Consider the following 141,588-nt stretch of genomic DNA (forward strand, 5'->3'; position numbering starts at 1 on the left):
CGGTCTCCCACAGTATTCTTGTCAGCAAGTTAAGGAAGTATGGGCTGGATGAATGCACTATAAGGTGGGTAGAAAGCTGGCTAGATTGTCGGGCTCAACGGGTAGTGATCAATGGCTCCATGTCTAGTTGGCAGCCGGTATCAAGTGGAGTGCCCCAAGGGTCGGTCCTGGGGCCGGTTTTGTTCAATATCTTCATAAATGATCTGGAGGATGGTGTGGATTGCACTCTCAGCAAATTTGCGGATGATACTAAACTGGGAGGAGTGGTAGATACGCTGGAGGGGAGGGATAGGATACAGAAGGACCTAGACAAATTGGAGGATTGGGCCAAAAGAAATCTGATGAGGTTCAATAAGGATAAGTGCAGGGTCCTGCACTTAGGACGGAAGAACCCAATGCACAGCTACAGACTAGGGACCGAATGGCTAGGCAGCAGTTCTGTGGAAAAGGACCTAGGGGTGACAGTGGACGAGAAGCTGGATATGAGTCAGCAGTGTGCCCTTGTTGCCAAGAAGGCCAATGGCATTTTGGGATGTATAAGTAGGGGCATAGCGAGCAGATCGTGGGACGTGATCGTTCCCCTCTATTCGACATTGGTGAGGCCTCATCTGGAGTACTGTGTCCAGTTTTGGGCCCCACACTTCAAGAAGGATGTGGATAAATTGGAGAGAGTCCAGCGAAGGGCAACAAAAATGATTAGGGGACTGGAACACATGAGTTATGAGGAGAGGCTGAGGGAGCTGGGATTGTTTAGCCTGCAGAAGAGAAGAATGAGGGGGGATTTGATAGCTGCTTTCAACTACCTGAAAGGGGGTTCCAAAGAGGATAGCTCTAGACTGTTCTCAATGGTAGCAGATGACAGAACGAGGAGTAATGGTCTCAAGTTGCAGTGGGGGAGGTTTAGATTGGATATTAGGAAAAACTTTTTCACTAAGAGGGTGCTGAAACACTGGAATGCGTTACCTAAGGAGGTAGAATCATAGAATCATAGAATATCAGGGTTGGAAGGGACCCCAGAAGGTCATCTAGTCCAACCCCCTGCTCGAAGCAGGACCAATTCCCAGTTAAATCATCCCAGCCAGGGTTTTGTCAAGCCTGACCTTAAAAACCTCTAAGGAAGGAGATTCTACCACCTCCCTAGGTAACGCATTCCAGTGTTTCACCACCCTCTTAGTGAAAAAGTTTTTCCTAATATCCAATCTAAACCTCCCCCACTGCAACTTGAGACCATTACTCCTCATTCTGTCATCTGCTACCATGGTAGAATCTCCTTCCTTAGAGGTTTTTAAGGTTTTTAAGGTTTTTAAGGTCAGGCTTGACAAAGCCCTGGCTGGGATGATTTAACTGGGAATTGGTCCTGCTTCGAGCAGGGGGTTGGACTAGATGACCTTCTGGGGTCCCTTCCAACCCTGATATTCTATGATTCGATGAGATCTCTCATGTTTCTGCAATCATGCTGGCTGAATTGCCTTTAATCAGGATCCCTTTCCCAGTACAATGTTGCTTCCTTTGTACTTCTGGTGTTGTGAATGACGTGGGTAGAGAGAAAGGGAGACATCATTTGGGGCGTCTGCTCCCCCTTCTTCTAGTTCTTTCTCTTCTTCGAAAATCATCTCCAGCTGAGGTTCAGGAGACTGAAAGTCTGTGCGGCCAAGAACCCAAGGTGTGTCTTTGACAAGATGTAAATTTTTCACCCATGTCCTCTTTCCTACCCAAAAATGGCCACTTAACTAGGTGATGGTCCATTTGAATACACTGACACCTGGCTGAGTTGTCGGTTGGCGTTTTGTCTCTAGGGAACTGTTTTGTGGATGCTCCCCAGACTTGGAACATGTTGTAGTAACACCATACAGTAGAAACTTATAACTTTACACACCACACATATTTTACCAGGACAATAATGATTAGCAAATTATGAGTTTTTAGATGATACCTCACAAGGCACGCGTAGTATAAAATGTATCATAGTCTGGTAAAAGGGGTGAACATAGGCCCCTCGATCCCACTCTCTGAGCCCCATCTTTAAGACCCTGCCATTGAACTTAAAGCCTCAGGGCCCCCGATCCCAGTCGTACTCACCAGCCCAAGTCCCGGAGGGCAGGAGAAAGGCCATGGGGAGCAGGAGAAAGATCTGTATCTGCATGTTTGCAGTCAGTACAGGGATGGTGCATTTGCCTCAGCCCAGGGGCCTTTATAGACTCAGCTTAGGGGAGATCAAGGGGGCAGGAAACCTCAGTGTCACCCACACACTCATCTAAATGCAGGGCTCAGGCCTCTCAGTTTCCAAACACAGCCAACCACATGGGCTGGGGGGAAGTACAAGCCGTGCGTCAGCAGGGGATCCTGCACAGCTGCCTGGATGCTACACAGCTGGGTCCCCGCACAGCTGGATGGATGATGTACCACTGGATGGAGAAGACCTTGGTGGGGACGTGTCTAGCAGGATCCAGGGCTACTCTGGGTGCTGGCTCACAGCTGGGCACATCTGGGGCTCTTAATCACCTGGCCCCATCCACGCTCAGCACCCTGCCCAGGTCTCTGTGGTGGGGGGCCGTGGGTGACAGCGACTGATCTCAGTGGTGGGTGGGATTGTGGCCTTGTGATCTTTCTCATGGTGGCCCAGCGTGAGCAGGGTGGGGCTGGGCAGAGCAGCCATGGGCCCCAATCATGGCGACTGCAGTGGGAGGGTTTCTGAGAAGCCCCACGGTGGGTCTGTGACCATGCAAAAGGGATGCGGCAGCCTCTGTGACACCGTATAGCTGGGAGCTCTGACTGTGCAGCAGCAGAGGGGAGATGACACAGCAGAGGCAAGGACAGAACCCAGGAGTCCTGGCTCCCATCCTCCTGTGACCTGTTGGTGCCAACCAGCAAAGTGTTCACTGTCCTTCACAAACCACTCCAGTCTCAGACCTGACAAACTCACTACACCTCAGACACCCCTTCCCTGGTATTTAGCCCTGAAGAGTGGCATGTGAGGGCTCTACTGAAAGCTTGTAACTTGTCAAGTCTCATACTCCGCACAAGCCACACATTTGGGTACCAGTTCAGGGCTAGCGTCCCTATCTTAACACCTATGGCTAGTGGGCGTGGAGTGACCGCCCAGCAAATCTCATGGTTTGGGGACAGTCTGTTCATACGAGAATGAAGTGTCAGTCCTCCCTGGACTACACCAGGGATTGGCAACCTTTGTCTTGCGGCTCATCAGGAAAAGCAGCTGGCAGGCCGGGACAGTTTGTCTACCTGGAGCATCCCCAGGTTCGGCCGATCGCAGCTCCCACTGGCTGCGGTTCACCATTCCAGGCCAATGGGGGCTACAGGAAGCGGCAGCCAGCACATCCCTCGGCCCGCACTGCTAACTAACTAGCTCATAGCTGGAGACCAGACGGTTCACCCGTCTGTTCATTTCGCTCAAAAGAGGGATGAGTCTTGCAAGAATGTAATGAGTGCTCAGACTCTGTGAAATGCTGCAGAGTTCCTGCCTGCAGCAACCTTGTGTGCAATGTCTGTGTTCCAGGCTACAAGGAAACATGGATGTTTTGCTTTGTAACGCTGAAAGTGTGTGCTCTGAACTCGGGAACCCAGGCATGGGAATTTCCCCTCCACCCCCTTCCCCACCCGTCCGGAAGGACCATCCGGATTAGATGGGCCAGCGTGAGCTGTCACTTTACAAAGGATTGCTGAATTGCCCTCTCCCTCCTGGAAACGCTGCCTGCAAGGAAGTGCTGTAGGCTTGCAAGCTGAATGACGAAAATAAAAGGAAGTCACAGGTCGATTTTTTAACCAACACAGGCTCTTTTCTTGATTGCGGTTTCTTGGGCATCGAGTAAAGTCTTCTGCAACCATTCCTGCTCCGAGGGGAATTCTGTGCCAGGGAAAACAAATTATGTGCTAAAAAAATTAAAATTCTGCAAAATTTTGCATATTTTATTTGTCAAAATAAAACAATGTAATCACGCCAGTTTCAATTATTCTGGTCATTCAGAATATTGGTCGGCCAGTAGGTCTCTAACAATACAGACCAAAAAGAAAAGAGTCAGGGAATATTGTTTTGGACAAATAGATTCCTTACTAGGCATAGTAATGCAGACCTGTTTCCCCTCACCGAATGCACGCTGCCCCCGAAGTGCTGCAGTTCCACCCTTTGACCACCAGAGGCTGCTGTGGTAACAGACCCGCCGCCTACATTCATGCCGCGGGCTGTTCTGGCACCAAAGCGGCCTCTGGTGGGTGAAAGGTGGAACTGCAGCACTTTTTGGGCAGAAATGTATTTTCTGCGGGGGAAAAAATTCCGTGGGATGCATGAATTCTGCCCGTCCACAGATGCGCAGAATTCCCCCAGGAGTAAATTCCCAATTAGTAGACACATTTTTCTGGTTAAACACTTGCAGCTGATTTGGCTCAGAATTGTTTTCAGCTTTGTCAAAATGGCCCTCTAAAAGCACGGCACACTCATGTCACTGCTCTGGACTTTGCTCTGATTGCACATTATAAATGTGATCAAGCTGTGATCATCCGTACCTCAGGTATCACTAATTTCTAGTTCTGCGATCAGTTCCTCTTTAGCTGTCAAGTCAAGGCCCAACACAGACTTCCCCCATGGTGAATGCAACAACTTTCGAGTTAGGAAATCACCATCTATAATACTTATTAATTCTGAGGATATTTTAGTGCCGGCAATATGAGCTCTCCAGAAAATGCACTCCGATTGAACAAAGAGTCTGGTGGCATCTGAAGAAGTGGGTTTTTATCCACGAAAGTTTGTGCTCAAATAAATCTGTTCGTCTTTAAGATGCCACCGGACTCCTGGTTGTTTCTGTGGATACTTCTATTGAAGTCACCTAGGGTGACACAGCTTTTTAAATACTCATTATAGACAAATGCAGAAGCAGCTATTCATCCTCTCCCATGGTGTGATGTGGTTCTCTGTAGCAGACACCAACTAATATGCCCTCTTGTGCTTTATCTTCTAGGACATTGATCCGTAAGCATTAAGGGTCATTTTCCTCCATGGTATCTATGACTTGGAAACAGGTGGTGCCATTTTTAACATAGAGTGCCCCTCCCACCATCCTTTTGTCCACATGATCCTTCCTGAATAGGTTATAACCATTGATTTTGACCATCCAGTCATGGGAATCATCCCACCAGGTTCCAGTCATACCAACTAGCCCAACCTAATGCTCATAGATGAGCAGTTCCAATTCCTCATGTTTGTTCAACAGGTGTAGAGGCAAGTCAAGAATTTTTTCTCTTCAAGTCCTTGGGTTCCTTGATTAATTTTTTTCTTGATTTTGTGCTCGGAGCTCATTTCTTCCCTCTTTTTACCCTCCCCTTTGGCTATTTAGTTTAACCCCCTCTTGACTCGTTTAGCCAGCCTGTCCCCAGGGAGATTGGTCCCTGTCAAGGTTCCTTCCCCACTCTGAATTCTAGGGTACAGATGTGGGGACCTGCATGAAAACCAACCTAAGCTTACTCTTACCAGTTTAGGTTAAAACTTCCCCAAGGTACAAAATTATTTTACCCTTGGATTTCCACTGCCACCACCAAACTTTATCTGGGTTTACTGGGAAACGTGGTTTGGATGCGTCTTTCCCCCCAAAATCCTCCCAACCCTTGCACCCCACATCCTGAGGAAGGTTTGGTAAAAATCCTCACCAATTTGCATAGGTGACCACACACCCAAACCCTTGGATCTTAGAACAATGAAAAAGCATTTAGTTTTCTTACAAGAAGACTTTTAATAGAAGTAAAGGAATCACCTCTGTAAAATCAGGATAGTATATATCTTACAGGGTAATTAGATTCAAAACATAGAGAATCCCTCTAGGCAAAACCTTAAGTTACAAAAAGACACAAAAAGAGGAATATCCATTCCATTCAGCACAGCGTATTTTCTCAGCCATTTAAAGAAATCAGAATCTAACACATATCTAGCTAGATTATTTACTAAATTCTAAGGCTTCATTCCTGTTCTGTCCCCGGCAAAAGCATCACACAGACAGAGAGAGAAGCTTTGTTTCTCCCTCCCCCCAGCTTCTGAAAGTATCTTGTCTCCTCATTGGTCATTGTGGTCAGGTGCCAGCGAGGTTATCCTAGCTTCTTAACCCTTTACAAGTGAAAGGCTTTTTCCTCTGGCCAGGAGGGATTTTAAAGGTGTTTACCCTTCCCTTTATATTTATGACAGATGGGCACTATATTTGCCCTTTTCCAGGCTTCTGGAATCCCTCCTGTGTTCCATGACTTTTCAAAGATAATCGCTAATGGCTCAGATATCTCCTCAGTCAGCTCCTTGAGTATTCTAGGATGCATTTCATCAGGCCCTGGTGACTTGAAGACATTTAATTTGTCCAAGTGATTTTTAACTTGTTCGTTCCCTATTTTAGCCTCTTCTGATCCTACTCCATTTTCACTGGCATTCATTATGTTAGATGTCCAATTGCCACCAACCTTCTTGGTGAAAACAGAAACAAAGAAGTCATTAAGCACCTCTGCCATTTCCACATTTTCTGTTAATATTTCCCCTCCCCCTTCCCCCGCATTGAGTAACGGTCCTACCCTGTCCTTGGTCTTCCTCTTGCTTCTAATGTATTTGTAGAATGTTTTCTTGTTACCCTTTATGCCTCTAGCTAATTTGATCTTGTTTTGTGCCTTGGCCTTTCTAATTTTGTCCCTACATACTTGTGTTATTTGTTTATATTCTTCCTTTTTAATTTGACCTAGTTTCCACTTTTTATAGGACTCTTTTTTGAGTTTTAGATCATTGAAGATCTCCTGGTTAAGCCAGGGTGGGCTCTTGCCATACTTCCTATCTTTCCTATGCAGTGGGATAGTTTGCTCTTGTGCCCTTAATAATGTCTCTTTGAAAAACTGCCATTGTCTTCTATTGTTTTTTCCCTTAGATTTGCTTCCCATGGGATCCTACCTACCAACTCCCTGAGTTTGCTAAAGCCTGCCTTCTTGAAACCCATTATCTTTATTTTGCTGTTCTCCCGCCTACCATTCCTTAGAATCATGAACTCTGTCATTCATGATCACTTTCACCCAAGCTGCCGTCCACTTTCAAATTCTCAACCAGTTCCTCTCTACCTGTCAAAATCAAATTTAGAACAGCCTCTCCCCTCGTAGCTTTCTCCACCTTCTGAAATAAAAATGGTCTCCAATACATTCCAAGAACTTGTTGGATAATCTGTGCCCCGCTGTGTTATTTTCCCAACAGATATCTGGGTAGTTGAAGTCCCCCATCACCACCAAGTCCTGTGGTTTGTATGATTTTGTTAGAGGTGGATGAGGCTTTCTTTAAACAACTTCTTCCTGGTTAGGTGGTCTGTAGCAGACCCTACCAGGACATCACCCTTGTTTTTTACCCCTTTTATCCTTACCCAGAGACTTTCAACAAGTCTGTCTCCTATTTCCATCTCAACCTCAGTCCAAGTGTATACATTTTTAATATATAAGGCAACACCTCCTCCCTTTTCCCCCTGCCTGTTCTTCCTGAGCAACCTGTACCCTTCTAGACCAATATTCCAGTCATGCATATTATCCCACCAAGTTTCTGTGATGCCAACTATGTCACAAGTGTGTTTATTTACTAACTTTTTGAGTTCTTGCTTATTCCCCATATTTCTCTCATTAGTATACAGACTTCTAAGATACTGATTTGATTCCCCCACCTCCCCAGTTCTGTCTTGTCTCTCCTTTATCCCTGCTATAACAGCCCATACTCTCCCCAAATTCCAAATCTTCTCCCAGGTCTCCATGTTCTTGATTTACCTGTGGGCTTTGGTCACCTGCCCCCTTCGAAGCTAGTTTAAAGCCCTCCTCACTAGGTTAGCCAGTCTGTATCCAAATATGCTCTTCCCCTTCCTCAATAGGTGGACCCCATCTCTGCAGAGCAGTCCTGCTTCCTGGAACAGCATCCCATGGTCAAGGAAGCCGAAGCCCTTCTGGCAACCAGCCAGACATTCACCTCCAGGATGCATCTGTCTCTGCCTGGGCCCCTACCCTTGACCAGAAGGATCAAAGAGAACATCACCTGCACCCCCAACTCCCTCACCCTTACTCCCAGAGCCCTGTAGTCACTTCTGATCTGCTGAGGGTCATACCTCACCGTATCATTAGTGCCCACATGAATGAGTGGCATGGGGTAGTAGTCAGAGGGCCGGATGATCCTCGACAATCCCTCCGTAACATCTTGGATACAGCCCCTGGCAGGCAGCATACCTCTCAGGATGCCATGTCAGGGCGACAGATGGGTGCCTATGTCCCGCTCACAAAAGTCACCAACCACCACTACCCTACGTTTCCTCCTGGGAGTGGTGGCTGCAATCCTCCCAGCCTTGGAGGTACATGGCTTCTCCTTCTCCTCCTTTGGGGGTGATTCCTCATCACTCGTTTCCAGGGCAGCATATTGGTTTTCCATCACCATGGTGGGTGGGTTGGGAGTAGGGGTGGAGCACTGCCTGCTGCCAGAAGTAACCAGCAGCCAGTGTCCTCCCTGTGACAGAGCCATACCCTCCTCCCCCAGAGATGTGACAGCAGTCCTCTGTAGCTGGATAGCTTCCTCAGCCTTGGATGTCTCCATATGAATATATTCAAGGAATTCCTCATGGGCACGGATGCTCCTCAGCTTAGTCACCTCCTCCTGTAGCTCACTCACCTGCTTCCTGAGAGATTCCGCCAGCAGGCACCTCTCACACTGGATGCTCCCCCCAGCCTGGGTTTCTGTGAGTGGGAAATGCAGGCCACAGTCTCTGCAAGTGCACATCAGGATCTGGGTAGAGGCATCCGTGGCCAGGTTCTCTGTCTGGATGCAGGCGGAGACAGACACAGCATTGGCACTGGTGATATGGCCTTTCCTACTATAGTGGTTATATTACAACTGCCTCCTACAAACTCCCTGTTTGCGGTCCCCTGGTTGCTAGCTCCCCTTGGTCATTTAGCCTCTGGCTTTTAAGGCCTTCTCCCCTAGGTCAGCCCTACCCCCTCATTAATCACATATAAAATCCTCTATGATAAAGTTTGCAGATGACACAAAAATTGGGGTAGTTTTAACTAATGAAGAGGACAGGCCACTGACCCAGAGACATCTTGATCCTTTGGTAAACTGGACACAAGCAAATAATGTGTTTAAATATGGCTAAATGTAAATGTATACATGTAGGAATAAAGATTTCAGGTCATTCTTACAGGATGGGGGATTCTATCCTGGGAATCAGTGACTTAGAAAAAGATTTTTGGGTCATGGTGACTATTCAGCTGAACATGAGCTCCCAGTGTGACGCTGTGGCTGAAAGGGCTAGTGCGATCTTGGGATGCATAAACGGAAACCTAGAGTAGGAGCAGCAAGGTTATTTTACCTCTCTGTCTTACTGGTGCAACTGAGGCTCAGATACCGTGTCCAGTTCTGGTGTCCAGTTCTGGTGCCTACAGGTTAAGTAGGATGTTGAAAAATTGGAGAGGGTTCAGAAAAGAGCCATGAGAATGATTAAATGATTAGAAAACCTGCCTTTCAGTGATAGACTCAAGGAGCTCAGTCTAAAGTTTAAGAAAGAGACAAGCCCAGTGGCATTAGCCATAGGTGTCAGGATAGAGGTAAAAAGAAAAGGAGTACTTGTGGCACCTTAGAGACTAACCAATTTATTTGAGCATGAGCTTTCGTGAGCTACAGCTCACTTCATCGGATGCATGCCGTGGAAACTGCAGCAGACTTTATTTATACACAGAGAATATGAAAAAATACCTCCTCCCACCCCACTGTCCTGCTGGTAATAGCTTATCTAAAGTGATCATCAGGTGGGCCATTTCCAGCACAAATCCAGGTTTTCTCACCCTCCACCCCCCCACACAAATTCACTCTCCTGCTGGTGATAGCCCATCCAAAGTGACAACTCTTTACACAATGTGCATGATAATAAAGTTGGGCCATTTCCTGCACAAATCCAGGTTCTCTCACCCCCTCACCCCCCTCCCAAAAACCACACACACAGACTCACTATCCTGCTGGTAATAGCTCATCCAAAGTGACCATTCTCCCTACAATGTGCATAATTAAGGTGGGCCATTTCCAGCACAAATCCAGGTTTTCTCACATCCCCCCACCCCCATACACACACAAACTCACTCTCCTGCTGGTAATAGCTCATCCAAACTGACCACTCTCCAAGTTTAAATCCAAGTTAAACCAGAACATCTGGGGGGGGGAGGGGTAGGAAAAAACAAGAGGAAATAGGCTACCTTGCATAATGACTTAGCCACTCCCAGTCTCTATTTAAGCCTAAATTAATAGTATCCAATTTGCAAATGAATTCCAATTCAGCAGTTTTGCGCTGGAGTCTGGATTTGAAGTTTTTTTGTTTTAAGATAGAGGTATTATCCCTTAACTAGTAGCCGTGGGCACGTCTCACAGCGAGCATGAGGCTTGACAAGTTATCAGCCTTCAGTAGAGCCCTCACATGCCACCCTTCAGGGGTAAATACCAGGGAAGCAGAGCCTTAGGTGTAGTGAGTTTGTCAGGTCTGAGACTGGAGTGGCTTGTAAAGGACAGTGAAGCCGTCACTGGTTGGCACTAACTACCCCTGCTTTTGGGAGGGCAGTGGGGTATAGTGGTTAGAGTGAGGGGGTCTGAGAGTCAGGGCTTCTTGGTTCTATCCCTGCCTCTGCAGTGCTGTTTCCCCTCTGGTGCGGCACAGTCAGACCTCCCAGCTATATGGCATCCCACAGGCTGCCACATCACCTTCGCGTGGTCACACACTCAGGTCAGGGCTTCTCAGAAACCCTCCCGCCACAGTTGCTGTGATCGGGGCCGATGGCTGCTCTGCCCAGCCCCACCCTGCTCACGACTGGGCCACCCCGAGAAAGATCAAAGGGCTACGTTCCCACCCTCCCCACCGACATCAGTCGCTGTCATCCACAGTCTCCACCACAGAGACACGGGCAGGGAGCTGAGCAAGGATGAGGCCAGGTGAGTAAGAGCCCCAGATGTGCACAGCTGTGAGCTGGCATCCAGATCAATGCTGGATCCTGTGAGACATGTGTCCTCCAAGGTCATCTCCATCCAGTGGTGCATCATCCATCCAGCTGTGCAGGGACCCAGCCATGCAGTATCCAGCCAGCTGTGTAGGATGTGTGGCTGACACACGGCCTGTCCTTCCCCCCAGCCCATGTGGTTGGCTGTGGTTGGAAACTGAGACACCTGAGCCCTGCATTTAGATGAGTGTGTGGGTGACCCTGAGGTTTCCTGTCCCCCTGATCTCCCCCTACCCCAAACTGAGTTTATAAAGTCCCCACGTCTGAGGCAGATGTGCCATCCCTGTACTGACTGCAAACATGCAGTTACATATCTTGCTCCTGCTCCCCACAGCCTTTCTCCTGCTCCCCCAGAACTTGGGCTGCTAAGTATAACTGGACTCAGAGACTCATGGTCTTTGAGGTAAAAGGGGGGTCTCAGGGATTGGGTTCAGTGGTTGGTATCTAGGGGCCTGTCACAGTCAGTCCTGTAAAAGGGGTGATCATGGGGTACAATGATTAAGTGGCCACTCTTCATCGGGGAAAGGGGATATGGGTGAAAAATGTACATTTTCATCAACAAAGAGCTTGGGGTGCCTGTCTATGGAGTTTCTGTTTCCTCAACCCCAGCTGGAGACGTTTATTGAAGAAGAGAAAGTACTATCAGAAGGGGGAAAAGCTGCCCCAAATGATCTCTCCCTTTCTCTCTACCCATGGCATTCATAACACCGGAAGTACAAAGGGAGCAGCATTGGACTGGGGGAAAGGATCCTGCCTGAAGGAAATTCAGCCAGTAAGATTGTCATTGCCCATATGGGGGCTACCTGGCCTAATCTGGGGTGACTTTGGCCCCCATTGCCATTATCTTAAGGCAGTGCGATTACTGACCCACTCCCGGTGCGTTTGGCACCGATTCTCCACCCAGCCAGGTCAGAGTTTCAGATTTACCCTTTGGCCCCATGGGGTGTCCAGTCTGGGGGAGAGCTGAGGAGAGGGCAGAGTTCCAGGCCCAGGGATCCCCCAGGGAGAGCATCAGAGGGGGTGGGTTGAGGCTGTGGGGACTCCCCTTCGGGATGGGGAGCTCGGTCCCTGCTCGGCCTAGGGACACAATGGGGCTCTTTGTATGAAACTGGTCTCCCCCCGACTGGGTGAGATCATCGGGGAAAAGAAATTGAAGCCCCACTGCAGACCCTACATGGCCTATCTGGATATATGAGATGAAGATGAGAGTTACAGCTGTGGAGGGTTCCTGGTGATGGAGAACTTCGTGCTGACGGCCGCCCACTGCAATGGAGAGTAAGCGCCTCCGTGCTGGGAATGTCGGGGCAGGTCAGGTGTTACTGGGTGATGGGGGCGTTGGGAGTCCTGGCACTGTCGTAGGTTGCAGGGAAGGAGCAGTTAGTGCGACAGGCTGGGAGAGCAGAGCCCAGGGCTCCAATCTGCTCAGGGGGCGTCACCGTGTCTCTAGGGGCCTCTGCAAACCATGGTCCAGCTTCAGCACTGGGTAAATCAATGGAGCTACAGGCATTGGCACCAGCTGGGGTCTGGCCCATTGCCCAGATCAGGGCAAGGAGGGGCTCACAGCCCCAGGACAGCTCTGCAGGGCTCTGGGCTGCAGGGAGCTGGGCATAGACCCCCTGTATGGATCTAGCTGGGGTGCAGGGCAGCAGAGATCCAGGGGCTGGGAGGACAATGGGGAGTGAAGGAACTCAGGGAAACAGCAGAAGGGGCTGGGAGAGACACAGGCTGGGACCCCAACACCACTGGGCAGGGACTTTGTGCCACAAATGGCACCCTCTAGCGGGGAGAGGCCTCATGTGCTATTCCCCCTCCCTCCCTAAGTCAGCCAGTTCCCAGTCCTGGGGCTGGATCTCAGTGGGCAATGTATACGGTGGTCTTTACGTTTTTCCAGGCCAGCGGCTGAGTCTGGGATCATGGCCTAAGAGACCCATGCTGCCCTGTCCCGTCCATATCACTGTTCATGTGACAGACTCACATGTGCCCATCCCCTGTCTCACATTCACTCCTGCCCCTGCTGCCTCATGGATTGTTCTTGGCTTTTACAGTGAGATTATTGTCAAGCTGGGAGCCCATAACATAAGACTAGGGGAATGGAAAAGACAAAAGATCCCCATGTGCCACCAGATACCTCACCCACAGTACAACGAGGAGACCGATGACAATGACATCATGCTGCTGCAGGTACTGCCCCCATCCCATCACCCCCCCCACACACACTGAGACCATGGTTATGGGTTTTGCTGGGTATTGGGGTGTGTCTCTGCGTCCTTGAGTGCGACCTTCACATTGATCTTCATCAGTCTTGTGTCTCAGCTGGCAAAGAGAGCGAAGTTGAATAGACGAGTGAAAACCATTGCCCTGCCCCAAGCCAGCGAGAGAGTAAAGCCTGGGACTGTGTACAGCCTTGCTGGCTGGGGCAGGACTAGGTCAAAGAGTGAATCGACTCTGGCCATGCTCCAGGAGGTGGATGTGGTGGTGATGAAGGATGTCCAAAGAAACGTAATGGGACATATCATGACTATAACGCCTCAACGATCATGTCGGGGGGGGATCCAAAGACTAACAAAAACTGTGCAAAGGTAAATGTGCTCCTGGCTTCAAGCATCCAATCATTATTATTAATGAGGCTGTTGGTGTTGCAGTCGAGCCTACAAGTGGCTATTGGGGATCAGTCCCCACTGCACTAGGAGCTGTACAAATGAATGGGAAAATAACTGTGGCTTGTTTCATTTCACAGGATGACTCTGGGGGTCCCCTGGTGTGTGGGAAACAGCCCAGGGCATCGTCTCTTGGGGAGCCCCCTGGGGTGTACACAAGTGTCTTCTCCTTCATCCCCTGGATACAGGAGACGATGAAGAGGCTGCAGCCCTGAGCTGCTCCAGGAATCGCTGCACTGGCCAGAGCTGCACCGCTTCTGTCCTTTGGAGAGGCCCAGACATAGGGCCGCTTTGCAGAAGGGCTGCATCCCCTCAGGCTGAGCCTCCCCCAGCCATCGCTCCGCTCAGGCAGCGCCCATTCCATGAGCATCAATGCAGGGAGCCTAGGGGATTTAGGAACCAGGTTCAAGGCCTGCTCCTGTCAGTTCCCTTGGGAATCCCAACCCTTAGGCTGCCTCTTCATCGGGGAAAGGGGATATGGGTGAAAAGTGAAAAGTGAAAAGTGGATGGGAATCTGGGAGGCAGTGACCATGAGTTGGTTGAGTTCAGGATCCTGACGCAGGGAACAAAGGTAAGCAGCAGGATACGGACCCTGGACTTCAGGAAAGCAGACTTCGACTCCCTCAGGGAACGGATGGCCAGGATCCCCTGGGGGACTAACTTGAAGGGGAAAGGAGTCCAGGAGAGCTGGCTGTATTTCAAGGAATCCCTGTTGAGGTTACAGGGACAAACCATCCCGATGAGTCGAAAGAATAGTAAATATGGCAGGCGACCAACTTGGCTTAATGGTGAAATCCTAGCAGATCTTAAACATAAAAAAGAAGCTTACAAGAAGTGGAAGGTTGGACATATGACCAGGGAAGAGTATAAAAATATTGCTCGGGCATGTAGGAATGTTATCAGGAGGGCCAAATCGCACCTGGAGCTGCAGCTAGCCAGAGATGTCAAGAGTAACAAGAAGGGTTTCTTCAGGTATGTTGGCAACAAGAAGAAAGCCAAGGAATGTGTGGGCCCCTTACTGAATGAGGGAGGCAACCTAGTGACAGAGGATGTGGAAAAAGCTAATGTACTCAATGCTTTTTTTGCCTCTGTTTTCACTAACAAGGTCAGCTCCCAGACTGCTGCGCTGGGCATCACAAAATGCGGAAGAGATGGCCAGCCCTCTGTGGAGATAGAGGCGGTTAGGGACTATTTAGAAAAGCTGGACATGCACAAGTCCATGGGGCCGGACGAGTTGCATCCGAGAGTGCTGAAGGAATTGGCGGCTGTGATTGCAGAGCCACTGGCCATTATCTTTGAAAACTCGTGGCGAACCGGGGAAGTCCCGGATGACTGGAAAAAGGCTAATGTAGTGCCAATCTTTAAAAAAGGGAAGAAGGAAGATCCTGGGAACTACAGGCCAGTCAGCCTCACCTCAGTTCCTGGAAAAATCATGGAGCAGGTCCTCAAAGAATCAATCCTGAAGCACTTGCATGAGAGGAAAGTGATCAGGAACAGCCAGCATGGATTCACCAAGGGAAGGTCATGCCTGACTAATCTAATCACCTTTTATGATGAGATTACTGGTTCTGTGGATGAAGGGAAAGCAGTGGATGTATTGTTTCTTGACTTTAGCAAAGCTTTTGACACGGTCTCCCATAGTATTCTTGTCACCAAGTTAAGGAAGTATGGGCTGGATGAATGCACTATAAGGTGGGTAGAAAGCTGGCTAGATTGTCGGGCTCAACGGGTAGTGATCAATGGCTCCATGTCTAGTTGGCAGCCGGTATCAAGTGGAGTGCCCCAAGGGTCGGTCCTGGGGCCGGTTTTATTCAATATCTTCATAAATGATCTGGAGGATGGTGTGGATTGCACTCTCAGCAAATTTGCGGATGATACTAAACTGGGAGGAGTGGTAGATACGCTGGAGGGGAGGGATAGGATACAGAAGGACCTAGACCAATTGGAAGATTGGGCCAAAAGGAATCTGATGAGGTTCAATAAGGATAAGTGCAGGGTCCTGCACTTAGGACGGAAGAACCCAATGCACAGCTACAGACTAGGGACCGAATGGCTAGGCAGCAGTTCTGCGGAAAAGGACCTAGGGGTGACAGTGGACGAGAAGCTGGATATGAGTCAGCAGTGTGCCCTTGTTGCCAAGAAGGCCAATGGCATTTTGGGATGTATAAGTAGGGGCATAGCGAGCAGATCGAGGGACGTGATCGTTCCCCTCTATTCGACATTGGTGAGGCCTCATCTGGAGTACTGTGTCCAGTTTTGGGCCCCACACTTCAAGAAGGATGTGGATAAATTGGAGAGAGTCCAGCGAAGGGCAACAAAAATGATTAGGGGACTGGAACACATGAGTTATGAGGAGAGGCTGAGGGAGCTGGGATTGTTTAGCCTGCAGAAGAGAAGAATGAGGGGGGATTTGATAGCTGCTTTCAACTACCTGAAAGGGGGTTCCAAAGAGGATGGCTCTAGACTGTTCTCAATGGTAGCAGATGACAGAACGAGGAGTAATGGTCTCAAGTTGCAGTGGGGGAGGTTTAGATTGGATATTAGGAAAAACTTTTTCACTAAGAGGGTGGTGAAACACTGGAATGCGTTACCTAGGGAGGTGGTAGAATCTCCTTCCTTAGAGGTTTTTAAGGTCAGGCTTGACAAAGCCCTGGCTGGGATGATTTAACTGGGAATTGGTCCTGCTTTGAGCAGGGGGTTGGACTAGATGACCTTCTGGGGTCCCTTCCAACCCTGATATTCTATGATTCTATGATTCTATGATTCTTCACTAGGGAATTAGCTGGTTTATTTCCCCCAGGGTAAAGGACATGGGCCAAACCCTGGAGCAGACCCGGTGGTTTGTAGCTCTCACCCAAGTCACCCTGTCGAGTGACCGTGTATGGGAGATCCTCGTCATTACCCGACCTGCTAAGTCGTGTTAAAACTGCAGCCTGCCCTGTCCTCACTGGGCCTTTCCCGTGTGTTAGTTCCCCCTGGGGGGCCACTTCCCATTCCAAACACACCTGTTCCCAGTGTGGACAAGGCCAGTGGGAAGGGAACACAGTGAAGGCTACCCTGAACGGATTGCAGATCAATCCCCGGCGCTGATTGCCTATTTCCTACCTTCCCTGCCCCACCCTGCCATGCGGCCTGCTGCGTTTCATTCACTGCTACATTGCCAGCAATGAATAAAAAAAGTTAAAAAAAAAAAAGTGATTCTGGGAGTGAGCGATCAACATGAGCCTCGATATCCAGAGCAGCTGCTGCATCTGCCAGGCCCAGGAGGGAATTTACCCCTATAGGGAAAGGTTGGGCTTGTGGTAAATGCACTGGCCTTGGACCTAGGACACTTGGGTTCAGAGATTTCACGCAGCATGTCATACCGCTGGGGGAATTCTGCGCACAACATTTCGAAATTCTGGATATTTTCTTTGTCAAAACAACAAAATAGAATCACACCGGTTTCAATTATTTTGGTAATTGATTTCAAAATATGTGGCAGTATGTATATCTGTAACAATACAGAGACACACAAATTGTCCCCCAGCAGTAGAGAGTTAAAGCAACCCCTACAACAACCCAATTCCTGTTTCTCTGCCCCCTCCTGCCCAGAGCCCAGAGCGGGGTATCCCCCCAGCCCAGACAACCGCACCCCCTCCTGCCAAAGCCCAGCTGCGTGGCACCCCCCAGTTCAGACTCCTGCACCCTCTACCCCTGGAGCCCAGCTGTGGGCCCCCCAACCCAGACAACCCCCTCTTTCCCCCCAGAGCCCAGGGATCCAGAGGGGGAGACAGCCTGATGCTGGGTACTGGGCTTCTATGGAGTTTCCTGCCTGCTGCTGCCTTCCTCCAGGGCATGCTGAGAACTTCAGCTGCTGGGAACCCTCCAGCTCCCTCCCCTCCCCTCCCCCGGGCCGTGTCTTCTTTGTGCAAGCTGGGCTCCGCGGGGTCCAGCGCCTCCTTGTGGAGGCCAGCAGCTGTGCAGCCCATTTCAGGGTGGGGTGGGGCGGGGCGGGAGGGGGAGAGAATTCTGTGCAAATATAAGCGGGGGAATAGTCCCGCTCTTGTGGGGAACTTTCCTGGCTTCTGCACTACCCTGGTGAAGTGGGCTAGCGAAAGGATCTGAGTCCTCGCTCCCACTTCCTTTACCCAGTGGCCTCCCTGCCCTTGAGGACTCCCCTTCCACTCTCCTGTCTGGCAGAGTCCTCGTAACCCCAACAAGGCTGGGCCCAGGATTCCTGGGGGGCTCGACCCCCAACCCTGCTGTGGTCACCTAGGAGAGGGGCTAGGGTGTCCCCACTCTGGGGTACTCTCTCTGCACTGGGCACTTCTCTGACCCACTGACCATTATATACAAGTTAAAGCAAATGCAAGATATTTAATCAACAATTAATTTTAAAAAGAATCAGGAAAAATGGGAAAGGTTAAAGGAAACACATCAACCCGCTCTGTGGCAGGGAACATCACAAACAGTGTCTCTTGAACGTCAGGGCAGTTCACAGTCTGTTCCTTGTATGTCCCAGACCTCCTGCTCAGGCCCTGGCTGTGCTGCAGGGATGCTCTGGGTTGGACACTTGCTCTGGTGGTGGCCACACGCTCTCAGGCTCTAAGTGGTAGGACCCTTCTTCCCAGTGTCGCCCCCGCTCTGTCGGGGTTACGATCCAAGTCTGGCCTGCAGAGCCTCTTAGTTGAGGCGTCTCCCTGTGCTGGGCCCGCTGCCCAGGGTCCCCCTTGGTCTCCCCAGCTGCTCACCGCACCCAGCTCCGGACTGCTCCAGCCCCAGCTCCACTCGATCTCTGCACGGATGCTGCTCTGCCTCCAGCTCCCTGGGCTGCTTCTCTGGTCCCTCTGGCTCTGGCTGCTGCAGCTCTGCTCCCAGGACAGGTCTGCTCTGCAGGCTGCTTCTGTGACTCTGCTCCCAGCACGGACCTGCTTCCTGGGCTGCTTCTCTGGCCCCTCTGGCTCTGGTTGCTGCAGCTCTGCTCCCAGGACAGGTCTGCTCTGCAGGCTGCTTCTGAGACTCTGCTCCCAGCACTGACCTGCTTCCTGAGCTGCTTTTCTGGCCCCTCTGGCTCTGGTTGCTGCAGCTCTGCTCCCAGGGCAAGTCTGCTCTCTCTGGGCTGGGCCTCTGGCTTTGGGGCTGCAGCTCTGTCCCCCAGCTCAGCTTGGGCCCCTGCTTTCTCCTCAGCTCGACCCCACTCTGTCTGACCCAGGCAAGTCCAGCTCACACAGAGGACGGGACCTCCCTGGCCTCCTGACTCCCTGATTAGCCTGCCTGCCCTGTCATTCAGGCTGACCTGGAGCATTGGCCTCTCCCCATTGTTCTTGGGGGCTGTCAGTCTCAGGGTCCTGATTCCCCATCGACCCTTCCCCCTTTTCAGAAATGGGAGCTAGCCAACCAAAACACCCCCACTGAATGTTAGTGAGGGGGCAACAGTCCCCTTACACAAACAACATTAATTTCTGTGCAAATTCAGTATTGGATAGTGATACAGTATTCCCACAGGAGTAAGAATGAGGATCTGATGGGTGCCAGGAGGGAATTAACCCATTCAGGGCTGGACGAGACCCTGCTTGCTGGTACAGAGATGCAAAGTGTAAAAGCTGCCTAGGAATCAGCTGTCCTGACACCAGAGGGTCAACTTCTGGGACAAAAGTGGGACAGGTTTGAAACTATTCTAGTGACAAAATATCGAGCTGCCTCTTGCCATCCTCATCCATCTATCGTGACAAAGTTCCTCCTCTGCCTTGGTGGGTCCTGCGCTTATTGGGGGATTTGCTCGCCTCAGGGATTCATGGCAGCCTTCAGGTTGGCCACTTTTGCTAGTGGCTCAAACCTGCTGTTCACTCAGCTAACCTCATCACTGGCCAGCATGGGGAAAAGGAAGGAGAACAATCCCCACAGTCTCTGCTGGTCCACCCAGTGGGTTGGGGGACAGGCTAGAGACCTTCCCCTCTGGTGGGACTCACAGTCTAGGTCAACTCCTCCTGTATCCAATAGGGAGTTGAGGATGGGGGGAACTCGGGCCCGCCCTCTACGCCGGGCTCCAGCCCAGGGCCCTGTGGATCACAGCTGTCTACAGGGTTTTGTGTAACACCTGTTTGACAGCTACAACTCCCTGGGCTACTTCCCCATGGCCTCCTCCCAACACCTTCTGTATCCTCACAGGACCTTCCTCCTGATGCCAGATAGCATTTGTACTCCTCAGTCCTCCATCAACACGCCCTCTCACTCTCAGCTCCTTGCGCACCCCTCACTGACTGAAGTGAAGTCCTTTTTAAACCAGGTGCCCTGATTAGCCTGCCGGTCTTAATTGGTTCCAGCGAGTTCTTGTTTGTTCTGGAACTGCCCCTGTTACCTCTACCCAGGGAAAAGCAACCGGCTTAACCCGGGACTCCTGTCTCTCCCTTCGATCACTCTCCTGTAGCCGCTGGGGATATCAGTTGGTGGCTCCTTCACGGGGCCGTGAGCACGGGCATGTACTTCGCGCGTTTCACCCCTATCCCGGACACCTGCCCCTTTTGCGGCGTGGGGGAAACCCGGGCGCACATATACCTGGAGTGCGCCAGGCTGCAGCCCCTATTCTGGCTCCTCTTAGACAGCTTGTTAAGATTTTGGTTGCACTTTTCCCCTCACCTTCTTATTTATGCACTCCCTATCCGTGGCCCCAGAAAGTCACGGGATCTCCTGGTCAGCCTCCTCCTGGCCCTAGCTAAAATGGCCATCTATAAAACCAGAGTGAGGAGGTTGGCCGATGGAGTCTCCTGTGACTGTGGGGCCTATTTCCGATCCTCGGTCTGTTCACGTATCTGGGCGGTGTCCACTGACTCCCTTGATGCCTTTGAGGAGCAGTGGGCGCTGTCCGGGGTTCTCTGCTCGGTGTCCCTGTCCGGTTCCCTTCGTTTGACCCTTTGACCACACTCCTGTCCCTGTTACTTCATTAGTTGTCCCCCGGATTTATTTGGTGCCCAGGTCCTGTGGATCCCCCTCTTAGGCTGGGGGGGGGGATCCTTTAGCAGTGGGCGGGCTTTGCTCAGGAGGTGGTGGATAAGGGCCTGGCGGTGGGGGGCGTGTTTGTCCCCCTGGAGCAGCTGGAGGAGCTGGGCATCCATTTGGTCCTGACCTCCGTCCCTCCCTTCCTCCCTAATGCTGCCCTATTACCCTCTACCCTGGGGAAACCCCTCCTCATCATCAGCCCTCTCCCACTGGGCTGAAAAGACCCCGCCCTCCGTCACATCCTCTTGTTCTTACGGCAGGAGTGGTGACCCTGTTGTCCCCTGACCTATGGCCGGAGGTGCTGGGCCGCCTGCTGCACCTCCGGGTCCGCATGGAGTTTGCCCCTTGCTACCTGCCCCATTTGCCCCTTGCAGCCTTTCCCCCCCTCCCTTTGCCTCAGCCCCTCACTAGCTTTAGTTTGTTTGTCTGCCCCACCCGTTTACCTCTGCAGCTTTGTTTGCCCCGTCCCAGCCTCTGAAGCTAGCCCCTAGGTCTCCCCGTCCTGCCTCCAACCTGGTTGTTTCCCTCCCCCTGTAGTCCACCCTGCCCTGATTAGCCCCTCAATCCGTGCGCCCATGCTCCACCCCCACACACTTGTGCCCCTCCCATTTTAGTTCACCCCGTGTCACTGCGCCCCCTTAATGCTATTATAACCCCCTCCCTAGTGCAGCTAGAGGAGCCAGAATCCTACCCTGGGTTGGAGACCAACCCCCCCTACCCACTACCCGAGAGTGCTGAAGGAATTGGCGGCTGTGATTGCAGAGCCATTGGCCATGATCTTTGAAAACTCGTGGCGAACCGGGGAAGTCCCGGATGACTGGAAACAGGCTAATGTAGTGCCAATCTTTAAAACAGGGAAGAAGGAGGATCCTGGGAACTACAGGCCAGTCAGCCTCACCTCAGTCCCCGGAAAAATCATGGAGCAGGTCCTCAAAGAATCAATCCTGAAGCACTTGCATGAGAGGAAAGTGATCAGGAACAGCCAGCATGGATTCACCAAGGGAAGGTCATGCCTGACTAATCTAATCGCCTTTTATGATGAGATTACTGGTTCTGTAGATGAAGGGAAAGCAGTGGATGTATTGTTTCTTGACTTTAGCAAAGCTTTTGACACGGTCTCCCACAGTATTCTTGTCAGCAAGTTAAGGAAGTATGGGCTGGATGAATGCACTATAAGGTGGGTAGAAAGCTGGCTAGATTGTCGGGCTCAATGGGTAGTGATCAATGGCTCCATGTCTAGTTGGCAGCCGGTATCAAGTGGAGTGCCCCAAGGGTCGGTCCTGGGGCCGGTTTTGTTCAATATCTTCATAAATGATCTGGAGGATGGTGTGGATTGCACTCTCAGCAAATTTGCGGATGATACTAAACTGGGAGGAGTGGTAGATATGCTGGAGGGGAGGGATAGGATACAGAAGGACCTAGACAAATTGGAGGATTGGGCCAAAAGAAATCTGATGAGGTTCAATAAGGATAAGTGCAGGGTCCTGCACTTAGGACGGAAGAACCCAATGCACAGCTACAGACTAGGGACCGAATGGCTAGGCAGCAGTTCTGCGGAAAAGGACCTAGGGGTGACAGTGGACGAGAAGCTGGATATGAGTCAGCAGTGTGCCCTTGTTGCCAAGAAGGCCAATGGCATTTTGGGATGTATAAGTAGGGGCATAGCGAGCAGATCGAGGGACGTGATCGTTCCCCTCTATTCGACATTGGTGAGGCCTCATCTGGAGTACTGTGTCCAGTTTTGGGCCCCACACTTCAAGAAGGATGTGGATAAATTGGAGAGAGTCCAGCGAAGGGCAACAAAAATGATTAGGGGACTGGAACACATGAGTTATGAGGAGAGGCTGAGGGAGCTGGGATTGTTTAGCCTGCAGAAGAGAAGAATGAGGGGGGATTTGATAGCTGCTTTCAACTACCTGAAAGGGGGTTCCAAAGAGGATGGCTCTAGACTGTTCTCAATGGTAGCAGATGACAGAACGAGGAGTAATGGTCTCAAGTTGCAGTGGGGGAGGTTTAGATTGGATATTAGGAAAAACTTTTTCACTAAGAGGGTGGTGAAACACTGGAATGCGTTACCTAGGGAGGTGGTAGAATCTCCTTCCTTAGAGGTTTTTAAGGTCAGGCTTGACAAAGCCCTGGCTGGGATGATTTAACTGGGAATTGGTCCTGCTTTGAGCAGGGGGTTGGACTAGATGACCTTCTGGGGTCCCTTCCAACCCTGATATTCTATGATTCTAAGTCTTTGATAGCCCACCCCCCCCCGCATCCAGCCCTCCCCTTCCGGCGCCCTCCTCCCCTGCCTGGCAACGGGGTGACTTCCGTTGCTGCCACGTCCCTCACCCCCTCAGAGGGGGAGCCCCCCCAGCTGGTGGGAAGGGCCAGGACAAAAAGAAGGGAAAGGGCACTGCCAAAAAGACCAGGTACTCCATGGCAGGGACTGCCCCCACTGCCGCGGCCCTGCCACTGGCTGTGGCATTCCTACCCGCTGCTCCCTCCACCAGCTCTGCGGGTGTCCCTCCCCCAGCCCCCAGAGCATACGCCCAGGTGGCGGTAGCCACTCCGCCTGCCACTACGTCATCTCTCCAGGCCACCATCTCTGTTACCATTCCCAGAGGCCGGGGCCCCTTCCCCACCTTGACCAGGAAGCATGGCATCCGTTGCCTCCTGGTGCCCGCCTCGCCCCACGTGGAGACCTACGTGCGGGCATTGGCAAGGGTGGTGGGGCCCACGGCCATCATGGCGGCCTCTAAAATATATCGGAAGGTCGTCTTCTTCCTGGAATCGGAGGCCACCACCCAGGAGGTGGTGGAGAACGGCCTGGTGGTGGGTGGGGGTTTTCGTCCCCTTGGAGCCGCGAGAGGACGTGGGCGTCCCAGTGGTCCTGACCTCCGTACCGCCCTTCCTTCCCAATGCCACCCTACTCCCTTGTCTTTCTACCCTGGGGAAACTGATCTCCATTATCAGCCCCTTCCCGCTGGGCTGCAAAGACCCTGCCCTCTGTCACGTCCTCTCGTTCCACCAGCAGGTGCAGCTTCAACTGCCGCCGGCGGCGTGTGATGGAGAGGCGCTCAAGGGGTCCTTCTTGGTCCCCTACCAGGGGGCCTGCTACCGGGTGCATTATTCTACGGGGGAGGCCCAGTGCTACCTCTGCCGGGTGATGGGGCACGTCCGGAGGGACTGCCCCTTGGCCTGGCACGGAGGAGCGTCCGGGACCCCCGAGCCCCGGCAGGGCTCCGGCTCCATCATCACTGGCGCCCCAGGCTGTCCAGCGCCTGGAGCCCCCCTCCTCCCTCTCAGTCCACCACTGCTCCCGTCGGGCCCAACGGGAACCTCTCCCACTATGCCCAGACGAGCAGGAGAGCCCCGCCTCTGCTGCCTGCAATCTGGCGGGGCCTGTGGAGGAGGGTGCAGCAGGGATACCGCTGGGCATAGGAGGGCCCGCCTGAGGGGAAATCTTCCCTCCCTCATGCTGCCCCACCATTTCCTCCCCGAGTCCCTGAGCCATCGCCCCTGCCCCCCGACCCGAGCCCTGCTAGCCAGCCCCCAGATGATGCCATGGAGGGCTGGGCCCTAGTACAGGGAAAGCGGGACAAGTGGAAGGCTCGAGCTCTGCTCCTGCCATCGGATGCGGAGGTTCCCCAGAAGACCAGGAAGCGGGGCACCGATGCCGAGCCTTCTGCCTTGCCCATGGGTGTACTCTATCCACTGGTGCCAGCTGGGGAAGACGTGGCAGCACCAGAGGGTAGCAATGCCCCTCCACTAGAGCCCCTCCTTGTGGAGGCCCCTGATGGAGCCACTCCTGCCCCTTTGACTCCCGCGGCCCCTGCAAGCCCCAAGGCGAGTGTCACTTTGGGCGCTAGCGGGGAGAACCCCAGGGTGGTGGGGGGGTGATCTCCCCTCCATTTTTGAAGAAATCAAAGCCCTGGTCTGACCCCGGTTAACCAGGGGGAGGACGACCCTCTGCCAGCGGGCCTCGATCTCAGTGACCTCACTCCAGCCCCGCTTTCCCCATGCTCCCTCCCCATAACCGTTGCTTCCGCTTCCGCCTCCGAGGGTCCCCTGGACTCTTCCATCCGCCCGGAGGCAGGTGACACCCCGCTGACGGCTGCCGAGCCCACTGAGGTGACGGCCAGTGCCTCACGGCCGGACCCGAGATACCAGGGGCATCCCTCGGCGGTGCGGGGCAACCAACCTCCTTCCCGGGCAGGGGCCGCACCGAAGATCGTTCATCTCCTGATGCCGTGGCTGTCACACCCTCCATAGAGCCTGAGCCCGGCATCATGGAGGGCCCCCTTCACACCCCCCAGACCTCTGTGCCAGATCGAGAGGGACCACCTCCCAGCAGCCTGGCTCCTGGGGCCCAGGATCCCGCCTCTGCCCCCTCCCCAACCCTTTTCCTGACCCGTGCCCTGCCCCTGCTCCTGACACCTGCCCTGCTCCACCTCCCGTGACGCCATTGCCGCTGCTGGGGCTGTCTCCTTCCCTTTCCCAGAGGATGGCCCCCAGGTAGCGGCCTTCATGTTCCCCTGTCCCAACCCACTCAGGGCTGCTATCTTCCCTCCACCGCCCCCCATTGAGCCGGGATCTGAGGCGGGCCATGTGGCACCAGCCTATTGGGTGCCACATTGGGAATCCGCTCCTTGCCTGCCCATTTCAGTGGGCCTTGGGGCTGTGCTGGGAGCCCCTCTGGAGGAAGGCTGGGGGCCAGTGACCCCGGACCCCATATGCTGAGAGAAGAGCGGTGGGAGTTTCTTAAAGACATCCGTGGCTCCCGTAACGAGGTGCAGCTCGCTTTCCAGCGATGGGGGGATTTCCATTAAATCCTCTGGGCCGCGAGCGCCCTTATGCGGGAGGGTAAAAGGACCGGGAAGCAGACTGCCACGGCCTACCAGCGGGTCCGTGGCTTCCGTGACTCCTTACTCACCTACGGGGTAGGTCACGGTTTGCTGTGCAGCCCAATGGGGACCGTGAGTGACCCTGCCGGTGAGGATACCCTGCAGCCCTCCTCATGGCACCCATCATCTTTGCAACATTGAACACCCGGGGCTGCAGGATGGGTCTCCGCAGGTGCCAGGTGCTCCCCTTCCTTCGGGAGGGGGGGGACTCTGTGGTTTTCCTGCAGGAGACCCAAATGAATCTGGCCGCCGAAGACAGCTGGCGGCTGGAATGTGGGGACAGGGCCTACTTTAGCCATCTCACAGTTATGAGAGAAGTATGGCTGGAGTGGCGACCCTGTTCCCCCCACCTACGGCCGGAGGTGCTGGGGGTCGCCGAGACTGGGCCGGGCTGCCTGCTGCACCTCTGGGTCAGCATGGAGGGGATCGTGGTCAATCTCGGTAACGTCTATGCCCCGATCACTCTCCTGTAGCCCTCTGGCCTGGAGGGAGGAAGGAGGGAGAGGGCTGCTGGGGCTGCTGCTGGGGCTGCTGCTCCCCTGTCTGGGCCAGACCCCGCCCCCCTTCTCTGCTACCTGGTTGCTGGCTGGCTGGTGAACCCCTCACCCCTGGTTGCTGCTGCTAGTCCTGATGCAGCCCCTTGGGGGGTGCTGCTGGCCCGCTCCCCACAGGAGAGGAATGAGAGACCCCTGCTCCATCCCCAGCCGCTGCTGTGGACACCATCACCGCCACAACCACCACCTAAGAGGGGTCCTTTCTGCCTGCCTGGCCACCCGATTGCCACCTGGAATTGCTGGAGTCAACCTCATTAATGTTTATGCCCCGACATCGGGCCCAGAGCGGCTGCGTTTCTATCAGCCGGCGTCCGCCTTCCTCAGCTCCTTGGATCCCCGTGAGTGCCTGGTCCTGGGCGGGGACTTTAATACCACCCTCAAGGAGTGGGACCACTCGGGGACGTCCGCCTTTGTCAAGGTTCCTTCCCCACTCTGAACTCTAGGGTACAGATGTGGGGACCTGCATGAAAACCTCCTAAGCTTACTCGTACCAGCTTAGGTTAAAACTTCCCCAAGGTACAAACTATTTTACCCTTGGACTTCCACTGCCACCACCAAACTTTATCTGGGTTCCTGAAAAAACGTAGTTTGGAAACGTCTTTCCCCCCAAAATCCTCCCAACCCTTGCACCCCACTTCCTGGGGAAGGTTTGGTAAAAATCCTCACCAATTTGCATAGGTGACCACAGACCCAAACCCTTGGATCTGAGAACAATGAAAAAAACATTCAGTTTCCTTACAAGAAGACTTTTAATAGAAGTAAAAAAGAATCATCTCTGTAAAATCAGGATGGTAAATACCTTACAGGGTAATTAGATTCAAAACATAGAGAATCCCTCTAGGCAAAACCTTAAGTTACAAAAAAGACACACAGGCAGGAAATTCATTCTATTCAGCACAGCTATTTTCTCAGCCATTTCAAGAAATCATAATCTAACACATACCTAGCTAGATTACTTACTAAGTTCTAAGACTCCATTCCTGTTCTGTCCCCGGCAAAAGCATCACACAGACAGACCCAGACCCTTTGTTTTTCTCCCTCCTCCCAGCTTTTGAAAGTATCTTGTCTCCTCATTGATCATTTTGGTCAGGTGCCAGCGAGGTTATCCTAGCTTCTTAACCCTTTACAGGTGAGAGGATTTTTTCCTCTGGCCAGGAGGGATTTTAAAGGGGTTTACTCTTCCCTTTATATATATGACAGCCTTCCTCGGCTTCTTGGATCCTCGTGAGTGCCTGGTCCTGGGCGGGGACTTTAACACCACCCTCAAGGAGTGGGACCGCTCGGGGACCAAGCAGTGCCCGGCCGCTGCGGACGTCCTCCGGGAGATTATCGAACATCACTCCCTGGTGGACGTCTGGTGCGACCGGACGACATCTTGACGTTTACTTTTGTCCGGGTGGAGGCCTATCAGTTGCGCCACTCCCAGTTGTACCGCATCTACTTGTCACGCTTCCACCTTTCACCGGCCCACTCCTCCAGCATCCTGCCGGCCCCATTTTCGGATCACCATCTAGCCACCGTGACGGCCTCTCTCTGCGCAGAGAGGCAGGGGCCAGCCTATTGGCACTTCAACAACAGCTTGTTGGAGGATGTGGGCTTCATGGCGTCCTTCCGGGAGCTCTGGCTGGCCTGGCGAGGGCACTGGCATGCCTTTCCCTCAGCATGGTGGTGGTGGGACGTGGGGAAGGTGCGCGACCAGCTCTTCTGTCCTGACTACACCCAGGGCGCCAGCCGACGAAGGTATGTGGCGATAGAGCAGTTGGAATGGGAGGTCTTAGAGCTGGAGAGGGGTCTGGCTGTCAGCCCCGAGGATCCATCCCTCTGCGGAGCATGCCGGGAGAAGGGGGAGGAGCTCCGAGCCCTCGAGGACCATCGGGCGCAGAGTGCCTTTGTTCGATCCTGCATCTGCCTCCTTCGGGAGATGGATCGCAGCTCCTGCTTCTTCTACGCCCTGGAGAAAAAGAGGGGGCCAAGAAGTATGTCACCTACCTCCTAGCAGAGGATAGCACCCCCCTCCCGGATCTGGCGGAGATGTGCTGGAGGGCCAGGGCCTTCTACGCGGATCTTTTCTCCCCAGATCCGACCGATCCTGACGCTTGCAAAGTGCTCTGGGATGGACTCCCGCTGGTGAGCGCGGGCGACCGAGACCGGCTAGAGCTGCCTCTCACTCTGGCTGAGTTCTCGGAAGCCCTCCACCGCATGCCCACCAATAAATCTCTGGGCATGGATGGGCTGACTGTGGAGTTCTACCGCGTGTTCTGGGATGTCCTCAGCCCGGACCTCGTCACTGCCTGGTCCGAGTCCTTGCAGAGAGAGGTCCTCCCTCTCTCATGCAGGCGAGCCATGCTCGCCTTATTGCCGAAGAAGCAGGACCTCTGCGACTTATGGTATTGGCATCCCATCTCGCTCCTCAGCATGGACTACGAAGTCGTAGCCAAGGCCATCTCGCTGTGGCTGGAGTCCGTGCTGGCGGATGTGGTCCACCCAGACCAGACCTACACTGTCCCGGGCCGTACCATCTTTGATAACATCTATCTGGTCCGGGATCTCCTGGAGCTTGGGTGTAGGGATGGTCCGTCGTTCGCCCTCCTGTCCTTGGATCAGGAGAAGGTGTTCAACAGGGTGGATCATGGGTATCTCCTGGGCACTCTGCGAGCGTTAGGCTTCGGACCACTGAATGAGCAGATCTCCTCTTGGAGCCCCTGCTACACAATCCCCAGCTACGTGTGCAGGTGGCGGAGTCCCCCTCGGTGCACCAGAGGTTGGTCCTGGCAGAAGTTACCAGAGTTGGAGACCTCCTGAACTATGACCGGGGAGACTGGCTGGATCCCCTGACGCTCGCTCTGCGCATGTGGCTCTCCAGACCTCGTACTCTCCAGAGTGTACTTCAGGAGGTGAGGGCCGCTTTACTGCCCGCTGCTCGGGCCTACTTCAACGGGGTCCTGCGAGAGGGCATGCCCTGCCCACTTGGTTTCCAGGTCCTGTGGACCCGCCCCCCCTCTTAGGCTGGGGGTGGGGAGGGAATCCTTTAGCAGTGGTTCCCAGTACTATCACTCTCCTGTAGCCATCTGGCCCAACCCTGTCACACTATCTATCCCCATCCATCCACTCCATCCATTGATTAATCCTATCCTGATTTATCTATCTCTCTAGCCAATCCCCATCTATCTATCTATCTATCTATCTATCTATCTATCTATCTATCTATCTATCTATCTATCTATCTAATCCCAATTCATCTATATCCCCATCTATCCATCTGTTTCCATCCATATATCTGTCTATCAATTCACACCCCTATCCATCTATCCCCATCTATCTATCCATCCCAATTCATCTATCTTTCCAGCCCCTTCCCCATCTATCTATCCCCATCCCCATCTATCTATCAATAACACAGTTTTTCTTCCGTTAATCATTCTCATGGCTCTTCTTTGAACCCTCTCCAATTTTTCAACATCCTCTTTGATTTGTGGGCCCCCAGAACTGGATACAGGATTCCAGCAGCAGTTGCATCAGTGCCACATACAGAGGTAAAATAATTTCTCTGCTCCTGCTCTAGATTCCCCTGTTTATGCATCACAAGATCGCATTAGCCCTTCAGGCCACAGTGTTGCATTGGGAGCTCTTGTTCAGCTGACTATTCACCAAGACCCCAAAAACTTTTTCCAGGTCACTTCTTCCCAGGATAGAGTCCCTCAGCCTATGAGTATCACCTGTAATTTTTCTTCCTACATTAATACATTTACGTTTAGCCATATTAAAACACTTATTATTTTCTTGCACCCAGTTTACCAAGAAATCCAGATGGCTCTTTATCAATGACCTGTCCTCTTCATTATTTATCACTCCCCCAATTTTTGTGTCATCTGCAAACTTTATCAGTGGGGATTTTATGTTTTCTTCCATGTCACTAAAAAAAGTTAAATAGCACAGGGTCAAGAACAGATCCCTGCAGGACCTCACTAGAAACACTCCTTCGATGACAATTCCCATTTACAATTACATCTAGAGACCTGACAGTGAGCCAGCTTTTTATCCATTTAACTTGTGCCATCCTTATTGTATATCCTTCTATTTTTCCATCAAAATGTACGGTACCAAGTTAAACACCTTACAAAAGTCTATGTGTATAAATCAACACTATCACCTTTACCAGGGGCTCTTTACATTATTCTCCTTTAGTTCCTTATTAATTGAGTCCCATAACAGCCACTCTGTCTTCCTTGGGATTGATATCAGACTGACAGGCCTATAACTACCTATGTCGTCCTGGTCACACTTTTTAAATATTGACTCAGCATTAGCTTTCTTGCAGGCTTCTGGAACTTCCCCAGTGCTCTCTGACTTCTTGAAAATTTGCTGCCCCAAAGAGCATCCAATGCAAACAGAGACATTCTTCTCATTGTACAGATGGGGAAACTGAGACCAAGGGAGATTGTTTCAAAACCTGCCTAAGGGGTTTGGGTGCCCATCAGTGATCCATGAAAATCCTTGCCTACTGGGATCCTGGGCACAGCTGGGAAGAGGTCCCAAATTTCTTGGGTCCCTAATGTCTAATCTCCTTGCTGCAGATTAAGCCCATTACTTCTTGATCTGCCTTCAGTGGACATGGAGAACAATTGATCCTCATCCTCTTTATAACAGCCCTTCACATATTTGAAGACTGTTATCAGGTCCCACCACCGCTTGGCATCTCTGAGAGGCAATACTTCTCCACTTGCAAGCACAGAGTCTGAGTGTAGAAAAGAAACTTTTAATGAAAGGAGGGAAGTGACCTGACATTAATTAGGGAAAATTCCACAAGCAGGATTCAGAATCATAAAACTGTGAGCAGGACGCCCTAGCCCCGCATGTGTGAGGCAGTGTCTCCGGCCTCATGTTCTTGAGTTCTACAACCAGAAGTTCCATTTCTGTGCCCCTCTCTGCTCCTCACCACACCCCACTCACAGGGATTGTCATTGGTTGGTGAGGACCCAGGGTTCAGAGGTGCATCTGTGTGAGTTCACCTCCCACCCAGGGAAGAAGGTTCCTTGCTTGCTCCACCATCTGAGTGCTGGTTCTGGCTGGCTGCCCAGCCAGCCACTGTTCCGCTCCACTGGCCGCTTCACCAGTTCCCACCACCCACCTTCACTGGCCGCTTGCTCGCTGCTCCCACCAGCCCCCTTCTCGCTGGTCACCTTCTGCTGCCACTTGCCTCTCTGCTGTCACCTCTGCAGCTCAGTCTCTTGAGATTCCACCCAACTCTTAGTGATTGTCAGCTCTTAATGGGGGAACCTGAAGCAAGCTGGGCAGAAACGCTGTCCCACCACAAGTGATTTCAACTCTTGTGAGCACTTAACAAAACAAAAGACTCCTAATGGAGCCTATTTAGCTCTATCTTTGAAGAGTGGGAAGGAACAGGTTAAATCATACCAGGGACCCTTAGGCAGAAGCCACATCTTCTGGCAGGGACACCTGTCCCCACCCCCTCTGACTTTCACAGGGGTCTGGCATTTGAGCCCCTGGCTTAGTGAGTTCCTTTCAGCTGAGGGTGACCCCCTCAATAGGGCCAGGCTAAGCACAGTTCTGCTCCCTTTCCTCATACAATAAAGATAACAACACTGATAACAACACTTCACTACCCCTGCATTCAGTACTAAAATTATTTGAAACCCAACACCAGCCAAAGATGATCACTTTGAACAACACAGCTTCTGTCTGCCGGATACCTAGGAAGAGTAGGTGTGTTCATCTACATACAGTTTGCTCCTGAAGTCTCCCCCTGTCCCACCTAGCTGTCAAGGGTGAGCTCATTCAGACCCTGCTTACACAGGTATCAAAGGTAGGCTGACCCACTTCACTCCAGTGGGTCCCTAGACACCCACCACAGTGCCCCCATCCCAACAGTCTATCATTCCCTGGGTCCTCTTTGTTCCTCTTTTTAAAGATAAGTTCTATGTTCGCTCTTCTCCAGTCCCCTGGGACCTCACCTGTCTGCCAGAGGTTCTTGAAGATAATTGCTAACAGTTCTGAGGTTGCTTCAGCTAGTTCCTTAAGTACCCTAGGAGGAATGACATCAGGTGCTGCTAAGTTGAATACATCTAACTTATTTAGATGTTCTTTAACCTGTTCTTACCCTATTTTCGCTTGTGTTCCTTCCCCCTTGCTAATATTAATTGCATAGAGTATTTGGTCTAGTGGTTACAGCAGGGGGCTAGGAGCCAGGACTCCTGGGTTCTATTCCTGGCTCTGCTGTGTCATTGCCCCTCTGCTGCTGTACAGTCATAGCTCCCAGCTGTAGCATGTCACAGAGCCTACCGCATCCCCTTTGCATGAAACCCGCCTGTACGGTTGCTGTTATTGGGGTTGATGGCTGGTCTGCCTAGCCCCAGCCTGCTCACGGCTGGGCCACTGTGAGAAAGATCAAAGGGCCGTGTTCTCACCCACCACTGAGGTCAGTCAGTGTCAGCCACAGAGACACAGGCAGGGAGCTGAGCGAGGGTGGGGCCAGGTGAGTAAGAGCCCCAGATGCGCCCAGCTGTGAGCCGGCACTCAGAGAAGCCCTGGATCCTGATAGACCCGTCCCCAAGGGGGTCTTCTCCGTCCAGTGGTGCATCATCCAGCTGTGCTGGGACCCATCTGCCGGGTTGATGCACGGCCTGTCCTCCCCCCAGCCCGTGTGGTTGGTGCGGCTGGAAACTGAGACGCGTGAGCCCCACATGCAGATGAGTGTGTGAGCGACCTTGAGGTTTCCTCCCTTTTATCTTTCCCCAGCTGAGTCTATAAAGCCGCCAGGCCTGAGGCCAATGCACCGTCCCTGCACTGACTCTGAACATGCAGCTCCAGATCTTGCTCCTGCTCCCCATGACCTTTTTCCTGTCCCCCGGTGCTCATACTGGTGAGTACGGCTGGGATCGGGGGCCCCTGGGGCTTTGGGAGCTTTGGGGGGGTCTAAGGGATGAGGGCACTGTGGTTGGTGTCTAGGGACCTGCTGGAGTGAAGTGGGGGGGTTCTCAATATCTGGATCGATGCAGAGCTGGACAGCAGTTGCTGGGGCTGCATCCAATGGACCTCAGTCCCGATGGATGCCAGGCAAGGGTTGGGCAGCTTGGCACATCTGGGGAGTGGGGTTGCCAGCACTGTGGGTGACAAGGCCGCTTCTGCTGGAGTTTTCCATCTGCGCCTGCTCTAATCTATCCCCTCATCTCTCCCCGGGGTTCCAGGGGAGATCATCGGCGGCCAGGAAGCCAAGCCACATTCCCGCCCCTACATGGCCTATCTCAAGAGAAAAACCTGCACAGGTGAAGAGATGTGTGGGGGGTTCCTGGTGCGGGAGGATTTTGTGCTGACAGCTGCCCACTGCGGCGATGGGTAAGAACCTGTGTCTGCGCCCCAGTGTCTCCCCCAACCCGGGACCCAGCTGTGCAGAGCCCCAACTGTGCAGGGATCCAACTGCGCAGCACGCTGAGATGTGCAGGGATTTAGTTGTGCAGCATCCATCCAGCTGTGCAGAAGTCCAGCTGTGCAGAAACCCAGCCATGCAGGAATCCAGATGTTCAGCATCCCCAGCTGTAGAGGGATCCAGCTATGCGGGGATCCAGCCATGCAGCACTCCCACTTGTGCAGAGATCCAGCCATGCAGCATCCATTGGGCTGTGCAGGGCTCCTTTTGTGCAGAGATCCAGCGGTGCAGCACCCTCAGCTGTGCAGGGATCCAGCTGTGCAGGGATCCAGTCATGCAGCATCCCCCACTGTGCAGGGATCAAGCTGTGCAGCATCCATCCAGCTGTGCAGCGATCCAGTTTTGCAGCAGCCCCCCCCCGCCTTACTTTAATGTTTTTCTGTGTGAAAGGCAAACAGAAGACTAACGACCTTCAGACCAATAACTGGATCATTCGTAGTCTATTGACACATTACAATTTATTTAATTTGTTCGATATCAGTTAAGTCATTATTTAATATCTGCATCATGGTGGTATTTGGGGGCAGGTCTCCGGCCTGTGTTCTCCAGGGGGCCAGATTAGACAATCGTATGGTCCCTCCTGGCCTTGGAACCTAGGAAACTCGAGGAGCTGACTGAGATCAGGGCCCCCAGTGTGCTGGGCACTGCACAGAGCCCGAGCGAGATGGGTGACCTAAGAGAAAGAGACAGATTGCAGTTTTTACAGGGGAGCAACCCCATGCTGAGCTCCACCCCACTCCCTGCAGCACGGCACTCCCTACTGAGCTCCCCATCTTACCCACTGCAGCACTGCCTCCAAGGACCTCCAGATCTAGCCCAATCTCTGTCTGGCTCCAGGAACATCACCGTGCTCCTTGGAGCCCACAACGTCCTTTGTAAAGAGAAGACCCAGCAACGAGTCTCTGTGCTGCAGAAGATCCCCCATCCCAGATACAACAAGATGAGCATCGAGAATGACCTGATGCTGCTGCAGGTACCTCCCCCCGCAGCTCCCAGCACCCACCCTGGCCTGGCTCCCACCCAGGCAGTGCGCTGACCCCTCTGCCCTCCCCCTATTGCAGCTGGCGGAGCCGGCGGAGCTGGACGATGCCGTATACACCATCCCTCTGCCCCAGGCTGGCCACACTGTGGATCCGGGGTCCGTGTGCAGCGTGGCAGGATGGGGCAAGACCAACCACGATGCTAAGCTAACCACCAACATCCTCCAAGAGGTGGAGCTGGAGGTGATGTCAGATGAGACCTGCCAGAAGGACACGAAGCTCCGATACTACTACAAGCCCTCGAAGATGATGTGTGTGGGGAACCCTAATGAGGACAAGGCCACATTCTCGGTAAACGCCCAGTCCCTGGCGGGTGGCTGCGCTGGGAGCTTCCCCGGGAGGCCAAGGGAGTTAGGGGATCAGTTAGGGTGACCTTCAGTGGGCAACACTGAGACTGGGGTCTGTCTATCTGCCTGTCTGTCCATCCCCATACACTATCTATCTATCTATCTATCTATCTATCTATCTATCTATCTATCTATCTATCTATCTATCTATCTATCTATCTATCTATCTGTCTATTCCTGCCCTGAATACAGAGAAGGAAACACCGTGAAGGTGGGAAGGTTTCTATCACGTGGATGCTGAGCTGTTCGTAGAGCCGGAGAGATGATGGCCAGCGGAAACCATCATACCATCTCCTCTGCCCCCACCCCCACACAGTGCGGGCCAGAGCACCCAGCCCAAGGGATCTGAATGACATTGCCTGGGAATTGGCCATTTGAATCCCTTTAGTGGCTGGGCTAGCATCAGGCTCAGAGACGCTGCTGCCAAGGCCTGGGCTGGATTCTCTATCTATTTATCTAGCTAGTTAGGTGGGGCAGTGGGGGACTGCAATCCCTGCTATAGAACAGTTCAAAAAGGACAGGTGAATGCTGTGCTTTGAGCTTATATTTACCCTCTACCTGCTTTGATTTCTCAGGGCGACTCCGGGGGCCCCCTGGTGTGTGACGGGACAGCCCAGGGCATCGTCTCCTTTGGCAAAAAAGACGGGTCCCCTCCGAGGGTGTTCACTAGGGTCTCCGCGTACGTCCCCTGGATCAAGAAAACAATGGGGTCTCAGCAGCCCAGGGTCCCACGCTGAAAGCCCTGCATCCCTTCATTGAAGGGGGCAGAGCTGGGTTTGGGGAGTTTTCTGAGTACGAAGGAGTCCTCCCAACCCAGAATGGTGGTGCCAAGCCCAGCGGGTGCTTGAATAAAAGCCCAGCTTTTTACTCCCCCCACATAATAAAATCCTACCTGAGAAGAGACTCTTTGGGGAATCATTGTCTGTCTGTACTTTGGCGTCCCCTGAGGGTGAGTGCCCTGCACTGCTGTCCCGGATGCCTGGGTCCCATCCCATCTCCCAGTCTCTACCTCCCAGCATATGCTAACTCAGGGAGCCCCCTAGGGGTGAGTACCCTGCTGTCCCAGACACCTGGGTGCCGTCTCTGTAGAGCATTTGCCTTGCACCATCCGTAGCACCTCTCCTGCCTGACTCCCTGCCACCAATTTTAAAAGGCAGGACCCAATTTTATCCCCCTGCCTTTCCACTCCGCTCCCTCCCCCCACCCACACACACATGAAGGTTCACGAAGGGCAGCATTGACTCGGCCTCAGCCACATGCCTCTCAGGACAAGCTGGAGCTGGGTGTGATGAATGTGGGACTAGTCGTCATATTTTTATGATGCCTGGTCATGCCTCAGTTTCCCCTCTGTGCTTTGCATTGCTGGGCATGGAGGTTAAAGGGTTAAAAAGCTGCTCTTGGAATAGAGCAGAAGACAGGAGGTGCTGGGATATGTCATCATCTGGGGGGTGGCGTGAATGTGTCATTAACAACTAGCTGAACCCGACCCAGATTGTTGGAGGAGCTGGAAAGCCAATGGGAGTTCCACACTCTCGTGATGGGAAATCCCGGCAGGCCATGCAGGAGGGCTCAGCAGGAGGACAATGGCCCAGATGTGCTGGGGGGCTGGGGAGAGAGCTGGCCTTTGCAGAGACATGGGCGCTGTCCCCTGGGACAGACAAAGAAACAAGGACCGGGAGAAGGAGCAGAACTGGGGTGTGCCCAGCATGGCTGGCTCCGTGCACTAGCGGGGCCAGATGGACTATGCCTAACCCAGGCTAAGCCGAGGACATCCCCAATGTGTATTCAGTCCAGGGAACCAGTAAACCCGGCTCTTTTTGGAATAGGCGGCTGGGTGTCACTGCCAATCCCGGCTGGGGTGCACAGGTCCCTGGGGAGCGTAGATACCTCCGAGCAGGAGTCTCTCTCAGTTGGCTTCACCGGGCAGAGCTCACGGTGTGAAACAGGGGGGCTGGAGCCCAGGGGCTCAGTCTTGGAGGCAGTGAGGCCCTGGGACCCATTCTGAAGGCAATGTGGCACCCCAGGGGGGTCAGCAGAGTGACGGGCCTACACCGAGCAGCGGTTGGAAAGCCAGGGCACAACAGAGATCCTGTGGAGGCGTGACACCAGGCAGAGGTGAAATGCATCAGCGGGGAGATGCACAGGCTGGCCTGGCCCGGCCCTGGTGATGGATGTGCCTCAGAGGGGGATGTGGAGTCCCCGGGAAGGGGAAGCATGGCAACAAAACTGAGTGCTGGGCTCCAGATGTGCACATCCCCCAGGGTGTGCTGGGCCCCAGCTGTGCACAGCCCTAGGGGTCAATGGGCCAGACCCTGAGCAGGTGTGAATGGGCAGTAGCTCCACTGGAGTCAACGGGCCAGATCCCAGCTGGGGTCAGTGGGGCGTAACAGTGCAATAACCTGCAGAGTAACTGCCAGCGGTTAGGGGTCTCCCCTCCCAAGTGCTGGGAGAACCCCGCGGTGTTTGTTACACGGCCAAAGACAGACTCTGTTTAACAGGAATTGCCCTGAATACAGAGAAGGAAACACGGTTGTCAAGGTTCCTTCCCCACTCTGAACTCTAGGGTACAGATGTGGGGACCTGCATGAAAACCTCCTAAGCTTACTTTTACCAGCTTAGGTTAAAACTTCCCGAAGATACAAACTATTTTAACTTGGACTTCCACTGCCACCACCAAACTTTATCTGGGTTCCTGAAAAAACCTCCCAACCCTTGCACCCCACTTAGAATCATAGAATCATAGAATATCAGGGTTGGAAGGGACCTCAGGAGGTCATCTAGTCCAACCCGCTGCTCTAAGCAGGACCAATCCCCGACTAAATCATCCCAGCCACGGCTTTGTCAAGCCTGACCTTAAAAACTTCTAGGGAAGGAGATTCCACCACCTCCCTAGGTAACACATTCCAGTGTTTCACCACCCTCCTAGTGAAAATGTTTTTCCTAATATCCAACCTAAATCTCCCTCACTGCAACTTGAGACCATTACTCCTTGTTCTGTCATCTGCTACCATTGAGAACAGTCTAGGGCCATCCTCTTTGGAACCCCCTTTCAGGTAGTTGAAAGCAGCTATCAAATCCCCCCTCATTCTTCTCTTCTGAAGACTAAACATCCCCAGTTCCCCCAACCTCTCCTCATAAGTCATGTGTTCCAGTCCCCTCATCATTTTTGTTGCCCTCCGCTGGACTCTTTCCAATTTTTCCACATCCTTCTTGTGGTGTGGGGCCCAAAACTGGACACAGTACTCCAGATGAGGCCTCACCAATGTCGAATAGAGGGGAACGATCACGTCCCTCGATCTGCTGGCAATGCCCCTACTTATACATCCCAAAATGCCATTGGCCTTCTTGGCAACAAGGGCACACTGTTGACTCATATCCAACTTCTCGTCCACTGTCACCCCTAGGTCCTTTTCTGCACAACTGTTGCCGAGCCATTCGGTCCCTAGTCTGTAGCGGTGCATTGGGTTCTTCTGTCCTAAGTGCAGGACTCTGCACTTGTCCTTGTTGAATCTCATCAGATTTCTTCTGGCCCAATCCTCCAATTTGTCTAGGTCCCTCTGTATCCTACCCCTACCCTCCAGCGTATCTACCACTCCTCCCAGTTTAGTGTCATCTGCGAACTTGCTGAGGGTGCAATCCACACCATCCTCCAGATCATTTATGAAGATATTGAACAAAACCGGCCCCAGGACCGACCCCTGGGGCACTCCACTTGATACCGGCTGCCAACTAGACATGGAGCCATTGATCACTACCCATTGAGCCCGACAATCTAGCCAGCTTTCTATCCACCTTATAGTCCATTCATCCAGCCCATACTTCTTTAACTTGCTGGCAAGAATACTGTGGGAGACCATGTCAAAAGCTTTGCTAAAGTCAAGGAACAACACATCCACTGCTTTCCCTTCATCCACAGAGCCAGTTATCTCGTCATAGAAGGCAATTAGATTAGTCAGGCATGACTTGCCCTTGGTGAATCCATGCTGACTATTCCTGATCACTTTCCTCTCCTCTAAGTGCTTCAGAATTGATTCCTTGAGGATGTGCTCCATGATTTTTCCAGGGACTGAGGTGAGGCTGACTGGCCTGTAGTTCCCAGGATCCTCCTTCTTCCCTTTTTTAAAGATGGGCACTACATTAGCCTTTTTCCAGTCATCCGGGACCTCCCTCAATCGCCACGAGTTTTGAAAGATAATGGCCAATGGCTCTGCAATCACATCCGCCAACTCCTTTAGCACTCTCGGATGCAACGCATCCGGCCCCATGGACTTGTGCTCGTCCAGCTTTTCTAAATAGTCCCGAAACACTTCTTTCTCCACAGAGGGCTGGTCACCTGCTCCCCATGCTGTGCTGCCCAGTGCAGCAGTCTGGGAGCTGACCTTGTTCGTGAAGACAGAGGCAAAAAAAGTATTGAGTACATTAGCTTTTTCCACATCCTCTGTCATGAGGTTGCCTCCCTCATTCAGTAAGGGGTCCACACTTTCCTTGACTTTCTTCTTGTTGTTAACATACCTGAAGAAACCCTTCTTGTTACTCTTAACATCTCTTGCTAGCTGCAACTCCAGGTGTGATTTGGCCTTCCTGATTTCACTCCTGCAAGCCCGAGCAATATTTTTATACTCATCCCTGGTCATTTGTCCAATCTTCCACTTCTTGTAAGCTTCTTTTTTGTATTTAAGAGCAGCAAGGATTTCACTGTTAAGCCAAGCTAATCGCCTGCCATATTTACTATTCTTTCTACACATCGGGATGGTTTGTCCCTGTAACCTCAATAAGGATTCTTTAAAATACAGCCAGCTCTCCTGGACTCCTTTCCCCCTCATGTTATTCTCCCAGGGGATCTTGCCCATCAGTTCCCTGAGGGAGTCAAAGTCTGCTTTTCTGAAGTCCAGGGTCTGTATTCTGCTGCTCTCCTTTCTTCCTTGTGTTAGGATCCTGAACTCGACCATTTCATGGTCACTGCCTCCCAGGTTCCCATCCACTTTTGCTTCCCCTACTAATTCTTCCCGGTTTGTGAGCAGCAGGTCAAGAAGAGCTCTGCCACTAGTTGGTTCATCCAGCACTTGCACCAGGAAATTGTCCCCTACACTTTCCAAAAACTTCCTGGATTCCTGGGGAAGGTTTGTAAAAATCCTCACCAATTTGCATAGGTGACCACAGACCCAAACCCTTGGATCTTAGAACAATGAAAAAGCATTCAGTTTCCTTACAAGAAGACTTTTAATAGAAGTAAAAAAGAATCATCTCTGTAAAATCAGGATGGTAAATACCTTACAGGGTAATTAGATTCAAAACATAGAGAATCCCTCTAGGCAAAACCTTAAGTTACAAAAACGACACACAGACAGGAATATTCATTCTATTCAGCACAGCTATTTTCTCAGCCATCTAAAGAAATCATAATCTAACACATACCTAGCTAGATGACTTACTAAGTTCTAAGACTCCATTCCTGTTCTGTCCCTGGCAAAAGCATCATACAGACAGACACAGACCCTTTGTTTTTCTCCCTCCCAGCTTTTGAAAGTATCTTGTCTCCTCATTGGTCATTTGGTCAGGTGCCAGCGAGGTTACTTTTAGCTTCTTAACCCTTTACAGGTGAGAGGTTTTTTCCTCTGGCCAGGAGGGATTTTAAAGGGGTTTACCCTTCCTTTTATATTTATGACAACCGTGAAGGTGGGAAGGTTTCTATCACATGGATGCTGAGCTGTTCGTAGAGTGGAGAGATGACGGCCAGCGGAGACCATCAGACCATCTCCTCTGCCCCCCGCTCCCATACAGTGTGGGCCAGAGCGCCCAGCCCAGGGGATCTGAATGACATTGCCTGGGAGTTGGACATTCGAATCCCTTTAGTGGCTGGGCCAGCATCAGGCTTGGAGATGCTTCTGCCAAGGCCTGGGCTGGATTCTCCATCCCTGGTGACGTGTAACGCAAGCCGGGACATTTCTCTAACAGCTCTGTTCTAGTTCAAGCCAGGATTAGCTCAGGGCCGTCCCAGGGCCACGGCTATGCAGGGGTCAGACGGGACCAGCACCGTGGTCCCTTCCGGCCTTGGAATGGACGAATCTATCGAAGGAACGTGGGTCTCTTATTGCAGTGGATCGGGGTGGAGGGACCCAGGATATCTGCAGGCAGCTCTGGGAATCTCTGTCATCCCTCTGGCTCAGACAAATCTGGTCTTTATTCAGCCAGGGATCAGGAACACGGCATTGCTCGGTACTGGGGAGCACTGGCCAGCACTGCCCCTGTTAACAGGTGGAGAGAGAGCCAGACGGAGGGGAGTGTGGAGACACACAGATCAATTCCATCTGTATCTGCTTGTCAGCTACTGGATTTGGGTGTCAGGGTGGGGGTTGGGCATAATTCCAGCCCTTTAGGTGTTACAGCCCCACAACCTGTAACCAGAGACCTACCCTGCCTGAGTGGAGTCAGCGCTTGCCCCAGACGACACGGGTCAGCAGGGAACTCAGTGCTGGAGACACTGGTATCAGATCTGTACTGATTCCAGAGTATACAAGACAGGAAGTGAAATTTACAAGCAGTGTGGCGGAGGAGTTTGGGGCGGCCGCAGGTCCTAGAACCATCGGACTGAGGTGCTGCAAGTTGTGGCGAAGCAGTGTGGCCTAGTCGCGAGACCACAGGCCCGGACCTCAGGATACCTGGGTTCTGTTCCCAGCTCTGCTGCTGGATGACCTTGGGCAAGTCATGGCCCCTCTCCATGCCTCAGTTTTCCCATCTGGGGCTAATGAGCCCAACCACCTTTGTAAAGTGCTTGGAGATCTGCTGATGGGAAGAGCTAGGGGCCCAGATCCTCAAAGATATTTAGGCTCCTGGTGATTTCAATGGGAGTTTTGCACCTAAACACTTCTGTGGATCTGGTCCTAGATGTTCATATTTAGTTCCAATTTTGCTAATTGCTCAACCCAGCTTCCCTGCATCCTGCCCACTGCCCCATTATCCTTACCCAACCCTGGTTCACTCACACACACAAAGTCCAATCTACAGGCCAGTAATGGAAAAGGCAGCACGAATTGTTCAAACAAGACTGTTTTTATTCAAAAATGGCTTTTTTCCCCCTCAAACAACCATCCGTTTTCAATATTTTCCAAATATTTGGAAATACACAATTCTTCATTTTGTCCCAGTCTATGCTTTCCAGGTTCCCAGGATTTTGGTTTTACCAACCTCCAGTTAGTATCAGGTAATATATAATAAATAATTAAATATTTGTGGGGCGGGGAGAGGAAAAAAGAAAAGGAAATACTGAAAACAAATAAAAGTCAGGTCTGGCTCAAACTGTGTGAAACAAAACATTCGAAATTTCATATGTTTTCATGCAATTGTTTCAATGTTCTATTGTCATGGGCTGTTTAATTTGACTCGCCACGCTTCGTGGTGATAGGTTGCCCACCTAAGCCACATGGCCCCATTCCTGCTCTCTGGTTGGATGAAAGAAAGTTTTTAAGCCAGCCAATGACACACTGCCGCTAGGAATTTTGATGGTGGAAAACTCCTGAAGAATGGATTAGGTATAAAAATGATCAGCATTTGTAGAGGGTCTATAAAATTCAATAGAAAAAAATGTTACCCTTGCTCCAGAATCCCCTCTGCTGAAGTAAATCCCTGTACACATGGGGGAATTCTAATGACTCAGGAGGAAAGTTTTTCACCAAATATTGTTCTGGGGGTAATGGGGCATTTGGATCGGACAGACACAACACAAATGGAGAGATACGGGGACAGAAGCAAGTCAGACACAAAGTAAAAAGCCAGGCAGAAACAACCTGGAAGCAAAGAAATATGGCCCTGAGAGACAGCTAAGAGAAGAAGCTTTTGGGGCACAGAGATGGAGATGCAGGCTGGAGATGCAGGCTTGGGACAGTGAACAGAGTTGCTGTCTGCTGCTGTTTGATTCCAACTGTGTTCAGGGAAAGAGGACTTGGGATATTCCTTGTAAATAAATAGATCACAGCAAAGGAAATACCAGACTGCATCATCAATTTCTGCTTCCAACTGGAACACCCTCAGGGTCCCAAACATTGACTAGCCACTTGGGGTGAAAAAAACATAGAATGAAATTTCAAACATCGATGGGGTATTTCTAGCCACAAAAGGATTTCAGGACTGAGCCATTCGTAGCATTTCTCTAACACTAGGAAAAAATACTCTGATCTAAAGCACCGCGGGGGTTCCACACAGGCACATTGCCCAGTATGGCAATATTTGCCCTTTAAAGGGGAGCGTCTCCTTTAACGCAGCTTCTGCAGAGTTTCGTTGATCCAGGGGATGAATTTGGAGATTCTTGTGTATATGCTGGGGGGGCGTCCGTCCGGATCTCCATTGGAAACAATGCCCTGGACCACCCCGTTGCACACCAGGGGCCCGCCGGAATCACCCTGCCAATAAGGAGAATAACATCAGTGACTGACATTACCCAGCCCAGCCTGTCCTGCGGAGATCTCAGACTGCATGTGGTACAGGTGTTCTCTGCAGCTGAAGGCCCAGCCCTTTCCACCACACAGAACAGTCCTCTCAATGGGTGGTCAGAGAGAGAAATCTAGAGCTGGACAGAATGATGTAACCGTGGAAAAGGTAGTTCCTACAATACTGAAATTTTCCACAGCAAACAATCAATTTTCAATTTTTGCTTTAGGCAAATTGAAAGGAAATATTTCATTTTGGGTCAGTTCCACCTGAATCGGAATATTTCAGTTTTTTAAAATGAACTCAAACATTTAGTTTGGAATCAGTTCAACAAAATATTAAACTGCTTTTTCCTATCTGTGCATTGCCTTTCCAGAGTAGTAGTTCAGGTCTGTATACTCTCCTAAGGGGTTGGCTCCCTTGAGGACTACATCTCCCAGCTCCCAACCTGGAGTTGCCTCTGATTGAATGTTCAGGGCAACAAGGGAATCACCTGACTCAGTGCATTGTAGGAGTTGTAGTCCAGACAGGGCCTACATAAGGGAAAACAGAGGCCTGAACTACAGCTTCCAGAAGGCAATGTGCTGATAAGGAACTGGAGTTTAATGTTGAACTCACGTGAAATGAAGCATTTCAGGTCAGGTCAGCAAACCAAAATCCTAGAATTATAGAAATGTCAGCCTGAAGTGACTTTGAGAGGTCACCTAGTCTACCCCTTTTCACTGAGGCTGGACCAAATAAACCTAGACCATCCCTGACAGGTATCTTGCCAACCTGGGCTTAAAAACTTCCAATGATGGGGATTCTGCAACCTCCCTAGTTAACCTGTTCCAGACCTTAATGACCCTGAGAGTTAGAAAGTTTTTTCCGAATACAGTAACTCCTCGCTTAACGTTGTAGTTATGTTCCTGAAAAATGCGATTTTAAGCGAAATGATGTTAAGCAAATCAAATTTCCCCATAAGAATTAATGTAAATGGGGGGGGTTAGGATCCAGGGAAATTTTTTTCACCAGACAAAAGACTATATTATATATATACACACATAGTATAAGTTTTAAACAAACAATTTAATACTGGTACACAGTGATGACGATTGTGAAGCTTGGTTGAGGTGGTGAAGTCAGAGGGTGGGATATTGCCCAGGGGTTGCCTTGCTGCTAAATGATGAACTAGCACTTGGCTGAGCCCTCAAGGGTTAACACACTGTTGTTAATGTAGCCTCACACTCTACAAGGCAGCAGGAATGGAGGGAGGGGAGACAGCGTGGCAGACAGAGACACACACCCTGTGTGTGAGAGAGAGATGTACATTGCCCCTTTAAGTACGCTGACCCTACTCTAAGCTCATTGCCTTTTTAAGTAGATCAGCAAGCTGAGACAGCAGCTGCTGCCAGGAACCTCCTTCCGTCCTGAGCCCTGTTGTGTGTCCTGCTCTATGGAAGATGGGATAAGTGGGGTGCAGGAGCAGGGGGGAGGGGGACACCCTAATATTAGCTCCCCTCTTCCCCCCCACTCCGCACAGCAAGCAGGAGGCTCTGGGGAGCAGCTACAAGGCAGAGGGCAGGAGCAGCACATGGCAGTGGGAGGAGGGACAGCTGAACTGCCGGCAATTGATAGCCTGCTCGGCGGCTGCCCCACAGGGAACTTAGGGGAGCGGGGAGCTGATGGGGGGCTGCCGGCCCACCCTGGTTCCAAGCCCCCACCAGCTCGCTGCAACGGGCTGCTCTTCCTGCAAGCAGTGGACAAAGGAGGCGGCTGCCAAACGACGTTATAAGGGAGCATTGCACAGCTTTAAACGAGCATGTTCCCTAACTGATCAGCAATGAAACAACGTTAACCGGGACGACTTTAAGTGAGGAGTTACTGTATCCAACATTAATCTCCCTTGCTGCAGATTAAGCCCAATACTCCTTGTCCCACCTTCAGTGGACATGGAGAATGTTTGGTCACTGTCCTCTTTAGAACAGCCCTTAGCATATCATAGAACCATAGAATCTCAGGGTTGGAAGGGATCTCAGGAGGTCATCTAGTCCGACCCCTGCTCAAAGCAGGACCAACCCCCAACTAAATCATATTTGAAGATGGTTATCACATCCCCCCTCCAGCCTCATCTTCCCTAGCCTAAACATGCCCAATTCTTTAGCCTTTCCTCCTAGGTCAGCTGTTCTAAACCTCTGACCATTTTGTTGTTGTTTCTCTCCTCTGGACGCTCTCCAGTTTGTTCACATGGAAGCAGGGGTGAAGTGGGCCGGTACCGGCCAGTACGGTGTAGCGGCAAAAAGCCGGTACCGGCCTGTATGGAGCCAACGTTAAAGCGCTGCCACAGCAGTGCTTTAACGTCACTTCCCCTTTTGCCCCCACTCCAGGCTGCTGCCAGGGGGCAGGGCGGGGGGGAGGGGGGCAAAAAGGGAAGCTGCCCCAGAGCTGGCGATTTAAAAGGGCCCGGGGCTCCCAGCCATTGCCGCTGCTACCACAGCAGCAGCCTGAACCCCGGGCCCTTTTAAATCACTGCCGGAGCCCCGGACGGCGCAGGCCAGGCAGTGCGGATGGGCTGGCTGGGGGAGGCTGACCCCCAGCCCCTCCCCTTCAGCCTGAGGCCCAGCCCCTTCCAGGGGCCCGGAGCTGGTCCCCTGCACCGGTAAGTGTTTCATATTACTTTCACCCCTGCATGGAAGGAAACATTTCAATCTGTTCACATCTCAGCATGTTTCATTTCCCTTTAAAATGTTGCAATGAAACATTTTGACTTTTCTGAGTCAAACCAGATTTTGGAATTTCTGCTCTGCCAAAAATGTTGAAATCTCAACTCTTCCTCAAAAACAAAGATTGAAATGTTGCCATTTCCTGTGAGATGGGAACACTGATTCTCCCTCAGCTCCAGTGACATCCTGGCCCTATGGATGTCAATAGCAAAGCTCCCATCCACATGTATGGGGCCAGGATTTCACCAGGGTCCTGTCTGTTGCGTGGCCTCAAGGTTGAGTTCACCAGTAGAGCCTCCAGGGAAGGTGAAGAGTAGAGACATGAGAACATGTGGTGGTGGTGGGGGGGTCCCCATGTTTTATTAACATTTTCCCTAGAACATGTTTAAAAAAATCAAAGCCCAAAAATGTCTACTCATGAGGCATCATGGGAGTTGTATTTCAGGGGCCTCATGCCATTATGGGAACACAGGATTGGAAGGGGCGTACTGGGTCATGCAGTCCAGTTCCTGCTATCCCAGGCAGCCCTGTCATATCATCCCATCCATAAACTTATCAAGCTCTGTCTGCATCCTTGTTAGGTTGTTCCCCTTGCCCACAACTGCTGCCGTTGGAGGTTGTTCCAGAACCTCCCACCTCTGATGGTTAGAAATCTTCTCCTCATCTCCAGGCTCCATTGATCCCTGCCCCATTTATCCCCATTTTATTTTTCCTGTAGCTTCCACAGCTCGTCTCCCTCCCTGCTGTCCACTCCTCTGCCCACCCTGATGTATTTGTAGAGCAATCAGACCCTGCTCAGCCTGTGTTTTAGGCTAACATAGCTCAGTATTTTACTCCCCTCTCATGAGACTGGCTCTCCATTCCCCCGACCGTCCCACCAGCCCTTCTCGGCACCTGGTCCAGCCGGAATCCCTCTTTCTGGGACAGGGCTGCCCAGAACTCTGCACCGGATTCCAGCTGAGCTCTGCCCAGAGCCTTCTCCACTGGCATTAAACCCTCCCTCTCTACTGGAGACACCTGAACTGCTCCATCCCAGGATCGCATGGGCCTTTCTCCTGGAGGCCCGTAGTCACCCTGCAATTGACAGACACACCCAGGTCTCCCTTCCGCTCTGTTGCTTTGAGCTCATGAGCCCTCAGCTCAGAGCAGCAATTTTCTTGTTTCTTGTCCCTATGTGCATGAGCCCATGTTAAATTTCAGCCCATTTCTACCAGCACCTTGCACAAGGGCACTAACACCGGAGATACCTCTCTGGAGACGTCCTAGATACTGGTTTCCCTGGGTGGGCTGCATCTCCCATGACGCACTATGGGCTCCCTTTGGGAAGTGGAGCATGGGAGGGGCACGGCCATACTGGTTTCCACCAGCTCCTTCCCCTGGAGCAGCTTGCTGCACCCCCAGTGGCTCTGGGCCGGGGGGTATTTACCTGGAAGGCTGATTTCTTGGCGTGGGGGCTGCCGGCACACAGCATGGTGGTGGGGTCGTAATGCCGGTACCGCTCTCCGCACAGCCCGTCCGACACCACCTCCTGCTCCGCCTCCTGCAGCCTGTCGGAGGTGGTGTTCACTCCGGTCCGACCCCACCCGGCCACGCTGCACTCGGAGCCTGGGCTGACGTGGTGATCGGCCTCCGGCAGGGGGATGGGCATCACCCACTCGGTCAGCTCCGCGCTGTGCCACAGCTGCCATGGGGAGGAGAGAGAGAGAATGGACCCAGATCAGCGCTGGGACTGGGGCTGGGAAGGGGCAGCACCACCCGGCCAGAGTATGGATGTGAGTCCAGGGAGTGAGTGTGAGGTCACTGGGGGAGGGATGATGGGAACGGAGTGCTACCTTCAGCAGTGTGAGGTCACTGGGGGAGGGATGATGGGATGGGGGTGGTACCTGCAGCAGTGCGAGGTCACTGGGGGCCGGCTGATGGGATGGGGGTGGTACCCTAGCAGAATGAGGTCACTGGTGGTGGTACCTTCAGCAGCATGATGTCATTATCAAAGTTCTCATTGCTGAAGTCAGGGTGCTGGATCCAGCGACGGGCCCGGATCCGTTGCCAGTTCTGTCCTGGCTTCATGAAGTCTTGGACTCCCAGGTAGACAAAGATATTGCTGGAAATGAGAAGGAGAGAATATGGGGACGTTAGTACCCTTTGGACAGTGAGGTCGGGCCATCACAGCCCCTCGAATAGGGACACCAACCCTGCACCTGGCCTGTGCAAATTTCTATCTATAGTTGTGCAACTGAGTAACACAGAGACCCTCTTATGCACCTAGATGTGGATGGACTTCCTCCTTCTCCCCTCTTGTTGGCTAAAGAGACCCCAAAAGACTGACCAATGGACTGTTCTCCTATTCAGAGTGACCCATTGTCCAGTTCTTGTGTCCATGATTCAAAAAGGATGTTGATAAATTGGGAAAGGGTCAGAGAAGAGCCACGAGAATGATCAAAAGATTGGAAAACCTGCCTTATACTGACAGGTTTCAGAGTAACAGCTGTGTTAGTCTGTATTCACAAAAAGAAAAGGAGTACTTGTGGCACCTTATAGACTAACCAATTTATTGTAGCTCACGAAAGCTCATGCTCAAATAAATTGGTTAGTCTCTAAGGTGCCATAAGTACTCCTTTTCTTTTTGCCTTATACTGAGAAACTCAAGATCAATTGGTTTCTAATTTAGAGGGACTATAAAGGATTCTGTTTGTTTTTCTTTCTCAATTATTGTTTCATGGTATGAATTATTAACAAGGACTGTAACTAACCATTGGGAGAATTTACCAAAGGTCATCATGGATTCTGATTCACTGACAATTTTTAAACAAGACTGGATTTTTTAAAGATCGGCTGTAGATCAAAAGGAATTATTTGGGAGACATTTTCTGGTCTGTGTTATACAGGAGGTCGCACAAGGTGATCACAATGATCTTGTAATCTCTGAATCATTGAACTGCATACGGCAGAAGAAGGAAAATACCCATCAGAAGGTGTAAGGACCTTACCTGGGTGTAACTTTGAAATATTAAAAGAAATTTCTTAAAGGGGGAGAATCCCAGACGCCTTGGCTGGGCCGACACAGAAATAAGGTTGCTGGAGTGAATGAAACATACAAATAAGAAAAGGATCAAATAATATTTTATGCACCGTCGCCATCTACTGGGTATGGATGGAAGTAGGAAGAAGCCCAAATCTGCAAATGATCCTGGAGAGAGAGAGGTCATTATGTGAGATGAAAGAGCTTGCTGAGTGCCTCAGAGAAGATGCTGAAGTCCAGAAGGGTTCCCGGACACTTGGCCCAGCACCTCTGCACAGCCCCTTCCCTCCTCCAGAGTTAGCAGGACATGAGAAGTAGTGGTGAGACTTGATGGCAGAGATTGAATCTCTTCATCTTTCTTTAACCTCAGTATCTGGGTGTTCCCCTGTTGTCTCTGCTCTCGGCCTAGAGAGACCTCAAGGAACCATAACTTGGATTTTAACTAAGCTACGCTCTATGCCTGTTTCTCCTTCGTCAGTCCAAGTCAACAGCCTACGACAACCTCCAACAAACAACTTGAGGCAACTGCTTTTGATGCTTTAAACTAGTGTCCCCCCTCCAAACTAGAACTATCAGGGACCACATTCACAGAGCACCTTAAGGCAAAGTGCAACTTTAGCGCATGGAGAATTAATGACAGTGTGAGAAATGTGCTAGAGACATGAAAGTATGGATGGCTGATGATCGTAAGTGAATGTAGCAGGAAATCCTGGGGATTGGATCAGTCTCTGGTGCAACAGCTGAGCCCCAGCGCTGATCTACATCAATTGCTTACAAGGTTGTTGGGTTTGGCAGGGCTCAGATCCCCAAAAGGCAATTATGGGATTTCTTGATTGGTTAAGAAAAACCAAGTGCCTGGGTTTGTGAGGTGATGGACAAGGGAAAAGACCAGAGAAGAAGCCACATTTCAACTGAGTGAAGTGACTCAATCACAGGGATTTGAATACAAAGGTCAGCTGGGATATTCACCATGCTAGTTTGGTGGGTTTGGGCTTTAAAATCTAACAGGCACCCATGAAAATTCATAATTTTCACATCCCATAAACGTCTAGTCTTTGGGGCAACATATTTCCAGCTCTGATCCTGCCCCAGGGTGGGGGACTGGCTGGCTCGGTGGATGGGGAATGGGACAGAGGGCCTTTCTCCTCTAGGGGCACCAGCCCCAATCCAGCCCCAGGGCAGGTGACCAGCTGGCTCAGGGGTGCGGGATGGCATGTTTCTTACCCCAGGTTGCAGTTACAATGAGCCGCCGTCACCACCACGTCCTCCTGGATCAGGAACCCTCCGCAGCTTCCCATTGACCCGATTTGCACGTAGGCCATGTAGGGTCTGGAGCCGAGCGGGGCTTCCTGGCCCCTGATGACCCGATCTGGAGAAAGACAGGGAGGGGTTCAAAAGGGAGTCTGGAGAGTGGGACCAAGAGCCCAGTGCAACGCAGACCCTAATCCATCAGCGCCACCTCCTGCTGGCCTGGATCAGCCCCTTGCCCACCTCCAGCCCGGCCTCCCCCTGGATCATCCCCCCAGCCTGGTGTCTACCCATACATGTACCCAGTGTAATCCACATATTCCCACGTGGACATGTCCATCCATCCATCCCTAATCCCACACCCAGCCATCCATTCATCTGTCTGTGGGGCTGCACCAGGCCATCTCCCCACGCAGAGAAGTAGGCCAGGGATTCCCTAGCATTCTCCAGCCCCATTGCCCCCTCTCCTGACACCTACCTGAGCCTGAGGGCTAATCCCAAACCCTGCCCCTGATGTGGGCTGCCCATGAGCCCTGGTCTCCCTAATCTCACCACTAGAACTGGGCAAATTTTTCTAAGCAATTGGTAAATTTGCCAAAAAATGCAACTTTGGGGCATCAGAAGAACCTGCGAATTCCGGTGGAATTCTGAGGATTTATTTTGACTACCAAAAAAGGAAATTTTTTTCTGGAAAAAGGAGGCAACTTTAGTTCTTGGCATTGGGAAACAAAACAGCTCACCTTTTTCTTTTGAAATGTTGATTTGTTTAGAAATGGAGTGAATTATTTTTGAAAACAGCGGGAAAAAACCCCTCTAAAACAACCTGAAATCAAATGAAAAAACACCCCCAAGTGTTGTTGGGATTGAAGTAAGCACATGAAAGCAAATGAAAAAGAAAAAACAATTGGTTCTGGATCAACTTTTTTAGTGAGAAAAACCAAATAAAATCATTTTTGGGTTGAACCCAATTTCCCCCAGATTTTATATTTCAGCCCCTGAACCAAAAACTCAGCGATTCGCTCAGCCCCACTCTGACCATTAGCCCCCCAGGGCTGGGAAATCAACCAGTCACTCAGCTCAACTCACCAGCATGAAGCCTCCAGGGCAGGAGAAAGGCTGCAGCCACTGGGAGAAAGGCCGTGGGGAACAGGAGCAGCAGCATCCTTGGTACAAATCCAGGGGCTGGGTCTGGTGGGTCTGTCTCAGCCCCAGGGTTTATATAGAGCGGGTGGTAGAGAGGGGACCCTGGGAAGAGGTGATCCGGGAAGTGCAGGGTCATGGACCCAGCTACCAAGAAATGCCCCATCAGCGATGTGTCAGGGGTGGAGATTCCCCAAGAGGAAATGCCTGCATGCGGGGGGGGGGGGGGGTGTTCCTTCCTGCACTGGTGCCCTCCCTGCCATTGGCTGGGGCCATGGATAACGCTGCTTTCTTCCTGCCCCTGGTTGGGACAGAGCCAGTGCTGAGGCCTCCCAGCTGCAGATGGCAGAATCCCCCCTGGTCTGTTCTTCCCCTGGATACCTGTGTAAGGGAACTGTTGACCCCTCACTAACATTCATGGGGGTGTTTTAGTTGCTAGCTCTCAGTACTAAAAAGGGGGAAGGGTCGATGGGGAATCAGGACCCTGAGACTGACAGTCCCCAGGTATAATGGGGAGAGGCCAGTGCTCCAGGTCAGCCTGAATGACAGGGCGAGCAGGCTATTCAGGGAGTCAGGAGGCCAGGGAGGTCCCGTTCTCTGTGTGAGCTGGATTTGCCTGGGTCAGACAGAGTGGGGCTGAGCTAAGGAGAAAGCAGGGGCCTGAGCTGAGCTGGGGAGCAGAGCTGGGCCAGATCCAGAGAGAGCAGACGCTGTCCTGGGAGCAGAGCTGCAGCCCCAAAGCCAGCACAGCCCAGAGAGAACAGACTTGCCCTGGGAGCAGAGCTGCAGCAACCAGAGCCAGAGGAGCCAGAAAAGCAGGCCAGGAAGCAGGTCAGTGCTGGGAGCAGAGTCACAGAAGCAGCCTGCAGAGCAGACCTGTCCTGGGAGCAGAGCTGCAGCAGCCAGAGCCGGAGGGACCAGAGCAGCAGCCCAGGGAGCTGGAGGCAGAGCAGCAGCAGCAGTGCAGAGATCGAGTGGTGCAGCTGGGGCTGGAGCAGTCCGGAGCTGGGTGCGGTGAGCAGCTGGGGAGACCAAGGGGGACCCTGGGCAGCGGGCCCAGCACAGGGAGACGCCTCAGCCAAGAGGCTCTGCAGGCCAGGCTTGGATTGTAACCCCGACAGGGCGGGGGCGACACAGGGCAGAAGGGTCCTGCCACTTAGAGCCTGAGAGCGTGTGGCCATCACCAGAGCGAGTGTCCAACCCAGAGCATCCCTGCAGCACAACCAGGGCCTGAGCAGGAGGCCTGGGGCTTACAAGGAACAGACTGTGAACTGCCCTGACATCCAGAGACACTGTTTGTGATGTTCCCTGCCACAGAGCGGGTTGATGTGTTTCCTTTAACCTTTCCCATTTTTCCTGATTCTTTTTAAAATTAATTGTTGATTAAATAACTTGCATTTGCTTTAACTTGTATGTAATGGTCAGTGGGTCAGAGAAGTGCCCAGTGCAGAGAGAGTACCCCGGAGTGGGGACACCCTAGCCCCTGTCCTAGGTGATCACAGCAGGGTTGGGGGTCGAGCCCCCCAGGAATCCTGGGCCCAGCCTTGTTGGGGTTACGAGGACTCTGCCAGACAGGAGAGTGGAAGGGGAGTCCTCAAGGGCAGGGAGGCCACTGGGTAAAGGAAGTGGGAGCGAGGACTCAGATCCTTTCGCTAGCCCACTTCACCAGGGTAGTGCAGAAGCCAGGAAAGTTCCCCACAATAGCGGGACTATTTCCCCGCTTACACCTGGATCCATAGATGTTCGTGCCCTCCTGAGTGACCCCAGCCAGAGAAGCTCACCGAGCTCCCCTGGATTGAGCCCGGTCACTGGTGTTTGACGAACGCCTCTTCCAGCAAGGCAGCAAAGCTGGGTCTGCTGCCACCTGGAGATGGAGGAACCCCCCTGCTCTGTGGAGCTGGTTCCCCTGGTGAATCCCCCTCCCTGTCACATACTGGGGCCTCCTTTCCCATTGGATTGGATCAGGCTCCAACTTCCCCTGTTAGATCTTGCTCTGCCTTTCCCTTCTGGATTGAAGAGCCCCCAGCACCCGGCTTTGTCTCCCCGCGAAGGTCCTTGTGCCCTGAGCGCTGGCATCTCGCCACAGACTTGTGGAGAGGCCAAACAGAGTGAGTGCTTTCAGTCTCTTCCTGCCAGGTGTTTTCTCCAGCCCTCCAATCATTTGCCTGGCGCCATCCTGCCCCATCTCCAGTTTGGTGCCAGCCCTTTTAAAGTGCGCAGCCCTGAACTGGGCGCAGGATCCCTGGATCCCCCGGGAAACACCCTCCCTGTTCCTGCTCACCATGGCCCTGTTGGGGTCTCAGCAGCAGTGCAAGTCCAGAATCTATCTATCTATCTATCTATCTATCCCCATCCACCCCATCTATCTATCTATCTATCTATCTATCTATCTATCTATCTATCTATCTATCTATCTATCTATCTATCGCCATCCACCCCATCTATCTATCTATCTATCTATCTATCTATCTATCTATCTATCTATCTATCTATCTATCTATCTATCTATCGCCATCCACCCCATCTATCTATCTATCTATCTATCTATCTATCTATCTATCTATCTATCTATCTATCTATCTAAAGAGATCTCTGAGCCGTTAGTGATTATCTTAGAGAACTCATGAACAAAGGGAGAGATCTCAGAGGACTGGAAAAGAGCAAAGATAGTACCTGTCTATAAAAAGGGGGAATAAGGGTAACCCAGGGAATTATAGACCAGTCATCTATATTTTGGTACCTGGAAAGAGAATGGAGCAAATAATCCAACACTCAGATCTCCATCCTTAGAGGCTTTTAAGGTCCAGCTTGACCAAGCCCTGGCTGGTATGATTTACTTGGGTTTGGTCCTGCTTTGAGCAGGGTGTTGGACTAGCTGACCTCCTGAGGTCTCTTCCAACCCTAATCTTCTATGGATCTATGATTCTATAATTTGAAACATCTAAAAGAAAAGAAGGTAATAAGTAAGAGTTAACATGGGTTTGTCAAGAACAAATCATGTCTAACCAACGTAGTATCTTTTGACAGGGTAACAAGCCTAGTTGATAGGTGGGGAGCAGTACATGTGATTTATCTCAAGTTTAGTAAAGCTTTTGTTATGTCTTGCATGACCTTCTCATAAACAAACTAGGGAAATATAGCCTAGAAGAACCTACTATAAGGTAGGCACATAACTGGTTGGAAAACTGTTCCCAGAGAGTTGTTATCAGCGGTTCACAGCCAAGCAGAAGCAGCATATCGAGTGGAGTCCTGCAGGGATCTATCCTGGGTCAGGTTCTATTCAATAACTGCATAAATTATTTAGATAATGGCATAGAGAGTACACTTATAAAGTATGCAGATGATACCAATCTGGGAGGAGTTGCGCGTGGTTTGGAGGACAGGATTAGAATTCAAAATGATCTTGACAAACTGCAGAGATGGTGTGAAATAAATAGGACACAATTCAATAACGATAAATGCAAATCACTGTACTTAGGAAGGAACAATCTGTTTCACACATATGAAATGGGAAATGACTGCCTGGGAAGGAGCAGATCAAAAATTGAATATGAGCCAACAGTAATCCTGTTGCAAAACAAGTGAATGTCATTCTGAGATCTATTAGCAGGAGTCTTATAAGCAAGACACAAGAAGCAATTCTTCTGCACTACTCAGCACTGATTAGTCCTCAACTGGAATATTGCATCCAGCTGAGGGTCCCGCATTTCAGGAAAGATGTGGAGAAATTGAAGAAATTCCAGAGGAGAGCAACAAAAATGATTACAGGACTAGAAAACATGATCTCTGAGGAAAGATTGAAAAGATTGGGTTTGTTTAGTCTGGAGAAGAGAAGGCTGAGGAGGACATGATAACAGTCTTCAAATACCTAAAAGATTGTTATGAATAGGAGGGTGATAAATTGTTCTCCTTAATCACTGAGGACAGGACAGGAAGCAATGGGCTTAAACTGCAACAAGGGAGATTTAGGTTGGGCATTAGGAAAAACTTCCTGACTGTCAGGGTGGTTAAGCACTAGAACAAATTGCCCAGGGAGGTTGTGGAATTGCCTTCTTTGGAGATTTCTAAGAGCAGGTTAGACAAACATCTGTTAGGGATGATCTAGATAATACTTAGACCTACCTCAGTGCAGGGGACTGGATGAGATGACATATCGTGGTCCCTTCTAGTTCGTTCTTTCTTTCTTTCTTTCTTTCTTTCTTTCTTTCTTTCTTTCTTTCTTTCTTTCTTTCTTTCTTTCTTTCTTTCTATTTTTGAGTTGTTCAGAGCTTATTTGTTTAGTTACATTTGTTTGTTGATGTTGATTTAATTCTGGGTAATTGTTTGCGGTTAGGTTGGGCTTACTAAGGCAGGAGGGTTCGTCAATGTTGCAAGTGTCATCCTTATGGTGGAAAAGACCATCCCTCCATCCAACCATCCATCTCTCTACCTGTCCATGTGTCCATCCGACCATCCATCCATCCCTCTATCCATTCCTGCACTATCCATCCATCCACCTATCCATCCATACACATCCATCCGTCCATCCATCCCCACACCTAAATTCATAGATTCCAAGGCCTGCAGGGACCATGGTGATCATCTGGTCTGAACTCCTGTGTAACTCTGCCCAGAAAACTGCCCCACAATTATACCTAGAGTGAATTGTTTAGAAAAAACATCCAGTCTTAATTTTAAAATGGTCAGTTATTAAGAATTGACCATGACTCTTTATTAAATCTTTGTTCTCTGTGTAGATACTTATAGACTGTGATCATGTCACCCAATAGCTTTCTCTTTGTTAAACTAAACAGATTGAGCTCTTTGAGCCTATCATTGTCAGGTATGTTTTCTAATCATTTGATCATTCTCATGGCTCTTCTCTGACCCCTCCCCAATATATCAAAATACTTCTTTAATTGTGGGCCCCAGATTTGGACACAGGATTCCAGCAGAACTTGCACCAGTGTCAAATCCAGAGGTAAAATAACCTCTATACTCCTACTCGACATTCCACTGTTTATGAACCCCAGGATTGCATTAGCGATTTTGGCCACAGCATCACACTGGGAGATCATGTTCAGCTGCTTATCCACCATGACCCCCAAATATTTTGCAGAGTCTCTGCTTCCCAGGATGGCATCCCCCATCCTGTAAATATGGCTGACATTTTTTTTCTTGGATGTCAAAATGCATAATGTTTGCTTGCACTCAGTTTACCAAACAATCTAGATCACTCTGTATCGGTGCCCTGTCATCTTCATTATTGAACACTCCCCCAATTTTTGAGTCATCTACAAACGTTATCAGTGATGATTTCATGTTTTCTTCCAGGGCATTGATAAAAATGGTAAGTGGCATAGGACAAGAACCGATACCTGACCCCACAAGAAACACACCCATTTGATGATGATTCCCCATTTACAATTACATTTTGAGACCTCTAATTTAGCTATCTTTTAATCCATTTCTTGTATGCCATGGTAATCTTATATCATTCTCATTTTTAATCAGCATGTGCAGTACCAAGTCAAATGCCTTCCAGAATTATAAGTATATAACTTTATCACCAAAGTTGTAATCTGATCAAAAGGAGACAAGGTCTGTGAGGGGATATCTTTTATTGGACCAACTTTTATTGGTGAGAAAAACACACTTTTGAGCCTACACAAAGCTCTTTTTCAGGTCTGGGAAAGGATATCGGGGTGTCACAGCTAAGTAGAAGTGGAACAGGTTGTTTAGCATAAGTACTTAGTACATATTTCTCTCCAAATTCATCAGAAGCAAGCTCCACGAAGATCAGGACCAGGACCCACCAACTCAAAGTAGCATCAGACCCTGCCAGAACAAAAGATGCAAAACATGCAGAAATATCTCCACTGCTACAATGATCAACACCCCATCCTACAATGCACCTTTCAAGATCCTACACATGCCCATCACAACATGTGGTTTTCCTCATCCAGTTCACTAAATGCCCCAATAAGAACAAAGTGGGTGAAATGAGACAACAACCTTCAAATGAACTCACACAGAAAAATGATGGAAGACAAAAACATGTTACCATCCAGGGACAAACACTTTTCACAAAATGATCACTCCATGTCTGACCTCTCAGTCCTCATCCTCAAAGGAAATCTGCACAACACTTGCAAAAGAACTAGACACTTAAAAAAATAAAAAAAAAATAAAGTGAATAGAGACACCTGATTCTTGGCTTATTACAAGAATCTGTAACCCACTGAACCCCTTTCCCCACACCTTTTCCACCCTCTTTCTCCCCCTATGACTGGAGAGATGTTAACAGGCTACTTCACCTTTTATGATCCCTTGAAATATGTGTTAACTTCTTATGCTAAACAATCTGTTTCCACCTTGCATTGAGCTGTGAAACACAGAGGACCTTTTCCAGACCTGAAGATGAGTTCTGTGTAAGCTCCAAAGCTTGTCTCTCTCACTCAGATAAATTAATGCAATAGGATATCACCTTACCCACCTTGTCTTTGACATATCCTCGGATCCACATGGCTACAACAAAGCTGTGTAAATCCAAAAAAGATATCAAGTTCAACAATCGCTGAGCTGTACACCCATTGGGACAGTAGTGGGCACTGTTGCCACAACAGGTGAATTCCTGCTGGGTCGGTATCTCTTGGAGACAGGGAACAGAGTGGCAACAAACCCTCTGTCCAGTATTCAGGGGCCATGAGGTGCAGATGTGGGGCAAACGCCAGGCAGAGCAGTTACAGTCAGACGCAGACAGGAATCCAGACACACACACACAGAGGCTGCTGCATCAAGCATTGCATCACAAGTGGCATGTGCCGGCTGGAAGGAAGAGGTTAATGAGGGCTTACTCAGCTGTGTCAAGGAACCAGTGTGAACAGAGTGAAGGGTTCATGCACAGGGCAGAATGATGGTCCACACCAGGAGAAGTAGGAACTGAAAAGTTCAGATACGGGACCTATCCCCTGTAGAGGGTAGCAGCTCTATTCGGACCTCAGGAAGTGGGGATTTGATGGCTAATGGGGGAGAGGGAAATGGGACATAGGGACTTTTCCCTCTAGGGGGTGCTGGCTCCAATACCAGCCTTTCTATAGTTGTTTTTCTTTTTTTTTTTGCACCATCCAAAAGGGTTTAATAGAGAGAATCTGATCCCTGCTCTAGAATCCCACAGGAGAGTCAAAAAACTCTGAGAGACACAAAGGGTTTTATCTCAACATCTATGGACTGCTTCCCCCACCCCCAATCCATTTTGATACCAATCAATTCATAGCATTTTTCTAAGAGTAATGAAGATAATCTGCATTTCACACTCAAAGCCTAGTTAGCCCATGGCTGGTCTAGCCAGGCAAAGAGCCAGGAAAATGGATGTCTACTTTAGTGCTGTTTCTGCAGAATGTTCTGGATACAGGGGATGAAGGTGGAGAGTCTTGTGAACACGCTTGGGTGGTAGAAATTCCCATCAACATATGAAGCGATTCCCTGGGCCACTCCCTCACATACCAAATAGCCACTAGAATCACCTGGGATTAGGAAAAACCCTAATTATGTTTGCATTTCTCTAGCATGTCTTTTTATCTACAGATGTGATTGCATGAGAGTAGAGACAGTTCAAATATTTGGAAAGAAATATGTTTTCTGTAAATAATAGACTTTTTTCAACTTTGGCAACTTCACTAAAATGTTTTCTGTTTGGAAGTGTTTCCTTTTTTTGTTTGTGAAGCACTTGGTAGGGTTAGACAGAGTTTGGTAGAGTTGTGTTTCAGTTGGATAGCATTTCAATTGAGTGGATGTTGGTACGGATGAGTTTGGATAGAGTTTAGTAGGACAGGGGGTATGTTGGGTAGAGCTGGATAGGACAGGAGTTAATTTAGTAGAGATTTGGGAGAGTTGGTAAAGTTTAGGGAGAGTTGGGGTTGGGGAGAGTTTTACAGGACAGGGGTTAAGTTTGATAGAGTTGCATAGGGTTGTTGGGGGTGAGTTTAGTGTAGAGTTGGTAGGTTTGTGTAGGGTGGGGTTTGCATTTGGGGTAGGGTTGTGTTGGTAGGGTTGAGTTTGGGGTAGAGTTGTGTTGTGTTGTGTTGGCCAGGGTTTTGAGATGAAGGAACGTCAATAGCCATGTATAATAATGTATCTTGGCCAAGCTAGTGGGAGCTGTGATGTGCTGGTCTCATGATCGCCTCACTCTTTGGGCCAATCTGCTGTCTCCATCAACACCCCGTCTCCTGAGCTGGGCTAGGTTGGTAGAGGATCACTGTGCAATTAGATATTTAGCCCTGGAAACCACCTCCCACTTCCCTCCCAGCAGCTGCCTCCTGGAACCAAGGAGCCTCTAGGTCAGCAGGATACTTACCCGATAAGGTAATTTCCCCAGGCTGGGCTTCACCACACACAACATTGATGAGAGATTGTACCTATGGTTCAACTGACACATGTCGTCCTTCATGACCTCCAGGTCCACCTCACGGAGAGTATCAGTTCTTTAGTTCCAGCCAGTCTGACCGCATCCAGCCACGCTTCACATGGATCCTGGTCTCACCCTGGACTTGGTCTTTGGCAGAGCGATGAGCCGCACCCAGCTGCCATGGATGTGAAGGAAAACAGGGAACCAGATCAGCACTGGGCTTGGAGATGGGAGGGGCCAACACGTCCTAACAGAGGAAAATGGAGATGTGTCCAATGCTTGAGTGTGAGGTCGCTGGGGGTGGGGTGATGGAATGGGGATGGTACTTGCAGCAGTGGAAGGTCACTCAGGGCGGGGTGATGTGAGAGAGGGGTGGTACCTGCACCAGTGTGAGGGCACTGGAGGTGAGATAATGGGATGGGTTGGTATCTGCACCTGTGTGAGGGTCCCGGCTGTGAGGTGATGGAATGGGGGTGCTACCTGCAGCAGCATGATGTCATTGTTAATGTTCTCACTGTTGTATTGCGGGTGGGGAATCTGGCGACGCATGGGATCTCTTGTTGGCTCTGTTCCTGTTTGCTAATGTTATGGGCTCCCAGCTTGACAGTGATCTCGCTGTAAAAGCCAAGAGCAATACCTGGGGCATTAGGGGCAGGAGCATACGTGTGGTGGGGGATGGGCACATGTGGGTCTGACTCATGTACAGTGACATGGAGGGGACAGGGCAGTCTGGGGTTCTCATGCAGAGATCTCGGATTCAGCTTCTGACCTGCACTGTATATAGCACTGTAAACCTTGCCAACTCTGATCTGGCACCAGGGCTGGGGACTGGCTGGCTGAGGAGGGCAGGAAAAGGCATGAGCTGCCTTTCCCCTCTAGGCAGTGCTGGCTACAGCAGAAAACACCTGCCCAGTGGCTTCAGGGTCCCAGCCTGTGTCTGCACCAGCCCCTTGTGCTGTTCTCCTGAGCTGCTTCACTCCCCATTGTCCTCCCAGCCCCTGGGTCTCAGCTCTCCTGCACCCCAGTAATCTCTCCCCAGTTAGATCCAGACAGGAGTCTATTCCTAGCTCCCCCAAGCCCAGATCCTTGCCGAGCTGTCCTGAGATTCTGAGCCCCTCCCTGCCCTGATCTGGCCAATGGGCCAGACCCCCAGTTGCTGTCAATGGCCTAACTCCATAGATTTTCCCAGCGCTGGATCTGGACCATGGTTTGCAGAGACCCCTAGGCTCTGCTCTCCCAGCATGTGGTACTAGTTGCTCTTTCCCTGTAACCTACGATGGCGCTAGATCTCCCAGCTCCCCCATCACTCGCTAACGTCCGACCTGCCCCGACAGAAGAGCCAGTCTGAGTCCTGGTCTACACTAGGATTTTAGGTCGAATTTAGCAGCGTTAAATCGATTTAAACCTGCACCCGTCCACACAGTGAAGCCCTTTATTTCGACTTAAAGGGCTCTTAAAATCGATTTCCTTACTCCACCCCTGACAAGTGGATTAGCGCTTAAATCGACGTTCCCGGCTCGAATTTGGGGTACTGTGGACACAATTCGATGGTATTGGCCTCCGGGAGCTATCCCAGAGTGCTCCATTCTGACCGCTCTGGACAGCACTCTCAACTCAGATGCACTGGCCAGGTAGACAGGAAAAGAACCGCAAACTTTTGAATCTCATTTCCTGTTTGGCCAGCGTGGCAAGCTGCAGGTGACCATGCAGAGCTCATCAGCACAGGTGACCATGATGGAGTCCCAGAATCGCAAAAGAGCTCCAGCATGGACCGAACGGGAGGTACGGGATCTGATCGCTGTTTGGGGAGAGGAATCCGTGCTATCAGAACTCCGTTCCAGTTTTCGAAATGCCAAAACCTTTGTGAAAATCTCCCAGGGCATGAAGGACAGAGGCCATAACAGGGACCCGAAGCAGTGCCGCGTGAAACTGAAGGAGCTGAGGCAAGCCTACCAGAAAACCAGAGAGGCAAACAGCCGCTCTGGGTCAGAGCCCCAAACATGCCGCTTCTATGATGAGCTGCATGCCATTTTAGGGGGTTCAGCCACCACTACCCCAGCCGTGTTGTTTGACTCCTTCAATGGAGATGGAGGCAATACGGAAGCAGGTTTTGGGGACGAAGAAGATGATGATGAGGAGGAGGTTGTAGATAGCTCACAGCAAGCAAGCGGAGAAACCGGTTTTCCCGACAGCCAGGAACTGTTTCTCACCCTAGACCTGGAGCCAGTACCCCCCGAACCCACCCAAGGCTGCCTCCTGGACCCAGCAGGTGGAGAAGGGACCTCTGGTGAGTGTACCTTTTAAAATGCTATACATGGTTTAAAAGCAAGCATGTGAAAGGATTACTTTGCCCTGGCATTTGCGGTTCTCCTAGATGTAGTCCTAAAGCCTTTGCAAAAGGTTTCTGGGGAGGGCAGCCTTATTTCGTCCTTCATGGTAGGACACTTTACCACTCCAGGCCAGTAACACGTACTCGGGAATCACTGTAGAACAAAGCATTGCAGTGTATGTTTGCTGGCATTCAACCAAAATCCGTTCTTTATCTCTCTGTGTTATCCTCAGGAGAGTGAGATATAATTCATGGTCACCTGGTTGAAATAGAGTGCTTTTCTTCAGGGACACTCAGAGGTGCCCGTTCCTGCTGGGCTGTTTGCCTGTGGCTGAACAGAAATGTTCCCCGCTGTTAGCCACAGGGAGGGGGGAAGGTTGAGGGGGTAGTCACGCGGTGGGAGGAGGCAAAATGCGACCTTGTAACGAAAGCACACGTGCTATGTATGTAATGTTAACAGCAAGGTTTACCCTGAAAGAGTGTAGCGACTGTTTTATAAAATGTGTCTTTTTAAATACCGCTGTCCCTTTTTTTTTCTCCACCAGCTGCATGTGTTTCAATGATCACAGGATCTTCTCCTTCCCAGAGGCTAGTGAAGCTTAGAAAGAAAAAAAAACGCACTCGCGATGAAATGTTCTCCGAGCTCATGCTGTCCTCCCACACTGACAGAACACAGACGAATGCGTGGAGGCAAATAATGTCAGAGTGCAGGAAAGCACAAAATGACCGGGAGGAGAGGTGGAGGGCTGAAGAGAGTAAGTGGCGGGCTGAAGAGAGTAAGTGGCGGGCTGAAGACAGGGCTGAAGCTCAAATGTGGCGGCAGCGTGATGAGAGGAGGCAGGATTCAATGCTGAGGCTGCTGCAGGACCAAACCAGAATGCTCCAGTGTATGGTTGAGCTGCAGCAAAGGCAGCTGGAGCACAGACTGCCACTGCTGCCCCTCTGTAACCAACCGCCCTCCTCCCCAAGTTCCATAGCCTCCACACCCAGACGCCCAAGAACGCGATGGGGGGGCCTCCGGCCAACCAGCCACTCCACCACAGAGGATTGCCCAAAAAAAAGAAGGCTGTCATTCAATAAATTTTAAAGTTGTAAACTTTTAAAGTGCTGTGCTTAAAGTGCTGTGTGGCATTTTCCTTCCCTCCTCCACCACCCCTCCTGGGATACCTTGGTAGTCATCTCCCTATTTGTGTGATGAATGAATAACGAATGCATGACTGTGAAGCAGCAATGACTTTATTGCCTCTGCAAGCGGTGATTAAAGGGAGGAGGGGAGGGTGGTTAGCTTACAGGGAAGTAGAGTGAACCAAGGGGCGGGGGGTTTCATCAAGGAGAAACAAACAGAACTTTCACACCGTAGCCTGGCCAGTCATGAAACTGGTTTTCAAAGCTTCTCTGATGCGTACCACACCCTCCTGTGCTCTTCTAACCGCCCTGGTGTCTGGCTGCGCGTAACCAGCAGCTAGGCGATTTGCCTCAGCCTCCCACCCCGCCATAAACGTCTCCCCCTTACTCTCACAGATATTGTGGAGCACACAGCAAGCAGCAATAACAGTGGGAATATTGGTTTCGCTGAGGTCTAAGCGAGTCAGTAAACTGCGCCAGCGCGCCTTTAAACGTCCAAATGCACATTCTACCACCATTCTGCACTTGCTCAGCCTGTAGTTGAACAGCTCCTGACTACTGTCCAGGCTGCCTGTGTACGGCTTCATGAGCCATGGCATTAAGGGGTAGGCTGGGTCCCCAAGGATACATATAGGCATTTCAACATCCCCAACAGTTATTTTCTGGTCTGGGAATAAAGTCCCTTCCTGCAGCTTTTGAAACAGACCAGAGTTCCTGAAGATGCGAGCATCATGCACCTTTCCCGGCCATCCCACGTTGATGTTGGTGAAACGTCCCTTGTGATCCACCAGAGCTTGCAGCACTATCGAAAAGTACCCCTTGCGGTTTATGTACTCGGCGGCTTGGTGCTCCGGTGCCAAGATAGGGATATGGGTTCCGTCTATAGCCCCACCACAGTTAGGGAATCCCATTGCAGCAAAGCCATCCACTATGACCTGCACATTTCCCAGGGTCACTACCCTTGATATCAGCAGATCTTTGATTGCGTGAGCTACTTGCATCACAGCAGCCCCCACAGTAGATTTGCCCACTCCAAATTGATTCCCAACTGACCGGTAGCTGTCTGGCACTGCAAGCTTCCACAGGGCTATCGCCACTCGCTTCTCAACTGTGAGGGCTGCTCTCATCCTGGTATTCATGCGCTTCAGGGCAGGGGAAAGCAAGTCACAAAGTTCCATGAAAGTGCCCTTACGCATGCGAAAGTTTCGCAGCCACTGGGAATCGTCCCAGACCTGCAACACTATGCGGTCCCACCAGTCTGTGCTTGTTTCCCGAGCCCAGAATCGGCGTTCCACAGCATGAACCTGCCCCATTAGCACCATGATGCATGCATTGTCAGGGCCCATGCTTTCAGAGAAATCTGTGTCCATGTCCTGATCACTCACGGGACCGCGCTGACGTCGCCTCCTCGCCCGGTATCGCGTTGCCATGTTCTGGTGCTGCATATACTGCTGGATAATGCGTGTGGTGGTTGATGTGCTCCTAATTGCCAAAATGAGCTCAGCGGCCTCCATGCTTGCCTTGGTATGGCGTCCGCACAGAAAAAAGGCGCGGAACGATTGTCTGCCGTTGCTCTGACGGAGGGAGGGGCGACTGACGACACGGCTTACAGGGTTGGCTTCAGGGAGCTAAAATCAACAAAGGGTGTGCCTGTACATCAAGGAGTATTTCAGGCAGGACTGCACGGAGGGTTCCAATAAGAAATGGTGCACCTAAGTTATCGTTGTTATTGGAACAAGGAGGTTAGCCTGGCCTCTGATTGATACATGGCTAGATTTACCTCGCTGCACCTTCTCTGTGAGTGACTGCAGTGTGATCTAGACAGGGGAGGAGGAAAATGAGTACAAAACAAATCTGGTCTATTTCTTGTTCTGACCCACTCCATCTATCTTTTACATCTTTGGCTGGCAGCAGACGGTGCAGAAGGACTGCATGCCATCCACATCTCATGGCTGCTTGGCAGAAGATGGTACAGTACGACTGCTAGCCATCTTCATCTCTTGCCTGCCTGGCAGAAGATGGTACAGTACGACTGCTAGCAGTCCGTATCGCCTGCCCGCTCACCATAAGACGGTTCAATAGGACTGCAGGACTAAAGAGAATGACCTGGTCAAGTCACTCTAAATTTAGTCCCTGCACCCATGTCTGCCCAGGCGCTCCCAGCCGACGTGGCCAGGAGCACCTCGGACACGACGAGGACGACTACCAATCGTATTGCACCGTCTGCTGCCAGAAGGCAATGGGTTGCTGCTACTGTGCTGCAAAGCCGTACCGCGTCTGCCAGCACCCAGGAGACATAGGGTGACGGTTACCTGAGCTGGCTCCATGCTTGCCGTGGTATGGTGTCTGCACAGGTAACTCATGAAAAAAGGCGCGAAATGATTGTCTGCCCTTGCTTTCACGGAGGGAGGGAGGGAACGGGGGCCTGACGACACGTACCCAGAACCACCCGCGACAATGTTTTAGCCCCATCAGAGTGCTCCATTGTGAGTGCTCTGGACAGCACTCTCAGATGCCCGATTGTTTGCCATTGCTCTGATGCTGGGAGGGGCGCTTACAGGGTTGGCTTCAGGGAGCTAAAATCAACAAAGGGGGTGGCTTTACATCAAGGAGTATTTCAGGCAGGACTTCACGGAGGGTTCCAATAAGAAATGGTGCACCTAAGTTATTGTCGTTATTGGAACAAGAAGGTTAGCCTGGCCTCTGATTGATACATGGCTAGATTTACCTCGCTGCACCTTCTCTGTAAGTGACTGCAGTGTGATCTAGAAGAATGAGTCCCCTAGACAGGGGAGGGGGGGAAGCAAATCTGGTCTATTTCTTGTTTTGATCCACTCCATCTATCTTTTACATCTTTGGCTGGCAGCAGACGGTGCAGAAGGACTGCATGCCATCCACATCTCATGGCTGCTCGGCAGAAGATGGTACAGTACGACTGCTAGCAGTCCGTATCGCCTGCCCGCTCACCATAAGACGGTTCAATAGGACTGACTGCAGGACTAAAGAGAATGACCTGCTCAAGTCACTCCAAATTTAGTCCCTGCGCCCATGTCTGCCCAGGCGCTCCTGATCGACCTCACAGAGGCGACCAGGAGCACCTCAGACATGACGATGACGGCTACCAGTCGTACTGTACCGTCTGCTGCCACAAGGCAAGGGGTTGCTGCTCCTGTGTAGCAATGCCGTACCGCGTCTGCCAGCACCCAGGAGACATAGGGTGACGGTTACCTGAGCGGGCTCCATGCTTGCCGTGGTATGGCGTCTGCACAGGTAACTCAGGAAAAAAGGCGCGAAATGATTGTCTGCTCTTGCTTTCACGGGGGGAGGGAGGGAACGGGGGCCTGACGATATGTACCCAGAACCACCCACGACAATGTTTTAGCCCCATCAGGCATTGGGATATCAACCCAGAATTCCAATGGGCAGCGGAGACTGCGGGAACTGTGGGATAGCTACCCACAGTGCAACGCTCCGGAAGTCGACGCTTGCCTCGGTACTGTGGAAGCGCTCCGCCGAGTTAATGCACTTAATGCACTTAGAGCATTTTCTGTGGGGACACACACACTCGAATATATAAAAGCGATTTCTAAAAAACCGACTTCTATAAATTCGACCTAATTTCGTAGTGTAGACATACCCTTAGAAGAGAAGTGTGAAAAAGCTGGGCTGGATTAGCCTAAAATGCAGGCTGAGATGGGGTCTGATTAATCTCGATATTAGTGGTGAGGAGGGTGGAGAGTTTTTGGAACGTCAGTCAACCTTGTATGGGGAGAGGGGGCTGTAGAGTTTGGATGGTCTCCTCCTCAGGAGACAGGGGGACAGGGGGATGGGATGGGAGTGGAACTTGCAGCAGTGTGAGGTCACCGGGGGCGGGGGGATGGGATGGGGACGGTACCGGCAGCAGTGTGAGGTCACCGGGGCGGGGGGATGGGATGGGGCGGTACCGGCAGCAGTGTGAGGTCACCGGGGCGGGGGGATGGGATGGGGCGGTACTGGCAGCAGTGTGAGGTCACCGGGGCGGGGGGATGGGATGGGGCGGTACCGGCAGCAGTGTGAGGTCACCGGGGCGGGGGGATGGGATGGGGCGGTACTGGCAGCAGTGTGAGGTCACCGGGGCGGGGGGATGGGATGGGGCGGTACCGGCAGCAGTGTGAGGTCACCGGGGCGGGGGGATGGGATGGGGCGGTACCGGCAGCAGTGTGAGGTCACCAGGGGCGGGGGATGGGATGGGGCGGTACCTGCAACAGTGTGAGGTCACTGAGGCGGGGTGATGGGATGGGGGCGGTACCTGCAGCAGTGTGAGGTCACCGGGGCAGGGGGATGGGATGGGGACGGTACCTGCAGCAGTGTGAGGTCACCGGGGGCGGGGGGATGGGATGGGGACGGTACCTGCAACAGTGTGAGGTCACCAGGGGTGGGGGGATGGGATGGGGCGGTACCTGCAGCAGTGTGAGGTCACCAGGGGTGGGGGGATGGGATGGGGCGGTACCTGCAGCAGTGTGAGGTCACCGGGGCGGGGGGATGGGATGGGGCGGTACCGGCAGCAGTGTGAGGTCACCGGGGTGGGGGGATGGGATGGGGCGGTACCTGCAGCAGTGTGAGGTCACCGTGGGCGGGGGGATGGGATGGGGCGGTACCGGCAGCAGTGTGAGGTCACCGGGGGCGGGGGGATGGGATGGGGACGGTACCGGCAGCAGTGTGAGGTCACCGGGGCGGGGGGATGGGATGGGGCGGTACCTGCAGCAGTGTGAGGTCACCGGGGCGGGGGGATGGGATGGGGCCAGTATCGGCAGCAGTGTGAGGTCACCGGGGCGGGGGGATGGGATGGGGACGGTATCGGCAGCAGTGTGAGGTCACCGGGGCGGGGGGATGGGATGGGGCGGTACCGGCAGCAGTGTGAGGTCACCGGGGCGGGGGGATGGGATGGGGCGGTACCGGCAGCAGTGTGAGGTCACCGGGGCGGGGGGATGGGATGGGGCGGTACCGGCAGCAGTGTGAGGTCACCGGGGCGGGGGGATGGGATGGGGCGGTACCGGCAGCAGTGTGAGGTCACCGGGGCGGGGGGATGGGATGGGGCCAGTATCGGCAGCAGTGTGAGGTCACCGGGGTGGGGGGATGGGATGGGGCGGGTACCGGCAGCAGTGTGAGGTCACCGGGGCGGGGGGATGGGATGGGGCGGTACCTGCAGCAGTGTGAGGTCACCGGGGCGGGGGGATGGGATGGGGCGGTACCGGCAGCAGTGTGAGGTCACCGGGGCGGGGGGATGGGATGGGGCGGTACCGGCAGCAGTGTGAGGTCACCGGGGCGGGGGGATGGGATGGGGACGGTATCGGCAGCAGTGTGAGGTCACCGGGGCGGGGGGATGGGATGGGGCGGTACCGGCAGCAGTGTGAGGTCACCGGGGCGGGGGGATGGGATGGGGCGGTACCGGCAGCAGTGTGAGGTCACCGGGGCGGGGGGATGGGATGGGGCGGTACCGGCAGCAGTGTGAGGTCACCGGGGCGGGGGGATGGGATGGGGCGGTACCGGCAGCAGTGTGAGGTCACCGGGGCGGGGGGATGGGATGGGGCCAGTATCGGCAGCAGTGTGAGGTCACCGGGGTGGGGGGATGGGATGGGGCGGTACCGGCAGCAGTGTGAGGTCACCGGGGTGGGGGGATGGGATGGGGCGGTACCGGCAGCAGTGTGAGGTCACCGGGGTGGGGGGATGGGATGGGGCGGTACCGGCAGCAGTGTGAGGTCACCGGGGCGGGTGATGGGATGGGGGCGGTACCGGCAGCAGTGTGAGGTCACCGGGGCGGGGGGATGGGATGGGGCGGTACCGGCAGCAGTGTGAGGTCACCGGGGCAGGGGGATGGGATGGGGGAGGTACCTGCAGCTGTGTGAGGTCACTGGGGGCAGGGGGATGGGATGGGGCGGTACCGGCAGCAGTGTGAGGTCACCGGGGCGGGGGGATGGGATGGGGCGGTACCGGCAGCAGTGTGAGGTCACCGGGGCGGGGGGATGGGATGGGGCGGTACCGGCAGCAGTGTGAGGTCACCGGGGCGGGGGGATGGGATGGGGGCGGTACCGGCAGCAGTGTGAGGTCACCGGGGCGGGGGGATGGGATGGGGCCAGTATCGGCAGCAGTGTGAGGTCACCGGGGTGGGGGGATGGGATGGGGCGGTACCGGCAGCAGTGTGAGGTCACCGGGGTGGGGGGATGGGATGGGGCGGTACCGGCAGCAGTGTGAGGTCACCGGGGTGGGGGGATGGGATGGGGCGGTACCGGCAGCAGTGTGAGGTCACCGGGGCGGGTGATGGGATGGGGGCGGTACCGGCAGCAGTGTGAGGTCACCGGGGCGGGCAATGGGATGGGGCGGTACCGGCAGCAGTGTGAGGTCACCGGGGCAGGGGGATGGGATGGGGGAGGTACCTGCAGCTGTGTGAGGTCACTGGGGGCAGGGGGATGGGATGGGGCGGTACCGGCAGCAGTGTGAGGTCACCGGGGCGGGGGGATGGGATGGGGCGGTACCGGCAGCAGTGTGAGGTCACCGGGGCGGGGGGATGGGATGGGGCGGTACCGGCAGCAGTGTGAGGTCACCGGGGCGGGGGGATGGGATGGGGCGGTACCGGCAGCAGTGTGAGGTCACCGGGGCGGGGGGATGGGATGGGGCGGTACCGGCAGCAGTGTGAGGTCACCGGGGCGGGGGGATGGGGTGGGGCGGGTACCGGCAGCAGTGTGAGGTCACCGGGGCGGGGGGATGGGATGGGGCGGTACCGGCAGCAGTGTGAGGTCACCGGGGCAGGGGGATGGGATGGGGGCGGTACCGGCAGCAGTGTGAGGTCACCGGGGCGGGGGGATGGGATGGGGCGGTACCGGCAGCAGTGTGAGGTCACCGGGGCGGGTGATGGGATGGGGCGGTACCGGCAGCAGTGTGAGGTCACCGGGGCGGGGGGATGGGATGGGGCGGTACCGGCAGCAGTGTGAGGTCACCGGGGCGGGGGGATGGGATGGGGCGGTACCGGCAGCAGTGTGAGGTCACCGGGGCGGGGGGATGGGGTGGGTACAATACGGTGCCAGTAGGTGGGACATAATACTACACATAATAGTACACCGGCAGCAGCATGAGGTCATTATTACGGGTCTCTCTGTTGTATTGCGGATGGGGGATCCGGCGGCGCACGGAGAGTTTCTGTTGGCTCGGTTCCCCTTGGTTAATGTCATGGGCTCCCAGGCACACACTGATCTTGCTGTAAAAGCCAAGAGCAAGACATGGGCACTTGGGGCAGGAGTGTACTGAGGTGAGGGCTGGGCACATGTTGGTCTGACATAAGTACTGATCTTGTGGGGACAGGGCAGCATGGGACACTCAGACAGTGATCTCAGATGCCTTCATTCCCCTTGACCCCTGGGTCTCAGCTCCCCTCCAGCCAGGGGACCCTGCCCAGCTAGATCCAGACAGGGGTCTATGCCCAGTTGCCCCCACCCCGGAGCCCTGCAGAGCTGTCCTTGGGTTGTGAGACCCTCCCTGCCCCGATCAGGACAGTGGGCCAGCGCCCAGCTGGTGTCAACAGGACATAGCTCCATTGGTGTCAATGGGGCCAGACCCCAGCTAGTGCCAATGGCTGTGGCTCCATTGACTTACCCAGTGTTGGAGCTGGACCATGGTTTGCAGAGGCCCCTAGAGACAGGCTGACGCCCTCTGAGCAGCTCAGACCCCTGGGCTCTGCTCTCCCAGCCTGTCACACTAACTGCTCCTTCCCTGCAACCTACGACGGTGCCAGAGCTCCCAGCTCCCCGATCACCCTCTAACCCCGACCGGCCCCGACATCCCCAGCACAGAGGCGCTTACTCTCCATTGCAGTGAGCGGCCGTCAGCACGAAGTTCTCCACCACCAGGAACCCTCCACAGTGAGACCTCTTGTCTCCGCGACGTATATCCAGACAGGCCATGTATGGCCTGGAGTGGGGCTGGGCTTCCCAGCCTCCGATGATCTCACCTGAGGGGGTGGGGGAACAGATTCATATAAAGAGCCCCATTGTTTCCCTGGCCCAGGCTGGGGTCAATCTCCCCATCCCAGGTGCGTAGATGTATTTAACAAATGGCTGTTATTTGCATGAGGGTTGCACCTAGACTGAGATCCAGGATGCCATTGTCCCAGGTGCTGCGCAGAAGCTAACCGAGATCAGGGACCCCATTGTTTCAGGCCTTTCACTGACCGACAACACAGCCCCAGAGAGCATCCAGTTCAAACAGACACAGACAGAATCATTCTTCACATTATACTGATGGGGAAACTGAGGCCCAGGGAGCTCGTCCCTGGACCTGCCTAAGGGATTTGGGTGCCCATCAGCAATCCATGCAAACTCCTGTCCACAGAAATGCTGGGCAGAGTTGGGAACTGGTCCCAGATTTCTTGGGTCCCAGCCCTGTGCCTTAGCCCCACGACTGGCTTCCCAGTGTGGGGCACAGAATGGCAGTGGTGTCGCAAAGGAGCCTGTGAGCACTGGGTCACGCAACCCTTGGGCTGCTCTGAGAGCCCCAGCTGCACTCAAGAGAGGCTGCAGGGTTTGCTACAGCCCCTTGGCCCCAGCAGGATCAGGGGGAGACCCTCACAGCTCCACACAGCTCCCCCTGCTGGGTGAGGGCCCCACTCCCCATGGGCTCTGATCCCACCCCAACTTACCAGCCTCAGCCCCAGGGGGCAGGAGAAAGGCCATGGGGAGCAGGACCAGGATCAAGAGCTGCATCATCAGAGCCATCCAGGGATGGGCACGGAGCCTTTGCCTCAGCCCCGGGGGTTATATGGACCAGGGAAAGGGAGGGAAGGGCAGCGACTGGCAACCACAGAGACGTGTACCCTGCTGCCCAGAAACCCCCACCCCGGATGGTCCAGGGGTGGAGATGCTGATAGGAGAAGCCTGCAGCCACAGCTGTGCCCACATCAGGGTGGGGGGGCTTCCTCCCTGATCTGGTGCCAGCCCGGCCTGGCTGCGGATGTGGTTAATCCTGCCCCCTCCCTGCTACGGGTGAAGAAACACTCCTGGGCTTCTCTGCACCGAGATACCCAGACCCATAGATTTCAAGGCCAGAAGGGACCATTGTGACCTTCCAACCTGACCCCCTGGGCACCCATAGCCAGAATCCACCCAGCTACTCCTGCCTCCACCATGGGTCCAGGACTGTTAGAATCATAGAATCATAGAATATCAGGGTTGGAAGGGACCCCAGAGGGTCATCTAGTCCAACCCCCTGCTCAAAGCAGGACCAATTCCCAGTTAAATCATCCCAGCCAGGGCTTTGTCAAGCCTGACCTTAAAAACCTCTAAGGAAGGAAATTCTACCACCTCCCTAGGTAACGCATTCCAGTGTTTCACCACCCTCTTAGTGAAAAAGTTTTTCCTAATATCCAATCTAAACCTCCCCCACTGCAACTTGAGACCATTACTCCTCGTTCTATCATCTGCTACCATTGAGAACAGTCTAGATCCATCCTCTTTGGAACCCCCTTTCAGGTAGTTGAAAGCAGCTATCAAATCCCCCCTCATTCTTCTCTTCTGCAGGCTAAACAATCCCAGCTCCCTCAGCCTCTCCTCATAACTCATGTGTTCCAGTCCCCTAATCATTTTGTTGCCCTTCGCTGGACTCTCTCCAATTTATCCACATCCTTCTTGTAGTGTGGGGCCCAAAACTGGACACAGTACTCCAGATGAGGCCTCACCAATGTCGAATAGAGTCGAACATTGTTCCAATGGCTCCGTGTTCAATGTCTGTATATTAGTCTCAGCCAGACCTTTTCTGACTCCAGCTCAGAAATGATAACGTGATCATTGAACATCGTCTGCTCTACATGAACCCATGTTGGCTGGCATTAACTTTGTTTCCATCCTTTAGTATCTGCCTATTGGTAGATCCAATCTCAGCCATTCCATTATTTGGCTCTGGATTCCCCTGTTGGAATTGGCATGTCTGATTAATGAGGGGTGGGACCTGTCCATCCAGATATCAGCAGATCTGTGTGTTACCATGTAGAACCATTCCAGATCTGCTCTGTATCCATTCAAGATCAATACAGATGCATGAATTCCCAACCAACTCCATTTAAATTCAAGCTAGATTCATTTCAGTTGATGCTGTTCTAAATCTATCCATACCCATATAGCTACCTCTCGATACCTTCTAGATCAATGCACACCCCCGTACATCCATTCTAGAGCCATCTAGATTTCCATACATCCATTCTAGACCCATCTCCCCACCCTACCATTGATGGACCCACCCGCTATCTGGACCCTGCTGCTAGCTACAGGAGGGGTCACTGACCTGACTCGGGGCCAGCAGGGGGATTGGCTGGGAGCATCCATGTCTGGTCCCTGGGGAGGTGGGATGCAGGAATGACTGGATCAGTGATGCTCCTGGCTCTTTGTGTGTGAATCCCCGTAAGGGGACAGCACCTCCCCTGACAGGCCAAGGACCCCTTGGGTGGGGATGGGGCTGAGCCCCCTTGGGGGTTGAAAAACTCAGTGAGGCAGCAGAAGCAGGGGAGTTGTCTGTCTCTGACAATGTGGTGGTGGGGGGGTCAGAGACACTTTGGGTGTTACGTACACAATGTCTGGGGTGGGGCACTGGTATCCGGGTGATCACAGCCACCCACCTCTATCTCACACACAGGGGGACGGGGTGTGTTTTCTCACTCAGCACCGACACCGATCAGTGTTACCCACAGCCCATGGAAACAGGTGAGCTGGGGAAGGGCAGAACTTGGTGCTTGGAACAGTGACAGCAGCACAGAGATGCCCTAGAGGGGAAAGGCCCCACACCTCATTCTGCACCCCCTGAACCAGCCAGTCCCCTGCCATGGGGCTGGATCAGAGCTGCCCCCTCATAGGGGAAAGGCCCCATGTCCATTCCCCACCCCCCAGAGGCAGCCTATCCCCTGCCCCGGGCCCAGTATCAGTCTCACCAATGCTGCATAGAGAGGCAAAATCGTTTTCCTGCTCCTATGCCCCTGTTTTTACAGCCCAGGCTCTGGGCAGTTTTGCCCCAGCGGTGCATGGGGAGCTCATGGCACTGCTTGTTCACTGTATGCCCTCCTAGATCCTTTGCAGAGCCCCAGTTCTCCAGGAGAGAGTCCCAGCTCTGGGGAGGTGACCAAGTCCTTTGGGAGAATGTTTCATTGGCTGGATTCACACCCCTGGTGTGTGACTGGGCCCAACTCATCAAGTGCCCCAGCTCGACCCCTGTACCTTCCCCCGCCTTGTCAGCATTTACCGCACTGCCCAGTGTTGTGACAGCGGCAGATTTGATGGCAGCTTGAGCTGGGACACTGGGTGTGTTCAGTTTCAGGTGTGGCCAGAGTACCAGCCCCCTGTTGTGCTGGGTGCTGTACATTAATTATTAGGTGTATTACAGTAGCACCTAAGTGCCCCAACCATGGCACAGGACCCCACCATGCCAGGTGCTGAACAAACATAGATCACAGTGATGGCCCCTGGACTAGGTTTGTGATGCACCTTTGTTACAGGGGAGCTGTTGCAAACGGCAAAGAAGTTTGCCCCCTGCCTGAATAGCCCCTGGCTAGAGTTAGATGGGGAGAGAGTCATAGGGGCTTTCTGGGATCAGATCTTGACATCTGGGCTGAGATGTCTGATGGAGGGGGCTAGCCTGCCTGCTGTTTGTGACCCCTCTGTCCCAGAATACGTGCACAGAGTGGAAGAGGAATGATGTACAAGGGAAACGAAGAATACCCTGGTACTAATTTCTCCTTCAGTGGGCCTAAAGTGCACTCCTGTTGGCAGTGAGCTGGTCCAGGTGTCAGCAGTGGGATATCAGAGTCAGGAGAACTAACAATAAATGCAGTGATTCACTTTTTCACTCATGATTTTCCTTGTCTTTCTAGGAGACCCAGCATGAACTATTCCTAACCTAGGGGATTCATTCCCCACGGGGCTGAAACCAGACCATGGTTACACCTGCAAGGTACAACAATTGGCTGTGGGTCCGAGGCTGGGGGCATTCGTTCAATTCCCAGAAAGGTAACACTTCATTGTTTTGCAACTTCATTTTTATTCATTGCTGGTGAAGAGGCAGCGAGCAAAATGAGCAGGCCACATGGAAGGGCAGGGAAGGGGAGGTTAGAAGGAGGCTCTCAGAGCTGTCATTTCATCTGAAATCAGTTCAGGACATTTGCTAATTTCCTTTCCCATGAACAAACTCCCTCTGGCCTTGCCCGTCCTGGGAACATGTGGTTTGGAATGGGAAGTGGCCAGTGCAGGGTAACTAACACACGGGAAAGGCCCAGTGAGGACAGGGCAGGCTGCAGTTTTAACACAACTTAGTAAATTAGGTAACAATGTGGGCCTTCCCTAAATTGTCACTCGATCAGTTGAAATGGGGAAGACCTACAAACTTCCGAGTCCTCATGTCCGTTACTCCAGGGGCAAATAAACCAGCTGTTTCCGAAGCGAAGAGGCAGCCTATGAGATGGGATTTCCAAGGGAGCCAACGAGATCTGGCCTTGAACCTGGCTTCTAACTCCCCTAGGCTCCCTGCCTTGATGCTCACGGATTGGGCACTGCCTGAGCAGAGCGATAGCTGTGGGACTCAGCCTTGGGGGAGCTCAGCCCCTCTGTGAAGCAGCCCCTAGATCTGGGCCTCTCCAAAGGAAAGACGTGGCATTGCTCCAGCCCCTGTAGCGATTCCCAGCGTGGCTCAAGGCTTCAGCCTCCTCCTCATCGCCCAGATCCAGGGGATAAAGGTGGAGACTCTAGTACACACTGCTGGGGCCGGGGGGTCCCATCCTCGGATCCCCAAGAGACAATGCCCTGGGTTGTTCCCTGGTACACCAGGGGGCCCCCAGAGTCACCCTGTGAAATGAAACAAGAGACAGTTAATTAACAGGTCTCAGCAGCATCCCCTGCAAGCCCAGCCAGTCTCAGCATCACATCCTCCCATCCCTGGCAGCCACCTGGTCTCCACCTCCTCTGGAAGAAGACCAGCTATTTTCCCATTCATTTGTACAACACCAAGTGCAGCGGGGACTGACCTCTGATCTTCTCTCTGCAGCCCGACTGCAACATCACCAGACTCTTAAATAATAACAATTTGTCAAGGGAGCTTGAAGGCAGGAGGAGATTTACTTGGAAAGAACTTTTGCCCTTCTCTGGGTCCCCCCTCACATAATGGTGGAGGCGTGATAGTCACGGTAGAGCCCATCAGGATTCCTCAGACACGCAGCATCCTGCATCACCACCATGTCCACCTCCCATAGCGTGGCTGAGGTCAGCTCATTCTGTGCACTAGTCCAGCCCCAGCCGGCGACACTGCACACAGTCCCTGGACACAATCGATGATCATAGAATCATATAATAGAATATCAGGGTTAGAAGGGACCTCAGGAGGTCATCTAGTCCAACCCCCTGCTCAAAGCAGGACCGATCCCCAATTAAATCATCCCAGCCAGGGCTTTGTCAAGCCTGACCTTAAAAGCTTCTAAGGAAGGAGATTCCACCACCTCCCTAGGTAACGCATTCCAGTGTTTCACCACCCTCCTAGTGAAAAAGTTTTTCCTAATATCCAACCTAAATCTCCCCCACCACAACTTGAGACCATTACTCCTTGTTCTGTCATCTGCTACCACTGAGAACAGTCTAGATCCATCCTCTTTGGAACCCCCTTTCAGGTAGTTGAAAGCAGCTATCAAATCCCCCCTCATTCTTCTCTTCCGCAGACTTAACATCCCCAGTTCCCTCAGCCTCTCCTCATAACTCATGTGGATGATGGGCCAGGGGCAGAAGAATGAGCCCGACATGTTCACTGAGCCGTGCTTTGTGCCCCAGCTACAAACAAGAGGGGACACAGGGACCAGGGTCAATACAATGGTCAAAGACGATGATGGGCAGAGACATCCCGATCCAAGAAGAGAGAAATTAGAGCCAATGCAAAGCCAGAGAGTCACTGGCAGTGAGGAGATGGGATTGGGGCAGTACCTGCAGCAGCATGAGGTTACAGGTGTGGGGCGGTGGGATGGGGGCGGTACCTGCAGCAGTGGGAGATCACTGGGGATGGGTTGATGGGATGGGGGTGGGTACCTGCCACAGTGGGAGATCACTGGGGATGGGTTGATGGGATGGGGGGGGGTACCTGCAGTAGTGTGAACTTCTTGGGGCAGAGTTATACAAATAGGGTGATACATGGAGCAGCATGATGTCATTTTCATGCATTTCATCATTGTATTCTTTGTGGGGGATTCAGTGACGTACCCCAATCTCCTGCCTCCCTGCTTCATCTATTTCAGCATTGTGGGCCCCCAGCAGCACAGTGATGGTGCTGTGAAATACAAGGGGATGCAGGTGCTGCAGACCGGCCAATACAATGGATTCAGTCATGGGCCGTTAACCTCCTTAAAGTGGGTGGGTCCCACAGTCGTCTTGGTCTCAGGATCAATGTACAGAAGCCATTATAAGCTTATTTAGGTAACAAGGAAGCTGAATCACTAGAATCATCACCCATCACACAGGCCTGGCCTACACTTAAAACTTAGCTATGTAGGTTAGGGCTGGGAAAACCCCACATCCCTGCCCAAAGTAGCTAGGCTGGTAACCCCCCAGTGTCAAGGTAGCTCTGTTGATGGAAGAGGGCCTCTGTCAATGTAGCTAACATTATTTGGGGAGGTGGTGTTCCTACACCAGCAGAAAAAACCTGTTTTGTCTGAGTATACTGCATCAGCTCTAGAGCGCTGGACTGATACAGGCTGTTTCATGTAGACATAGCCACAAGCATGTCAGAGGAGTAGAAGCTGAAGTGTTTGACCGAAGGGGTTTCCCTGGGGATCAATCTAGCAAACACAGGGGCTGGGGCATTGATCGGTGGAGCTGTGTGTGTCTGCGAGAAGCAGCAGAAAGACCAGAGAATCTGCCAGAGAAGGCACCAGTCACATCCAAAGAAGCATGGGTAGCGTGACCCTGCTCTGAGCCTGGGGAGAGAGATTTTGGGCAGATTGCTGGCTGAAGGAAGCTTGGGTCTGGGAGTAAAGAAACAGTCACTTGTTGTTTCATTCCAACTGCGTTCAGAGAAACAGGACTTTGGACATGCTTTGCAAATAAACAGGAAATAATAGACCTAATGCTACAATCGATTTTTCCTCCTAAGGAAACATCCTGCAACACACCACTTGCTGCTCAGGCCAAGGGGGGGTAACCATTCCTCGAGCAGCAGATCAGGCTATCTGTTGCCGACACCTTCTGTACCCAGCCCAATATTAGTGGCCCAAAATGACAAGAGGCAAGCCCCAGGACAGGGGCTGGCTGGCTCATGGGGCAGGGAATGGCACATGGCACCTTTCCCCTCTAGGGGAACTTGTTCAGATATGCCCCAGGACAGGAATCGGCTTGCTCAGGGATGGCAGTTGGTGCATTTCTTACCCCAGGTTGCAGTTACAATGAGCCGCTGTCACCACCACATTCTCCTGGATCCAGTGTAGTAGTAGGATTTTATGTTTGTATTTTGTATAATTTAGAATGAAGGATAAAGAATAATAATGTAGTGTGTATTAAATGTATTGATGTATGATTTGGCCATATCCTGGCAGCCACCCTTTTTGAATAGCAGAAAGGAATGGCCTAATGAACCATTGATAGAGATGCATCAGCCAGAATCTGTGTTTGGACTGATTTCAAGGCAGTAACAGACCTTTTAGGGTCACCACTTTGTTGTAGGTTTAGCATTTTAAAATAAGTAAAAGAATGCAATGATTGTTTTTCTTTTGCTTTGCAACTTGAAGTTCCCATTCAAAATGTTCTGTGTAAATCAGTTCTGGTTTGTGTGTGATGTGTTAAGAGATAAGAGCGAAGGTCATCACCGAACCAGATGTTCTAGGGAGGAACTGAAGACAGATGCAAGGGTGCCAGGAGGCTGAACACGCCCCTATTGAAATGTCAGAGGAGGGCAGATTGGTGACTCTAAAGATGAGACAGGCACCTATCAATGGGGACAAGATAGCGGTGATCACACTAGCATGGGGTAACTCCTTGAGAGACTTGATGAAAGAACAAGATAAAGGATGAGAAAACAATTTAAGAAAACAAGCATTAATCAAACCACAATTGATTACAGCATAACGGTGCAAAACTCATTGGTCCCAATGAAGGAAAATCACTGTATAAACAGGGGGCCTTGCCATGAAACTTTGGGTTCATCCTGTCAAGACTTCCCCGGACCATCGTGTCGTGACCGACAGAACCTGGCTCCTACCTATCTGTGATCAACCTAGCTGGCCACTAGATTGATCCAGACTCTGGACTGGTAACTATAACATCGACTGGTGGGCACTGTGTGTGTGTTTGTGTGTGTGTGTGTGAATGCATATAGTAATTGTTGTATCTTCAATAAACGTGGTGTATTGCCTTTTCCCCTGAAAAAGATCCCATGTGCTTCTTATAAGCATAACACAGGAATCTTCCACCGCCTCCTTCTCCATCTCCTCTTGTCTCTATATTCACAAAGGCCATGTAGGGTCTGGAGTGACGCCCAGCCTCCCATCCCCTGATGATCTCCCCTGGCAGAGAGAGGGGAGGGGTAAAACTCCCCTGCTTTGGGACAACATGAGGCTGGACAGTTTAACCAAGGACCCCAGTTCCACCCCCACCATCATCCTCAACCTCTGCTGCCCCAGATTGGCCCCTCAACCAGCCAGCCCAGTTTCCCTGCCTCCTTCTCCTGGATCAACCCCTTGACCCAGCTAATGTGGAAATCACTGACAATCCCCTCCCACCCCACTGAGTTCACTGGAGAATCCCATTGAGGCCAGTGGTTGTGGAGCTCTCTTGAAACTCTGCCCCACATGTCTCAGATCAGCTGTGCCCCTCCCCTCCATCATTGGGGTTTTGGTCTTTCCAGACCCACCCTGCCCTTGCAACACCCGCCCCATAAATCAGCTGTAAGCACAATGACTCTGGCAGGCCCCCCAGCAGCCTAGGACTTGGAGGAGCAGATCTATGCCAGGCCATGGAGGTGCCTGGCTCTGACCAGCTACCAGAATGGCCCCTTGGGGCACAGACAGGTTAGGGCAGCCCCGAGGTCACTGTGCCCTGCACAGATGGCCAGAGGAGTCAGCTGCGTTTGGAGCACTGCTGTGCTGGCTACTGGTGCAGGAAGAGTCTGTCTCCAACCAGGGTTGGAAATTGGGGTGGGTTCCCAATCGTGCTGATGCAATAGCCTCCCACCTCTGTGGTTGACCCCAGCCCTGGGGCACAGTCCTTGAGCTAAAGGGGCAAGGCTGTTAGCTGGCAGCAGTAGGAGGTTATTACTTTGCATGTGGCCCCCACGGGATGTCACATGCCCACGGTCTGTGGCTGATGTTCTTTGGTGAAAAGCTTCGCTAGTGCAGACAGGAACCCCATGGATCTATAGAAACAGCTTCCCCCCCTCTGCTCCCCATTCCACCAGCCCACAGATGCCCACCCCACCCCAAGATGTGTGTGAGGAGAACCTGCCTCCTTTCAGAGCTCCCCAGGATTGCTGTATTGGGGGAGCAGCCACAAGTCCTTTCACCAAGCCATGTGCAGGCTATGCTCCCTGTGCGACCCCCCCCCCCACCAATACTCAGCAGCTCGAGCCTTGGGGGGCAGAGGAATGGCCATGGGGAGCAGGAGTAGCAGCAGCATCCTCTTCACCAGAGCAGGGAAGGAGAAGGTGCTTCAAACACAGCCCCAGGGGTTTTATAGACATGGCTGGGGCGGAACACGAAACCTCAGCATCAAACTCTCTGCTGTGTGGCTCTCTGAACACCTTCTCGCGTGGGCGGGGAGGAGAGTCAGGCGCTGCTGAGTCTGCACAGCTGGGCATCTTCTGGGGATGCTCAGCAACTGGAGCCTGGCACAGCTGGGGCTGGCCCATGCCCCATTGTGCACAGCTGGAGCCCTGCAGCCTCTGTCTCCATGCACATTTGGTGCTGAGCTGGGGGACGTGAGTTTGCTGCTAACATTAGAGACACTAGAGTCTCTCCCCGCCTATTGTAGTGGGGGCTGTGGTTAACCTGAACTCATCTCAGCTCTGGATGGGAACCTGGCCTTTTGATCCTTCTCACATCTCCCCACACCATGAGAGAGACAGGGGGAAGTGCTGAGGTCAGAGAGACCAAACACTGCATGTCAAGGTGTTGGTGATAGCAGGGCCTCTCACGCGTACCGTGCTGAGGCCGGGAAAATACAACCCATTGAGCCAGCCAGTTCTCTTCCCTGGGACCATATGGGAGCGGCGGCTCCTAGAGGGAAAAGGCCCCAGGTTCAATTTGCCACCACCCCTGAGCCAGCCAGTCCCCCGCTATGTGGCCAGATCAGAGATAGCGCTGCCTGGACAGGAAAAGCCCCATGTCCCATTCCCTGCCCCCTCACCAAGGTAGTGGCTCACATCCCCAGTTGGTGTCAATGGGGCATAGCTCCATTGGGGTCAATGGGCCAGTTCCCAGCTGGGGTCAGTGGGGCATAGCCAGTGGTGAGCTGGAGCCGGTTCGCACCAGTTCACTGGAACAGGTTGTTTAATTTAGAAGCCCTTTTAGAACTGTTTGTTCCGCGAGGGAGAACCGGTTCTAAAAGGGCTTCGAAATTTAACCGGCCAAAAGTGGTGCCTTAGGCGCCGACTCCACGGGTGCTCCAGCCCTGGAGCACCCAAGGGGAAAATTTGGTGGGTGCACCCACCGGCAGCTCCCCGTCCCACCCCTGGCCCCAGCTCACCTCCGCTCCGCCTCCTCCCCTGAATGTGCCGCCCCCCGCTTCTCTGCCCCCCGCCCCTCCAGGCTGCCCGTGAATCAGCTGTTCGCGGGGGAAGCCGGGGCGAGCTGAGAAGCAGGCGGTGGCTTCCCGCTCAGACCCAGGGAGGTGGAGGTGAGCTGGGGGGCGCGAGGAGGGCCACCCGCACCGCAGCAGGTAACCCGGGGGAGGCACGCAGGGGAATCACTCCCTGCCCCAGCTCACCTCCGCCACCCTCGGCCTGAGCGGGAACCCGCCCCCTGCTTCTCAGCCCTCCCCGGCTTCCCGCCGAACAGCTGATTCGCGGGAAGCCGGCGGGGGGTTGGGGGGCGCGGAGAAGCAGAGCGGGGCGGTGCGTTCAGGGGAGGAGGCAGAGGCGGAGCGGAGGTGAGCTGGGGCCGGGTGCGGGGCAGGGCGGGGAGCTGCCGGTGGGGGCTCTGCACCCACCAAATTTCCCCCATGGGGGCTCCAGGCCCGGAGCACCCAGGGAGTCAGCGCCTAAGGAGCCACTTTTGATGTGATCAGTGGGGGGAGCGGTCTCTCCCCCTACTCCCCCCCAGCTACACTCCCCCACCCCTAGGAACCAGAGGGACCTGCCGGATGCTTCCTGGGAGCTGCCCCAGGTAAGCACCCCCGGGACTCCCCACCTCGCCCCCCGGCAGGTCCCTCTGGCTCTTAGGGGCGGGGTGGACACCCACTACAGTGGCCCATGAGACCCTCCTGCCCAGTTCTTGGGGAAGTCAGGGGACAGGGGAGGGGGGTAGATGGGGCAGAGGTCCTGGGGGGGGCGTCAAGGAACTTGGGGGGTTGGATGGGGCAGGAGTCCCCGGGGGGCGGGGGTGGGCAACGACCTCCTCGTGGGATGAGGAGGGAACCCGTTGTTAAGATTTTGGCAGCTCATCACTAGGCGTAGCAGTGCAATAACCCGCAGGGTAACTCTCAGCAGTTCGGGGTCTCCCCTCCCAAGCGTGGGAGAACCCCGCGGTGTTTGTTACACGGCCGGAGACAGACTCTGTTTAACAGGAATTGCCCTAAATACAGAGAAGGAAACACCATGAAGGTGGGAAGGTTTCTGTCACATCGATGCTGAGCTCTTCGTAGAGCCGGAGAGGTGACAGCCAGCGGGGACCATCAGACCATCTCCTCTGCCCCCACCCCCATACAGTGCGGGCCAGAGCGCCCAGCCCAGGGGATCTGAATGACGTTTTCTGGGAATTTCTCATTCAAATCCCTTCAGTGGCTGGGCCAGTGTCAGGCTCAGAGACGCTGCTGCCAAGGCCTGCGCTGGATTCTCCATCCCTGGTGACGTGTAACTCAAGACAGGATGTTTCTCTAACAGCTCTGCTCTAGTTCAAGCCGGGATTAGCTCAGGGCCGTCCCAGGGCCACGGCTATGCAGGGGTCAGATGGGAGGAGCACCGTGGTCTCCTCTTCTGGCCTTTTAATGGACTAATCTATCAAAGGAATGTGGCTTTCCTATTGCAGCAGGTTGGGGTGGAGGGGTGCAGGGCAACTGAGGTCAGCTCTGGGAATCTCTCTCATGCCTCTGGCTCAGACAAATCTGGCCTTTAGCCAGACACGGATCAGCATTACGGCATCGCCCGGTACCGGGGAGTGCTGCCGAGCACTGCACTTGTTGCCAGATGGAGAGAGCCAGACAAAGGGGAGTGTGGAGACACACAGATCAGTTTTGTCTGCATCTGCTCTACAGCCCCTGGGTTTGGAGGTGGGGATGGGGTGAATGTAATTCCAGATTATAGGTGTTACAGCCCCACACCCTCTAACCAGAGACCTGCCCTGCCCTGGTGGACCCAGCGCCTGCCCCAGATGTCTTGGGTCAGGAGGGAATTGATTGCTGGAGACATTTGTATCAGATATGTACTGATTGCAGAGCACTAAAAATGGGAAGTGAAATTAACAAGAAGTGTGGTGGAGGGGCTGGGGAGGGGGGGTGCTGCAGGGCCTGGAACTGCCTGACTGAGGTGCTGTGAGTTGGAGGGCAGCAGTGTGGCCTAGCAGCCACAGTTCCCAGTTCTGAGGCTGGGTGACTTTGGACAAGTCATGGCCCCTGTCTGTGCCTCAGTTTCCCCATCTGGGAATAATGATCCCAACCACCTTTGAAAAGTGCTTTGAGATCTGCTGAAAGAAAGGTATGGCTCAGATCCTTAAACATACTTAGGGACCTGGTGATTTCAATGAAAGTTAGAATACTCAACACCTCTGAGGATGTGGGCCTAGATGTTCTTATTTAGCACTAATTTGTTTATGGCTCATCCCAGCTTCCTTTCATCCCCCCCACTGCCTTTATCCTCCCCCAATCCTGGATCATTCACACACAGAGAGCCCAATCTACAGGCCAGTGGTAGAAAAGGAAGTGTGAATTGTTCAAAGAAAATGTTTTTTTATTCAAAAACAGCTTTTTTCCCTCAAGTGCCATTTGTTTTTCAAATAAAGGTTCGTTTTCAATATTTTCCAAACATTTGGAATATTCTTTATTTTGTCCCAATATAGCTCAGCAATGCTTTCCAGGTTCCCACGATCTGGGTTTTTCCTACCTCCAGTCAGTATCACAATAATAAATTGTTTCAATGTGCTATTGTCATGGTCTGTTTAATTCGGCTAGCCACGCTTTGTGGTATTATATTGGCCATCTAAAACACATGGCCTTGTTCCTATTCCCTGATTCGGTGAAAGTTTTAAAGCCAGTCAATGACACGCTGCAGCTAGGAATTTTGATAAGAACATAAGAACGGCCATACTGGGTCAGACCAAAGGTCCATCAAGATGAGTATCTTGTTCTCTGACAGTGGCCAATGGCAGGTGCCCCGAAGGGAATGAACAGACAGGTTATCATCAAGTGATCCATGCCCTGTCACCCAATCCCAGCTTCTAGCAAACAGAGGCTAGGAACACCATTCCTGCCCATCCTGGCTAATAGCCATTGATGGACCTAACCTCCATGAATCTATCTAGCTCCCTTTTGAACCCCGTTATAGTATTGGCCTTCACAACACCCTCTGGCAAGGAGTTCCAGAGGCTGACAGTGCGTTATGTGAAAACATACTTTCTTGTGTTTGTTTTAAACCTGCTACCTATTAATTTCATTTGGTGGCAACTTGTTCTTGTATTATGAGAAGGAGTAAATAACACTTCCTTATTTACTTTCTCTATTCCACTCATGATTTTATAGACCTCTATCATATCCCCCCTTAGTCACCTCTTTTCCAAGATGAAAAGTCCCAGTCTTATTAATCTCTCCTCATTCTATAGCCCTAATAATTTTTTTTGCCCTTTTCTGAACCTTTTCCAATTCTAATAGATCTTTTTTGAGATGGGGCGACCACATTGGCAAGCAGTATTCAAGGTGTGGGCGTATCATGGATTTAGATAGAGGCAATATGATATTTTCTGTCTTATTATCTATCCCCTTCTTGATGATTCCCAACATTCTGTTCACTTTTTTGACTGTGGCTGCACATTGAATGGATGATTTCAGAGAACTATCCACAATGACTCCAAGCTCTCTTTCTTGAGTGGTAACAGCTAATTTAGACCCCATCATTGTCTATATATAATAAGGATTATGTTTTCCAATGTGCATTACTTTGCATTTATCAACATTAAATTTCATCAGCCGTTTTGTTGCCCAGTCACCCAGTTTTGCGAGATCCTTTTGTAGCTCTTCGCAGTCTGCCTGGGACTTAACTATCTTGAGAAGTTTTGTATCATCTGCAAATTTTGCTACTTCACTGTTTACCCCTTTTTCCAAATCATTTATGAATATGTTAAATAGGTCTGGGCCCAGTACAGATCCCTGGGGGACACCACTATTTACCTCTCTCCATTCTGAAAACTGAGCATTTATTCCTACCCTTGGTTTCCTATCTTTTAACCAGTTACCAATCCATGAGAGAACTTTCCCTCTTATCCCATTACTGCTTATTTTGCTCAAGAGCCTTTGGTGAGGGACCTTGTCGAAGACTTTCTGAAAATCTAAATACACTATATCCACTGGATCTCCTTTGTCCGCATGCTTGTTGGCCCCTCAAAGAATTCTAGTAAATTGGCGAGGCATGATTTCCCTTTACAAAAATCATGTTGATTCTTCCCCAACAAATTGTGTTCATCTATGTATCTGACAATTTTGTTCTTTACTATAGTTTCAACCAGTTTGCCCAGTACTGAAGTCAGATGTACCGGCTTGTTATTGCCGGGATCACCTCTGGAGCCCTTTTTAAAAATTGGCATCACATTAGCTATCCCCCAGTCATTTGGTACAGAAGCTGATTTAAATGATAGGAAGTGAGCTGTAGCTCACGAAAGCTCATGCTCAAATAAATTGGTTAGTCTCTAAGGTGCCACAAGTACTCCTTTTCTTTTTGCGAATACAGACTAACACGGCTGTTACTCTGAGACTACAGTGAGTAGTCCTGCAATTTCACATTTGAATTCCTTCAGAACTCTTGGGTGAATACCATCAGGTCCTGGAGACATATTACTGTTTAGTTTATCAATTTGTTCCAAAACCTCGTCTAATGACACCTCAATTTGGGACAGTTTCTCAGATCTGTCACCCAAAAAGAATGGCTCAGGTTTGGGAATCTCCCTCACATCCTCAACAGTAAAGACTGATGCAAAGAATTCATTTAGTTTCTCTGCAATGGCTTTATCATCTTTGAGTGCTCCTTTTGCACCTTGATTGTCCAGTGGTCCCACCGGTTGTTTAGCAGGCTTTCTGCTTCTGATGTATTTTAAAAAAAATTGCTCTTACTTTTGGAGTCTTTGGCTAGCTGTTCTTCAAATTCTTTTTTGGTCTTTCTAATTATATTTTTACACTTCATTTGCCAGAGTTTATCCTCTTTTATATTTTCCTCATTAGGATTGATCTTCCACTCTTTAAAGGATGCCTTTTTTCCTCTCACTGCTTCTTTTACTTTGTTGTTTAACCACGGAGGCTCTTTTTTGGTTCTCTTAATATGTTTTTTAAATTGGAGTACACATTTAAGTTGAACCTTTATTATGGTGTCTTTAAAAAGTTTCCACACAGCTTGCAGGGATTTTACTTTCGGCGCTGGACCTTTTCATTTCTGTTTCACTAACCTCCTCATTTTTGTGTAGTTCCCCTTTCTGAAATTAAATGCTACAGTGTTGGGCAGCTGTGGAGTTTTCCTCGCCACAGGGATGTCAATTTTAATTATATTATGGTCACTATTACCAAGGGGTCTAGCTATAATCACCTCTTGGACCTGATCCTAAGCTCTGCTTAGGACTAAATCAAGAATTGCCTCTACTCTTGTGGATTCCAGGACTAGCTGCTCCAAGAAGCAGTCATTTAAGGTGTCAAGAAACTTTATCTCAGCATCCCTTCCTGAGGTGACATGTACCCAGTCAATACGGGGAGAGTTGAAATCCCCCATTATTATTATTGAGTTTTTTTATTTTAATAGCCTCTCTAATCTCCCATGGCATTTCAGAGTCACTAACACCATCCTGGTTAGGTGGTCTGTAATGTAGCCCTACTGCTATATTTTTATTTTTCAAGCATGAAATTACTATCCATAGAGATTATATAGTACAATTTAGTTTATTTAAGATTTTTACTTCATTTGTTTCTGTGCTTTCTTTCGCAAATAGTGCCACTCCCCCACCAGCACGACCTGTTCTGTCCTTCCGATATATTTTGTATCCTGGTAATACTGGGTACTGGTAGAAAACCAGTTCAGTATTTGTAGAGGGCTTATGGAATTCAACAGAGAAAATTCTAACTTTGCTCCAGAATCCCCTAGGCTGATGTAAAACCCTATACAAAAGTGGGAATTCTAACAACTCAGGAGGAAAGGTCGTCACCGAATATTGTTCAGGGGTAATGGTGCGTGTGGATCGGACAGACACAACAGAAACAGAGAGACCCTGGGACAGAAGCAAGTCAGACACAAAGTAAAAAGCCAGGCAGACACAACGTGTTAGGGGGCTGGAGCACATGACTTATGAGGAGAGGCTGAGGGAACTGGGATTGTTTAGTCTGCAGAAGAGAAGAAATGAGGGGGGATTTGATAGCTGCTTTCAACTACCTAAAAGGGGGTTCCAAAGAGGATGGATCTAGACTGTTCTCAGTGGTGGCAGATGACAGAACAAGGAGTAATGGTCTCAAGTTGCAGTGGGGGAGGTTTAGGTTGGATATTAGGAAAAACATTTCACTAGGAGGGTGGTGAAGCACTGGAATGGGTTACCTAGGGAGGTGGTGGAATCTCCTTCCTTAGAGGTTTTTAAGGTCAGGCTTGACAAAGCCCTGGCTGGGATGATTTAGTTGGGGATTGGTCCTGCTCTGAGCAGGGGGTTGGACTAGATGACCTCCTGAGGTTCCTTCCAACCCTGATATTCTATTATTCTATGATTCTATGAACGTGGAGGCACAGGAATATGGCCTTGAGAGACATAGCCTAGAGAAGAAGCTTTTTGGACATAAGAGTCTTGTCTGGAAAGGCAGGCTCAGGACAGTGAACAAAGGAGCTGTCTGCTGCTGTTTGATTCCGACTGTACTCAAAGAAACAGGACTTCAGATATTCCTTGTATTCCTTGTATATATTCCAGATTGCATCAAAGGAAATACCAGACTCCATTGTCAATTTCTGTTCCCAGCTGGAACAACCGCAGCACCCCGAACATTGACTAGCCGCTTGGGTGGACAATAGAATAGAATAAAACATTGATGGGGTATTTCTAGCCACAAGGCAATTTCAGGACTGAGCCATTCAGAGCATTTCTCTAACCCTAGGAAATAATATTCTGATCTAAAGCACCTCAGGGGTTCCACCCAGGCAAGGATCCCAGTATGGCTAAGTTGGCCATTTAAAGGAGAATGTCTTCTTTAACTCATCTTCATTGGAGATGATGCCCTAGAACACCCCTTCACACACCAGGGGCCCACTGGAATCGCCCTGCCAATAAGTAGAATAACATCGATGACTGGCATTTCCCAGCCCAGCCTGTCCTCCAGAAATCTCAGATGGCATGTGGGACAGTTGCTCTCTGCTGCTGAAGGCTCAGCCCTTTTTGCCAAAAAGAACCGTCCTGGAAATGGGTCAGCAGAGAGAGAAATCTAGAGCTGCACAGCATGATGTAACCATGGAAATGGCAGTTTCTACAAAATTTAAATATTCCACAGAAAAAAATGAATTTTCAATTTTTGCTTTAGGAAAATTGAAAGGAAATATTTCATTTTGGGTCTGTTCAACCTGAATCAGAATATTTTGCTTTTAAAAAAATGTCCTGAAACATTTAGTTTGGAATCAGTTCAACAAGGTGTTAAACTGCTTTCTCCTTACCATGCATTGGCTTATGGGAGTTGTTGTTCAGGTCTTCATTCTGTCCTAAGGACATGGCTCCCTGGAGCAGTATATCTCCCATAATGCAACTCGGATTTGCTTCTGACTGAGCTCTTTGGGGCATCATGGGAATCACATGACTCAGTGCATTGTGGGAGATGTAGTCCCCACAGGGACTACAGGGAGTACATAAGGGAAAATAGAGGCCTGAACTACAACTCCCAGAAGGTAATGTGCTGATAAGGCTCTGCTTCTTAATGTTGATCTCATTTGAAATGAAGCATTTCAGGTGAGGTCAACAAACCAAAATCCTACAATCATAGAAATGTTGGGCTGGCAGGGACCTAGAGAAGTCATCTAGTCCAGTCTCCTGCACCGAGGCTGGACCAAATAAACCTAGACCATCCCTGACAGATGTTTGCCCAACCTGGTCTTGAACACCTCCCATGAAAGGGGTTCCACAACCTCTCTAGTCAACCTGTTCAGGAGCTTAACTATCCTTAGGGTTAGAGAGTTTTTTTATGGAGAACATTTGATCACTGTCTTCTTTATAACAGCCCTTAATGTATTTGACAATGGTTATCACATTCCCCCTTCAGCCTCATCTTCTCTAGCCTGAATATGCAGAATTCTTTCAGCCTTTCCTCCTAGATAAGGCTTTCTAAATCTCTGAACTTTTTTTTGTTCTTGTTTCTCTCCTCTGGACTCTCTCCAGTTTATTCACACGGAAGGAAATGTTTCAATCTGTTCATATCTCAGCATGTTTCATTTTGATTAAAAAATGTTGCAATGAAACATTTCAACATTTGTGAGTCAAGTCTGCTTTTGGAATTTCCGTTCTGCCAAAAATGTTCTTTGAAAACAAAGATTGAAATGTTGCTATTTCCTGTGAGATGGGAACACTGATTCTCCCTCAGCTCCAGTGCCATCCTGGCCCAAGGGACATCAACAGCAAAGCTCCCATCCACATGTATGAGGCCAGGATTTCACCCAGGGTCCTATCTGTTGGGTGGCCTCAGGGTTGAGTTCACCAGTAGAGCCTCCAGTGAAGGTGAAGAGTAGAGATGGTCAGAATACGTGGTGGTGCGGGGGATTCCCCTTTTTCATCAACCTTTTCCCTGGAACAGTTTGCTAAAAAATCAAAGCCCAACAATGTCTCGTCATGGTGCATCATGGGAGGTGTATTTCAGGTGCCTCATGCCCTTATGGAAACACAGGACTGGAAGGGCCCTACCGAGTCCAGTTCCTGCTGTCTCAGGCAGCCCTGTTTTATCATCCCATCAATAAACTTATCAAGCTCTGTCTGCATCCTTGTTAGGTTGTTCCCCCCCCCACCCTACTCCACTCCAACTGCTCCCATTGGAGGTTGTTCCAGAACCTTCTCCCTCTGATGGTTACAAACCTTCTTCTCATCTCCAGCCTCCATTGATCCCTGCCACATTTATCTCCATTTGATTTGTCCTTTAGCTTCAACAGCTTGTCTCCCTCCCTGGTATTCCCTCCCCCTCCTCATGTATTTATAGAGCAATCAGACCCCGCTCTGCCTATGTTTTAGGCTAACCTAGCCTATGTGTTTTATTCCCCTTTCATCAGACTGTGTCTCCATTCAACTGATCATCCCACCAGCCATTCTTGGCACCTGCTTCAGCCGGGATCCCTCTTTCTGGGACAGGGCTGCCCAGAACTCTGCACCAGATTCCAGCTGAGCTCTGCCCGGTGCCTTCTCTACTGGCATTAAACCCTCTCTCTCTACCTGAGACACCTGACCTGGTCCATCCCAGGATAGCATGGTCCTTTCTCTCGGCCATGGCCCATGGTCATCCAGCAATCTATTGACACATCCAGGTCTCCGCCCTGCTCTGTTGCTTCCAGCTGATGAGCCCCTGACTCAGAGAAGTAATTCTTGTTATTTGTCTATGTGTGCATCAACCCATGTTACATTTCCTCCTGTTTCCACCAGCACCTTGCACAAGGCCACTAACACTGGAGATACCTCTCTGGAGACATCCTAGATACTGGTTTCCCTGGGTGGGCTGTATCTCCCATGATGCACTATGGGCTTCCTTCTTGGAGCACTGGAGCATGGGAGAGGCACGGTCATATTGGTTTCAACCAGCTCCTTGCACTGGAGCAGCTTAGTGTACCCCAAGTGTCTCTGGGTCGGGGGGATCTTTACCTAGAATGCTGGTTTCTTGGTGGGGGGGAGCATGGTGATGGGGTTGTCATGGTGGTACCAGTCTCTGCACAGGCGGTCTGACACCACCTCCTGCTCCACCTCCTGCAGCCTGTCGGTGGTGGTGTTCACGCCGGTCTGACCCCACCCGGCCATGCTGCACTCGGAGCCTGGGCTGACGTGGTGATCGGCCTACAGCAGGTGGACGAGCACCACTGACTCGGTAAGCTCCGTGCCGTGCCACAGCCGCCATGGGCAGGAGAGAGAGAGAATGAGTCAGCAGTGTGCCCTTGTTGCCAAGAAGGCCAATGGCATTTTGGGATGTATAAGTAGGGGCATAGCGAGCAGATCGAGGGACGTGATCGTTCCCCTCTATTCGACATTGGTGAGGCCTCATCTGGAGTACTGTGTCCAGTTTTGGGCCCCACACTTCAAGAAGGATGTGGATAAATTGGAGAGAGTCCAGCGAAGGGCAACAAAAATGATTAGGGGACTGGAACACATGAGTTATGAGGAGAGGCTGAGGGAGCTGGGCTTGTTTAGCCTGCAGAAGAGAAGAATGAGGGGGGATTTGATAGCTGCTTTCAACTACCTGAAAGGGGGTTCCAAAGAGGATGGCTCTAGACTGTTCTCAATGGTAGCAGATGACAGAACGAGGAGTAATGGTCTCAAGTTGCAGTGGGGGAGGTTTAGATTGGATATTAGGAAAAACTTTTTCACTAAGAGGGTGGTGAAACACTGGAATGCGTTACCTAGGGAGGTGGTAGAATCTCCTTCCTTAGAGGTTTTTAAGGTCAGGCTTGACAAAGCCCTGGCTGGGATGATTTAACTGGGAATTGGTCCTGCTTTGAGCAGGGGGTTGGACTAGATGACCTTCTGGGGTCCCTTCCAACCCTGATATTCTATGATTCTCTATGATTCTATGACCCGGATCAGTGCATGGTTAGCAGCTGGCAAGGAGCAGCAACACCCAGGCAAAGTATGAATGTGAGTCCAAGGAGTGAGTGTGAGCTCACTGGGGGCAGGCTGATGGGATGGGAGCGGCACCTGCAGCAGTGTGAACTCAGTGGGGGTGGGCTGATTGGATAGGGGTGGTACCTGGAACAATGTGAGGTCACTGAGGGTGGGCTGATGGGATGGGGGCAGTACCTTCAGCAGCATGATGTCATTGTGAATGTTCTCCTTGTTGTAGTCCGGGTTATGTGACAGGGCCGGATCCATTGCCAGTTCTATCCCAGGTCCATAAAGTCTGTGACTCCCAGGAAAACAAAGATGTTGCTGGAAAAGCCAAGCGGAGAATATGGGGGCTTTAGTGCCCATTGGACAGCGGGGTGGGGCCATCACAGCCCCTCTGGAAGGGACACCTGCCCTGCTCCTGGACCTGTGCAGATTTCTACCTACATTTGTGTGACTGAGTAACACAGAGACCATTTTATGCACCTACATATGGATGGACTTCCTCCTTCTCCTCTCTGGTTGGCCAAAGAGACCCCAAAAGACTGACCAATGGACTGCTCTGCTATTCGGGGTGACCCATCGTCCAGTTCTTGCATCCACAGTTCAAGAAAGACATTGATAAATTGGAGAGGGGTCAGAGAAGAGCCACACAAATGATGGAAAGGTTGGAAAGCCTGCCTTATACTGAGAAACTCAAGATAAATTGGTTTGAAATGCAGAGGGACTATACAGGATTCTGTTTGTTTTTCTTTCTCAATGATTGTTTCATGATATGAATTTTTAACAAGGACTATAACTAACCATTGGAACAATTTACCGAAGGTCATAGAGGATTCTCCATCACTGACAATTTTTAAACAAGACTGGATTTTTTAAAGATCTGCTGTAGATCAAAAGGAATTATTTGGGAGACATTCTCTGACCTGTGTTGTACAGGAGGTCATATGAGATGATCACAATGATCTTGGACACGCTGAATCATTGAACTGCATATGGAAAAAGAAGGAAAATACCCATGGGAAGGTCTAAGGCCCTAACCTAGTTGTAACTTTGAAATAAGGTCACTGGAGTGAATAAAACATACAAATAAGAAAAGGATCAAAGAGTTTTTTATGCACCGTCACCATATCCTGGATACAGATGGAAGTAGCAAGAAGCCCAGATCTGCCTGTTCAAATAACCCTGGAGAGAGAGGTCATTATGTGGGATGAAAGAGCTTGCTGAGTGCATCAGAGAAGATGTGGAAGTCCAGAAGGGTTCCCAGATGCTTGGCCTAGCCCCTCTGGACAGCTCCTTCCCTCCTCCAGGGTTAGCAGGACAGGAGAAGTAGTGGTGAGACTTCATGACAGAGACTGAATCTCTTCATCTTTCTTTAATCTCAGTATCTGGGTGTCCCCCGGTTGACTCTGCTCTTGGCCTAGTGAGTCCTCAAGGAACCATAACTTGGATTTTAACTAAGCCAGGCTCTCTGCCCGTTTCTCCTTCATAAGTCACATCAATGGCCTACGAGAACCTCCAACAATAACTTGAGGTGAGTGTATTGGATTCTTTAATCTAACACCCCCCCAACAAAACTAGAACTAGCAGGGACCACATTCATAGAGCGCCATAAGGCAAAGGGCATCTTTAGTGCTCAGAGAATTAATGATGTGCAGAGTGAGAAATGTGCTAAGGACACGGAGCCATTGATGGCTGATGATTGTAAGTGAATGTAGTAGGAAATCCTAGGGATTGGATCAGTCTCTGGTGCAACAGCTGAGCCCCAGAGCTTATCTATGTCAATTGCCTACAGGGTTGTTCTGTTCAGTAGGGCTCAGGTCCCCAAAGGCAAGTAGGGGGCTTCTTGATTGATTAAGAACAGCCAAGTCTCTGGGTCTGTGAAGCGATGGCCAAGGGAAAAGACCTGAGAAGAAGCCACATTTCAACTGAGTGAAGTGACTCAATCACAGGGATTTGAATACAAAGGTCAGCTGGGATATTCACCATGGTAGTTTGGGGGGTTGGGCTTTAATATCTAACAGGCACCCAGGGAAATTTGTAATTTTCACATCCCATAAACATCTAGTCTTTGGGGCAACATATTGCCAGCTCCAGTCCTGCCCCAGGTTGCAGTTACAATGAGCTGCTGTCACCACCACGTCCTCCCTGATCAGGAACCCTCTGCAACTTCCTGTTGTCCCAATTTGCACGTAGGCCATCCAGGTTCTGGAGCTGAGAGCGGCTTCCTGGCCCCCGATGACCCGATATGCAGTGAGACAGGGAGGGGTTCAAAAGGGAGTCTGGAGAGTAAGACCAAGAGCCCAGTGCAACCCCTAATCCATCAGCCCCATCCCCTGCTGGCCTGGATCAGCTCCTTTGCCCCCCCCCCAGCCTGGCCTCCCCCTGGATCATCCCCTCACCCCAACCAGCCTGGTCTCTACCCATAAACTTACCCGCTGTACACCTACATATTCCCACATTGACCTGTCCATCCATCCATCCATCCATCCATCCATCCATCCATCCATCCCTTATTGCACACTCGCCCATCCATTCGTCTGTCTGTGGGGCCACCCCCTGGCCATCTCCCCACTCAGAGAACTAGGCAAGGGATTCCTTATTGCTCCCCCTCCCTGGACCTATTTTCCCATCTCCTGACACCTGCCTGAGGCTGAGGGTTAGTTCTATTCCCCTGCCCCTGGTGTGGGCTGCACTGCCCATGGGCCCAGATCTCCCCTCTCGCACCAGTAGAGCAGGGCAAAAGATTTTACACAATTGGTAAATTTTCCAAAAAATGCAACTTTGGGCTGTGACGTTGCACCCCGCAATGCTTTATAGGAATATGCTTATGAGTGTAAATATGACATAACTGGAATATGTTTTATGCTTGATAGGCCATGTGACATATCTTTGCAAAGGTTATGATCTACTGAATATATTCATCCTATTTGTATGCATGCATCATTTTTGTAATCGCAGTTGTGAATATTGGCTGTGTACCTGTTTGATTTTAAGTAGCCTCAGTGAAGCATTTGGTCAGCTTCTTGAGAAAAGTCTATTCTCAGTAAGTGCCCAATCAAAAAAACACTTAAGTTGACAATGGACTTTGATAGATGCCAATCCACATCTGAGCTTTTCTGGGAACATTCGGGCTAACATGTGAACCATGGCGTTGCCTGTAAAGAACTGAGTCATGCATGGACATGTGACTTGCCCATGTGACTCCAAAACTCCATCTTGTAGCTGTGATTCTACACGGGGGAGAGAGGGGTTTCCATCCACAAGAGAGGGACTATATAAGCCCCTGGAAACACCTCCATTTTGTCTTCAGCTGGCTCAAGAGATAGCCTCTCCACCCCAAAGGATGCCTGAAAGAAACTGGAACAAAGGACAGTAACTACGGGGTGTGTGAGTGATTGCTGGACCCAGACTAGGAGGAAGTCTAGTCTGTCAAAGAAGCTTATTGGAACATCTCTGAGGGTGAGATTTACCTGCATTTAGTTTCCTACTGTACTAGGCTTAGACTTGGGTATGTTTTATTTTATTTTGTTTGGTAATTTACTTTGTTCTGTCTGTTATTACTTAGAACCACTTAAATCCTACTTTTTGTATTTAATAAAATCACTTTGTACTTATTAATTAACCCAGAGTAAGTATTAATAACCAGGGGGAGGGAAGGGGACAAACAGCTGTGCATATCTCTCTATCAGTGTTACAGAGGACGAAAAATTTATGAGTTAGAATATCAGGGTTGGAAGGGACCTCAGGAGGTCATCTAGTCCAACCCCCTGTTCAAAGCAGGACCAATCCCCAATTAAATCATCCCAGCCAGGGCTTTGTCAAGCCTGACCTTAAAAAAAAGGAAGGAGATTCTACCACCTCCCTAGGTAACGCATTCCAGTGTTTCACCACCCTCCTAGTGAAAAAGGTTTTCCTAATATCCAACCTAAACCTCCCCCACTGCAACTTCAGACCATTACTCCTTGTCCTGTCCTCTTTTACCACTGAGAATAGTCTAGAACCATCTTCTCTGGAACCACCTCTCAGGTAGTTGAAAGCAGCTATCAAATCCCCCCTCATTCTTCTCTTCTGCAGACTAAACAATCCCAGTTCCCTCAGCCTCTCCTCATAAGTCATGTGTTCCAGACCCCTAATCATTTTTGTTGCCCTTCGCTGGACTCTCTACAATTTATCCACATCCTTCTTGTAGTATGGGGCCCAAAACTGGACACAGTACTCCAAATGAGGCCTCACCAATGTCGAATAGAGGGGGACGATCACGTCCATCGATCTGCTCACTATGCCCCTACTTATACATCCCAAAATGCCATTGGCCTTCTTGGCAACAAGGGCACACTGCTGACTCATATCCAGCTTCTCGTCCACTGTCACCCCTAGGTCCTTTTCCGCAGAACTGCTGCCTAGCCATTCGGTCCCTAGTCTGTAGCTGTGCATTGGGTTCTTCCGTCCTAAGTGCAGGACCCTGCACTTATCCTTATTGAACCTCATCAGATTTCTTTTGGCCCAATCCTCCAATTTGTCTAGGTCCCTCTATATCCTATCCCTGCCCTCCAGCGTATCTACCTCTCCTCCCAGTTTAGTATCATCCGCAAATTTGCTGAGAGTGCAATCCACACCATCCTCCAGATCATTTATGAAGATATTGAACAAAACTGGCCCCAGGACCGACCCCTGGGGCACTCCACTTGACACCGGCTGCCAACTAGACATGGAGCCATTGATCACTACCCGTTGAGCCTGACAATCTAGCGAACTTTCTACCCACCTTATAGTGCATTCATCCAGCCCATACTTCTTTAACTTGCTGACAAGAATACTGTGGAGTGAGCTGTAGCTCACGAAAGCTCATGCTCAAATAAATTGGTTAGTCTCTAAGGTGCCACAAGTACTCCTTTTCTTTTTGCGAATACAGACTAACACGGCTGTTCCTCTGAAACCTGTGGGAGACCGTGTCAAAAGCTTTGCTAAAGTCAAGAAACAATACATCCACTGCTTTCCCTTCATCCACAGAACCAGTAATCTCATCATAGAAGGCGATTAGATTAGTCAGGCATGACCTTCCCTTGGTGAATCCATGCTGACTGTTCCTGATCACTTTCCTCTCATGTAAGTGCTTCAGGATTGATTCTTTGAGGACCTGCTCCATGATTTTTCCGGGGACTGAGGTGAGGCTGACTGGTCTGTAGTTCCCAGGATCCTCCTTCTTCCCTTTTTTAAAGATTGGCACTATATTAGCCTTTTTCCAGTCATCCGGGACTTCCCCCGTTCGCCACGAGTTTTCAAAGATAATGGCCAATGGCTCTGCAATGACAGCCACCAATTCCTTTAGCACTCTCGGATGCAACTCGTCCGGCCCCATGGACTTGTGCACATCCAGCTTTTCTAAATAGTCCCTAACCACCTCTTTCTCTACAGAGGGCTGCCCTCTATTCCCCATATTGTGATGCCCAGCGCAGCAGTCTGGGAGCTGACCTTGTTCGTGAAGACAGAGGCAAAAAAAGCATTGAGTACATTAGCTTTTTCCACATCCTCTGTCACTAGGTTGCCTCCCTCATTCATTAAGGGGCCCACACTTTCCTTGGCTTTCTTCTTGTTGCCAACATACCTGAAGAAACCCTTCTTGTTACTTTTGACATCTCTTGCTAGCTGCAGCTCCAGGTGCGATTTGGCCCTCCTGATTTCATTCCTACATGCCCGAGCAATATTTTTATACTCTTCCCTTATCATATGTCCAACCTTCCACTTATTGTAAGCTTCTTTTTTATGTTTAAGATCCGCTAGGATTTCACCATTAAGCCAAGCTGGTCACCTGCCATATTTACTATTCTTTCGACACATCGGGATGGTTTGTCCCTGTAACCTCAACAGGGATTCCTTGAAATACAGCCAGCTTTCCTGGACTCCTTTCCCCTTCATGTTAGTCCCCCAGGGGATCCTACCCATCCGTTCCCTGAGGGAGTCGAAGTCTGCTTTCCTGAAGTCCAGGGCCCATATCCTACTGCTTACCTTTCTTCTCTGTGTCAGGATCCTGAACTTGACCAACTCATGGTCACTGCCTCCCAGATTCCCATCCACTTTTGCTTCCCCCACTAATTCTTCCCGGTTTACCCTGTATAAGCTTTATACAGAGTAAAATGGATTTATTTGGGGTTTGGACCCCATTGGGAGCTGGGTATCTGAGTGCTGGAGACAGGAACGCTTCTTAAGCTGTTTTCAGTTAAGCCTGCAGCTTGTGTGAGATGTGGTTGAGACCTGGGTCTGTGTTTGTAGCAGGCAAGCGTGTCTGGCTCAGACAAGGCAAGGTACTGAAGTCCCAAGCTGCCAGGGAAAACGGGCTCAGAGGAGGCACATCAGGTGGTAGTTCCCAAGTGGGTTTCTGTGACCCAGCCCGTCACAGGGGCATCATAAGAACCTGCCAATTCTGGTGGATTATTTTGGCTACAAAAATGGATCTTGATTCTCTTAGGTTTGGGTCTGCGGGTTCCGGAGATGCTGAAGGCAGCATCAAAATCCCTTAGCAACCTCTGCCTCCAAGAGAAATTGTAGGGCCAGATCATAAATTATGCTAAGACCCCCAAGTCCGACTGGGGTCTCAGCAGCAGTGCAAGTCCAGAATCTATCTATCTATCTATCTATCTATCTATCTATCTATCTATCTATCTATCTAGCTAAAGAGATCTCTGAGGCATTATTGGTTATCTTAGAGAATCATGGACGACGGGAGAGATCTCAGAGGACTGGAAAAGGGCAAAGATAGTACCTGTCTATAAAAAAGGGGAATAAGGGCAACCCAGGGAATTATAGACCAGTCATCTATATTTTGGTACCTGGAAAGAGAATGGAGCAAATAATCCAACACTCAGATCTCCATCCTTAGAGGTTTTAAGGCCCAGCTTAACCAAGCCCTGGCTGGTATGATTTACTAGGGTTTGGTCCTGCTTTGAGCAGGGGGTTGGACTAGCTGACCTCCTGAGGTCTCTTCCAACCCTAATCTTCTATGGATCTATGTTTCTATAATTTTAAGCACCAAAAAGAAAAGAAGGTAATAAGTAAGAGTTAACATGTATTTGTCAAGAACAAATCACGTCTAACCAACCTAGTATCCTTTGACAGGGTAGCAAGCCTAGTTGATAGGTGGGCAGCAGTACATGTGATTTATCTCAAGTTTAGTAAAGCTTTTGTTATGTCTCACATGACCTTCTCGTAAACAAATTAGGGAAATATAGCCTAGAAGAACCTACTATAAGGTGGGCACATAACTGGTTGGAAAACTGTTCCCAGAGAGTTGTTATCAGTGGTTCACAGCCAAGCAGGAGCAGCATATTGAGTGGAGTCCTGCAGGGATCTATCCTGGGTCAGGTTCTATTCAATAACTGCATAAATGGCATAGAGAGTACACTTATAAAGTATGCAGATGATACCAAGATGGGAGGGGTTGTGCGCAGTTCGGAGGACGGGATTAGAATTCAAAATGATCTTGATAAACTGCCGAGATGGTGTGAAATAAATAGGACACAACTCAATAACGACAAATGCAAATCACTGTACTTAGGAAGGAACAACCCATTGCACACATATGAAATGGGAAATGACTGCCTGGGAAGGAGTAGATCACAAATTAAATATGAGCCAACAGTGTAATCCTGTTTCAAAACAAGTGAACATCATTCTGAGATCTATTAGCTGGAGTGTTGTAAGCAAGACACAAGAAGTAATTCTTCTGCGCTATTCAGCACTGATTAGTCCTCAACTGGGATTTTATGTCCTGCTGAGGGTCCAGCATTTCAGGAAAGATGTGGAGAAATTGGAGAAAGTCCAGAGGAGAGCAACAAAAATGATTAAAGGACTAGAACACATGACCTATGAGGAAAGATTGAAGAAACTGGGTTTGTTTAGTCTGGAGAAGAGGAGACTGAGGAGGACATGATAACAGTCTTCGAATACCTACAAGATTGTTATGAATAGGAGAATGATAAATTGTTCTCCTTTACTGCTGAGGAAAGGACATGAAGCAATGGCTTAAATTGCAACAAGAGAGATTTAGGATGGACATTAGAAAAAAAAATCCTGACTGTCAGAGTAGTTAAGCACTGGAATAAATTGTCTAGGGAGTTTGTGGAATCTCCATCATTGGAGATTTCTGAGAGCAGGTCAGACAAACATCTGTCAGGGATGGTCTAGATAATACTTAGACCTACCTCAGTGCAGGGGACTGGACAAGGTGACATATCAAGGTCCCTTCTAATTCTTTCTTTCTTTCTTTCTTTCTTTCTTTCTTTCTTTCTTTCTTTCTTTCTTTCTTTCTTTCTTTCTTTCTTCTCATTTTTGAGTTGTTCAGATCTTATTTGTTTGTTTGTTCATGTTGATTTAATTCTGGGTAATTCTTTGAGGTTAGGTTGTGCTTACTAAGGCAGGAGGGTGCATCAATGTTGTGAGTGTCATCATTATGATGAAAAAGCCCATCCATCTGTTCATCTGTCCATCCATCTGTCCCTCCATCCATCTGTACCTTCATCCATCTATCCGTCCCTGCCTGTCCATCCATCCATCAATCTGTCTGTCCATGTCAGCCATCTGTACATCCATCCCCACACCTAAATTCATAGATTCCAAGACCTGGAGGGACCATGGTGATCATCTAGTCTGACCTCCTGTGTAACACTGCCCAGAGAACTGCCCCACAATTATTCCTAGAGCGAATAATTTAGAAAAAAACATCCAGTCTTCATTTTAAAATTGTCGATGATTAAGAATTGACCATGATTCTTGGCTAGTTAATTACCCTCACTGTTAAAAATTTACACCTTATTTCTAGTCTGAATTTGTCTAGCTTCAGCTTCAAGCCTTTGGATTGTGTGAGACCTTTCTCTGGAAGATTGAAGTCCTCATTATTAAATTTTTGTTCCCTGTGTAGTTACTTCTAGACTGTGATCATGTCACCCAATAGGTTTCTCTTTGTTAAACTAAACAGATTGAGCTCTTTGAGTCTATCACTATAAGGCATGTTTTCTAATCCTTTGATCATTCTCATGGCTCTTCTCTGACCCCTCCCCACTTTATCAAAATACTTCTTTAATTGTGGGCCCCAGATCTGGACATGGGATTCCAGCAGCAGTTGCACCAGTGTCAAATCCAGAGGTAAAATAACCTCTATACTCCTACTCAAGATTCCCTTGTTTATGCATCCCAGGATCCCATTAGCCATTTTGGCCACAGCGTCACACTGGGAGATCATGTTCAGCTACTTATCCACCGTGACTTCCAAATCTTCTGCAGAATCTCTGCTTCCCAGGATAGAGTCCCCCATCCTGTAAGTATGGCTGACATTCTTTTGTCTTGGATGTATACACTGACATTTAGCCATGTTAAAATGCGTAATGTTTGCTTGCATCCAGTTTACCAAAAAATCCAGATCACTCTGTGTCGGTGCCCTTTCCTCTTCATTATTTATCACTCCTCCAATTTTTGAGTCATCTGCAAACATTATCTGTGATGACTTCATGTCTTCTTCCAGGGCATTGATAAAAATGTTAAATTGCATAGGACAAGAACTGATACCTGACCCCACAGGAAACACACCTATTTGATGATGATTCCCCATTTACAATTACATTTTGAGACCTCTCATGTAGCCATCTTTTAACCTATGTCACGCGTGCAATGGTAATCTTATATCATTCTACTTTTTAATCAGCATGTGCAGTACCCAGTCAAATGCCTTCCAGAATTATAAGTATACAACATTAACACTGTTACCTTTATTGACCAAAGCTGTGAGGGGATATCTTTTATTGGACCAACTTTTGTTGCTGAGAGATACAAGCTTTCGAGTCTACACAGAGCTCTTCTTCAGATCTGGGAAAGGATATTGGGGTGTCACAGGTAAGTACGTGGAACAGGTTGTTTAGCATAAGTACTTAGTACATATTTCTCTCCAAACTCATCATAAGAAGCAAGCTCTGCACAGTCCAGGACCCACCAACCCGAAGTAGCATGAGACCTTGCCAGAAGAAAAGATGCAAAACTTGCAGAAATATCTCCACTGCTACAATGATCAACACCCCCTCCCATAATGCACCTTTCAAGATCCATGGGTCCTACACATGCCCATCACAACATGTGGTTTCTCACTAAATGCCCCAATAACAACCAGGTGGGTGAAATGAGACAACCACTCTCATATGAACTCACACAGAAAAATGATGAAAGACAAAAACACCTTATCACCTGTCACAGACTCACAGGTTGTGCCCACTCTTGGCCCCGTGTGGTCCGTGAGGGGAACCTCCTTCAGTGAGACAGCCCTTCTTGGGGGTCCACTCTCTCTCAGGAGTTAAGCCCCTCCACCTCCTGCAACCGCACCTCTCTGAGCCTTAGCAAGCCTGTCTCTCACCGTGGGCCCCCTCAGGGAGTCCACTCGCTCTGGACCCCCAGGGCCTCCACTCTCAGAGAGAATAATGTAACCCTGTTCTCTAGACCAGAGTGACTCTCAGCCAGCGTAAAACAGGAGAGTTTATTGAGCATTTAAACACAGCATAGGAAACTCTCAAGCCCCTCAGACCTGGCCTCCCTCAGCACAGCACATCCCAGTCTCCCCTGCATCCAGTCCTACTAACTGTTCCTTCCCTGGAACCCACGACGGCTCCAGAGCTCCCGGCTCCCCCATCACCCTCTAACCCCGACCTGCCTCGACATCCCCAGCACAGAGGCGCTTACTCTCCATTGCAGTGAGCAGCCATCAGCACAAAGATCCCTGCCACCAGGAACCCTCCATAGCGTTACCTCTTGTCTCCGCGTCATATATCCAAATAGGCCATGTAGGGCCTGGAGTGAGGCTGGGCTTCCTGTCCTCCGATGATCTCACCCGGTGTGTGGGGTGGGGGAACAGATTCATATAAAGAACCCCTTTGTGTCCTTGGGCTGAGCTGGGATCACTCTCCCCATCCCAAAGGGGAGTCCCCACAGCCTCAACCCAACCACTGTGATGCTATTCCTGGGGGATTCCTGTAGCAGGAACATTGCCCTGTGCTGAGCTTTCCCCCACACTGAACTCCCCACGGTGCTGGAGGGTAAATCTAAAGCTCTCACCTTGCTGGGTGGAGAATCAGTACCAAATACACCAGGAGTGGGTCAGTAATCGCACTGCCCTGAGTTAACAGCTTTGGGGACCAGTATCACCCAGAACGCCACTGACATGTCCCCTGCTGATGTTTTACCTTCTCCATCAAACCACAGTGACAAGCCAGGGCTGCTCCCAAGCTGGACCTCCAAACTGGTTTTGTACAGAAAATAGGGTTTTCTAGATAATGAAAAATCTCCCAGAAAGCATCTCCTTGCCTCAAACATTTCAGCATTTTTCTTGGCAAACTGATCATTTCCCCCAGCTTTCGGCACTTTTCAGCTGACAATTTGTAAGTTTTCGGTCACCAAAATAATTTTCTCTATGGTCACGCTAAAGATTAAGAAGGAGTGGCAAGGTATGCAATGGAAACATGCTGTTCCTCATCCGTTTAGCTCTGATGCCATCACCATCCCTGACCCTTTACTGCTGTCATTTCTCCAAATGTTACCTAGATTGCCGAGACCTATGGCAACATTATATGCACAGCTAGCCAGCAAATTTGAACGAAACACTGATCCTCTAAAAAAGCATTGGGAGGAGGAACAAGACCAATTATTTTCTGCTAACCAAATGGAAACAAACTTTAGCCAGTGCTCCAAACTGTTCCTTGGAGCCTCATTTAAGATGAATTCCACAGGAAATCCTATGGAGGATGCATTGGACCCCTCTTCAACTGTTCAATGCACATGCTGCTAAATCAGCTGTGACACAGAAGGTGCTGACTTCACCCATATAGAAGTCATAGACCAGTAGGCTTTGGGCAGAACTGAAGGGGACGGTGTTTTTTTCCCCCCATCAAATAAAATTAAACCTGTAATTTTCAACCTAGTGGGTGTTAACTGGAAGCAGAATAAAACAGAAAGACTTTGGCTAAGCAGAGCACTAACAGCAGTGAAAAGCAAGTACCGCCAAAACGGAAATCCAAAAAACAACCAACAATCAAAGATTAGAGCGTAGACATCCTCAGCTTGGCTGCCAAGGGAAAGAGCTATTGACTGTTACAGAGATTCCCAAGAGAAGTTGTTAGAGATATGAGATGCTTTCCTGGAAGTATCTGATCATCCTGTCAAATGCATGGGTCCACTTCACCACCCCACTTCCCTACCCACTTCCTTCCACTCCCTGTATCTATCCCTCTCATTTGAATTTTGCTTCTAGCCTTTATCTTACTTTAATAACTTTTCTTTAACTAGCGGGATTTTTATAACGCATATTTTGTTTGTAAATTGTGGAATACAATAAGGGATTGATATTCTAACCATTCATATTATAGATAACTAAATATTTGAAGCCTAGCTAAGGTGAGGTAGCAAATACTTAATACCTTATGAGGTGTTTATGCATTATGAGAAATTTATGTATATTTTGCTGTTTGTTTTTGTTTTCTCACTGTCTCTATATATCTTTTGAAAAAATAAAAAAAAATACTCGAAAAACAAATTACTTTGGGGGTTTTCAATGAAAAGTTGAAATTTCCCAGGGAAAAACTTTTCTGACCAACTCTGAACACGTCTCAGCCCACGTGGATGAAGTCAAAGCTAGACAATTGGTGTAAAGACATCAGGGTGGAGGTGACAGGAGGGGCAGGGAAGAGCTGGTGAAGCTGAAGGACAACGTAGGCAGAAGAACAAATGGGGATAAACTGGGCAGGGATAGATGGAGGTGGAAGTGAGAGGGTCTCTAACCATCAGAGGGATGTAGGACTTAGGAATTGCCAGACTGCATGGTTTGTTTTAACCTTGTGCAAATGCACGTCCTGAGACACTTGTATGGGTTGAAGGCTGGTTCTCTGAGGTTAACTGGCCCCTGGGAAGTTTCCGATGCTTTGGCCAGGTTTAAATCAATATCAGGGCAGCCACAGGCAGAGCTGACCCAGTTGAACTACAGATGTGGTTTAAAATCAGGTTAATTAAAGCCATACAAGTTTGTGTGCAGCTCACATCTGAACGTTTTAACAGACGACTCATGGATGTTAGTTTGACGTCCATATGAAGGAGGCTGTTTTGACAGTCTGGTGCTGTTATTTGCATATGGTGCCACCAACCCAGAGGAGGGCCCCGTTCTGCCGGGTGCTGCGCAGACCCTCAGGGAAAGTCAGTCCCTTCCCTAAAGAACTTCGATTTAAAATGACAGCACAGACAAAGGAAGAATGAGCTAGAACCCAGGAGTCCTGACTCCCAGCCCCAGCCCTGGTCTAATGACTAGACCCTACTCAGACCCTACTCACTAGCCATTCTGGGGCCCTACGCAGCCCCAGGCCTCCGTGGGGTGGGCAGGGGAGAAGGGTGAGTGCCACCGGTGAGTGCAGGCCTGACCCTGCTGCAGTCCTCAGGGGAGTGGGGGCGGGGCTGGGGCGGAGGAGGGGCGGGGGCCATGGGGAAGAGGCGGAGCAGGGGCTGGACAGCACGCAGCTGCGTACTTTGTGTATGGTTAGGGACGGCCCTGACCCTACTCCGAAGCAGGGGATAGAACCCAGGCGTCTTGGCTCCCAGCCCCCACTTGAGATACCCCAGTGTCTCTCTCCTGCTCTCTGTCTCTCTGTGTGTCTCTCGGGGCCATTATCTCAGTACCAGCTCCACCACCCAGCCTTCACTCCCACCTCCAAACCCTTCCCTAGCCGGGTCCTGGGAGCCAGCGATCACCCTGGCAGATGTATCTGACTCTGCGGAGGATCTGGGATTTGCAAACAGCCCAGAAAGCTCCCGGCTCCACTCCCCATGATCCCTGATGCTCCCGCACTCACCAGCCCCAGCCCCAGGGGGCAGGAGAAAGGCCGTGGGCAGCAGGATCAGGATCAGCATCGTCACCGTCTGGGGAAAGTGACAATGCTCGAGCCTAATTAAGGTGGTGGGACCGACTCCTGGGGCACTCCACTTGATACTGGCTGCCAACTAGACATTGAGCCGTTGATCACTACCCGTTGAGCCCAACAATCGAGCCAGCTTTCTATCCAGCTGGGTTGATCTTATCAGGTAAGGCAGTTAGACTGAGATCTTTGTGTCACAGAGACGATCATTATTTAGTTATGGAAACTGAGTTAACTTAGCATCTTTTTAGGCTTCGGTTATTTCAATTTAAGCCTGTGTTTTTGCTGCAAAAGTTTGGAGCTTTTTTAAAAAGCATGCTGCTTCAAATTGCCCTGACTGCATGCTAACTCTTCGTTTTGTATTGAAAAACGTTATGTAAACGCCCCTCACTTGCGACAGGTTTCAGCTTCTACTCGGCTCCTGGTTTGGTGCTTGAAAAACACTATTTTTCAAAGGCTAGGCAAGTGTATCGTGAACATTTTTATGTCACTGAACTTCTACAAAATACTGCTAAAAAAGACACCTGGTTACCTTACAGCTCATACAACACTGGTTTTTATGGTTTACTGAAGGCTTGTGTTTCCTCAGATAACCAGGGTGGGCGTTTATCTTAGGAGATGCATCTCTTTGTTGTAAAATACAAGGGTTTCCTTTTTTATTTGAAAAAAGGAGCGACTTTTTGTATAAGCTGCTTTCTTAGCACCATCCACTGTACGAACCTGCTAATATAGGTTCTTTTGAACTTTTATTGTCAATGCTGGGAATGGGACTTTCACGCTTTACAAAGTTTTTAGCTAAAGTCATTTTATGGCTTGGGGTCTTTCTGAGGGTTGGGGTTTTTAACCCTGGAGTTGTCGGTCATTATCTTTATTTTAGAAGCGGGGCCTCTGGTTGTAAAAAGTTGTATAATTTCTTTACAGAATTTTTCCTTTGGGCAAAAGTTTAAAAAGCAAGCCAGTGTTTTTTGAGAGAAGTAGAACATCTTTTCTTAAAAGATGTATCTTTGTATTCACTCTTAGCCAAAGAATTAAGAAAGGAGCTTATCTTCAAAACAATTAGAAGGGAGTTTTATCTACTTCCTTCTCACTGTTGTCTTCTAGGCACAAAAAGGAAGGGGGACCTGTTGCTACATAATTTTTCTCCTTTAAACTTTTACTGTCAGTGCTGGGAATAGGACATTCACTGTTTCGTATAAATCTAAAGCAAGTTGGTGTATTTTTTGAGGGAAATAAAACATCTTTTGTTAAAAGGAGTATCTATATTTTCACTGTTAGCCAAAGAAAATACTTATCTTCAAAACAGTTAGAAGGGGGAGGGGGGGGAGGAGAAAATACAAGGTTTTCCTTTTAAATTTGAAAAACGTAGCTAATTTTTGTTTAAGCTGTTTTCTTAGTGTCATCCAGTATAAAACCAGCTAATATTCCTGACATGCAGTTATGTTATTTCATGATAAGAAAAGAATTCCTGGGCTTTGCAAAAGTGTTAAATGGAGGAAGGGGGGTTTCTTCAGACAGGCTATCTCTGAGTTTCACAAAGCGATAGTTTTTGTCTTATAAAAGCATGCTAATGAACATTTTATCGCAGTAGATAACAGCTTCAAATAACAAGGGAGAACGTGGGGGTATTTAGCGTACTCCTTCACGCAGTTACACATTTCTTTTGAAATGTTCTTGGATGTGACATCCTCCCTTTATAAAGCTTAACAGCTGGGGGAGGGGAGAGGGATGGAGGGAGGTGGAGGGCTCTTGTTTTAAAATCTTGGTATGATATGATTGGTTCAGGAAGAATTTGTGTTATGACATAGCTGTAGAACAGCTTCTGATTGGTCCATCCGAGAGGCATGATTTGCTCCCAAGGCTCCCCTCCCTGAACAGTTCTCAGTCGGGGGACAGGGGAAAGGCCGGGGGAAGCAGGACCAGGGTCAAGAGCTGCATCGTTGGAACCATCCAGGGACATGAACGGAGACTCTACCTCAGCCCTGGGGGTTATATGGACCAGGTGAGGGGAGGGGAGGGCAGAACCTGCCAACTACAGGGGCATGTACCCTGCTGCTTGGAAACCCCCATCCTGGTTGGGCCAGGTGCAGAGACACCCAGTGGGAAATTGTCAGGTCACAGCCGCACCCACAATGGGGGAAAGGTTTCCTTTCTGCTCTGTTGCCTAAACAAACTGGCTGGGGACAGTGGCTAATGATGCCCCCGCAATGTAGCTGACACTGCTTCCCAATACCCCTGGCTGAGGATGTGGTTAACATTGCTCCCCCTCCAGCTACCAGTGTAAGGAAACCTCTGGACTATTCTGCACCTAGATTCCCAGACACATAGACTTCAAAGCAAGGAGGGACAATGCTGACCTTCCAGACTTACCCACCTGGACACCCCAGAGCCAGAACCCACCCAGTGTCTCTGCCCTCCAGCCCGGCACTGCAGGCAGAGCTAGGGCAGATCTCTAGAGAGCTGACATCTGGAGACCCTTCCTGGTGGGGAGAGCTCCAAGAAGAGCAATCTCCTGAGGGTACTGGAGGCAAAGAGGGGACTCAGCCCCCATCTATAGGCACCTCCATGGGGTGGGGGTTTCTGAGAGCAGAGGGTTCTTCAACCTCACTGTTAGGGGGCTTATTCCTTCACCCACTTACTTCCCTGGTCCTTCTCGCATGAACAGAGAGCAACAATACCCGAAGTCCAAAGGTGCAAACAATTCAATGTTTATTGGGGTGAACTTCCAGCAAGCATGATTCCAGTTTCCTTCCTTAGTTTCCCCCTTCCCAGCTCTGACACCACAGAATCTTATCTGTGGCCCTGTTCCCATTCCTACCCTTAGCCAAACATGATTCCAATTTCCCCCCCGCCCCCATTCCCTGTTCCCATTTCCCTCTTTAGCTAAACATGATTCCCATTCCCCCACCACACACACACTTCCTGATTGACTGCAGACTATATAGTAAAACTTGAGTTCTGCTTAGCTATACCTTAACCAATCATTTTCCTGAAATTTAACTAACCAATCCTAACATATTGTAACATGATTATGTAACCAATTATATCCCACCACCTTAATTAGTTTACACCCAGCAAAATTAATTATACAGCAGACAGGAACAATCACAGAACCAGACAGAGATTATACAGACAAACAATAGGAAAATGGGGACTACAGTGATACAACAAACACAGAAATGAGGATTTCACATCCTAGCTACTGATAAGTGAGTTCTTGCCAGACAGGATGCTATCAAACTAAGTTTCCTTTTACATCTTCGAGGCACGTCCCTTTCTCTGGAGGTGACAGGCACTATCAGGACAGGATTGTATCCTAACAGCCCAATAGCACCTTCTTTCAATGTGACTAGTTTGGAATGTGAGGAGGTGACCGGTCGCTTCCCAGTTTATGGTTGCCTCTGTTACTTAGCCAAAGGCCTTAGCCTAAGCACAGGGCCTCAGACTGTCACAGTAAGAGAAGGCCCTTACACTGGCAGACAGTGATTTTGATTCTTTCTTTTATACCTCTGTAACTAGCTAAGTGATAAGAATACACCTAAATTCTTAGAGTCTAGGCCTTTACAGACAGTCCTGAATATCTATATCCTCACACTCACTGGCCAAGGCAGGACAAGACCCAACAGCCAGGAGCTGGAGTCAGAAAAGGGTCTGGCTGGGACTAAAATGTGCAAACATTAAACATGGAGCCATGGGAACAACTGACCTGGGGCCGTGGTGGAGGCAGGAGTCGCTGGGTGGGTTCTGGCTCTGGGATGTCCTGGGGGCCAGGTTTGACTGTCACCATAGTCCCTCCTAGTCTTGCAATTGATGGGTCTGAGTATCTCAGTGCAGAAAAGCCCAGGGGTGTTTCTTACACCTGTAGTACGGAGGAGATAGGGTTAATCACATCTGCAGCCAGGCCTGGTGGACACCAGAGCAAGGAAGAAACCTTTCTCCTGCTCCAAGGGGCCCAGTGTCCAAGGGGTGAGGGGGAATGGGGTCTGTGGGAAGCAGGGCCTTCACCCGGTAGCGGAGTTGTGGGCTGCAATGAGGGTCTTCCTGCTGATCCTGCTGGGGCCAAGCACCTGTAGCAAACCCTGCAGCCTCTCCTGAGTGTGACCAGGGCTGGATTTCCCATTAAGCACAGTAGGCATGTGTCATAAACATACAGCTAAGGGTAGCATAAAATCCCTCCTTTACCTGTAAAGGGTTAAGAAGCTCAGATAACCTGGTTGGCATTTGACCAAAAGGCCCAATAAGGGGAGAAGATACTTTCAAATCTGTGGGGAGAAGGTTTTTGCTTTGTCTCTTTGTGTGTGTTCTCTCATAGAGAAAGAGAGAGATCGAGCAAGTAATCTAGCTCCTATTGAATGATACATGTAAACTTACAGAAATAGTAAGTAATAGCAAGGAAATGTGTTAGAGTATCTTTTGTTTTAGCTTGTGAATTTTCCCTGTGCTAAGAGGGAAGTTTATCACTGTTTTTTGTAACTTTAAAGTTTTGCCTAGAGGGGAATCCTATGTGTTTTCAACCTGATTACCCTGTAAAATTATCTTCCATTCTCATTTTACGGAGGTGCTTCTTTACTTTTCTTTTCTTTATAATAAAGTTCTGTTTTTAAGAATCTGATTGGTTTTTAGTGTCCTAAAAAACCCAAGGGTCTGGTCTGTGCTCACCTGGTTTACCTATTTGGTTGGTAGATTATTCTCAAGCCTCCCCGGGAAAGGGGGTGAAGGGGTTTGGGGGGATATTTTAGGGAAACGGGAACTCCAAATGGTCCTTTGCCTGAATCTTTGTCTAACTCGCTTGGTGGTGGCAGCAGTACCCATCCAAGGAAAAGGAAGGATTTGTGCCTTGGGGAAGTTTTTAACCTAAGGTGGTAGGAATAAGCTTAGGGGGTGTCATGCATGTGGGTTCCCACATCTGTACCCCAGAGTTCAGAGTGGGGAGGGAACCCTGACAGGTGCCTGGGGTGCCAGCATTCTAGGGGCACCTAAAAATTCAAATTTTGCTGCTCCCAGGTCTGGCTGGGGGCAGAGGTGGGGCTGAGGGGAAGACGGCTACATGCAGACTTCGCTCAGCCCGGCAGACAGAGTCATTTCCCAGTGAAGCCGCTGAGTGCTTGAGAGAGGGTCTCTGGGGCAGATTGTGGGGGGTCTCTGAGCAGTGAGGGGTGCTGGGCACTGGGGAGTCTGTGTGGGGCACTGGGAAGTTGTGGTGGGCCTGTGCGATGGATGCTGGGCAGTGGAGGGTCTGTGGGTGGAGGGGCTCTAGATGGTGGGGTGCTTAAAAGATAAAAGTGGTGGGTGAACCTCCACTGCCTGCAGCGGTGTGTGTGGGGAGTTCCAAACCCCTGCTTCTAGGGGTGGCAAATCCAACCCTGAATACAGCTGGGGCTCTCAGACCAGCCCAAGGTATTGTGTGACGCAGCCCCCAGAGGCGCCTTTGGGTCCCTTCTGCCAGTCTATGCCCCAGACAGGGAGGCCAGCTGCAGAGCTAAGGCACAGGGCTGGGACACAAGAAATCTGGGACCAGTTCCCAGATCTGCCCAGGATTTTTGTGGACAGAGATTTCCATGGAACTGCTGATGAGCATCCAAATCCCTTAGGCAGGTTTACAAACAATCTCCCTGGGCCTCAGTTTCCCCATCAGTACAATGTGAAGCATGATTCTGCCTAGGTCTGGACACTATTTGCCAACTTTCCCAACTGGACTGATTGCTGCAAATGGCATCCAGTTGGGAAAATTGGCAACCCTAAGCAAAGGCCAGAGAATTGCTCCACAGTTATTTCTAGAGAAGATCTGTTCAATCAACATCCAACTTTGATTCAAAAATAGCCAGCGATGGCCCATGACTCTTGGTAAATTGTTCCAATGGTTAATTACTCCCACTGTTAAAAATGTTACACAATATTGCCAGTCTGGATTTGTCTGGCTTACTCTAAGGCAGGTTTTCTAAACTTGAATCATTCTTGTGGCTCTTCTCTGATCCCTCTCCATTTTTTCAGCATCCTACTTGAACTGTGGATACCACAACTGGACATGGCATCCCAGCAGCAGTTGCATCAGTGCCACATAGAGAGATAAAATAACCTCTCAGCTCCTACTCGAGATTCCCCTCTTTGTACATCCCAAGATCACATTAGCTCTTTTGGCCCAGTATCCCACAGGGAGCTCACATTCAGCTGATTAGTTACCAAGAACTCAAATCCTTTTTCCAAGTCCTGGCTTCCCAAGATAGAGTCCACCAACTTCTAAGTATAGATGGCAAACTTTACTCCTACATGTATATTTGACGGGTTTCCTTCCCGCCTGGGGTGACACCTGGAATTGGGGTACCACTGAGCCCCTCTGACCCTCCAGCCTGGGCTCTCTCATATACCGTACTGAAGTGACCAGCCTGCCAAGCTCTCTCCAGGCTCCATCCTGCACTTTCACCAGCACATGTACAGGTAGGGACATGCACATCTGCAGTTATATGCAGTTGCTCTGACCAGCTATTGCACGGGAAGGCTCCAGCTAGGGAACATCCCAGCTAAACAAGCACACACCCCCTCTGGAATGTAAAGCCAAAATTATGCCATCTTGCACTGCACAGGGAACTGTACAGTGTAAGCTCATGAAATTTGCCCCCTCCCTCAATGTGGAGAGGAATATAGAACAGCTTTCTGCCCCTGTTGTATGGTTCCCACACACTGGTTTTAGACAAAGCAAAAACAAGTTTATTAACTACAAAAGATAGACTTTAAATGAATATAAGGGCTAGCAAGCAGATCAAAGCAGATTATCTAGTAAAGAAACAAAAAACTAAGCTTAATATACTGCATAGATCATCTATGAATATCAAATTCTCACCCTAAGTGATTATACAAGCAGGCTGCAAATCCTTAAGGGGCCAGCTGCACTTACTTACAGCTTGGAATCCCCAGGTGTTCCATTAATAGGCTAAAAATCCTTTTAGCTTGGGTCCAGCACTTCCCCCAGTTCAGTCTTTGTTCCTCAGGTGTTTCCAGGAGTCTTTTTGGGTGGGGAGTCAGTGAAGAACCACAATGATGTCAATCCTCTGCCTTATATACTTATATATTGCCTTATTTTGCATATGGCGGGAACCCTTTGTCTCAAAGCTTGGTTCCCACACCAGTCAGTGGAAAAATCCTGACATCACAAGATGAAGTCCGGCATCAGGTGACCTGGTCACATGTCCCTGTAATGTCACAGCAGAGAATTGCTCGCAGACTCTCTGTTGCATCTTCTGGAAGGCTCCCCAGGTGGGAAGTAGGTTTCGTTTTAAGCTTATTGTTTCTTCCTAATGCTTATTAACCTGAAGGGGCCTTCCCAACCAGCCATCTAGACTGAGAGCCTTTTGCCTTGTGGGCATTACTCAGGTGTAACTACATGTGAGATACAGATTCATAGTCAGTATTCATAACTTCAGATACAGAAATGATACACGCATACAAATAGGATAATCATATTCAGCAAATCATAACTTTTCCATTGACACCTCACATGCCTTATCTTGCATAAAATACATCATAACTATGTTATAATCATATCATAATAATATCTCTATGAAGAATGAGGGGTGTCGTGTCACTGTATACATTTCCGTTTACCCGTATTTAAACACATTATTTGCTTGTGCCCAGTTTATCACAGGATCAAGATGTCTCTGTATCAGGGATCTGTCCTCTTTATTATTTACCACTCCCCCAATTTTTGTGTCATCTGCAAACTTTATCAATGAGGATTTTATGTTGTACTCCAAGCCATTGACCTGGTCTCCCAGGTCTATGGGGCTGCAGAGCTTTAATGGCCCCCACTTCCAGAGAAGGGGGACCAATCTCCCTGGGCACAATCTGGCTAAAGGAGTTAAGAGGGGGTTAAACTAATAGTCAAAGGGGTAGGTAAAAAGAGGAAAGTAATGAGCTCCCAGCACAAAATTGAGAACAAAATTAATCAAGGAACCCAAGGACGCAATGAGAAAAAATTCTTGACTTTCCTGTACCTCAATATAAGGATCCTTTTGAACAAACATGAGGAATTGGAACTGCTCATCTATGACCATGATTTGGTCTAGTTCATATGACTAGAACCTGGTGAGATGATTCCCATGACTGGACGGTCAAAATCAATGCTTATAACCTATTCCGGAAGGATGAAGTGGACAAAAGGGGAGAGGCACTCTATGTCGAAACTGATACCACCTGTTTCTAAGTCACTGATACCTTGGAAGAAAATGATCCTGAATGCTTATGGCTCAATGTCCTAGCTGATAAAGCACAAGAGGGCATATTAGTTGGTGTCTGATACAGAGAAGATGGGAGAGGATGAATGGTTCCTCCTGCACTTATCTATAACATGTATTAAAAAAACTACTTCTTCGTAGGAGACTTTAATTGGAGTGCATTTTCTGGAGAGTATGTACTGCCAGCACTAAAACGTCCTCAGAATTAATAAGTATTATAGATGGTGATTTCCTAACTCAAAAATTGTTGCCCATGAGGGAATTTTGTCCTGGCCCTTGTCATGCCAAATAAAGAGGAATTGAGAGCAGTTCTGCGGAAAAGGACCTGGGGTGACAGTGGACGAGAAGCTGGATATGAGTCAGCAGTGTGCCCTTGTTGCCAAGAAGGCCAATGGCATTTTGGGATGTATAAGTAGGGGCATAGCGAGCAGATCGAGGGACTTGATCGTCCCCCTCTATTCGACATTGGTGAGGCCTCATCTGGAGTACTGTGTCCAGTTTTGGGCCCCACACTACAAGAAGGATGTGGATAAATTGGAGAGAGTCCAGCGAAGGGCAACAAAAATGTTTAGGGGTCTGGAACACATGACTTATGAGGAGAGGCTGAGGGAACTGGGATTGTTTAGTCTGCAGAAGAGAAGAATGAGGGGGGATTTGATAGCTGCTTTCAACTACCTGAGAGGTGGTTCCAGAGAAGATGGTTCTAGACTATTCTCAGTGGTAGAAGAGTACAGGACAAGGAGTAATGGTCTCAAGTTGCAGTAGGGGAGGTTTAGGTTGGATATTAGGAAAAACTTTTTCACTAGGAGGGTGGTGAAACACTGGAATGCGTTACCTAGGGAGGTGGTAGAATCTCCTTCCTTAGAAGTTTTTAAGGTCAGGCTTGACAAAGCCCTGGCTGGGATGATTTAATTGGGGATTGGTTCTGCTTTGAGCAGGGGGTTGGACTAGATGACCTCCTGAGGTCCCTTCCAACCCTGAGATTCTATGATTCTGTGATTCTATGATCGCAGAACTAGAAATTAATGATACCTTAGGTACGGATGATCACGGCTTGATCACATTTATAATGTGCAATCAGAGCAAAGTCCAGCCCAATGACAGGAATGCGTGGTGCTTTTAAAGGGCCAATTTCCTAAAGCTGAAAATAATTATGAGCCAAATCGGCCATAGGAATTTAACCAGAAAGATGTCATGGTTAATTGGGAATTTATTCCTGAGGGAATTCTTCATATCTGTGATGTGTCCCACGTAATTTCCCACACCTCACCCCAGCAGAAAACATATTTCCACCGAAGAAGTGCTTCAGATCCACCTTCTGCCTACCAGGGCCTCTGTGGCTTCAGAAACCCAGCAGCAGGAATGCAGCTGGCTGGTCTGTTGCCACAGTGGCCTTTTGTGGGCAAACGACAGAACTGCAGCGCTTCTGTTGCTCTATGTATTTTCTGTGTGGGGGGAACGTTCCATGTTAATATGTCTAGCAAGGAATTCACTTGCTGAAAAAATAAAAAGACCAGAATCTTTTTTTTTTTTTTGGTCTGTATTTTTAAAGACCTCCTGGCTGACAGATATTTTGAAATAAATTACCAAAATAATTGAAATTGGCATGATTATATTGCTTTATTTTGACAAATAAAATATACAAAATTTTGCAGAATTTTAAAATATGGTGTGCCGAAATTTTAATTTTTGGCACTTTTTTTTCTGGCACAGAATTTCCCTATGAATAGGAATTGTTGCAGAAGACTTCACTCGATGCCTAGAAAGACACAATCAAGGAAAGAGTCTGTGTTGGTTAAAAAATTGTCCAGTGGCTTCCTTTTATTTACTTCCTTCAGCATCCAAGCCCACAGTACTTTTTTGCAGGCAGCATTTCCCATCAACAAGAAGTCCATTCAAAAATCCTTTTTAATGTGAAGGCCCGTGATAGCCCACCTGATTCTGATAGTCCTTCCGGATGTGTGGGGTGTGGGGTGGAGGGAAAATTCCAATGCTTGGGTTCTCATGTTCAGAGCAAACATTTTGGTGTTATAAATCAAAGTGTGCATATTTCCTTATGGAATGTGTTGGAACACAGACATTGAATGTGAGATAGATGCAGGGAGGTACTTCTGAGCATTTCATAGAGTCTGAACAGTAAATGCTTTCTTGTAAGACTCATCTCTATTTTGGATGAAACAAACACACAGGTGAAAAGTCTGGTCTCCAGCTATGGGTTTGTTAGTTCTCAGTTAATGCCAGCTGCCTGGGTCCGTCTGTGTCACATGGTGTGGTCCACCACTGGCTAGCTGTGTGGGGAGAGGGAGGGGGATGACAGCTCACTCCTGCATGAATGGGCCATCCCCAAGCCATGAGATTCCCTGGATGGTCACCCCAAGACCATTAACCGTAGGTGTCAGGGTAAGGATGTTAGCCATCTATACACACAGCTTACAGTGAGCATGAGACTTGACAAGTTTCCAGCTATCAGTAAAGCCCTCACATCCACTAAAGCCCAGGGAAGTGGTGTCTTAGGTGTAGTGAGTTTGTCTGGTCTGAGACCGGAGTGGCTTGTGAAGGACAGTAAACACTTTGCTTGTTGGCACCAATGGGGTCACAGAGGGCTGGGAGCCAGGAGTCCCTAAGTTCCCTGTAAGCTGCGCAGCCATGCAGCCATCTATTTAGCGCTGCGCAGGTGCTCAAGGAACCTGCCTGGGGACATGCCGCAGCCAGGGGAGAGCCGCCTCTCCCCGGGCGCCAACCTAGCTGGTCCTCCAACATGCCATGGGTGGGGGAGGGGTGGCTGTAACCCAGCCCCGCCCTGGACCTGCCACTGATGGGGTGGCCCTCCCCTGGCTGCAACACTGCCGCGACCCGAACCCAGCCGAGGCCAGGGCGCCCTTACCCTGGCCTGAACTCAGCCGCGGCCAGGGCAGCCCGGAGCTACTGCGGCCGGGGCACCAGGATCTGCGACCCTCCCCTTGTTCCAACCCAGCCCCAGCTGGAACCTGCCAGGTCCGGGAGAGGGGCGCCTTTCCTGCAGCCCCCGCCCTGGACCTGCCATGGTGGAGGGAGGTGCCTCTCCCCCCCAGGTGCTTCTGTAAAGAGAGAGCTGGGGGGAGTCCTCTCTCCTTGCGTTAGCCACAGAGCACCGTCCTTCACCCCAAACCGCTCATCCCCAGCCCCACCCCAGAGCCGGCACCCCCAGTCAGAGCCCTCACACCCATGCACCCCAACCCTCTGCCTCAGGCCTGAGCCCCCTCCCACACTCAGAACCCCCCCACCCCGCCACATGAATGTTGTTATGTGCACCAGTCTGAAGGTGATGTGTCACACAGGGTCGTGTCACACCTCACCTCCACACTGGTCCACATAAGAAAATTTATTCCTCAGAGGAGTGGGAAAAATGAGAGGGAACACTGGTGCCGGCCCCAGAACACCTGGGTTCTAGCCCTGGCTCTGTGAGGGGAGTGGGGTCTAATATTTAGAGAAGGGGAAGAGGAGGGGGTTGGGAGCAAAGTCTCCCGTGCCCCATCCCTGGCTCTGGGAGGGTTGTGGAGTCTAGCAGTTAGAGTGGGGGAAGGGTAGATGGCTGGGAGCCAGGACACCTGGGTTATATCGCTGGCTCTGCTGTGTCACTTCCCCTCTGGTGCTGCAGTCGTCGCTTCCAGCTGTACGACATCACAGATGCTGCCACATCCTCTTCACGAGGTCACAGACTCCCAAAAGGGTGGTGGGGGGTTGCCAGAAATGGCTGGTCTGCCCAGACCCACCCAGCTCACAGCTGGGCCAATATGAGAAAGATCCACATTCCTACCAGACACTGAGATCAGTCGCTGTCACTCGTAGCCCCCATAGCAGAGACACGGGCAAGGAGCTGAGCAAGGATGGAGCCAAGTGAGTTTGAGCCCCAGATCTACCCAGCGCTGTCTTCTCCATCCAGTGGTGCATCATCCATCCAGCTGAGCAGGGACCCAGCCATGCAGGATCCAGCCAGCTGTACAGGATCACCGGCTCACGCACAGCGTGTCCTTCCTCCCAGCCCGTGTAGTTGGCTGTGGTTGGAAATTGAGATGCCTGAGCTCTGCATTTAGATGAGTGTGTGGGTGACACTGAGGTTTCCTGCCCCCCCGATACCCCCAAGCTGAGTCTATAAAGCCTGCAGGCCTGAGGCAGATTCACCATCCCTGCACTGACTCCAAACATGCAGGCCCAGATCTTGCTCCTGCTCCCCATGGCCTTTCTCCTGCCCCCCAGGGCCTGGGCTGGTAAGTACAGCTGGGATTAGGGCCCCTGGGTCATTCGGGTGAATGGGGGGGTCTCAGGGATTGGGGTCAGTGGTGGTATCTAGGGGGTCTGTGACAATCTGTACCCATATGGTCACTACTTTTACAGGACTATGATATATTTTATGCAAAGAGTGCCTTGTGAATTATCATCTGAAAACTCATAATTTGCTGATCATTATTGTTCTGGTAAAATATTTGTGGCATGTAAAGTTGTCATAAATATTAAGGGAAGGGTAATATCATGTTTTTGTGTCTTTTTGTAACTTAAGGTTTTGCCTAGAGGGATTCTCTATGTTTTGAATCTGATTACCCTGTAAAGTATTTACCATCCTGATTTTACAGAGGTGATTCTTTTACTTTTTCTTTAATTAAAATTCTTCTTTTAAGAACCTGATTGATTTTTCATTGTTCTTAAGATCCAAGGGTTTGGGTCTGTGTTCACCTGTACCAATTGGTGAGGATTATTATCAAGCCTTCCCCAAGAAAGGGGGTGTAGGGCTTGGGGGGATATTTTGGGGGAAGACGTCTCCAAGTGGTCTCTTTCCCTGTTCTTTGTTTAAAAAGCTTTGTGGTGGCAGCATACTGTTCAAGGACAAGGCAAAGTTTGTACCTTGGGGAAGTTTTTAACCTAAGCTAGTAAGAATAAGCTTAGGGGGTCTTTCATGCAGGTCCCCACATCTGTACCCTAGAGTTCAGAGTGGGGAAGGAACCTTGACATTATAAGATTTTATTGCATGGTATTACTCAGACATGTTTCAAGTCTGGGGAGCAGCCACAAACCACTTCCCTGGAGACAAACAGCTAGCTGATGCCTCAGCCAGGTGTCAGTGTAATCAAATGGATCATCACCTGCTTAAGCGGCTAGTCTTGGGCAGGAAAGATGTGGGTGAAAAATTTACATCTCGACACAGAAACAGCTCAGTGTTACTGTCTGCTCAGACTTTCTGTCTTCTCAATCCCAGCGGGAGATGGTTTTTGAAAAAGAGAAAGACCTATAAGAAGGAGAGCAGACTCCTCCCCCCAGTGACCTCTCCCTTTCTCTCTAACCACTGCACTCACAACACCAGAAGTACAAAGGAAGCAGCATAGGGGACAGAAACTGACTGAAAGCGACTCAGTCAGTAAGATTGCAGAAACATGTGATGAGCCAGACCTCACAAGGCATGCTTTGTACAGAATGTATCGACATCCTGTAATGGGTTTAACACAGGGGTACAGAATGTCAGGGGATCAGGGCATGTTGTCTCACCCAGCACTGTTATCGATCAGTGTCACCCATCACCTGCATAAGGAAGAGCTTGGGAAGGGCAAAAACAGCGACAACAGCACCAAGCAGTTCAGCACCGAGCAACAGACCCTATGTCCCATTCCTCGCCCAGTCCCCTTCTGGGGGCTCTCTGGCCTAATCTGGGGTGATGTTGGCCCCCAAAGCTGTGAACTCAAGGCAGGGCAATTACTGCCGCATTCTTGGTGCGTTTGTCACCCATTGTCCATCCAGCGACATCAGAGATTTAGATTCTCCTGTCAACCCCAGGGGGTGTCCAGTGTGGGGGAAAGCTGAGCAGGGGGCAGGGTTCCAGGCCCAGGGATCCCCCAGGGAGAGCATCACAGGGGTTGGGTTGAGGCTGTGGGGGCTCCCCTTCGGGATGGGGAGCTCGGTCCCAGACCAGCCCAGGGAGATGATGGGGTTCTTTAGATGAACCTGGTCTCCCCCTGCAGGTGAGATCATTGGAGGAAAAAATGCCAAGCCCCACTCCAGACCCTACATGGCCTATCTGGATATACAACGCAGAAACAAGCTTATCAACTGCGGAGGGTTCCTGGTGGCGGAGAACTTCGTGCTGACGGCCGCTCACTGCCAGGGAGAGTAAGCACCTCTGTGCTGGGGATGTCGGGGCAGGTCGGGCGTTAGTGGGTGATGGGGGAGCTGGGAGCTCTGGCGCTGTCCTACGTTGCAGGGAAGGAGCAGTTAATAGGACAGTCTAGGAGAGCAAAGCCGAGGGGTCTGATCTGCTCAGGGGGAGGCAGCGTGTCTCTAGGGGCCTCTGCAAACCATGGTCGAGATCCAACACTGGGTAAGTCAATGGGGCTACTGCCAGTGACACCAGCTGGGGTCTGGCCTATTGCCCAGATCGGGGCAGGGAGGGGTTCATTGCCCCAGGACAGCTCTGCAGGGCTCTGCGCTCGGGGGAGCAGGGCTTAGGCCCCTGTCTGGATCTAGTCAGGGATTGTTCTTTGGGGTGCAGGGGAGATGAGCCCTGGAGAACAATGGGGAATGAAGCAGCTCAGGGGGACAGCACAAGGGGCTGGGGGAGACACTTTGTGCTGCTGCCCTTGAGGGGAAAGGCCACTTGTGCCATTTCCCACCCCCAGCCCCCCCGGCCCCTCACACCTCTCCGAGCTAGCCAGTCCCCAGCCCTGGGGTGGGATCTGCATTGGCAAGGTGTACAATGGTGTATACATTTTTGCAGACCAGAAACCGAGTCCATGATCACAGCCTGAGAGCCCCAGGGTGCCCTGCCCCATCCATATCATTATTCATGAATCAGACCCACATGTGCCCACCCCCCACCTCATGTACACTCCTGCAACGGATGTCCCATGGGTTGTGCTTGGCTTTTTCAGCAAGATCACTGTCAAGCTGGGAGCGCATAATATTAGTAAACAGGAACGGAGCCAGCAAGAGATCCCTGTGTGTCGCCAGATCCTCCACCCACAATACGACAGTGAGACCACTAACAATGACATCATGCTGTTGCAGGTACCACCCCCATTCCATCACCTTGCACCTAGTGACCTCACACTGCTGCAGGTACCGCCCCCATCCCATCACCCCTGCCTAGTGACATCACACTGCTGCAGACACCGCCCCCAGCCCATCACCCTGTCCCCTTTGACCACATGGTCAACGGGTTTTGCTGGGAACAGGGTGTGTCTGGGTGTCCATGAGTGTGACCCTCACATTGATGTTCATCATTCTTGTCGCTCAGCTGGCAGAGACAGTGAAGCTGAATAAATGGGTGAAAACCATCCCCCTGCCACGCACCAACAAGAGAGAGAAGCCAGGGACCAAATGCAGTGTCGCCGGCTGGGGCTGCACCAGCAAACAGAGTGAATCAGCCCCAGCCACCACACTCCAGGAGGCAAATTTGAAGGTGCTGGAGGATGACGTGTGTCTGAAAAATCCCGATGTGACCTACTATGACTATGACGCTTCCACCATGATGTGTGTGGGAGATCCGAAGAAGGGCAAAGCCTCTTTTAGGGTAAATCTCCTTCTGGCTTCAAGCTCCCTTGATAAATCGTTATTATGAATGAGGCTTTTGATGTTGCAGTTGGGCCTATGAGAGACCAATAGGAGATCAGGCTCCACTGTGCTTGGTGCTGTACAAATTAATGGGCAAAGAACTGGTCTTGTCTCAGGGGAAGGCAGAGACCTGCTGGACAGGGGAGTGGATGTGGTGTTTAGACCAGCTGGGTCGTGGGGTGCCAGAAGAGCTGGGTGGACATTGTGGGGTGACACTGGGACCAGCTGAACCAGGGGGTGTCACTGAGCTGCACATCAGTAGGAAATGACTCACTGAGCTGTTCTCCATCTATGGCTTGTTTAATTTTGCAGGGTGACTCTGGGGGCCCCCTGGTGTGTGGGAAAAGAGCCCAGGGCATCGTTTCATGGGGATCCCAAAACAGCGCCTCCCCTGGAGTATACACAAGAGTCTCCACCTTCATCTCCTGGATAAAGGAGACGATGAGGACGCTGGAGCCCCGAGCCGAGCCGGGAATCGCTGCACGGGCCAGAGCTGCACCACTTCTGTCCTTTTGAGAGGCCCAGATGTAGGGCCTGCTTTGCAGAGGGGCAGAGCCCCCCTAGGCTGAGCCCCCTCCCCCAGCTTTTGTTACCATCAGGCAGCTCCCCCCCCCCCCGCGTCATGAGTGTCAAGGTAGGGAGCTTAGGGGAGTTAGGAGCCAGGTTTGAGGCCAGCTCCCATCAGCTTCCTTGGAAATCCCAACCCTTAGACTACCTCTTTGCTGGGGAAACAGGTGGGTTATTTCCTCCCAGGTAACAGACTTGAGCTGAACCCTGGGGAGGACCCAGTGGTTGGTAGCTCTCATCCGTGTCAGCTGGTCAAGTGACGGTTTATGGGAGATCCTCGTCGTTACCTTGACCTATTAACTCCTGTTGGAACTGCAGCCTGCCCTTTCCTCAATGGGCCTTTCCCAGGGGTTTGTTCCCCCTGGGTGGCCACCTGCTGTTCCAAACACACCTGTTCCCGGCGCCAGCAATGCCAGTGGGAAAGGAACTCAGCAACGGCGACGCTGAACTGACCGCAGATCAAACATTAGTGCTGATCCTCCCCTTCTCACTTCCTCTGCCCTGCCGCGCTGCCTGCTGCATTTCGCTCCCTGCTTCGTAGCCAGCAGTGAATAAAATGAAGTTACAAAAAAGAGTAATTTGTGTACTGCCACATTAACCTGAGCCGTGAAATCCAGAGCAGCCGCTGCATCTGCCAAGGCCAGGAGGGAATTGACCCCTACAGGGAAAGGTGGGCTTGTGGTTAATGAGCTAGGCTGGGACCCAGGACACCTGGGTTCAGTGATTTCATGCAGAATGAGGATCTGGTGGGTGCCAGTGGGGAATTAACCCCCTCAGGGCTGGAGGAATCCCTGCCTGCTGGGACAGAAAGGGAACTACAAGGAAGAAAGCAGCCTGAGCAATCAGCTGTCCAGGTTCCAGAGGTTCAACTTCTGGGACAAAAGTGGGACAGGTTTGAAATAGTTCTAGTGACAAGAAATTGATCTGCCTCTTCCCATCCCCATCCATCGATCTATCCTATCCTGATCTATCTCTCTAGGCAATCCCCATCCGTCCATCTATCCCCATCCCACCCTCACCCACACCCACACCCACCAACCCCTCCATCTATCCCCATCCCACCCCCAGCCCTCCATCCATCCATCCCCATCCATCCATCTATATATCCCCCTCCATCTATTCCTCCATCAAACTATCCTATATCTATCTATCTATAGTGTCTCTCCCCATGCTATGTCAGAACCAGTTTTCATCTCTTTCATCTCTAGGAGGTGTGGGGACTGCCTGGCTCAGTGTGGCAGGGAATGGGACATGGGGCCTTTCCCCTTTGGAGATGCTGGCTCCTGTCTGGCCTGGGCAGGGGGACTGGCTGGCTCAGGCGAGTGGAGAATCAGACACATTATTCCCCCCCCACACACACCTTATCAAGGGGTCTGCAGGAAACTGTGCTATCACAGATTGGGGGATCTGGTCTCTCTGACCCACATCCCTCCTCCCAGCTCATACCCACACTCAGGGCGGGAGGCAGTTGAGAAGAATTCATGGCTTCCTAGATTCCAAGGCCAGAAGTGACCATTGTGATCATCTAGTCTAAGCTCCTGACTTACACAGGTCACAGGCCTGCCCCACAAGAATTCCCAGAGCAGGTCCTGTAGAAAAGCATCCAATCTTAATTCAAAAATCAGCTGTGCTGGACTCTTGGCAAATTGTTCCAATGGTTAATTACTCTCACTCTTAAACATTTACACATTATTTCCAGTCTGAATTTTTCTAGTGTCAACCTCCAGCCATTGGATCACGTTAGACCTTCCTCTGCTAAACTGAAGAGCCCATTGTTAACTATTGCCTCTAGATATTTAGAGCCTGTCATCAAGGAACCAGGTAACCTTCTTTTTGTTAAGCTTCAGAATGAGCTCCCTGAGTCTCTCACTCTAAAACAAGTTTTCTGAACCTTGACTCATTCTTGTGACTCTCCTCTGATCCTACTTGCACTGTGAACACCAGTAGGACGAAACAATAGGCCTAAGGAGAAATTTCTCTCCCAGCTGGGGATCCTTCCTGAAGATGCTATAGAGAGTCTGCGAGCAATGGCTGGTGTGACACTACAGGGACATGTGCGCAGGAATGGGTGGGTGGAGGTGGGGGTGGGGGTGGTGATGGGGACAGATGGATGGATGGGGATTGCCTAGAGAGATAGATCGGGATAGGATTGATCGATGGATGGGGATGGATGGATCGGGATGGGAAGAGGCAGATCAAGGGGTTGCACCAGTGCCACATAGAAAGGTAAAATAACCTCTCAGCTCCTACTCGAGATTCCTCTATTTGTACATCCCAGGATCACATTAGCCCTTTTGGCCACAGCGTCCCACTGGGAGCTCACATTCAGCTGAGTATTCACCAAGATTCCAAAGATTTTTTTTCCAGATCCCTGCTTTCCACGATAGAATCCCCCATCCTGTGCGTACAGAGTGCAAAACTTTATTCCTACATGTATATGTGATGGGTTCTCCCTGGGGGTGCCACCTGGAACTGGGGTATCACTGAGCCCCTCTGACCCACCACCCTGGGCTCTCTCATACACTGCACTGCAGTGACCAACCTGCAAAGCTCTCTCCAGGCTCCAGCCTCCACTTTCACCAGCACATGTACAGGTAGGGACACGCACAGCTGCAGTTACATGCAGTTGCTTTGACCAGTTACTGCATGGGAAGGCTCCAGCTAGGGAACATCCCAGCTACTCAGGGACCACCCCAGTTCTCCTCCACCCTGGAGTGTAAACCCAAAATTATACCATCTTGCGCTGCACAGGGAACTGTACAGTGTAAGCTCATTAAATTCGCCCCCTCCCTCAGTGTGGAGAGGAATATACAACAGCTTTCTGCCCCTGAGTTATGACTGCCACACACTCGTTTTAGACAAAGCAAAAACAAGTTTATTAAGTACAAAGATAGACTTTAAGTGATTATAAGGGATATCAAATAGAGAAAGGCAGATTACCTAGCCAAAAAAAAAAAAAAAAAAAAAAGCAAACTAAGCTTAATATACTGCATAGATTGGCTATGAATAGCAAATTCTCACCCTAAGTGATGATCCACACAGGCTGCAGATTCTTAAGGGGCCAGCTGCACTTGCTTACAGCTTGGAATCTCCAGGTGTTCCATTCACAGGCTAAAAATCCTTTTAGCCTGGGTCCAGCACTTCCTCCAGTTCAGTCTTTGTTCCTCAGGTGTTTCCAGGTGTTTTTTTGGGTGAGGAGTCAGTGAAGAACCACAATGATGTCAGTCCTCTGCCTTATATACTTATATACTGCCTTATTTTGCATATGGCAGGAACCCTTTGTCTCAAAGTTTGGTTCCCACACCAGTCAGTGGAAAAATCCCAACGTGGAGTCCTGCACTAGGTGACCTGGTCACATGTCCCTGTAGTGTCACAGCAGAGAATTGCTCACAGACTCTCTGTTGAATCTTCTGGAAAGCTCCTCAGGTGGGAGATAGGTTTCATCTTAGGCCTATTGTTTCTTTCTAATACCTCATCAACCTGAAGGGACCCTTCCCAGCCAGCCATCTAGACTGAGAGCCTTTTGTCTTGTGGGCATTACCCAGGTGTAACTACATGTGAGATGTACATCTTTCCTGATCACTCTTGTTACAGTCTGTATGGTAACACCCATTGTTTCATGTTCTCTGTGCATATAAAATCGGCCCACTATATTTTCCACTGTATGCATCTGATGAAGTGAGCTGTAGCTCACAAACGCTTATGCTCTAATAAATTTGTTAGTCTCTAAGGTGCCACAAGTCTTCCTTTTCTTTTTATGTATATGGACTAACACGGCTGCTACTCTGAAACTTGTGAGATATAGATCCATAGTCAATATTCATAACTTCAGATACAAAAACGATACATGCATACAAATAGGATAATTGTATTCAGCAAATCATAACTTTTCCATTGACACCTCACATAACAACATAAGAACATCAGAACAGTCATACTGAGTCTGACCAAAGGTCCATCATAGCCCAGTATCCTGTCTACCAACAGTGGCCAATGCCAGGTGCCCCAGAGGGAGTGAACCTAACAGATAAAGATCAAGTGATCTCTCTCCTGCCATCCATCTCCACCCTCTGACAAACAGAGGCTAGGGACACCATTCCTTCCCAATCCTGGCTAATAGCCATTAATGGACTTAATCTCCATGAATTTATCCAGTTTTCTTTTAAACCCTGTTATAGTCCTAGACTTCACAACCTCCTCAGGCAAGGAGTTCCACAGGTTAACTGTGCGCTGTGTGAAGAAAAACTTCCTTTTATTTGTTTTAAACCTGCTGCCCATTAATTTTATTTGGTGGCCCCTACTTCTTATATTATGGGAACAAGTAAATAACTTTTCCTTATTCACTTTCTCTACACCACTCATGATTTTATAGACCTCTATCACATGCCCCCCAGTCTCCTCTTCTCCAAGCCTATATTGGAATAATAACATGCCTTATCTTGCATAAAATACATCATAACTATGTTATAATCATATCATAATAATATCTCTATGAAGAATGAGGGGTGTCGTGTCACTGTATACATTTCCGTTTACCCGTATTTAAACACATTATTTGCTTGTGCCCAGTTTATCACAGGATCAAGATGTCTTTGTACCAGGGATCTGTCCTCTTCATTATTTACCACTCCCCCAATTTTTGTGTCATCTGCAAACTTTATCAATGAGGATTTTATGTTGTATTCCAAGTCATTGACCTGGTCTCCCAGGTCTATGGGGCTGCAGAGTTTTAATGACCCCCACCTCCGGAGAAGGGGGACCAATCTCCCTGGGCACAATCTGGCTAAAGGAGTTAAGAGGGGGTTAAAGTAATAGTCAAAGGGGTGGGTAAAAAGAGGAAAGAAATGAGCTCCCAGCACAAACTTGAGAACAAAATTAATCAAGGAACCCAAGGATGCAACGACAAAAAATTCTTGACTTGCCTGTACCTCAATACTAGGACCCTTTAGAACAAACATGAGAAATTGGAACTGCTCATCTATGAGCATCAGTTTGGTCTAGTTCATATGACTGGAACCTGGTGAGATGATTCCCACGACTGGACAGTCAAAATCAATGCTTATAACCTATTCCGGAAGGATGAAGTGGACAAAAGGAGAGGGGGAGAGGCACTCTATATCGAATCTGATACCACCTGTTTCTAAGTCACTGATACCTTGGAGGAAAATGATCCTGAATGCTTATGGCTCAATGTCCTAGCTGATAAAGCACAAGAGGGCATATTAGTTGGTGTGTGATACAGAGAAGATGGGCGAGGATGAATGGTTCCTCCTGCACTTGTCTATAACATGTATTAAAAAAACTGCTTCATCGTAGGAGACTTTAATCAGAGTGCATTTTCTGGAGAGTGCTGTGGAAGTGTGAAAGGGGAAAAAAAACGGATTTGTGTGCAACCATTTAGTTTGGTTCAGAGACAGAGCAAGACTCAGGCTAACCCTAACTCTAATAATGCCAGACTTTAAGGCAGGGCTGGGCAAGTGGGAAAACTGTAAGAGATGCTGTTTTTTGACCTTGCTTTAGATAAGAATGGAATGCTGATTGTAACAGGAATTGCTGAGAAAAATAAGATATCAGGAAGGAATATTTACAAACAAGACACAGCTATTGACCATTACTGTATGTAACAAAAAGTATAAATGCTTGCCCTAACTGTTTATCTTTCAGAGACCTGCCTAAGGGAGGGATATTCTTTGCCCATGTGCAGACTCCCCTTGCAATTCCTTGAAAATAAACTGTCTCTGACTTGTTACTGACAACATAAGAGTGAAGACTGAGTTTTCTTCTACAGTACGTATTGCCAGCACTAAAACATCCTCACAATTAATAAGTATTATAGATGATGATTTCCTAACTCAAAAATTGTTGCCCGTGGGGGAATTCTGTCCTGGCCCTTGTCATGCCAAATACAGAGGAATTGATCGCAGAACTAGAAATTAATGATACCTTAGGTACGGATGATCATGGCTTGATCACATTTATAACGTGCAATCAGAGCAAAGTCCAGCCCAATGATAGGAATGCGTGGTGCTTTTAAAGGGCCAATTTCCTGAAGCTGAAAATAATTATGAGCCAAATCGGCCATAGGAATTTAACCAGAAAAATGTCACAGTTAATTGGGAATTTATTCCTGTGGGAATTCTTCACATCTGTGGACGTGTCCCACATACTCCCCCCACCCCTCCCAGCAGAAAACACATTTCCACTGAAGAAGTGCTTCAGATCCACCAGGGCCTCTGTGGCTTCAGAAACCCAGCAGCAGGAATGCAGCTGGCTGGTCTGTTGCCACAGTGGCCTTTTGTGCGCAAACGGCCGAACTGCAGCGCTTCTGTTGCCCTATGTATTTTCTGTGTGTGTGTGTGGGGGGGAACTTTCCATGTTGATATGTCTAGTAAGGAATTCACTTGTTAAAAAAAAATAAAAAGACCAGAATCTTTTTTTTTTTGGTCTGTATTTTTACAGACCTCCTGGCTGACAGAGATTTTCAAATAAATTACCAAAATAATTGAAACTGGTGTGACTACACTGTCTTATTTTGACAAATAAAATATACAAAACTTTGCAGAATTTTAAAATATTGTGTACCGAAATTTTAATTTTTTGGCACTTTTTTTTTCAACTCAGCCCGTAAGACCGAGAAATGTGGTGAGCGAGACCTCACAAGGCATGCTTTTTGTACAGAATGCATCGCCATCCTGTAATGGGTTTAACACAGGGGTACAGAATGTCAGGGGGGATCAGGGCATGTTGTCTCACCCAGCACTGATATCTATCAGTGTCACCCATCGCCCGCGTAAGGAAGAGCTTGGGAAGGGCGAAAACAGCGACAACAGCACCGAGAAGCTCAGCACCAAGCAACAGACCCTGTGTCCCCCTCCTCGCCCAGTCCCCCTCTGGGGGCTCTCTGGCCTAATCTGGGGTGATGTTGGCCCCCAAAGCTGTGAACTCAGGGCAGGGCAATTACTGACCCACTCCTGGTGCGTTGGGCGAATTAATCCCCGCCGAGCGGGAGGGGTCCTCGCGGGCCGGAGCAGAGATGCAAGGGGAGCTCCAAGGAGAAAAGCAGCCTGAACAATCAGCTGTCATGACCCAGAGGTTCAAGTTCCACAGGTTTAAAACTGTTCTGGTGACAAAATAATCGATCTACCTCTTCCCATCCCCCTCCATCCATTTATCCCCAACTCCAGCCACCTGTCCCCATCCATCGATATATTCTATCCCTATCTGTCTCTCTAGCCAATCTCTGTCTAATCTATCTATCTATCTAATCCCCATCCAGCTCTCCGTTTCCTTCCCTCTCTGTCTATCAACCCCCCCAGCCATCCATCTATCCCCACTCTTTGGAAAAGGCAACCGGGTGTCACTGCCAATTCCGGCTGAGGTGCACGCGTCCCAGGAGAGTGTAAACGTCTCCGAGAAGGAGTCTGTCTCAGTTGGCTTCACCGGGAAGAGCTCACGGGGTGCAGCAGGGAGGCTGGAGCCCAGGAGCTCAGTCTTAGAGGTGGTGATGCCACATGCCACGCCCCCCTTAGGCAGAGGTGGACCCTGGGGGGCTGGCACAATGATGGGGATCTGAAAAGCCAGGGTGCAGCAGAGATCCTGTGGGGTGGAAGGGAAATAATGTGTCAGTGGGGAGACGCACAGGCTGGGCTGGCCCTGCTGATGGTGATGGCCTCAAAGAGGGACACAGAGCCCCCAGGAAAGGGAAGCATGGCAACCAAAGCAAGTGCTGGGCTGCAGATGTGCACGGCCACCACGGGGTCCAGCACCCCAGATGTGCACTGCCCTAGGAGTCAGTGGGCCAGATCCTGAGCTGGATTCAGTGGGGCCAGACCTCAGCTGGTGTCAAAGGGATATAGCTCCATTGGGGTCAATGGGGCCAGATCCCAGCTGGGGTCAGTGGGTGTAGCCGTGCAATAACCCACAGTGTAACTGTCAGTGGTTAGGGGTCTCCCCTCCCAAGCGGTGGGAGAACCCCGAGGTGTTTGTTACACGACTGGAGACAGACTCTGTTTAACAGGAATTGCCCTGAACACGGAGAAGGAAACACTGTGAGGGTGAAAAGGTTTCTATCATGTCAATCCTGAGCTGTTCCTAGAGCCGGAGAGATGACATCAGAGGGAAGCATTAGATCATCTCCTCTGCCCTCCCATACCACAGGGGCCGGAGCACCCAGCCCAGAGGATTGGAATGAGTTTGCCTGGGAATTGGCCATTCAAATCTCTTTGTGGGCTGGGTCTGGATCAGGCTCGGAGATGCTGCTGCCAAGGGTTGGGCTGGATTCTCCATCCCGGATGACATGTGACTCAAGCTGAGACGTTTCTCTAACAGCTCTGCTTTAGTTTGAGCCAGGATTAACTCGGGGACATCCCAGGGTCGGGGCTACACAGGGGTCAGACGGGAGGAGCACCGTGATCCCTTTTGGACTTGGAATGGACGAGTCTATTGAAGGCATGTTATTGCAGCAGGTCGGGGTGGAGGGACCCAGGACATCTGAAGGCAGCTCTGGGAATCTGTCTCATGTCTCTGGCTCAGACAAATCTGGCCTTTAGCCAGACAGGGATCAGCAACATGGCTTCGCCCGGTACTGGGGAGCTCTGGCCAGTGCAGTACCTCTAACCAAACAGAGAGAGCCAGACGGAGGGGAGTGTGGAGATACACAGATCGATTCTGTCTGTATCTGCCCCACAGCTATTGGATTTGGGTGTCAGGGTGGATCTGGGAGTAATTCCAGCCCTATAGTTGCTACAGCCCCATCCCCTGCAACCAGAGACATTCCCTGCCCTGGCGTACCCAGTGCCTGCCCCACATGACAAGGGGCAGGAGGGAACTCAGTGCTGGAGACGTTTGTATCAGGTCTGTACTGACTGCAGAGGATACAAGACAGGAAGTGAAATTAACAAGCTCTGCGATGGAGGGGCTGCAGGGCCGCAGGCCCTGGGCGTGCCTGACTGAGCTGTTGAGAGTTGTCGCGAAACAGTGTGGTCTAGTAGTCAGACCACAGACCTCTGCTTCAGGATGCATGGGTTCTGTTCCCAGCTCTGCTGCTGGGTGACCTTGGAAGTCATGGTCCCTCTCTGTGCCTCAGTTTCCCCATCTGGGGCTAATGATCCCAACCGCCCTTGTAAAGCACTTTGACATCTGCTTATGAGAAGAGCTAGGGGCCCAGATCCATAAAGGCATTTAGGCTCCCAGTGATTTCAATGGGTGTTAGGCATCCAAACACCTCTGAGGTTCCAGGCATAAATGGTCTTATTTAGTTTTAATTTTGTTTATGGCTCAACCCAGCTTCCCTGCATCCTGCCCACCGCCCAATTATCCTCCCCAACCCTGGATCATTCACACATGCAACCTCCAATTTAGAGGCCAGTACTGGAAAAGGTAGAGTGAATTGTTCAAACAAGACTATTTTTTAATTTTTTTAAAATGGATTTTTTTCCCCTGAAGTGCCGTTGGTTATTCAAACAAGTGTCCATTTTCAATATCTTCCAAATAGTTGGAAATACACAATTCTTCTTTTGTCCCAATGTATGTCAGCAATGCTTCCCAGGTTCCCTTCCTTTGGTTTTTCCAACCTTCATTCAGTATCACAATAATAATAATTAATTAAATAAATAAATATCTGTGGGGTGGCAAAGGGAAAAAGAAAAGAAAAGAAAATACTGAAAATAAATAAAAGTTGGGTCCGGCTCAAAATGCACAAAACAAAACATTCAAAATTTAAATATTTTCACACAACCATTTCGGTGTCCTATTTTTGTGTGCTATTTAATTCGGCTAACCATGCTTTGTGGTGAGATGTTGGCCACCAAAACCAAAAGGCCCCATTCCTGCTCTCTGGCTGGGTGAAAGAAAGTTTTTAAGACACCAATGACACACTGCAGCTAGGAATTTTGATGGTAGAAAACCCTTGAAGACTGCAATAGATATAAAAATGATCAGCATTTGTAGAAGGCATATAGAATTCAACAATGAAAATTGTACCCTTACTCCAGAATCCCCTATGCTGATGTAAAACACTCTGCACACTTGGGAATTCTAATGAATCAGGAAGAAAGGTTGTCACTGAATATTGTTCTGGGTAATGGGGTATGTGGATCAGACAGATATAACACAGAGAGACCTGGAGACAGAAGAGAGACAGACGGAGAGTAAATAGCCAGGCAGACATAACCTTGAAGCACAGAAATGTGGCCCTGAGAAACAGCTAAGCGAAGTAATTTTTTGCGCACAGAGTCTTTTCTGGAGAGGCAGGCTTTGGACAGTGAACAGAAGAGCTGTCTGTTGCTATTTGATGCTGATTGTGTTCAGGGAAACAGGACTTTGATATTCCTTGTAAATAAACCAGATTTCATCAAGTAAATACCAGGCACTATTGTGAATTTCTGCTCCGAACCAGAGCACCCGCAGAGCCCCAAAGATTGACTAGCCGTTTGGGGTGACAAAAAAAGAACAAAATTTCAAACATCGAAGGAGCATTTGTAGCCACAAAAGAATTTCAGGACTGAGCCATTTGTAGCATTTCTTCAACAGTGAAAAAAAAATCCCTCCAATATAAAGCATCTCAGGAGTTGCACACAGGCACGGAGACCAGTATGGCTAAATTAACCCTTTAAAGGGGAGCGTCACCTTTAACTCAGTTTCTGCAGAGTTTCACTGATCCAGGGGATGAATTTGGAGATTCTTGTGTATATGCTGGGGGGGCGCCCATCCGGATTTCCATTGGAGATGATGCCCTGGACCACACCATTGCACACGAGGGGCCCACCAGAATCACCCTGCCAATAAGAAAAATAACATCAGTGACTGACATTACCCAGCCCGGTCTGTCCTCTGGAGATCTCAGATTGCATGTAGGACAGGTGATCTCTGCAGTTGAAGGCCCAGGGCTCATCGCCAAACAGAACCAGCCTAGAAATGGGTGGGCAGAGAGAGAAATCTAGAGCTGGGCAGGATGATGTACCTGTGGAAAAGGCAGTTTACACAACACTGAAATTTTCCATAAAATGTTTTTGATATTCCTGAGAATTTTCCATTTTTGCATCAGGAAAATTGAAATTAAATATTTCATTTTGAGCCAGTTCCACCCAAATCAGAATATTCCATAGTTAGTAATCAGTTCGACAAAATGTTAAACTGCTTTTTCCTATCTGTGCTGTGGCTTATGGGTGTTGTAGTTCAGGTCTTCATTCTCTCCTAAGGGCTTGGCTCCGTGGAGGACTTCATCTCCCATAATGCAATTCAGATTTGCTTCTGATGGAGCTCTTTGGGGCATCATGGGAATCACCTGGCTCAGTGCATTGTGGGAAATGTAGTCCAGACAGGAGCTACTTAAGGGAAAATAGAGGCCTGAATTACAGCTCCCAGAAGGCAATGCGCTGATAAGGAACTGCAGCTTAATGTTGAACTGGCTTGAAATGAAGCATTTTGAGTGAACTCAACAACCAAAATCCTAGATTCATAGAAATGTCAGCCTGAAAGGAACCTTGAGAGGTCATCTAGTCTAACCCTCTGCATGGGGGCCGGATCAAATAAACCTAGATCATTCCTGATAGGTGTTTGTCCAACCTGGTCTTAAAAACCTCCAATGACAGGGATTCCTCAGCCTCCTTAGTTAACCTGTTCCAGAGCTTAAGGACCCTCAGAGTTAGAAAGTTTTTCCTAATATCCAACATGAATCTCCCTTGCTGCATATTAAGCCCATTACTTCTTATCCCACCTTCAGTGGACTTGGAGAACATTTTCTAACTGTCCTCTTGATAGCAGCCCTTAAAATATTTGGAAATGGTTATCATGTCCCCTCTCCAGCCTCATCTTCTCTAGCCTAAATATGCTCAATTCTTTCAGCTTTTCCTCCTAGGTCAGCTGTTCTAAACCTCTGATCATTTATTTGTTCTTATTTCTCTCCTCTGGACTCTCTCCAGTTTGTTCACAGAGAAGGAAATGTTTCAATCTGTTCATATCTCACATGATTCATTTTGATTAAAAATGTTGCAATGAAACATTTCAACATTTCTGAGTCAAACCTGTTTTTGGAATTTACATTCTGCCAAAAATGTTGACATCTCAACTTTTCTTCGAAAACAAAGATTGAAATGTTGCCAATTCCCGTGAGATGGGAACACTGACTCTCCCTCAGCTCCAGTGCCTTCCTGGCCCCATAGATGTCAAAAGTAAAGCTCCCATCCACATCTATGGGGCCAGGATTTTACTCAGGATCCTGTCTGTTGGGTGGCCTCAGGGTTGAGTTCACCAGTAGATCCTCCATTGATGGTGAAGAGTAGAAAGGGTCAGAATATGTGGTGATGATGGGGGGGGTTCCCCTTTTTCATCAACATTGTTCCTGGAACATTTTGCTAAAAAATCAAAGCCCAGCAATTTCTAGTTATGGTGCATCATGGGAGGTGTTTTTCAGGTGCCTCATGCCCTTATGGGAACACAGGACTGGACGGGCCCTACTGGGTCATGGAGTCAAGTCCTCGCTATCCCAGACAGCTCCATTGTATCATCCATCCATAAACTTATCAAGTTCCATGGGCATCCTGGTTAGGCTGTTCCCCCAAACTGCTCCTGTTGGAGGTTGTTCCTCTGATGGTTAGAAACCTTCTCCTCATCTCCAGCCCCCATTGATTCCCACCCCTGATTAGTCCTTTAGCTTCAATGGTCATCTTGCTCCTTTGTGTTCCCCCCATCCCGATGTATTTATAGAGCAATCAGACTCCTCTCAGCCTGTGTTTTAGGTTAAGCTAGCCCAGGTATTTTTCTCCCCTTTCGTCAGACCGGCTCTCCATTCCCCTGATCATCCCACCAGCTCTTCTCAGCACCTGGTCCAGCTGGAATCCCTCTTTCTGGGACAGGGATGCCCAGAATTGTGCACCAGATTCCAGCTGAGCTCTGCCCAGAGCCTTCTCTGCTGGCATTAAACCCTCCCTCTCTACTGGAGACACCTGAACTTCTCCATCCTAGGATCACATGGGCCTTTCTCCTGGCCATGGCCCACTGGCTGCCCATAGTCATCCTGCAAGCAACTGACACGCCCTCCCCGTCCCCCTCTGTTGCTTCAAGATCATGAGCCCCCAGCTCAGAGCAGCAATTTTCTTGTTACTTGTCCTTATATGCATGAGCCCATGTTAAATTTCATCTTGTTTCCACCAGCACCTTGCACAAGGGCACTGACAGTGGCAATTCCTCTCTGGAGACATACTAGGTGCTGATCTCCCTGGCTGGGCTGCATTTCCCATGTTGCACCATGGGCTCCCCTCTTGGGGCACTGGAGCATGGGAGGGGCACGGCCATACTGGTTTCCACCAGCTCCTTTCCCTGGAGCAGCTTGCTGCACCCCCAGTGGCTCTGGGCCGGGGATATTTACATGGAACGGTGATTTATTGACATGGGGGCTGCCGGCACACAGCATGGTGGTGGGGTCGTAATGCCGGTACCGCTCTCTGCACAGCCCGTCCGACACGACCTCCTGCTCCGCCTCCTGCAGCCTGTCGGTGGTGGTGTTCACTCCGGTCCGACCCCACCCGGCCACGCTGCACTCGGAGCCTGGGCTGACGTGGTGATCGGCCTCCGGCAGGGGGATGGGCATCACCCACTCAGTCAGCTCTGCGCTGTGCCACAGCTGCCATGGGGAGGAGAGAGAGAGAATGGACCCGGATCAGCACCGGGACTGGGGCTGGGAAGGGGCAGCACCACCTGGCCAGAGCATGGATGTGAGTCCAGAGAGAGATTGTGAGGTCATTGGGGTGTTAGGATGGGGCGGTGCCTGCAGCAGTGTGAGGTCACTGGGGGCGGGGTGATGGGATGGGGCCAGTATTGGCAGCAGTGTGAGGTCACTGGGGTGGGGTGATGGGATGGGGACGGTACCTGCAGCAGTGTGAGGTCATTGGGGGCGGGGTGATGGGCTGGGGGCGGTACCTGCAGCAGTGTGAGGTCACTGGGGGCGGGGTGATGGGATGGGGGCGGCACCTGCAGCAGTGTGAGGTCACTGGGGGTGGGGTGATGGGATGGGGGCGGCACCTGCAGCAGCATGATGTCATTGTCAAAGTTCTCATTGTTGAAGTCAGGGTGCTGGACCCAATGACGGGCCTGGATCCGTTGCCAGTTCTGTCCTGGCTCCATGAAGTCTTGGACTCCCAGGTAGACAAAGATGTTGCTGGAAAAGCCAAGGGGAGAATATAGGGGATTTAGTGCCCATTGGATGGCAGGATGGGTCTATCATGGGCCCTCTGGAAGGGACACCAGACCTGCTGCTGGCCTGTGCAGATTTCTACCTAAAGTTGTGCAACTGAGTAACACAAAGACCATCTTATGCACCTACATAAGGATGGACTTCCTCCTTCTTCCCTCTGGTTGGCCAAAGAGACCTCAAAAGACTGACCAACACACTACTCTGCTATTCAGAGTGACCCACTGTCCAGTTCTGGTGTCCATGGTTCAAGAAAGACATTGATAAATTGGGGAGAGGTCATAGAACAGCCATGAAAATGATCAAACAATTGGAAAACCTGTCCTATACTAAGAAACTCAAGATCATTTGATTTCAAATTCAGAGGCACTACAAAGGATTCTGTTTGTTTTTCTTTTTCAATGATTGTTTCATGGTTTGATTTTTTAACAGGGACTGTAACTAGCCAGTGGAACAATTTACCAAAGGTCATGGTGGATTCTTCATCACTGGCCACATTTAACCAAGACTGGATTTTTTTTAAAGATTTGCTGTAGATCAAAATTATTTGGGAGATGTTCTGTCGTCTGTGTTATATAGGAAGTAATGCGAGATGATCACAATGATGTTGCAATCTATGAATCTTTGAACTACATGGCAGAAGAAGGAAAACACACCTGGAAATGTGTAAGGCCCTAACCTGGTTGTAACTCTGAAATAATAAAAGAAAAAGGGGGAATCCAGATGCCTAGGCTGGGCCGGCACAGAAATAAGATCGATGGAAGGAATGAAACATACAAATAAGAAAAGGATCAAATAATTTTTTATGCACCGTTGCCATCTACTGGGTATGGACAAAAGTAGCAGAAAGCCCAGATCTGTCTGTGGAAATGACCCTGGAGACAGAGGTCAGTATGTGGGATATGAGAGGTTGCTGAGTGCATCACAAAAGATGTTGAAGTCCAGAATGGTTCCCTGATGTTTGGCTCAGCACCTCTGGACAGCCCCTTCCCTCCTCCAAGATTAGCAGGACATGAGAAAAAGTGGTGAGAGTTCATGGTAAAGATCGTATCTAGTTTGTGGGGGTTAGGCTTTAAAATCTAACAGGCACCACAGGGAAATTTGTAATTTTCACATCCCGTAAACGCTTCTAGTCTTTGGGCCAATGTATTTCCAGCTCTGATCCAGCCCCAGGGTGGGGGACTGGCTGGCTCAGGGAGCCTTTCCCCCTGGGTCTTTCCCCTCCAGGGGCACCAGCCCCAATCCAGACTCTGGGCAGAGATCAGCTGGCTCAGGGGTGGGGGTTGGCTTGTTTCTTACCCCAGGTTGCAGTTACAATGAGCCGCCGTCACCACCACGTCTTCCTGGATCAGGAACCCTCCACAGTTTCCCGTTGACCCGATTTGCACATAGGCCATGTAGGGTCTGGAGCTGAGCAGGGCTTCCTCACCCCCGATGACCCAGTCTGGAGAGAGACAGCGTGGGGTTCAAAAGGGAATCTGGAGAGTGAGACCAAGAGCCCAGTGCAACCCAGACCCTAATCCCTCAGCCCAGCCCATAGCTGGCCTGGGGCAGCCCCTTGGGCCCCCCAGCCCAGCCTGCCCCTGGATCATCCCCTCACCCCAGCCAGTCTGGTTCCCATCCATACATGTACTCACTATATATCTACCTATTCCCACATGGACCTGTCCATCCATCCATCCATCCATCCATCCATCCATCCATCCATCCATTCCTTATCCCATACACGCCCATCTATCTTCTGTCTGTGGGGCCACCCGCTGGCCATCATCATTCCCCCTCACCACCGGGCCCCATGCCCAGGACTGGCTCTAGGCGCCAGCAAAGCAAGCACGTGCTTGGAGCTGCACAATTCCAGGGGCGGCATTCTGGCTTTTTTTTTTGCTCTTGGAGCTTGGGGCAGCAAAAAACCTAGAGCCGGCCCTGCCCATGTCCCATCTCCTGATACCCATCTGAGCCTGACAGTTAATTCTATCCCCCTGCCCCTGGTGTGGGCTGTGCTGCCCCTGGGCCCTGATTTCCCAGATCTCACCACTAGAGCCAGGTAAAAGTTTTTAAGCAATTGGTTAATTTGCCAAAAAATGCAACTTTGGGGCATCAGAAGAACCAAATTCTGAGGATTATTTTGGCTTCAAAAAAAGGATTTTTTTTTCTGGAAAAAGTAGGCAATTTTCATTCTAGGTATCTCACTTTTTTGTTTTGAAATGTTTTGTTTAGAAATGGAGTGAAGTATTTTTTTAAAAAATAAATGATTAAAACAGTGGGGAAAACCCCTCTAAAGAGAGCTGAAATCAAATGAAAAACACCCCCCCCCAAATTTTGGGGGGGATTGAAGGAAGCACCTGAAAGCAAATAAAAAAGAAAACAAAATTGGTTCTGTTTTCAGAGTAGCAGCTGTGTTAGTCTGTATTCGCAAAAAGAAAAGGAGGACTTGTGGCACCTTAGAGACTAACCAATTTATTTGAGCATAAGCTTTCGTGAGCTACAGCTCACTTCATCGGATGCATTCAGTGGAAAAATTGGTTCTGGATCAACGTTTTCTTTCACAATTGCATTTTGGTTCAAAACTCAGCTAATTAAAGAAAATAAGGGTGAAAAACACCTGAAACAGACCCCAAAATGAAACCAAAAACAAAAAAAGAAAAATTTATTTCAGGTCGAAGGAAATGCCCCGAAGAAAATGGAAAAAAATGAAAAATATTTGCTTTGAAATCATATCTTTTTAGGGTTTTCATTCGGGAAGAAAAATATTATTTTGGGAGGAACCCCACTTTTGTCCGAATTTTTGGACCCTGAACCAAAAACTCAGCGACTCGATCAGCCCCACTCTGACTGTGAACCCCCCAGGGCCGGGGCATCAACCAGTTTCTCAGCTTCACTCACCCATATGAGGCCTCGGGGGCAGGAGCAAGGCTGCGGCGAATGGGAGAAAGGCTGTGAAGAGCAGAAGCAGCATCCTTGGTTCAAATCCAGGGGCTGGGACTGGTGGGTCTGTCTCAGCCCCGGGGTTTATATAGAGTGGGTGGTGGGGAGGGGCCCCTGGGTAGAGGAGAGCTGGGAAGTGCAGGGTCACGTACCTGGTTACCAAGTAATTCCCCAGCAGTGATGTGTCTGGGGTGGAGATTCCCTGAAAGGAAATTTTGAGCCACATCCCCTTCTGCATTGGGCGGGTTTCCTTCCTGCTCTTGTTTCCTCCCTGCCCCCGGCTGGGGCCGTGGCCAGCACTGACGCCTCCCAACTGCAGATGGCAAACTCCCCCCTTGTCTGTTCGGCCCCTGGATGTTTAGATCCACATATGTTCAGGCCAGCAGGGTCCATTCCACCCTCCTGTCTGCCCTCCTGAGTGACCAGGCTAGAGAACCTCACCCAGCTCCCCTGGTCTGAGGCCCATCGTTGGTGCTCTCTGCATGCCTCTTCCAGCAAGGCAGCCGGGCTGGGTCTGATGCCAGCAAAAGACAGAGAAACCCCCTTGCCTGAGGGAGCTGGTTTCCTGGTCAATCCCCCTCCCTGTCCCACATTGGGGTTTCCTTTCCTGTTTGATTTTGTTGGGCTTCAGCTATCCTTATAGGATCTTGCGCTGCCTTTCCCTGCTGGATTGAAGAGATTCCCGATACTTGGCTTCATCTCTCTGTGAAGGTCCTTGTGCCCCGAGCACAGGCACCTCCCCAGGAACTTATGGAGAAGCCAAACAAAGTAAGCTGAGCTCTTTCAGTCTCTCACTGCCAGACAGTTTCTCCAGCTCTCCAATCATTGTCCTGGCCCCGTCCTGCCCCATCTTCAGTTTGCCACCATCCCTTTTAAAATGCACTCTCCAGAATTGCAAAAAGAAAAGGAGTACCTGTGGCACCTTAGAGACTAACCAATTTATTTGAGCATAAGCTTTCGTGAGCTACAGCTCACTTCATCGGATGCAGCTTATGCTCAAATAAATTGGTTAGTCTCTAAGGTGCCACAAGTACTCCTTTTCTTTTTGCGAATACAGACAAACATGGCTGTTACTCTGAAATCTGTCCCCAGAATTGGTGCATGATCCCAGGATCCCCAGGGAAACACTGCTTCCTGCTCATGCTCACCATAGCCCTGTTTACACGGCCAAGGAGAGCACTACCCCTTGTGCCGCTGCCTCGCACGGGGAGGTCATGGGTCTTGTTGGGTCAAAATAACATTTTGCTGGAGAATTCCGCACCAGCTGGGATGGGAGAGGAGCTGCTTCAGGAAAGAGCTTGGTTCTCTTCGGTTTGTTTGTGGGGCACCCTGAGAATGCCGAAGGCAGGATTAAAATCCTTCAGCAACCTCTGCATCTGATAGAATCTGTGGGCCCAGGTCTTAAATTATGCTCAGCCCCCAAAGGCCAATAGGGATCTCAGCAGCAGTGCAAGGCCAGCGTCTGTCCCTCTCTCTCTCTCCCTCTCTCTCTCTATGTATCTATCTATATCTCTGAGCCATTAGTGATTATCTTTCAGAACTCATGGACAATAGGAGGGATCCCAAAGGACTGGAAAAGGGCAAAGACAGTGCCTGTCTATAAAAAGGGGAATAAGGGTAACCCAGGGAATTATAGACCAGTCATCTATATTTTGGTACCTGGAAAGAGAATGGAGCAAATA

The 141,588-nt window shown here is 50.3% G+C and overlaps 5 protein-coding genes and 3 pseudogenes across 7 annotated transcripts in view; 3 read left to right on the plus strand and 5 right to left on the minus strand.

Moving 5' to 3' along the window:
• The window catches only part of LOC140896766 (granzyme H), an 8,817-nt gene extending 6,674 nt beyond the window's left edge, over positions 1–2,143 (minus strand). Inside the window, exon 1 of the mRNA XM_073308807.1 lies at positions 2,080–2,143. Coding sequence (XP_073164908.1) covers positions 2,080–2,143 — 64 coding nt within the window. The remainder of the gene's footprint in view (positions 1–2,079) is intronic.
• Positions 2,144–12,127: 9,984 nt separating this feature from the next.
• Positions 12,128–13,966, plus strand: LOC140896767 (granzyme H-like; annotated as a pseudogene).
• An 18,959-nt stretch (positions 13,967–32,925) lies between these two features.
• On the plus strand, positions 32,926–35,677 carry LOC140897068 (mast cell protease 1A). The gene is made up of 5 exons (XM_073309345.1): positions 32,926–32,989; positions 33,315–33,462; positions 34,391–34,526; positions 34,615–34,884; positions 35,516–35,677. The coding sequence occupies exons 1-5, from the start codon at positions 32,926–32,928 to the stop codon at positions 35,675–35,677; spliced, it is 780 nt and encodes a 259-aa protein (XP_073165446.1).
• Positions 35,678–41,971: 6,294 nt separating this feature from the next.
• Positions 41,972–51,622, minus strand: LOC140896634 (duodenase-1). The gene is made up of 5 exons (XM_073308557.1): positions 51,420–51,622; positions 50,310–50,454; positions 48,032–48,167; positions 47,493–47,747; positions 41,972–43,336 (listed from the first exon to the last, which is right to left on the minus strand). Exons 1-5 carry the CDS (start codon positions 51,610–51,612, stop codon positions 43,190–43,192), a joined length of 876 nt encoding a protein of 291 aa, XP_073164658.1. The 5' UTR covers positions 51,613–51,622; the 3' UTR covers positions 41,972–43,189.
• An 8,307-nt stretch (positions 51,623–59,929) lies between these two features.
• LOC140896768 (cathepsin G-like) lies at positions 59,930–72,045 on the minus strand (annotated as a pseudogene).
• A 3,961-nt stretch (positions 72,046–76,006) lies between these two features.
• On the minus strand, positions 76,007–94,741 carry LOC140896769 (duodenase-1-like; annotated as a pseudogene).
• Positions 94,742–118,828: 24,087 nt separating this feature from the next.
• Positions 118,829–122,742, plus strand: LOC140897069 (granzyme B). Its single transcript, XM_073309347.2, has 5 exons — positions 118,829–118,898; positions 120,639–120,786; positions 121,545–121,680; positions 121,910–122,185; positions 122,539–122,742. The coding sequence occupies exons 1-5, from the start codon at positions 118,835–118,837 to the stop codon at positions 122,740–122,742; spliced, it is 828 nt and encodes a 275-aa protein (XP_073165448.1). The 5' UTR covers positions 118,829–118,834.
• Positions 122,743–132,225: 9,483 nt separating this feature from the next.
• Positions 132,226–139,948, minus strand: LOC140897070 (mast cell protease 1A). 3 transcript variants are annotated; one of them, XM_073309350.2, is made up of 6 exons: positions 139,865–139,948; positions 138,281–138,425; positions 136,813–136,948; positions 136,160–136,414; positions 133,420–133,568; positions 132,226–132,365 (listed from the first exon to the last, which is right to left on the minus strand). In XM_073309350.2, exons 1-5 carry the CDS (start codon positions 139,935–139,937, stop codon positions 133,422–133,424), a joined length of 756 nt encoding a protein of 251 aa, XP_073165451.2. In that variant the 5' UTR covers positions 139,938–139,948; the 3' UTR covers positions 132,226–132,365; positions 133,420–133,421. The 3 variants fall into 3 exon arrangements, with proteins under 3 accessions (XP_073165451.2, XP_073165449.2, XP_073165450.2); XM_073309348.2 differs by having other exon boundaries at positions 132,226–132,412; XM_073309349.2 differs by having other exon boundaries at positions 132,226–133,568.
• Between the last annotated feature and the right edge of the window lie 1,640 nt (positions 139,949–141,588).

Source organism: Lepidochelys kempii, chromosome 13, assembly GCF_965140285.1.
Source record: "Lepidochelys kempii isolate rLepKem1 chromosome 13, rLepKem1.hap1, whole genome shotgun sequence".
Classification (NCBI taxonomy): Eukaryota; Metazoa; Chordata; order Testudines; family Cheloniidae; genus Lepidochelys; species Lepidochelys kempii.

Excerpts from the sequence above, each read along its gene's own strand:
- LOC140896634 (XM_073308557.1), bottom strand. The coding sequence starts at position 51,612 with ATGACCCTGCACTTCCCGGATCACCTCTTCCCAGGGTCCCCTCTCTAC. Across the intron at positions 50,455-51,419 it reads GCCCTGGAGGCTTCATGCTG|ATCGGGTCATCAGGGGCCAG; the intron begins GTGAGTTGAGCT and ends GTCTTTCTCCAG. Across the intron at positions 48,168-50,309 it reads CATTGTAACTGCAACCTGGG|CAATATCTTTGTCTACCTGG; the intron begins GTAAGAAACATG and ends TCTCATTTCCAG.
- LOC140897069 (XM_073309347.2), top strand. The coding sequence starts at position 118,835 with ATGCAGGCCCAGATCTTGCTCCTGCTCCCCATGGCCTTTCTCCTGCCC. Across the intron at positions 120,787-121,544 it reads GCCGCTCACTGCCAGGGAGA|CAAGATCACTGTCAAGCTGG; the intron begins GTAAGCACCTCT and ends TGGCTTTTTCAG. Across the intron at positions 121,681-121,909 it reads ATGACATCATGCTGTTGCAG|CTGGCAGAGACAGTGAAGCT; the intron begins GTACCACCCCCA and ends CTTGTCGCTCAG.
- LOC140897068 (XM_073309345.1), top strand. The coding sequence starts at position 32,926 with ATGCAGCTCCAGATCTTGCTCCTGCTCCCCATGACCTTTTTCCTGTCC. Across the intron at positions 34,527-34,614 it reads ATGACCTGATGCTGCTGCAG|CTGGCGGAGCCGGCGGAGCT; the intron begins GTACCTCCCCCC and ends CCCCTATTGCAG. Across the intron at positions 34,885-35,515 it reads AGGACAAGGCCACATTCTCG|GGCGACTCCGGGGGCCCCCT; the intron begins GTAAACGCCCAG and ends TTGATTTCTCAG.
- LOC140897070 (XM_073309350.2), bottom strand. The coding sequence starts at position 139,937 with ATGCTGCTTCTGCTCTTCACAGCCTTTCTCCCATTCGCCGCAGCCTTG. Across the intron at positions 136,415-136,812 it reads ATGACATCATGCTGCTGCAG|CTGTGGCACAGCGCAGAGCT; the intron begins GTGCCGCCCCCA and ends TCCCCATGGCAG. Across the intron at positions 133,569-136,159 it reads TCAATAAATCACCGTTCCAT|GGTGATTCTGGTGGGCCCCT; the intron begins GTAAATATCCCC and ends TCTTATTGGCAG.